Source organism: Rhinolophus ferrumequinum, chromosome 3 (assembly GCF_004115265.2).
Source record: "Rhinolophus ferrumequinum isolate MPI-CBG mRhiFer1 chromosome 3, mRhiFer1_v1.p, whole genome shotgun sequence".
NCBI lineage: Eukaryota > Metazoa > Chordata > Mammalia > Chiroptera > Rhinolophidae > Rhinolophus > Rhinolophus ferrumequinum.
This window is the reverse complement of record NC_046286.1, coordinates 54,893,224-55,037,402: the sequence shown is the minus strand read 5'-3', so window position 1 is coordinate 55,037,402 and position 144,179 is coordinate 54,893,224. Positions and strand designations below refer to the sequence as shown.

The window sequence follows — 144,179 nt, the reverse complement described above, 5'->3', positions numbered from 1 at the left end:
TCTCTCACTTGCCTACATGTGTGTCTGCCTTGATTGCATTTGGTCGTAAGTTTCTTTGGAGCTGTAACCTCCACTTCAGAGAGTTTCATTCAGTGTCCTCTTGGATCTGAATAAACGATGGCTGAATTGAAACCAGGAAACCATGAGACTGAACAAATGGGTAAATGTGAAAGAAGGCTCTGGAAGTAGGTGGTCTCATTCCCCACTCCTTTATCATGAGGCCAAAATAACATGTTTAAAGGACTAGTTATTTTGAAGTGATTAAAAAATGAAAAGTGAGAAATAAAAGCCCTGTTTTTCTAAGGAAAGAATCTTTTCTATTGATCATCCACAAATTATAAGACGACATATATTAGCATGCTATTTCATTAACAAATGACAGTCCATGCGCCACAGTGAAGGAATAAAGAAAAAGTTCACCTAATAAGAGAGGTTAGCTCCTAATTAGGATCAGGCTGCAGAATTTGCCGGGTGTAATTTTCCACTGCAAATTGTTCTCAGGTTGACCTTGGCTGGTATTAAGGACATGGGTTTGAAAACACATCTTTCTTTGCCAGCATCTCCCCACAAAGCACCAGTACCTTCCACAGACCATTACTGAGTCTGGCTCCATCCCCCAGCCTCCTGCTCTCCCACTGCCCTGCTATTTCTTTTTGCTTTAAGGAATCTTCTGGAAGAGGAATTAACATTTACTGAGTACTATGAGGTAGCAGAAAAGGACAGGAATTGAAGTCAGAAAGGCCTGGTGATGAACCACATCTTCAGTACTTACTTTTACTATCAGCTGGATGCTGATTTCAGAGTTGTCATAGGGGTTCAGCGTGAGGGGCGTGTGTTGGTGTAAAGCAAGTGTTCATACATGTTATTTCCTTCTATTTCCAGTTCTCTCAGAACTCTGTGAGCTGGCATTCCTCCTCATTCTTCTAGTTAGACACTCAGAGAAGCTAAGTAAGTCTCTCAGGGTCATGCAACTAACGTGGGGAGGGTAAGATAGGACCATCTCACCCCAAAGTGTCCAACTCCGTGACAGTGCCCACCCAAGCACGCTGACCTTGAAGATCGGCTGCTTCAAGCTCACATGTAGAATGTGGGCCCCCCAAAATGTGGGGGCTCAGCACAATGCCTGTCCATGTCCTCCATGCTTTGAGGCTCACAACACTGAGTCTGGGTGGATGATGGGACAGCTGATGAAGCCCTGAGCTCGAACCCTATCCCCTTCACGGAGGATTGCCCTGCTTGCCCTGATACCCCAGTGGCTTCTAAAGAGATTGTGTAAAAGCTGTGAGGGCTGAATGCTCTTTATTTCCAAGGAATCATTACCAACTGACCTCCCACCCCATCCCACCTTCTTCCCCCAAATGCCCTGTGAGGGCCCCGGTGTGCTTGATCTGTGTATAGCTGAGCTGGTAATTTCATAATGAGGTAAGAATCAGAGCTTTCTACAGTCACTTCATCCATATTGATTGCTTCATCACATGAATAGGAAACCTGGTGGAAAAGTTCTATAAATGCACACCAAGCAATCCAGCTCCCTAAGTCAGCACTTTGGAAAACTTTGGGGCTTTGAAAATTTTCCAGTGGCTCCAGAGATGTCAATGTGACTTTCAGGGACAGGACAACAGTGAACGAATAGGGAGGGGGAATGAGGGAAGAATGATTTGGAGCTCAGGCCAATTATGCTCTCATATTACTACAGTTAATAGATATCTGGGAAAATTTATCAGAAAAAAATCTTGGAAAAACAATCTTGAAAACAGAATTAATAGAATCTGCTAGGACTTCAGGCTTTCCTTAATTCCTCTGAGGCTTTATTTCTATTTGTCATAAATGGTCTCCACCTTCCTGGCTGCCAGAGAACTATCATCAAGAAATGAATTTCAAGAAAAACAGAAGCAGTTAAAATCTCTAAAATTTAGAGATCAAAAAATTGCAATAGGTTGTGGAAGACAGAGCAGAAAGAATAAAAAATTTAAATGGGGAAATAATTTTTCTTAGCCAGTAATTACAGACATGGTAGGTGATACAAGGTCTTGTCATAAACACTAAGAACCTGAAAAGAAGAATTTTGAACATGTCAGTGTGCTTTGAAGAAACGGAGGAAAAAAAATGTCCTCTTATATCTTAAAATGAATTGTATAAATTTCAACAGTCTTCCTTTCGTTAAAACTGACTTTCATGAATTTGGTTATGAAATTTACAAAGAATGATTATAAAGCTATTTGACTTTCAGCAAACCCCCAAAATTGTCCCTGAATGAGTATTATTTCCTTCAAAGAAATTATCTCGGTAGACTGTGCTCATTTCAAAAAGGCAGTTATTGCCTTCAAGTTTTTGAAATTCTCTTTCAGAATTCCCTTCACAACCTGAGGTACGTTTCTCCTCAGTGGTGGCAAACATTTGTTCTCTGGGAGAGAATTTGATTTTTTGAAATAGCCTAAAATTAACACAGTCAGTCTAGGTAAAAACAGCTTTGGTCAAAAAGAAGGCAAGACTATGATTCTGTAGTAAATGATTTTGAAACCAGTTTCCCGAAGAGGAGTTTGAAAAGGTGTTTTACACATCAGCAGCCTGTTGCAATAGGAGTTGATTGTCTTCCCAGGATGGATGTTCACTCAGCTACATGAAAAGTCATTCTCTTCTCTTTTTGAGCCTAAATCGTACTATTCAGTTTTTGCTATCTGCTTTTCACAAAGTTTTAATTAAACATTTACAACTTAATGATACGCCTTCCCTTTTCATCTGGGATCAGTTTTTTTGTTGTTGTTTTTTTGTGGTTCTTTTTCATGGCTGATGTAGAAAATTCTCTTAGAACCCACAGAACTAATTAGCCAGCAGAGGGACCACTATGGATTTGCCTGATAGACTTATTCTTTAGTTTACAGCACTTTCTGGCATTCCTAAGCTGTTAAAATGGTAACTTTCCCATGTTTCTGATGCTAATAGCATGTTAGAGGATGTTAGTGGGCCTCCTCTCCCCTCTAATTTAGACGCTCAATAAGGGACATGTACTTACTTCAAAAAGCATGATCATCAAGGTTATCAAGTACTAATGTCTGCCATTCCATCACAAGGGCTGAGGAACAAAATCTTTCTACATCTACAATGTTTATAAATGCCTTTTTCTCCATTCTTCTGGCACCTTCTCCATATTCTTGGGAAAGATCAAACGTGGTACACAGGGAAAGAAACAAGATCAAATCATTCTAAATGATGCTCTCTCTGAACTCATCTGTGCCATCTGTGCAACTCTTTGTGGTCCAAGCCTGCCCTTTTCCTCCGACTGAAAAGAAAGCACGTGGGCATTCTCCCCGCTCCACGAAGGCTGGGGCTCGGCCGCAGCGGGCTGAGATGGGATCCCAGTGTTTGGGAACACAGTGTAGTCACCCAGGCTACCAGGGGTGCCTGTTCTACAGAGGTCAGCTATCCAAAGCCCATCTGAAATTGGCATCAGACTAAAACAGGGTGTGTGTTCCCTTGGGCCATATCAGAGGAGAGCGTTAGGAGGAGGAGCCTCAGGCATCTTAGAAAACTCCAAGTTAAGAGGCATAGGGACCTGCCTGCAAAAGGCCTTTCAGATGACAGCTCCTAGGGGCAGGTGTTCTGCCTACTGACCGAACCTGATATTTGGGGACAAGGCTCCAGGTTTTCTCTCCCCGGGACAAGCAGGAGGACGAAGGACTGCACGCTGGCCTACTATTAATGTGAGTGTTGCCCTTTATCACTGATGTTTACCTGGGGATTTCTGTTTGATTCATATAGCTTATTAATGTCATACATGTAAGCTGAGCTCTGACATATGTATATGAATATATTATATATAAGCATATTATATTATTTTATTATACAATCAAAGATTTCTACCTCTAGATTAGAAAAAAGGGTGTCATATGTATCCCTTTAAAGCTGTTTTATGGAATTACTAAATACTCGGAATGGCTTACCAAAATGGAAAGTAAGGACAGATTATTCTTCTAAACTAGTGTCAAGTGAATTATTTCCTGAAGAAGATAAAGAATGTAAAGTTAGATTCTGAATTAAATCCTTAAATTTGCAATAAAGTTTCTATGTGATATACTGACAAACTTGCTACCATTTTGAAATACTCAGAATCTGCTTTGGAAAATAGGTTTTGCCTGGAGTCAATATTTTCCTGTAGGATCACATGTTCTGTCTCTTGTGGTTGGTTGCCTAAGAAGTAAAGAAAGAGAAAGTACCAAAGAAAATTAAGGATAAACTAGAAAGATTTTGCCCTATGGTCCTTGCCTCCTCTATTTGCTTGTTGCTTTATTTCTCAAACCTCACTTGAGAAGCTGGCAGTAACTTAAATACGCGTGTGTGTTGTTTGTATAGATAACTCAAATAATTTGTCACAGTACTGTCAGCACAGAGAAAGTTGTATTGAGAGAAGTCTGCTTGCAAAACATCTCTCCTCCCACTCTGCCCACACATCAAAATACGCTGTTTTTGACACATATAAATGTGACTTTAATAAGGGAATAACATGCAGACTCACCAAGCATTCCTGTATCATTCCCTTTCCTTTGTCCTTTGTTTCCTCTCTCTCTCTCTCTCCCCCTTAATGTTTTATTTTTGAGTTTTGTGGGGAAGAGAAAGCATGGGTAGATCTTATTTGGAGATAGTAGTGGTAAAAATCTCTAACGCCTGAGTGACACAGGTCAAATTACTCGGAACGCTGGCAAAGAAACACATAATCACTGCCAAAACCACAGAGTAAAGTCTTCTAAAAATCCCCTCAGATAGGGATGTTTTAGAGTTAAGCCTTTCCATTTATATTTTAACAACCACCTGTTGACTTCTACTGGTGCTTGTCAAGGGCGGATAAATGGCGGGAAACTGGAGCAGAATTAGCCCATTCAAAGGGCTTGATATTCCCCTTTGAAGCGGTTGCCATTGTTTTCAATGGAGCCTACTCAAGGCTCATAAGATCAAAACATGAAAAACAAAAAGGGAAGAGTTTACTTGGGGCAGGGTCCCACTCTCCTCTTGTGATTATCACAGCATTCTCAGGCCATCCTTTTTAATCCAGGAATTGATTAGGGCAGTCTTTACAATGCATTTCCAAGTCCTGAAATGCAGTGGGGAGAGCCAAGGGAAAGAAGGGGGGAGAAAATCCATGCTGGACTTGGAAGGCACGACGGCGGGGCCTGCTGCAGGGTTCCTGCTACGGGCACACATTGTCCAGGGCAAGTTCTGCTTCTGCCATGGAGAAAGAGGGGAAGATGAGGCAATGTGAAGTCAGAGGAAAGAGAACAGGGTGCTTCTGTTAGGAAAGTCTCATTTAAACCACACCTCAAATTTGTGGTGGGAACGTTGAACACCGTAGGGTAGCGTCTTTGGTGAGACGTAAACAGTTCTAAGTACACACAGTGTTACCTAGTTCTCCAGCCTGCTGTAATGGAGCCATTCCACAGGCATTTGGTGAGGGTCTACTAGATTCTAGGCCCTAGGGTGACTCAACAATGAACCCATCATGGATCTTGCCCAAAAGAAAATGTATGTTGTCAATTTCCTTAACAATCTCTAAAAAGGGCAAGGAGATAAAACTCAAAAGTGTATGGCTGTTTTTGCAGAAAAAAAATATTCCAGTGTCCCTCTTTGGAAAGAATTCCTTGGCCAATTCAACAGCATGAGCAGTGGTGTCCTTTATTTACCTACATAACATTTATTGTACGCCTCTGCAGAGCCAGAATTATGCAAGGACAAAGAGGCACAGAGGCAGCTGGGGTGACAAAGCCAGTCTTGTCGTCCTCCCCTCTGCACTGTGACATCTTGATAAGGGTGAGCGCCCAGCTCTACCAGCTTCCGCCTGTAGCTCCCCTTGCTCCTGCCACATGCCGCTCACTTCAAAGCTGTTTCTGCCCCTACCTACCCTGTGCATGGGCTCTGCACAGCTTGAACTCATGGCCCTTCACTCTCAACCACACCTACCCCAGCCAGCTCCCCAACCCAGACACTCAACTGGGCTTCCTCAGAGCCAGGGCAGGGTAAGCAGGCTCGGGGCTGGAGACTGGGGAACCAAAGACGAAGCCAGTTGAGTTGTCCCTGACCTCAAAGTCAACGCGGCCAGTCCTAAACTGGGGTATCTGTGAAGTGCTAAGGGGATATGGAGAGTACATATTGGATTTTGCTGAGAGAGAAACAAAGACATCTATAGTCCTAATTAAATACAGCATCTACTATAACTAGTTCTGAGACAGGGCTAGAGCAGGCAAAACAGGATTAGGGCTTCATTGGCACTATGGTTGCCCATCAGATGCTCAGTTCCTGGGATTTATCTTTCAATTCCCTGGGGCAGTCACCTAGAAACAGCATTTGGCTTTCAAAACAGACAATGGGTACACATGTCATCTCGACAATGTAGCAAGTAGCAGAGGTAAGCACTCGGCACAGCAAAAGTGAGTGTTTCCACCTACCATTCCTTTCCACCCTCAGTTCGCTGCCTCTGCCCCCCCAGTACCTCATCTACACTTCTTCTCCAGATGGATCCCATCCCTGCTATCCACCCTGCAAACCCCTGCCGGATCGTTCTTTCCAAATGGCCATTTGCACCTTGTCCAGGCAGACTCTAATAGAAACAGATGGGACCACACATGGGGTTTAACTGAGAAGAGTTTAATGAAGGGACTGTACAGAAGTGGAACAGGGTTACAGCACCACCAAAGGATGTTGAAACACCTGGAGACCTAACAAGAATAAGAAGCCCTTACCACCCCCAGGTCTGAAAGGGAAAGGAGAGAGAGAGAAGTTCTCTAAACTGGCGAGGGCTACAGATATAGAAGAGGGGCCACCCACCAGAAGTGGGGCCTAGACGACATGACCATCATTGAAGCCATGGCAGGAAGAGAACAAGGCAATAAACAGTCTGATCTTTCTCTCCCCCGTTCTCCCACGGCTGCCCACTATTTGAACCCAACCAGCAGCTGGAGGGAGCCCAGTTTCCCTCCGGGGTACTCTGTAGAGATTCAGTGTCTGGAGTATAGAGCAGTGTGGAAAGGGCAGAGAATGGATCTGGGGGGTGGGGAGGGGTGCAAATAGAAAATAATCAGCACACAGCTACTATGAGGTCATTCAGAAACCTTCAACCCAATGGACATTGATGACTATTAAAGATGCATGTTGCTTAATATTACTTCTGTTCATACCAGACCTGTAGCAGGCTTCTGTTACATACTTTATCTCATTTACCAATTTTATAAATGGTGAAAATGAGGTTCAGTTCGATTATGTGTCCTGGCCAAGGCCTCACAGCTAATAATGACAGTCGGGATTTGAACTCAAGTTCGTCTGACCCCTAAGCCTGTGTGCTCTACCCAGGATTCACTGACAGGACTCAGTGACTGGTATGATCTGGGAAAGGAGGAAGACGGGAGATCTGACTATGTCTTTTAGGGGTTGACCCCGAGCATGTTGAAGCAGTGAACTGAAATGGGAAACCTAGGAAGGTCAGATAAGTGTTATGGACACATGCTGAGTTTGAGGCCCCTAAAGTAAACAGCCGTGAGGTGGCTATGTCAGCATGCAACATGAATGCAGTTCTGGAGGGTCTGGCGGTCTCAACGCAGAAAGAAATGCTGGTCACCATGGGAATAGGGTGATGGCAGGCGCCTTGGGGGTAAGGGGCATCACCTAGGGAGCTTGCTGGACAAAGATGAGACCAGGATGTAGGCAGGTCCTTCTAAGACCCCTGCACTAAGCAGTTCCTCATTACTTGTAGGGGATTTCATATCGCCTAGTGTGGCACACAAGGCCCACCTCCACTAGGGCCCACACATTTCAACATTCCTTCTCACTGATTCCAGAGACAGACCCTCTTCTCTGGTCAAATCTGCCTGCACTTTCCCAAATCCTCTGCCTTTCCCACACTCCATGCCTTGTCTTACCCACACCCCACTCCTCCTTTGCAAATGCTTTGGCCTGGCTGTTGGCTCCCTTTCTTGACCCTTGGTAGTTCCCATATCTCTACCACACAGCACAGCACCCACTGTTATATAGGACCTGCGTCTTTTGTCTCCTTCCCATATGGAGAATTAGATGGTCCATATACGTTGGACATAGATGGCTCAAAACACAGTTGATTCAATCACTTGCTTATTTTGGAGATGGCCAAACATCAGTAAGACCAACTTTCTTGTTTAATTCAAATTAACCCAATAGTTTTGGACTAGTTTGTTATTCCTAAAACAGCACTCCAAAAATAGTAGTGGCAGCATTATTGTAATATATGGGAAGACTTCCAAAGAAACTGTATAAAAATGGGCAACACTTATTTGGATGTATAGTACAGTGGCTAAAGACATAGGCTTGGGAGTCAGATTATCCATATTCAAATTCTGGCTCTCACATTTATTTCCTTTCGATTTGGGGCAAATTACTTAATCTCTCTAAGTCTCAGTTTTCTTACTTGGAATAGTGGTACCTATTTCATAGATTTGTCTAGCAGATCAAAGGAGACAGTACTTAACCCAGCATCTGACAAGTAATAAGGCCTTAATAAATGGTACATATCACTGTTGTAATTACTTTCAGCCCATAGAGTCTAGCTTATAAAGCTAGAAGGAACTACACAGAAAATGTAGTCCAATCAGTTCATTCCTCCATTACCCTGCATTATTCAGCTGTACATATGATGGTTTATACCTGTATAGACTCATGCTTTCACGCAGTGAGGCAGAGTGATCTAGATCTGTTTTTTTTTTGAATTTTCTGAAGAAATATAATATTTATATTACAAAATCCAAGCTACCTTGATCAAATAAGAAAAATACCAATGTAACATTTAAGACAAATTTTCATAAAACAAAAGTTACACCGGTTTGTAATCACTGCTGGTGATCCTAATTAATACCAGTGTTTAGGAGAATAATGAAAGGAAGTACATGCAGAGTACAGTTAGAGTAGAAGTCATGGGGGCGTTTTGTCCGTGACAGTTTTTTGTTTTTGTTTTTGTTTAGACCACTGTCTAGGTCACAGGAAAACCCTTGTAATGAAAATATCCTCCTATAGGTGGCAAACTTATACTGCTGGCATTCTGTCCTTGAGTGCCCTTGCAAACAAATGTCACTGGGGATGGAGATGAAAGTGAAAACTAAAGAAAGAAAACAAGAAACCTACATAGATCCAGAAATAACATTCTACACAAACTTATAATAAAAAAAGAAACACCACATAATTTCACAAAATACTTAGTCTGTTTCATCTGCAAAAGCACCTCATGAAATTGCACCAAATGCATCTACTTGAAATATATTTCCAGAGTCCTTACAACACAGCACCCATGGCTTAGAGAGGAAAAGACACATCCTGCCTTGAGAGCCCTGAGAGCCGGGGGGTCCTTCCATGTGCAAAGTGCTCTGAGCAACAGCACTCATTTGACCAAAGCTGTCGTCCCTGATTTGACAGACAGAAACAAGCTCAGAGACAGGGGAATAGTAGCTGAGACTGGCCCCCTACTCTTTAGATTCCAAGTCCTGTGTCTGCCACTCTAGGCTGCCCCCAACTTAAGGCAAAAAATGACAAAGCGATCCAGGATTTGGGGTTAGGACTAATCCTGTTGAAGTTCATCACTCACAACCGAGCCCCATGCTGTTCTTCCAGAACCTTTCTGATGGGAGCAGATGCAGCTGCCCCAGCTAACCCAGACTCACTCCCAAACCATGGGGGGTAGGGGTGTTTCCAAGAGTGCAGGTCTGAACCTCATTGGACCTTTCAGGATGATAGTAAAGAAGCTCATTTATTAACATGAAAAAAATCCTTCTACCCTACTTAAAAAAAAAAATCTTTGGATGTAATTCAATCTTTGTAAATGTGTTAATTAGAATAGTATTACATGCCTCTGTAAACATATAAAGAGAGTAAACTCAGTACTTGCACCTTTCAAGAATTTCCTATACTAGACCTACTCCTATAGATGGACATAGATGTGGGTATGTAAGTGTGCATACAGAGAGACAGTTCTTCACCCACTGTATAAATCATTCTGCCACTTGCTGTTTTTCATGTAACAATGTACCTTGGAGAGATTTATGTAGATATATATTACTTGGCTTAATATGGATGATGATGTATAGTTTGGATGTACCATAATATTTAAACCATTTCTGTACTGGTAGGTAGTTAGGTTGTTTCTGCTTTTCACAATTATAAACAGTTGTGTAGTGAAATCCCTTTACATATAACTGTGCACATGTGCAAGTATCTCTGAAGGGCAAATTCCTAAAAAGGAAAAATTGTTGGGAAAAAAGCATATATATATATCTAATATGTTTATACTGTTAAATCACCTCCCCCTGCAAAGGCTGAACTGACTTTTTTTTGTTGACTCTTTCTGTCTTTTTTTTTCATTCTAGTTAACATTCTATTCTCATCTTATACTCTGGGTCACATTTATGCCATGTTCTAACTTTAACCTTGAAAGTCCTTCTCCCTCTCTCTCCCACACCCAGTTCATCAGAAAGCCCTTACATTTACCTTCAAATATGTCCTACATCCAACCACTTCTCACCATCTGCACTGCTGTCACCTGCACTGCTTCTCACCATCTGCACTGATCGAAGCCACTGTCATTTCTCTCCGGCATCCCTGCAGTCGCCTCCCACACATCTCCCTGCTTCTGCTCTTGCCTGCGTTCAAACTATTCTGAACGCAGCAGCCAGAGTGACCTTGTCAAAACCAAGTCAGATGTCTGCACTCCTCTGCTCAACACCCTTACAGAGCCTCACTCCTCTCACACTGGCCTCCAAGACCTACGGGACCTGCCCCCCTTGCCTTTTCTTCCCTGTTCTCCCTCTCCCCACTCCATTCTGCTCCAGAGGCTGACATGCTTGCTATTCCAGGAACACTCCAGGCACACCCCTACCTTAAGGTCTTCGCTCCAGCAGTCCCCTACAATCAGACATCCGCTTGACTCACTCCTGCACTTCCTGCAAGTCAGCTCAAGTGGCGCCTTTTCAGCAAAGCCACCCCAACACTCTTATTTAACACTGCAAACATCCCCCACTGGCACCCTGTACCCTTTGCTCCTTTTTCCTTTCCCACAGCACTTACAATCCTCTTACCTACTATGTAATGAACTTTTTACTACATTCATTGTCTGTGTCCATCCATCTGAATGTACGTGGGTGGGGATCCTCACTGTTTTGATCGCTGCCAAGTCCTGAGTACACAGAGCAGTACCTGGTACACGATCGGTGCCTAATAACATGTCTATTAAACTGGGATTGCTGTTTCTCGGCCTGTTGCAATTATGAAATAGCTTCACAGAGGTGTGGTTTTGACACTGAGGCATCCCCTGGTGAATGATGTCCTGTGGATTTTTGAGAAGGTTTCAAAAGGAAAAAATGGAAAAATTGAACATTTTCAAAATGTAAAACATTTGTTATGCAAAAGGCCCTAGAAAGGGGATAAAAAGAGAATTTGGGGAGAAAGTATTTGTGAATCACACATCCATAAAAGGACTTGTATAAATAGAATGCATAAAGAACTCTCAAACACAACAGTAAAATAAAAATCCAATTAGAAAAATGCATAAAGGACATGAACACACATTTCATCAAAGGCTATAGAGATGGAAAGATGTTCAACATCATTAACCATTAGAGAGATGCAAATAGCATACTGATATGAGACCTATCATAATGGCTAAAATAAAACATAATGACACCAAATGCTGGCAAGGATGTGAAGAAATTGGATCACTCATACATTGTTGGTGGGAATGTAAAATGTACACTCAATCTGGAAAATACTATGTTACTTTTAAAACTTAAAAATGGACTTCCCATACAGCCCAGCAATTGTATCCTTGGGCACGTATCCCAAAGACATGAAAACATATTTGTACACAAACATTTGTATACGAATATTCATAGTAGCTGTGTACATAATATCCAAAAACTGGGAATCACTCAAATGCCCTTCAGTCGGTGAATTGTTAAACAAACTATGGTACCGCCATACCATGGAATATTCTTCAGCAATAAAAGGGAATGAACTATTGATGTACTTGAATGAACCTCAACGGAGATAGGCTGAGCAAAAGCACCAGTCTCAAAGGTTACATATTATATGATTCCATTTATATAACATTTATAAAATCACAAAATTATAGAGATAGAAAACAGATTAGTGGTTGTAAGGGTTTGGGGGTGGTGGCAGACGGAAAGGGACTGGTGTGGCTATAAAGGGTAGTATGAGGGAAACTTCATGTTAAGTTCTGTATCTTACTTATGGAGGTGGTAATACTAAGCTACACATGTGACAAAAATGCATATAACTACACACACACACTCACACACACACACACACACACACACACACACACACACACACACACACAAGAGCACATGTATAACTGCAGAAACCTGAGTAAGTTCTATAGATTACACCAATGGTAATTTTTGGCATTGATATGTACTATAGTTACTATACAAGATGTTAACACTGGGACGTGCTGTGTGAGGGGTTCACCAGACTTCCCTGTACATTTCTTTGCAATGTCCTGTAAATCTGTAATTATTTCAAAATGGACAGTTAAGGAAAGTTTCAAGAAGAAATCCAGACCAGTGAGTGAGCTCCTTTTCTTTCTTTCTTTTTTTAAATTAAAGTTTATTAGGGTGACAATTGTTAGTAAAGTTACATAGGTTTCAGGTGTACAATTCTGTAATACATCATTTACGTATATCACATTGTCTGTTCACCACCCAGAGTCAGTTTTCCTTCCATCACCATATATTTGATCCCTTTTGCCCTCATCTCCCACCCCCCTTCCCCTTTACCATTTGGTAACATAGACACAGACAATAGTCTTTTTTTTCAGCCCAGAGGTGCTTCTGCTTCCTTGATTTTGTGGCCATGTTTGCCCCTTGGGTTACTCTCTTTATTTTCAATACACTCAACCCCTGTCTACTTGGTCTTTTTCTAAAGTTCCAATCACTTTTCACGGGAAAGCTTGGAAACACTTTATTTCTGTGTGGTTCTGGGGAAGCTGCTCAGCAATCTATTTTCAGTCTTCTCTTTGAAAAATGGAGAAATGTCATCTGTGCCCCTCCTCACAGGAATGCTGAGGGTTACAAATCCACAGAAGTTCCAATGCATTCATTCCATGCTGGACTCAAAGAGCAAGTGGGAATCAGATGAGCCCTTCACATTCTGCTCACCATGCGAGTGCGTCCAACACTAAAACCCAGAAAACTGGTCAGGCTTCAGTTCATTCTAGAAAGACATAAAGGTCTTCAATAAGCCACAGCATTGCTGACCCTTGGATAACTGGTATAGTTTATTTAGTATAATAGTTATAATAGTTATAGTATAATAGTTGTAGTATAATTGTTATAATACCATGTTTCCCCGAAAATAAGACCTAGCCAGACAATCAGCTCTAATGTGTCTTTTGGAGCAAAAATTAATATAAGACCCAGCCTTATTTTACTATAATATAAGATGGGGTCTTTAATAATAATATAATATAATACAATATAATATAATATAATATAATTAATATAATGTAATGTAATGTAATATAATATAATATAATATAATATAATACCAGGTCTTATATTAATTTTTGCTCCAAAAGACGCATTAGAGCTGATTGTCTGGCTAGGTCTTATTTTCAGGGAAACAAGGTAGTCACAGTATAATAGTTATAGTATAATAGTACTATTAAATATTATGGGTCTACAGTAGGTTTATACACTTCCTCAAATTTCCAATTAGTCAAAGAGTGTGATTTTTCAAAAGTTATTTTTTAAATGCATAAGCTCATTGTTTAGTAAATAGCTTTTAAAATACACATATTCAGCTGTTTTTAAAACATTCTTTCCCTGAATTCAAGTCATAGATTTTTAAACCATTTTGTGCATATCAATGTCAACTTTTTTTTTTTCAAAACTCCCCTCAGTGCTCCCTACCTCCATATCCTCTTTTTCTTTATCACAGTAACTTTTCCTTTTTCACTCTCCTGCTTTCTCTGGAACATGCCTTCACTAAACAAATTTGCTGTGTCACTTCTATTCTTACATTCCCCTGGAATAAAACATCTTTTGCTGGTTACTCATTAACTACCGAAACCCCCACGTGATTATTTCCAGTGCATCATAATAAACATTCCTTGAGTTGTGTCACACAAGCTCAGAATCAACAAGGAGGGCAGTGTTGCCTGGGCAGGTGCTACCCCATTTAATGCCTTTGAGCAAACTAGAGAAAGGCACCCTGTCTGGGTAGGACACAGGACTGAGTCACTGCTGAGTTTCGGTCTTGACCTGCACACGTGGGGCACAACCTCCCTAACTGGACCCAGGAGCTCCAGAACAAGTTCAGAAATACAAACTCAGCTTCTCTCCTCACCCTTGCAGTGGCTCCATCAATGGCTTGCAGTGTTTCTAACAGGAATCATTTAACCCTTTCGTGACACAAATTTGACACAAAAATCCTGGGTCACAGTAAAAACTGTACAATTCTTGGATATGAGGTTTTACAAACCTATCCTGTTACAAGTTTGTGTGTGTGTGTCCATGACAGTGGTGCCAATATTCATTGGGAGATGAGCAGATCACTCAGCTCTAGGACAAGCTCAGACTGTTTTGGTTTCCTTTAATGAGGAAGGGAAACTCTGGCCATTTTTGTCCCTGTGTAGTTTCCTGTTCCAGTGCAGTGCTCTGTGACTTGCAGCCCAACATTCATGCCCTAATGCACGTACTCTCTTGAATTGAATGAGAACATCTGACTAGGTCAGTTTGCATTGGAACATACCTCCCAGATGTTCTACACTATGTGATACCAGCTTTGGACATTTCTCATTCAGTGTTCATCTCTGTCAGCTTGTCTGAAAATTGGAACCAGAAACACTTGACAAATCACTGGCTACATCATGGTTACAGGTGGTAGGTAACATATCGCTGCTGCCGCCACTGCTGCTTATTCATGAAACTGGAGGTTGACTCCATTTCTGAGAGGTAAACTAGGGAAAACCCCACATAAAGCCCCAGCATTGAACAGAATATCACATAGACAATTTCCAACTGAAATGCTGATTATTAGAAGTCATGTGGAGTCAGGAGTTGCCATGGAATCCATTTGTTTCTAAACCAGCTCCTCCTGCTGGAATAGTTTCTCATTATCATGTCTTTTTTTATGGGGGGAGGGGAGGGGAAGTGGGGGGAAAGAGAGAGACAGACAAACAGAGGGAGACAGAGAGAGAGAGCCTGAGAGCCATTTGATATAAAACTCTGTTAATAATTTTAATACAGTCAAGCCCTAAAATGAATAAGAAATTAAAATTTTAGGCAGAGTTAATGTCAGCTTGAACACACATTTATATTGCTGTGGTTTGTAGTAAAGCAACCCCATTGCTATCATGGTTTCTTTTCTGTGACTTCTGATTATTCAGGGAGAACATGTGATGGCTTATCATGTGACATTTATTTTCACAAACAAGTTATTGGATCTCCAGGAGTGAAAAAAAAAATATTACAGCAGATGTGAACCACGATAGGCTACACATTTTCAGTCTACTTGTTTTCCTCTGTTGTCTCCTATGTATCATTTTTATTTAGATTCTTAACCAAACCTTTACAGCTTTTCCTCCTGTGAAACTGCTACCAGGAAGAATCTATCCTCTCGTTTCCTCCAAATTATTTGTTTAAATCATGAGAAGTGATTGGCTCGCATATGTTAATACTTGAGTTGTTTTTGTGGTAAAATCCCCATGTGTTTGTAGGTAAAATACAAAACATGTTAATCAAATATCAACTTGGGACAACTGAATATCAAAACATACAGAATCCATAAATTAACCACTATTTTAACATATGTACAATATAATTTATCATAATTAGTCAGGAGATCTGTTGGATGAAGACACATTAAAATTATATTTGCATATTTATCTTCTGTGTTTTGCATTAAAGAGTATTAAATGTTTCATATGAGGGAGAAAAAGTGTTGGTAGCTGACTCCAGAAGCTGGCCTCTGTATCTCTGATTTTCTCCACGTCCCAGTCTTCTAGTGAGCTCTCCTGCAGGGGCTCAAGAAACCATTATCTCTATTAAAACCCAGGTCCCAGATCTTCCCCCTTCACAAAGAACTTAGCCCACTTCAGAGCCAAGAGGACCTACCCTCAAATGTTTGTGGAGAGACATTCAAAAGGCCCATAGGCATATAAAAAGTTGTTCAACCTCCATAATGAAAGAAAAACAGTCTAAAAGAAAACTGATTTTTTTTTCCATCTATCGGATTGTGGGGGAAGTTACAATGTGCTTTATTGTAAGGCTGTGGGAGAAGCAGTCACCCTCCCACATTGCCAGTGGGAGTGTCAATTAGCACAACTCGTGTGGTATACAATTTGGTAATATCCACGAGGAATACAAATCCACATACCCTTGACCTAGCAACTCCACTTTTGGGAATCTGCCCAGTGGTTACATTTGTACACAGTAAATGATATGTGTACAGTCTTATTCATTGCTGTGTTGTTTGTGATAGCAATGATGGCACACAACCTAAATGCCCTCAGTGGGTAATGAGTTAATTATACTGATATTTTCTTAAAATGGAATGCTATGTGATATGTAGATGATGTATTATAGAAATGTACACTTGAAACCTGTATAATTTTACTAATCGTTGTCACCCCAATAAATTTAATTTAAAAAATTGAAACTTAAAAAAAAGAAAAAAGATGAGGAAGCTGTCCTGGCAAGTGAAAAAAAATCAAGGTGCAGAACAGTGTGTAAAACACCAATCTTGATATTTGCTTGAATATGCATAAAGCAACCCTAGGAAGATAATAAGAAAGCAAATCGTTGTATAGCAGCAGAAACCAACCAGAAGGCCAAAGATGCATTTGCTTGGTTTGTATAGCTTTTTAAAGCTGGATTTCACTTCATAATCTGCTATCGAGGTAAGGAAAAAACGTGAAGCAGGACAGATATTAAGATAAGAAAGGGGGCTGGTAACCTAATTTGTTTGGATTTTTCTACGCAGGTTTAGGGTCATACCTTGGACATAACTAAAGCAAGGTAGAGGGTCTCTGCAGTGGGAGCACTGATGCACTGACCAGTTTCATATCAGAGTAGAGCTGTGACTCATGGATACATATCCTTGTACCAAACTTCTCTCCAGATTTCCTGTAGAGGCTTAGGAGCCACAGCTGGAAAAGGCACACGTAGCATCCTCATCCTCACAGGTGTGCTCAGGAGAAGCACTGACATCCATTTGTCATAACAGACACAGTGCCTAGGGCCCATGGCAGTTTTAGGGGCCCACAAAATGTTGTCATTTTAATTTCTTTCACAATCAGAAGAAAAAAATAAGAATTATAAATACATGGTAATGCATTCAACCTGATTTATGTTCATCTTTATACCAACACAGTAGTAAAATATAATCTTTAATATTTTTTATGGAGGAAGGGGCCCATAAAAACATGACAAAAATGTCCAAGGACTGATGAAGTCATACTGCCCTAATGTGGCCCTGCACAAGAGGAGCACTTGCCACCTGCGTGTAGGCTAAAACCTCACAGGCTTAATGGGCACAGGCAGGGCCTCTTCCCCCAGCACCACCACAACACACACTGGTACATGTTGGGCCATTTATGCTTAAGTAGTCTGGCAAAAGTAGGGAAGGGTTTCAGGGCCAAAAAAGAGAACCGATGCTTATCTGCTATTTTTCCAATGTGTCCTACCCCTGGTCTATCGGCCCAACCTTCTGGTCTTTCCTTTAGCCACACTAGAACCCTGGAACCTTCTGGGATGACCCTGAACACTTCCCTGCCTTTCTGAGGCCAAACTCCCCACTTGGGAGTGGCCTGGCTGAGTTCCCAGAGTTTCCTCTCCCTGATCTTCAGGCCATCATCATCTTTCCTAAAGAGGCAGGAATGACCCATCTTCAGAGATCCCACCCTATCAGCCTTGAAGCTCTCACCCCTATGAGAGCTAGTTTCTCACCTAGAAAGTTAGATGATTTTATGCCATATACCCAAGGTCCTACAATACAAGGACTATCACTTCAAATCTTTTCCCTCCTGACAGTCTTCTCCTTCAAAGACAAGTTGTGGAAAAACAGACTAAAGCAATGGTTATCACAGTGTGATTCCCTGACTGGCCGGCATGGGCATCACCTGGGAATTTGTTAGGAAGGCAAATTATTGAATCCCACCCCCAGATCTGCTGAATGATAACCTCTGGGAGTGGGGGGGAGGGGCAGCAATCTGTGTTTCAACAGGCCTTCAGGCAATTACCATGCAAGCTCAAGCTCCAAAACCACCATGCTATGAACCACAGTGCCCAGATTTTCAATGGCAGATTCCCATGTCCCCTGCCCAGAGGTGATGAGTCCAGCGAGGGTGAGACTCAGGAATATGCCCCAGGCGCCGGAGGCACTTGGTCCAAGGCCCAGGTGATCACAGAGGCACTTCCCTGGGATCCTGAAGTGACGCCAGGAGGGCAGGAACAGGCAGCAGCTATTCGAGGCTCCGGGCCTGGAGACACAGCGACTGGTCCGTCGGGTCAACCCTGGCTGGGTTAAGCTGCAGCGTCTCAAAGCGGGTCCCTGCGCCCTCACTGCGTGATCGGAGGTGGCGGTCGCGCCTCTCGCTCTGAACTCGCTCTCACTCTGCTCTAGAGGCTGCGGGAACTGCCTGGTGCTCAGATTACCTCTCCCCTCCCACACCTTACCTACGGAATGCCAACTCCCGAGTCCAACAGGCATTTCCGATTCCTAATCAGAGTGGGACTCGAGGGTCCATATTTAAAGGCAGCACTCCACCACCCGCTTACCCAAGGTGACCCTGAGTCTCCGCCAGGTCTAAAAGTCGGTTATCTGTTTATGGATTAGAGGGATCCGCCTTACGGGAATGCCTCACCCATTTCTCCTAGAGGGTGGAGGGCTAGGGAGTCCTCTTCAGGCGCTCGCGGCCTTGTCCCTGGGTACATTGGTTCTGGGTACCAAGTTGGAAGCAAAGAAGAGGAAACTCTCCAGAAATCTATTCCAGTCTCTCAAATCCAGAAGGGATGAAGCACACGTCGTCTGGATCCACCCAGTTCAAATGCTTCTCACCATTTTCGAGGCCACAGACCCCATTCCGCCCCCTTCCGGCCACTCGGCCTCTGTTCGCGAGCCCCAGACTGGCGTGCGCTCCTGAACTGCACCCAGATCATGATTTGGCCTTAGGAATCCAACAGTCTTTCAATCTGAGGTCTCAAACCAACGTTGATCTTCAGCTTTTGAACACCTTGGTTGTGCACCTGTGCCCAACTTTGCGTACTTATACACGCACACCATCCAAAGCTCGATTTCTGTAAAGAAGTGTGAAAAGTGCCACGCCCAGGGCGGAACGCACCCACCGGCTCCTGTCCTTAGAATGCGCAGCATCAGAGTTTTCCAGTTCTTTTCAAGTGTGCACAGTTTAAGAAGCACTCCGGTTTCTCAGCGACCAACTTAGACTACGGTTTCAAAGTCTGGGTGGAAAATGTCTAGAATATTGAGAGAAACTATATAATACTCTTACTTGTAATCACCCCTCTTATTTTTCAAGTTGCTGCATTTTCCTTCTTTTTATTTTTAGTCTGTGACCACCAAAGCTAATTTTTTGAACATTTCAATGGTCAATGCAGGCAGACACCTGAGAAGCAATACCTCAGAAGAGAGCTGTTTTGTTTTTGCATAAAACAGCTTATACTCTCCAAAATGTCCTGACCAAACAATATTTACAGTAATTTAAAAGATATTACATATAGCCCGATTTTGGGGGGAGGTTCCTTCTATCCTTTGTTTTCTAGCAGAACCGCCCCACTGAGTCAAAGTTGTAAGGGGCTCTTGTTTCTGCCTGGACATCGCAGCGTCTAAATGTGGTAATAAAATGGGGGCAAGAGAAGGATTCATTTACAAACATGGAAGGAGTAAAACATTAGTATTTCCCTAGACATTAATATTTCCCTAGATAAATTCTCTTTTCCAGTGGTAGAGAGTGAACATCTGGATATAACATACTGAGATATTTAACTGATCATCTTCAGAGTTATATTTTGATTATAAATATATCCTTCATCCTGACCTTGAGTTAAATCCGAGCCTGTGTGCTTTGTACAATTGCGTATGTGTACTGTACAAACGTGTGAAAGTGCATGCGTCCCTAGCAGTATGCAAAAATAAAACAAATAATAGTACGGAAGGGGGGAGACAGAGATCACTATAGTTTTGGTAAGATACTCAAGCATCATGGCACAGAGAGGAATTAGTAGAAGGCAGGAGTGAGGTCTGTGCCCTAACAGGGGTGTGCACCGCAGTGCGCCCCGGTCCCGGCTGCTGCACTGAAAGCCGTGGTTTGCACCGGAATTTCTCTGGGCGTTCACTTGTTCTTTTATCACCCGAGGGCTCGGCTTCTCTAGTCTGGACTTTGCCAGATGTTGGGAGGGGTCAGGCGATCCTCGAGGCCCCCTCTTCTTCGTCCCGGGCACGCACTGGGGAGTTGGTTCTAGGATCCGCCAGGGCGGGCCCGGGGGCTAGAGCCGTGGACGCCTACACGTGGTGGCGTTCCTGCCAGCTGAGGGCCGGCTCCATGCAGGCTGAATCCAGGGTCGCCCCGGATACGAAAGAGACTCTCAGGGGGTACAACGTCGCGGTCACTCTGGCTGTTTGCACTCCTGGGAGGGGAACAGAGGAGAAGGGAGGCGAGGGGAGGGGAGGAGCAAGGTGTTTGTTTACAGATCGGTTCCGGTTTCTTCCCCCATTAAGATCGCGTTCCCGGGCGGCGTAGACAAGTGCACGAGTGCCAGAGGGCTACGTTTTGCGGCACCCGCGCAAGGAAGCGGTGGCCTAGACGCCCGCAGGATTCCTGTTTAGTGTTGTTGGGTCGAGTGTACAGGTCTCTTTCCTCTCTGGGGCTTTCCCCTCTATATTGACCAAGAGGTGGGTAGGATTTGCCTTTTAACTCCAAGAAACTTATTTAAAATTTCTTCTGCTAGAGGTGAACACAAATTCACGGAACACAAGGGAAGCACCTGAGGATCCGGTTCACGCCCCCGGCTCGCAGGGGGCGCGTGCGAGGGCCCGTGGGCGGGGTTGCCCGGAGGGTGCGAGGCCGGGTGCCTGCGCCTGGGCAGGGGAGTAAAGGAGCCGCATTCCCGCTCCAGCCTAGGTTCAAAGATTAGAAAAACAGGTGTCACGTCGCCGTGCTAATTCACTCTCTGGGTAAACGCGGCTCAGACACTTGTGTGCGGAGGACTTAGCAAGGGGGCGGTCACCACATGGCCGTGCATTCACTTTGTTTATTAAACGACATCTACTCGGTTCATCGACAACTGAGCTTCCCTGGGACGCTGGAGCAGCCTGCCAGCCCCCCCCCCGCCCCCCAGGACATCGCCTTCCGTGTGAAAACTTCCATACTCATTTTGCCCATCTTGCTTCTGAAGGCAGAATACTGCGTTTCTTCCAGGTGAAAAACATCCTGAATGGGAAGCCCGGCACCGCCTGATTCCCCGAAAGAGTTCCTGCGGTGAGCGAAGGTTTCAGACCCCAGAAAAGCACTAACACACCTGCACTTTGTTTGAAGTAGAGATAGGATTTAGAGCAACCGCAGACTTAACAGAAATCCTTTCTAGAACACGGTCAGAAAGAAAACAGCTTCTTATCCCCTCAAGTGTCATTGCTTTGTCTGGCAGCTCCATTTTGCCCCTAAAATCCGTCAAGATTGGGGGTAAGGGGAACAAGGGTCACTGAAGGTCCTTTCACCTTCTACAAACACAGCTCCCCTTTCTATACATGTAGTACTTAGTTGGTCTTGTCTGCTCTTTCTGGAATCTTAAGGGAGCCAGCCACTGTACAGCTCTGCCTTCCTACCCATCCAGGTCTGTAAGTGGCTACAGACTCTGGGGAAACGACTCCACCTTCTAAATCAATAGCCCATTAGTTGGATCCCAGTTTTGAAACACCTACAAAATCTCATTTTCAGTTCTTTTTCTGATTCTTTCTTTCTATCCAGAACGTTTACCTCCTCTTGCCAGGTGTTTCCCAGATGTGTAAACACCCCCAGAAATCTCCCGTGGTCGCTCTGTGAGCTTACTGCCATCGGGCAGCAAGGAAGTGGCAGTTGTCTGTATTTTTGAACAAACACTCTTAAAGTGGTTCTGAACCTCAGCAGAATGGCACACACCCTTCTTCAAATATATATGTTTTCTCAGCGGCAATTAGCGCCACAAAGGAGAAGGTGACAGCAACATTATTGGTGTTCTCACTCTTTTATGGCGGATGAAACAACTGCCTCCAAGCGCTGAATCACGGTCACTAGCATCAATAAAACCAAGCTGGGAATCACGTCTATAGGGAGTGATTCGCAAGCACCAAAAATTGACTTGTGGATCAAGCCAACTTTTCCCCATTGCTCTCTGTTGTCTTTCCTCAGATGACAGAGAGACGGCGATTCAAATTAGGTCTCTAAGAATTTGTCAGCAATGGTACTTACAAACGTTTGTTTAAAAGCCTCCTGTTGGGGAATTTTTGAATGATGTAAATTCATTTGTGCACATTGTATCCTTTCTGTAAAGGAATATTCATGTTGGACTTTTGTTTTCTGAAACAAAACCCAACAAAAAGTCTTCGCTGACGTGTAAGATAACGGAATGTGTGAGATATCCATCTAATTCAATTTTGGCCTGAAATGTAACCTCTTTCCCCTAATATCCGCTATCTGCTCTCCTTTTAAGAAAAAACTCCACGGCTGAGCTTTCCGCGGTGAGCCAATCAGCCCCCAAACTCGACCCATTTCAAAAAAGACGCTTCTCTTTGGGATTAATTGAAAGACAGGCATATTTATCTCCTCTGGCGATGAATTAGGTGTCGCTGTGGATTCAGAGAAACGTGAGAGAAAATAAAGCCCCACACTGGCCGCGAGCACTCCGTGGGCCTGGCGCACGTGGTGGGCCCCGCGACTTGCCAGGGAAGGGCGCGGCCCCCGGGTCGGCTCTTGGGCGAATCCCGCTCGCAGTACAAGCATCTCCCTAATTCTCCAGCCGGGAGCCCCATGCCCCCGGGCCTGACCTCTGCGGCCCCGAGTGCCCCTGGTACTACGGGGTTGGCTCTCGCGACTGACAGCTTAGCCATTCGACCCCAGGGATCGCGGAGTGCGTGGGTCCTGCACCTCTCCCTCAAGGCCGCGGATGCAGGGAGCAGCGGCGGCTGCGGGGCAGAGCGAACACCAGTGCAGGGGGCTCGTTAAGAACGCGGCGGCCACGCGGGTAGCAGGCGAGACAGCTAGCCCCGAGTGGGGGAGCCCGGGGAGGAGCGCGGGGCGTGCTCGCGTCACTCAGCCCCGTTGACCAATGAATACCGTGCCCCGGGGCGCGTCGGGCCAATCGGAGGCGAGGAGGTTTGTGAGTGACATTAAGAGAGGGCGGGAGAGAGACAGCCCGGGAGTGAAGTTGAAGCTAAACCCCGTAAGGTATAAAGAAGTTACAGGGGGGCGTTTTCGGCTTCCAATTAGGAATATGCCGGCTTTGTAGCAACTACCGAGGAGGAGGATTCTAAAACCACCTCACCCGTCCCAAAGCCCGCATTCCCCTGCTTCTTCCACGCACCCTTCCCCCAATTAATGACCAGGGGACAGAAAAGGGAGCCAGGGCGCGCTCTGCTCCTCTCTGCCGGTGGGAAGCGGAGAGGCCGGCGGAGTTGCTTAGGTGGACCGTAGACATGAGTACAATTAAAAGGCAGGCGCCTCCACACCCTTTGCAGCCATCGAGGACTGAAGGTAGGTGAAGCGGAAGACACCCTGCGCCCGCCCAGCTGCACCCACAGCATTACGGCTGAGGGAGAGAGGCCGGACCGCCTCCTACCCCCCTGGTGCCTGCCAGGCGCTGTCGTGAATGTGCCACCTGTTAACCTGGTGCTGCCGTGCCCGGCGTGTTGTCGCCCCTGCTGGGCAGGGAGAGCGCTGGGTCGCCTCGGGAGTCCCGAGGGACTTGATGTGTAAGTGCCACTTTTTGAGGAATCCCTGAGACTTGAGACCCAAGTTAGAGAGGTAGCCAAGTTCCAGATCTGCCAAAGTGGGGTACTGAAAGGCGACCGCTGCGCTGTGGAGGAATTCGGATTTGCAGAAACCTGCTTCCCTGGGACTTGCGCCTGGCCCGGGGACGCGGGCACGGGCACCGGCGGTTGGGGGTCTCCTAAGGGTCTTCAGAATTAGGCGTTTTGTTGTTTGGGCAACTTCCCAGGGGGCTGGAGAATGTGGCATTATTTGCAAGGGGCTCAGTCTCTGCTGATGTCTCCGTATTTTAAGAAACAAACACAAACACCGATGAAAGCTGAGGCCCTTTCCGGAATTCGGGACGAGGGCTTGAGTGATTGTGGAACCGCAGATCTCTTACGCTCTGATGCTGTTGTCTTCACAGTGGCCTGAAAGAGACGCCCGGCTTTCATGTTCTTCCCAAAGGGGCTCGGAACCGCCTCTAATACCGCGGGACTGAAGAGCAATCGTCGGGGATTATTATGTTGATTTTCCGAAGACCCGGGTTCGCAGCGCGGAACAGAAGGAAAAGCTGGCTCTTCGGGTGTCCCGCCGGCATTTGATACACAGAAACTCCTAAGATTGGCCAGATTGCCCTGGATCAGCGACTTTTCCTATACTCGCATCCCGTGTTGTTAAAGAAAAATATTCTGTTCGCCGCGTTGGTCTTTTACCACTATCAGTGATACACTGAAGCAAATACTTCAGCCTCTTCATTCAACGTATGCTTTATTCTTTTGCCAAAATGACCTCTAATTGAAAGTTTATTTTTGGTTTTGGATGAATCTGTGGAGCTTATGTTTTAAGAAGAAAGGGGGAACGAGACACAATGAAAGAGAAGTCCAAAAATGCTGCCCGGACTAGGAGGGAGAAGGAAAACAGTGAATTTTATGAACTGGCTAAATTACTGCCTTTGCCCTCGGCTATCACCTCGCAGCTGGACAAAGCATCCATAATCAGACTCACGACCAGCTATCTCAAAATGAGAGTAGTGTTCCCAGAAGGTAAGTGACTTTGCCCAGATGGAATTTCAAAGGCAGACGGGTAGGGGATTTGCCAGCCAGTGAGTGAGCCTATACCACTGGACAGAGAAGTACAATCATACACACATACGCTCCGCAAAGGGAAGTTGAGCGTGGCTGCTTCACCAAGGACCTTCTGAACTTAGAATTCCCATTGCTTCTTCGTGGCACTTTCTACTTCCCCATTAATACTTTCTTTTCAGTCCCTCAGATATGTTTGGTTGGGAAGCAGCCCAGCAGTGCTTTTGTCAACACTTCAGATACTGGGCTCAATTGAAAGGACTACTAATCCAAACAAGACTTTCTTTTTTTATTCCTCTCGTTAGAATTGTATCTAGTAGAAAGCAGGAACACTGCCAAATTCTTGTATTTTCGCTCCGTACAGATAGACCCATGTACATGGAGCTAGCTGAACCAGTTAATAATTTCTATATATGTTTATAATTCTGCAAATGAGGAGCAAGCATATTCATGAACAAATATGTCTTGAATTTACCCAGTCTCTTGACTGAAATAGCAAATTTATTTTGAGTTTTTGAGACATTCAGAGATTCTGAAACTAACTCTGGGGCTTGTAATTTGCATATCAGCACTTGATATTATCTCTGAGATAATAGGCTAGACCCCAAATACATAAAATTGAATTGAGATGATTAGACCACTTAGAAAATATCTTCTAGGTAGCAAGCAGGTGGGCAAACAGATCCTGGGAAAATTGTCTTATAAGGCCTAGAAGTTAGAATAGCCAAGCTGTTTACATGATTTGAAATGTGTATTTAGATTATGAAGATTTGCTGTGTGAGGACAGAACAGACTTCACAAAACACTCTCATGTATATAATTTCCCATTTATACTTACGGGGGAAAGGACACATCTCTCTCCCATTTCCCAGTCCTTTTCTTTACCCACATTCAAATAACAGGGACAGACTGCGTGTGTGTGTGTGTGTGTGTGTGTGTGTGTGTGTGTGTGTGTGTGTGTGTATGAATGATATGTCTTTGCTGGGGGAGAGCAGTTTGGAAATGTAAAGGAAAGAATACCAAACAAACAAAAACCCAAGTGAAAGAACCCTGTTTATTTACACACGAGGACTTCTGATTTGACTCAGAGAGGTTTATGTTATTGTTGATTTAGGATGTTCGGGGTTTGTTGTTTTCTTTTAAGGAAATAGTCATTATTTGGCTTACAGTTTTACTTTGCTTGATCTTAACTAACAGTTATTATCTGAATCAAAATCTTGCAAAGCATGTTCCAAATTAGTCATGGGCACTAAAGGAAAACTTTCCAATTATAGTTCAATTTTACCCCCAAACTATAAGTAGTGTTATAGTCGTTGTGTCTTAAAACAGTTCTTTGAACGATCTCATCTGCTCCTGGAAACCACAGGAGGAAAGGGATCAAAACCTAAAATACCTGACAAGTTCAGGGGTGGGAAGGAGAGGAGAGAGAACTTACATATATTTTAAAACCGTGCTTCCCATTCAAACTGTGCCGAGAACTGCTAGTGGGAAACTAACTGTGATGCTACACTGCCTTCTGTTTAAAAAAGAGAACTCGTCTTTCACACTGTCAGCGACTACTTTATAAAAATAAAGCTATTGCGAACTCCGTTGGTCGCGCTGTTCCTAACAGGATTATTAGCAGTGATTTGTCAGCCCCTGCGGTCTCAGTGGGCTCCCTTTCTGCGTGATTTCTGGCGGATCTCGTCAATTATCGGTGCCGATGTCGCTCGCTGTTTGATCAGAAGAAGCATATGGTGCTGCTGGTGGAGCTGCGAGTAATCGCGGGAGGAGGAGAATAGTGGGTCGACGTTCCTGGGCGAGCACAGAGTGGGACCCGAGCGCCCGGGGAGTCCCCGGTCCCGGGCGCTCCTCTGTGTCGTGCAGATGCGGCCGGGAGAGTATTGGGCTGGGTTTTGTTGTTTTGGTTTTGTTTGTAAGACAGCAAGCTTTCTTATTTAGGTGCTAACTCCACAAATTATAACTCGCGCGATAAATAAATAGAAAGAACATTAGTTCTTAGCTAACTTCTTGTTATTTTTAAAGAGGGCGCTGGTGAAGACTCCCTCTGGAGTCAGGTTGGTGGCCAGGCCGGTCCCCTGTGGCTACTTTAACTGCGACTGTGCTTTCTGCAGCGTCCCTCACCTTCCTCCCCAGCCCAGGGCCCCGGGCTCCTCCCTCCTCTCCCTTCTGCAGAGGAGTGTGAGTTTATGGGGAGGAGGGGATGGACGATGTGTGAACTCTGGGCACATCATTTATTTCCCCAGCTACTGTTGAGCTCATAACTCACCCCGAAGCCTCCGCCCGGTGAATCAGACAGGGTCATCCGAACAGCTGGCTGCTAGAAAGGAGGCTTTAATTTTGAGGATAGATTAACTTCAAACAATGCGAAACTCAAACACAACCCTTAAAATATTAAAGAACAACAACAAACCAAAAAACCCAATAGCTTTTAAAGGAGTGCAGTAATCACAAGCGGAAGAACTAGGCACCACCTGCAGAGGGTGCCAAATTTGGGTTCAGCTGTTTACTGAAGGCAGGGGGTGGACAAGATTGGGTACATGGCAGTGGATGAAAATGAGCACTTTATATGGGGGTAATCTTTTTTAGTGATGAGAAATGAAAAGCATTTGAAGATAAAGTTCATTTTTACATGTGTCTTGCCACCATCCTAGCACATAGTAGGTCTTCAATAGAATTTTAAGGATGGAGTAAAGATAATTATTTCATAATGGTAAGCATTCTATCACATGTAACATACAGATTTTGCAAGGTATTTAATCTAAAATAATTATAAACCCTGTGGCATCTTATAGGCATAACAATGACTTTAAAACTCCAGTTTTTTTTGTATACACATTTCATCTATAATACCCTGTAATGCCAAAAGGCTTAAATCAACAAACAAAAATCCTTCCATACTCATATTAGAAAAACATTTTTAAATACTAAAATATTGCTAATTCCCCCCCCCCCCAGATTGCTGAATACAATCCCTCCACTCCCACCCCCCACACCCACTCCCAGGGTCTTGTAGATTCCTTGTCTGGGAGCAAACTTCAACTTTTATCTATCTGAGTAGACAAAATTGAGCTGTTGAAGGAAAAACGAGAGAAAGAGAGAAAAGAAATATGGATGCCTGGAATAACGAAGAATAAAGTATTAGATAGGAGATTTCATAGTGAAAAAAAAAACAAAACTCAGGGAAGATTACTGTGAAATCATTTAAACTGCGTGTCTCCCAACTGGCAACATAGCCTATTCTAAAACAGCCTTGCAAAGGAAAAATTGAGGCATCTAGAAATGTATGTCTTTCGTATTATCAAAGGCAGAAAGACAGGATTTAAATAAAACATGACTTTATTTAGGACAAATTCAACTAAAAAGAAATATATGTGTTATCCAGATAGAATACAGTTTTGGCAGGGAGGTGAAGTGGCTAACAGAATAACCTTTGCAAGGATCAGACATGTTTTCACATCTATAGCCATTCAAAATCTTGGTAGCATCACACTACCATTTCATTCTCAAGATGTCTTGGGATTCTAAAAATAATCACAGAATTGAAATTAGTAACTGTGCGTGAAGGAGTCTCTACAAAGGCTGGAAGGACAAGGATTAAACAAACCTCCACAAACCCTTTCTATAATATTCACCTCAAGACTGAGATTTTTAATTGCCTTATATTTTTTTGAGGCTGAGAACTGAAAGAGAAAAAGAGGCCCCATTTCCCACGTGGATGGGTGATTTAAAGCTGTTTTTCTTGCTGCTTGGGGAAATGATTGAGCATTAGGTTTCCATGTTTATTTTCTTACAGAAGTTTTTCTCATTTAAAAGCCTTTAAGCACAGTTTACGCTCCACGCTGGTTTTCTCTGTTTAATTCCAGTTTTGATGTTGACTTAAAATGCAGAGTGCAGAACTAAACTCCGTGCAGAGCATTTGCAAGGCAGATTTATGTGCTGGAAATTGTAGATCAGATCAATGAAAAAAATACTTTTTTCCCTTTAAACGGAGGGATCACTAATAAAAACAATAACAAAAAAACCCAACAAAAACAGGGTATCGTAAGCTATGGTGGGATGCTTTTAAGCAGGGTACAAATCACCCACCTGAAGCTAAACTCAGACTAAATTTCCAGAGGACAAAACGTGATTTCTAGGGAGTTATTTTTCAAGTCTGGGGAAATCTTGGCAGCCTCCATCTTTTGCAGACACAAATGTGGATACAGAACTCAAGCTCACGGATTCTTACCGCATTTTTCTATCTGTCGGCGCAGGTATTTCTCAAGGGAGCTTTCGACCCACCTAAAACGTTATGATTTTAGCTGTGCGCCCGCCCACGGTGTCTCTGATCTCGGAATTCAAATTTTTGTTGAGTAGGGGGAGGAGAATCTTTTTAATTATTTAGCGATGGGGCCTGCTAATCAGAAAGTACTAAAACCATGTTTGAGAACTGCGGAGCAAACCCTCTTCGCAGGTAACCAGCCCCATTGGGCAGGCAGCTCCTGCGCGAAGTCGTTCGATCTCGGTGGCTCTGACCTGACTAGGGATAGCAACGTTGTCGAAGCCTGTAGGGCGCCCTGGGCACTGGCCGAAGCACGCCGAGGGGAGAAGCACGTTGTCGAGGCCGACCCGCCAGGTCCGCGCGGTGTGGCCCATTCTCTCCCGGCGGCCGCAGCAGCAGACCCTGCCCGCCGTCGCTGTGGTGGCCGCAGCGGAGGGTGCGCTGGCTCGCGACCACCGCACAGTGTCTCCTCACTCTCCGCACAGGTCTCTGCTCGCCCAGGGTTCGAGGACGTCTCCCCGCGCCTACCCGGTGCGCGCGCCGTCCCTCATGCTGCCCGGGCCACTGTCCCAAGGACCGGCCGTCGTCTAACCCTTAAGACGAGATCCCGCCCAAGCCGGCCGTTTTGCAGCCGTTGGAGTGCAGATGGCCAAGTAAAACCGCCGTGGGATGCGCATGAGACGCGTGGCAGCCCCGTCGGTCTCGCCTGCGCCTGCTTTTGGGACCGTGGCAACGCCCCGCCCGGCCACACTCGAAGGCCCAGCGTCCTGCGGACACCGCTTGACCCTTTTCAGCCGCCACGCAGGGCACTCTTGTCAACTCCGCGTGCATTTTTGTCCCACAGTTTTGTTGGAACCTGGCTGAACCCCACCTATCCCTGGTTCCTGCAGTTTCGCATTCTCTCGCGATGGGTTCGGGCACCGAAAGCCAGCTTGGTGAGCAGGCTCTGTCCCAACCGGACAGCCCTGAGCAAGAGCAAGACGAGGGCGCAGAGAGAGTCTCCACCTCAGATGTACACTAACTTTAGTGGATTCCCCAGGCGCCGGCGGGGGTGCCCGAGGCAGACAGGATAGGGCAGGGCACACAGTGCCCTGCCGAGTGCAGACACACCAAGTGAGGTCCAGGCTGCTGAGCAGGACAGAGCCTGGCCACGCGGGGCCACCGACGCCCTTGGGAGGTCGGCCACACCCGCCAGGTGGCCGAACAGGGCGGTGAGTGAGGCGGGCCCCAGCGCCAGACGTGGGGGTCGGTGCGTCTACGTAGGTGCGCGAAGGATCCTAGTCAGTCACCGCTCCAGGAGCTCGATCACGGCTAAGGGCGCCAAATCTTGGTCGGTCTCTGCCCTAGAGAGCGCAGCCTCAGAGGCTCCCGGAGCCCTAAGGCCACTTGGTTGCTGGGCCCAGGGAAAGGCTTGGACAGTGCGCACTCAGCGAGGAAACCAGGCCCTGCGGAAAACCCAGGTGACTGAGACAAGTCCCTCCGGAACTCGAAGTTAGGAGCGCGGTCTTGGAAGGCATTTCCCGCCTCAGTCACCAAGTTGTGGTCAGGTCATAGGACAGCTCCTTCGGCCCCCACTACGTTGCCTAAAAGGCATATAACGATCCATCCGGGAGATGAAGGTTCCCGGGAAGGGCTATAAGAAGGACACATTTCTATTGAGATATAGTGTTTGTTTATTTAAAAGAAACCGCACCAAAAACCCCAGTAGGGAGCTTTTCTCTTCCTCCTCTTCCTGTCTGAGTGAAGGAGGCGATGATGCTGGGTCTGTAATCTATATTTTGTCAAGAGTATGAAATTCATTCCGAAGGAAAAGCTCGATCAATTTATTTTTGCTGCTTGCAATAACACAGCTGGATGATGCTTTGAGCTCACGCTAGACTGGGGCTCATCATTCATTCGCCAAGAACGGGACTAAATTGTGCCTGTGGGATTAGGTCAATTTTAGTGGATCTACTTCGCCTCATTTGGTTACTAATTGGTTTCTTGTTTTATAAATCGAAATCTCATTTTCAGGAAATTACAAAACCCGTGCAGTCAGTCCATTGAGGTAATCCTTGGGTCAGGGGGTATTTAAATGGAAATGGCTCCACTGCTCACCGAGGGTAAAGCAACAGTGAAACTTCGCCCGGCTTTTCACATGAAATGTGAGCCAGCCCTTTAGATCCATAATAGATACATCCCTTGTAATACTACTTATGTAAATATGATAAACCAGACTTTAAGGGAAGAGGGGGGCGGGGAAAAGCAAAATTTATCTGCTAAGGTTAATGTAGCATATCTTGGAAATCTTCCAAAATAGATTATGTTTTCCTTTGTCTTCGGCCACTTTAGCTGGGGAAAATCCTTTTGTCTAAAACCCGATTTAGTTATCGCCTCCCTCACAGAGCTCCTTTTCTCCTTTGCAAAACCCTGTTCCCTCGGCCTCGCCGAATTACAAGAGAATCTTTAGATCTTGTTCCCACTGTAATCCTGCCGCAAAGGGAGCTGGTTTCCTCCTCATTTTAAACAGACAATCAAAGGATTTGCGAATTTTCTGCGGTAGGTCAAGTGCAGAAACGAAATCTCAGCTTACCCCGCTCGCCAACTGAAACTGGGTGCGGGAGCACGTCACCGCAGGCAGGAGGTGAGGAGGTGCGGGGAGAGGGGTCTCGGACCCAATCCCGGATTTTCGGAGGCGGAACAAATGACCCGGTTTCAGGAGGTGTCCTGAGCAGGCTAAAAGGCAAGCTCAGCCCTACCGGTAGTATTAGGTCACGAAAGCCCCGCAGGTAGACGAGGGCAGCCAGTCCCTTATAAAACATTAACCCAGACAAAAATCGTGTGACAGAGATTTCGACCTGGAACAAAAAGAGAAGGCAATGCTCGGTGAAAGCAAAAGGTTTCTTAAAAGGTCGGGGGAGGGGGTGGTGCAGGAGAGAGCGAGGGAGGCCCCTGTTAACCTGTGCCGGCCGGCTGTTCATTAACCTGCAGGAAAGCCTTATTTTCCCCGGGTAGGCGCATACTAATGAGGCCGCAACCTGAGACAGACAGCCTGAGCGGGCGCCGGGAGTTCGGAACCAGTACTTAACCCCAGCCCAGCTTGGGGGATTTTCAGACGATTCGGGTCGGGAGGCCGATCCCGAGCGTCTTCTAGACGCTTTGGGGGACCTTCATAATTTTAGAATAAAGATATTTGTTGGCCCCAAGCGTAGGCTTTGCACCCTGAGGAAGACCTGATTCCAGACGTAACGCGGCCTCGGTCAGCCCCGCTCCCCGGGGAGCGCTCCGGCCCCTCGATCCCGCCAAGCTTTGGGCTTTCAAGCTTCGCCTGGGCCCAGACGTCCAAGGGCCAGCGGCATCCGTGTCCCCGGCTCTCCCAGCAGGATCCTTTTCCCTTTTCTCGTTTCCTCAGTGCGGCCTCCATAGCCAACCCCGCCCGCCACTTCTTCATGGTGGGTATGTGTGAGCGGGGATGAAAAAATGAGCACATTGTGTCGGAAACCGAGGAGGATAGCTTGGCTGGGACGGGAGGCGCGAAGGGAAGGTGACTAGGCAAAGGGGTGTGTACAGACAGCTGTGGTGGAGGCCCTCCCGAAAGGTCCAGGAGGACATCAGGGCTCGGGGCAGTGGAGCCACTCCGGGGAGGGAGCCTGGGGCGGGCTAAAGAGGCAGAAGGGGTTGACCAGACGCGAGGGAGGGAGAGAAGTCCCGGCGCGGGCGGGGAGCATCAGTGTTTGCAGAGCGGTGGGGAAATCGTTAGATTTATTTAGATGTGCAAACACACAGAAAGACCCGATTTGAGCTTAAGGGGCGCTCACGGTTACTCGTTACCAGGGTTTTGATCGTTTGCTTAGGAAGCAGCTCCTGGCCAACACATTTTAAGAGTCCCACTCCATGTTTTATTCTGAAAGACCAGCCCCCAACCCCACACTACAATGCAAGTGTGTTTGTCATTGTGTACTTCATAGTGATTTGCCCCGTACCCAGTAAATCAGTAAAGCACCCCCTCCAATTCTGGTCATGTTAAATTTTGTTTAATGATGTAAGCATTAAATAGTTTACCTAGTTAAATTAATTACAACAGCCACCATACGTAGTTTAATAAGGGTAGGGCAAATTTCCTCTCCTTTATTTTTCGTTTTATTTCTGCAAACAGGTACTATAACAGGCTCCATATTAATTTTTAAAAAAACTAGCCATGGGTATCCTGAGAATTTTATTTTTTAGGCAACACGGGAAAAATGGTTTGTGGTAAAGCCTGGAAAGATCTTAACGTGGTAGCATCAAAGAGAAGAAAGATGATACCTGGAAAGTAGAGAAATAGAATAATTCTCTACATCCAGAAGATCATGAAAATATTACTAGAACGGTGTTAGCACCTGAAAGTAGCTGACTTCAGAAAAGCCTGTGAGGGTTTTTTTTGGGGGGGGGGATTGGGGGTGGAGAGTTGAGGTTAGGACGTGTCCGCGGAGGCTAGGAGGGAAAAGGCAGAAGGAAGAAGGATTGGGCCGGGATGTTGCTGGAAGCCATGGCAAGCAAACGGATTTTTCCGAAGGGGATTAAAGTCAGAGGCCCAGGGGAGGAAAATGGCTGGAGAGCCCCGCAGCCAATCAGAAAGCCCACCAGGAACCAGCTGGACCTGGCCCGCTGCCACAGGTCACTCTCGGCGGGCCGCGACATTCACTGGATGTGTGGACATCCTCGACCACGTGATAAGGATGATGATGAAACTTTGGGTGAGAAATAGTGTCCCTCACCCCTCTAAACACACTAGTGAATCTGCACAATATTTATCTCTGGGGTGCAGTGTCGAGGGTCCCTTCAGGCAAGGCTGTCCCCAAACTCGGCCACTTGGGGTCCTGCTACAAGAACAGTTAGCCAGGCCCTGCCCTCCCTGAGAAGCTGAGGCCCTTCTGGGAGAGGGAGTCTGACCTCTGTTCAACCCTTTAGAGGCTGAGAGGTCAGGGCCAAAATTTACTCGCTCCCATCCTTCGCCGTCCAGGGGTGAGATGGGGATGGGGAGCCCCAATCGTATCCGGTCGTGTGTGTGAGCTTGAGTGTATAACATAAGCGCGAGACTACTCTCACTGCTAGCCGGGTCGAAGTCCCATCAGTAAAGGATGTCTCTGTGTGTCCACAGGGCTCGGCGAGGCCTGGGGCCATTCGAGTCGGACCAGCCCCTTGGACAACGTTGGCCGTGAATTGGGCTCGCATCTGCTCCAGGTACTGGCGCGGGTCTCCGGCGGCTCATATCCTGGGAGAGTCCGGGTGCCTGACCCCTCGCCTGGCTTCTTGTTTCCCAGAAAAATGGGATCCGGCCCGGACGTAGCCCTCCCGCAGCCATCTATAGTTTCTCCAAAGTTAAAAGGTTTAGCTCAACCTCGCTGGGTACGGAGGGCAGGCAGGGCGCTTGGAGAGAGAGAGGGAGGGAAGGTGACAATCGGCACACTGGGTTTGGAAGGAAGCCCGGCAAGGCCCCAATCAGAACGTCTGAACCCAGGGAGGGGGCGCCATTTGACACCATTCGGAGCGCCCCCACGCTAAGCTGACGAGGCCAGGCTGCAAAACCGTCCGAAATGAAGGATTTACACAGGAAATAAGGGGAATCTGGTAGAAATGCCCGTCAATGCTTTAAGCCCACACATTCCGGATCCAGCTGCGTCTGCAACTCGTTTCATCTCGTCTCTGTAGTTCCCGGGCTCTCTCCTCTCTCTCCACACGCCCTCACCCCAGGCCAGCCCAGGCTGTGTACAGACCCTCCTGCACACATACACCGCCCCAGGTAATGAGTTTATCCAGTGTGCAGGCACCCATTACCGCACTGTTTGCAATGTACACCGTTTTAAATTGCCCGTTGCCCGCTTAAGTCGCCTAGCAAATATTTAAAATAGTGAAACTCCCGGTGGCATTTTTAGGCTTGACACTTGTCTCCCACCCTGCATCCCTTTGTTACTCAAGCCCACCGTGGGTTCCTTACGGAGGCGCCTCAAACCTAAGCAGGCAGCAGGGGGGAACCTGAGCAGGTTGTCCCTGGTGGGCCAGGTCTTAGCAGCATCCCAAGGCAGGAGTGCGGCGGCATTTCCTGTTCCCCGCTACCCAGTCCCTCCCTCAATCGCAGGGGCCAGAGACTTTCCTTTCATAGATTAGAGAAAGGCCTTGTTCGAGTATTCCCTCACAGGCCTGGCCTCCATACCTCTGAATTTAACTGGAAAGGTACTGCCCCTCCTTCTCAGGGACAACTTCATCAGTTGTCTCTCAACAACTGACCCCCACCCCCCAACCCCAGTCTTGCCATATTACCAGTTAATTTCCCTCATCAATACAAACAAGAGAACAAAACCCAAACAAGCCCTTTCCGTTTCTGGCTCTGGCCCAGTCTTTTCCTCTTCTTTATCCCAACTTCTCACAGGAGTTAATTACACTCTTAATTTCCATCACTCACCAGGCAGCATGCATTCCCACACCTCTGCAGTCTGGCATCTCTCCCAGCCCATGTGCTCTGCGAGGCTCCACCACATTTTGATATGCAGCATAAAATGTTCATCTCTTATCCTACCTTATCTCATTCATTCCACAAATGTAGCTGGGCCAACTGTGTGCCTCACCAAAAACGCTGCCTTTATGGAGTTTACATTCTAAGGAGAATAGGCCTTGCAAACTCACACAGGTGCACTGCGTAGTGTAACAGGTGGTGTAGGTGCTGTGGAGAAAAATAAGAAGGGAAGGAGAAGGGCTGTGTTTGAGAGGTGCCATTTAAAATGGGAACGATGGCAGAGGACCTCACTAAGAAGATGACATTTGGGCCTGATGGAGGTGACATTTCTTACTTGACATTCTCCCTCTCCCTTGCTTTCTAAACTAGCACACTTTCCTGGATTCTTCTCCCTCTCTGCCTGTTCCTCTGGTTTCCCCACCACTGTCTGGCTGTAAATGCTGGCGTTTTCCCAATGTTCCAGCTTTATTTCTCCTCTCACAGCTTCAAGACCTCCTGCGTGATATCAGCCAGTATCACCACCTCAACCCCTCTCCCCACCTTTGCATGACTCCAGCTGGTTTCTCCAGACACCCCTTCTGAGCTCCAGACCTTTATTTCCTAGTGCCAGCTGGATACATCCAAATGGAAATCTGCATACACCTGAAGGCTAGCATCTCCAAGACAAGAACTCATTATCATCTTCTTCCAGACTTCCAGTCCTACAAAAAAACTCACCACGCTTCCCTCAGTTTTCAGTCTTGGTTGATGACATTACCCTCTACTCAATTACATTGCATTGAGTCTCAGCTTCTCTTTCTGCCACCATAAACTCGACAGCCAGAACCATCTTTGACTTGGACTCTTCTTCCTCTCTATCCCCCTGGGGACCACTCAAGTTCAGGCTTGACCATCTTTGATCTCCTTATCTCCATTCGTTCCTTCTGTAGATGGCTGTCCACACTCTGCCAGGAAAACAAAAACAAAAACAAAAACAATACACATCTAAGCATGCCATTCCCCTGCTTAGAAACCTGCTGGAACCCTGATGCCTACAGGTGCATCTCTGAGTTCCTCATATTGACATCTCAAACTCTCCCCAAGCCAGCACTGGTGCACCCCCTCAGCTCTACTCTGGTCCACCCAAATCATCACACCTGAATATACCACACCTGTCCTCCCCCAGTCCCCACATTTGCCACACCAACCCTTCCGCCTAGGATGCCCTCCCTTCTTTCTCCAGTTCAAGCTTCCTCTTCAAGGCTCTGCTCAAACATCTCCTCTAAGGCCACTCTAATTCTTCCCCATGCCTTCGGCCACTCAGCCTCTGGGCCCCCACAACACTATATTCAGCTATGTGGTCTTCACATCTGTCTTTAGGCCACTGCTGGACTTCCAGCTCCTCAAGAGCAGGATCCAACTCATTCTTATGTCTCTATTGCCTTGACTGAAGCCTCATTCACAGAGATAAAGGGACAGTGAAAGTCTAAGACTTTTCTTCATGGAGAGCCTGTCAGTTTGATACATCAGTGTAAATATACACACACCACACTATAGCACTACTCTGTGGACTTGCTGCTCAGAAAGCCTCTCATCTTGTAAATCCCCCTCCCAGACTCAGAGCACTGGCCAGCTGCCTTCTGTTTATAACTTTCAGACTGCAGCCCTGTCACATCACCCAGTACCTGTTATTTCCCAAACCCTGCTAGTACTTTTTCCATTATAGGATGCTACCACTATGGAGTCCTCCCAGACTGCCATAGGAAACCTCTGATTCTTTCAGTGATCGTTACCCCAAGAACCTAACCCATCTCTTTTAGCAGGTTGTGATCCCCCTCCCCAGAATGTTTGCATGTGTATGTTACAGGTATGTCTGCTTTGTCCATTTCAGTGGATCCTGAATCTTGGAGGGCAAGTAGCCTTGTCCATCAGTTCTTCTGGATCTATTCCAGTGTGCTGCATTTCCCAGATGCTTACAAATGTGGAATGAACGAAAGAGGCACTCTTGTGGCTAGGCTTCTGTGCCCTATTTCCTGCCAGCCCCTCTTTACTCCACTTCTCTGTACTTCTGGCTGAGCATTTCTAACTTCTGCCCCCACTCCCAACCCAATTTGTCCCCATGGCTCAGAGAGCCCACCATTCAACTCTGTTTCTATCTCCCCAGACCCTGGATGGTTTCATCTTTGTGGTGGCCCCAGATGGGAAGATCATGTACATTTCGGAGACAGCCTCAGTCCACCTGGGACTTTCTCAGGTAGGTGAGTGGTCCACACCTCCAGCCTTCAGTGTTTACAGCCAGAGTTGGAGGCAGGAGGTGAGGGATATGAGGGCTTTCTCAAAGGTTTGATATGTGCATTTCTGGGACTGGAAACATTCCAGCTGGCAGGAGGTCTGGATCTCTCCCTTTCTTCTACCTTTAGCTTCCAACCCAAGCCCAAACCTTGGAGACCTTTATGAGTCCCTATAAGCTGGACAGCATGGGAAGTGGGTTTCATACTTATGTCTTCACCAGAACATTACCAGGGAGCTACTACTATTACTATTAGGTCGATGCGAAAATTAATCTGGGGAACGTAATTTAGTGGTTACCAGAGGGTAAGGGGGTTGGGGGGTGGGAGATGAGGGTAAGGGGGATCAAATACATGGTGATGGAAGGGGAACTGACTCTGGGTGGTGAACACACAGTGTAATTTATGGATGATGTGATACAGAATTGCACACCTGAAATCTATGTAATTTTACTAACAATTGTCACCCCAATAAATTTAAAAAATAAAATTAAAAAAAAAGAATTAGAGATGTAATTACAAAAAAAGTAATTGTGGTTTAAAAGATAAAAATAATTGCAAAAACCGCAATTACTTTTGCACCAGCCCTAATATAATCACTATTAGTTCTTTTCATAGATAAAGAAACCGAGGCTTACAGAGGCTGCAATAGGTAACCTGCGTAGCAGACCTGGAATTAGAATTCAGGGCCAAACTCTATAGAGTTTTGGCTCCTGTCCTCACAGTCCTGTGGACCCCCTGGCTCAATCTTCCCCCTTGCCTCGGAGACGGTAATACCTTCCTCTTTATAGGTAGAACTGACCGGGAACAGCATTTACGAATACATCCACCCCGCGGACCACGACGAGATGACAGCGGTGCTCACGGCCCATCAGCCCTACCACTCTCACTTTGTCCAGGGTAAGGCAGACGCGTGCCTGTGTCACTTGGGCCGATTGCAGTCCGCTTGTGGCTTTCCCCCAATTAGCCCTGACAGAGACCGTGGCGTGACGGCTCACTCTCACGTGCTGCCCTCCGCTCCTCTCTCCTAGAGTACGAGATCGAGCGGTCCTTCTTTCTGAGGATGAAGTGCGTCTTGGCCAAGAGGAACGCCGGCCTCACCTGCGGCGGCTACAAGGTGCCTGACGGAGAGGGAAGATCCACGCCTCGTGGCGGCCGTGGCCACCTAACCCGGTGTAGGCGAAGGGGGCAGGACAAGAGGCGAGGGCGGCACGCGGGAACGTTCCTGCAGCCTGAGCGGCCTAAGGGCGTCCCCCGCACACGTCAACGCGCCGCCCGAGAGGGCGCATCAACACCTGGGGACTACGTTTTAAGACTAAGTCTTACTGGGTCTGGCCTCTGGAGCTCTTAATCTGGGGCTCACAATGGGCCTTAGGGACGTGTCAAGAGTCTGAAATGGTCAGTCGCTTCGGTGAATTCGTGGGGTTTACTCATGGCTCCAGATTCTAACCCTCAGAGAGGTTCAGAACCGGAGAGGTTCGTTGCTTTGGGTCAAATCCGTGGTTCTCCTGTTTAATGAGATTAAACAAGTAGGCTCCAGGGCCCCGCTTCGCGATTCGGATGCATTAGGGTTGGCAGGGCCCAGGTCTCCGTATTTTTCACAAGCCTGCAGGTGAGTTCAGTGAGGCAGTACGGTCATTTCCTTGAGACACCTTAGAGCACCAATAACTGTGGGCACCTGAGAGCGGGGGCGTGGCCCACAAGGCGTTGGCGGTGGAGTTGAGACTCAAGATTTCGATTCCTTCCCCACTCCTTTGGGAGGCTTCCTGAATGAGTGGCTGAGTCTCAACCCCTCACCCTCCGCCGCAGGTCATTCATTGCAGCGGCTACCTGAAGATCCGCCAGTACAGCCTGGACATGTCTCCCTTCGATGGCTGCTACCAGAACGTGGGCCTGGTGGCCGTGGGCCACTCGCTGCCGCCCAGCGCTGTCACGGAGATCAAGCTGCATAGCAACATGTTCATGTTCCGCGCCAGCCTGGACATGAAGCTCATCTTCCTGGACTCCAGGTGGGCGGCCAGGGCGGGGAAAAGGCCCATCCGTAGCAGGAGGGCAGTCCTGCCCAGTGACTGGGACCTCCTCGTGTACTTTCGGCGTCCATTTTGCAGACGAGGCGACTAATCGAACCCTACGAATTGAGGGTGGGCACCCAGGTCTGAGATGGCTGTGTGGGGTGGGGGGAAACCCTACACCCCGCTCTCATTCCGCGGGGATTGCTCTCGGCAGAGTGGCGGAGCTGACGGGGTACGAACCTCAGGACCTGATTGAGAAGACTCTGTACCACCACGTGCACGGCTGCGACACTTTCCACCTGCGCTGCGCCCACCACCTGTGTAAGGAGCCACCCTGCTCGGCAGCCGCACAACCCAGGCGCGTCCCCAGAGTACGGGGTGGGGGTCGGGGGAGAAAAGAGGGCGTGATTTAAGTCCCCAGCCAGCAAACAGGTTGGAGCCCTTGCGGTCGGGTAGTGGTAATAGGTGAGGTCCTGTGAGCTGCTGCTGCAGCACAGGGTCCTACCTTGTTTTTCTAACATCAGAGGGCCCACACAGGTGGAGGGAGCGTTTCGTTGTTTCCGCTCGAAATGCCCCGGGGAGGAGTTTTATTCGCCTATGGATATGCTGACCCCTCCGCCCCACATTCCCTACAAACCTTAGTAAAGGTGGGAAGAAAAACCGGGGCTAACCCACTTGGCTCACGCGCATTGAGCCATATCACTCGCTTGGCTTTTCCCAATGCTTTGCTTTGATCTTAATCTCCCGGGACCCCGAACGTTAGAGTGGGAGTGTGTTGCCCAAACCCTACCCTTTGCAGTTAGAAAATCGAATGGGCGGGGTCCTCCAATTTAAAGTGTCCCTCCTTTTGCTAATCTTGAGGGACCGAGGACTCGAAGCAAATGAACAGGAAAAGCAATTCGTTTGTGAAGCTGCGTGTTGTCTCTCCCCCCAACCTGGGCGCGATTTAATTAGGGCCCATAGGGGATCCGCACTCGCACCTCCAGGGGTTACATCTGGTGCGGATCAGGAGAGAGCTCGTTCACCACCAGCTGCCTTCTGTCTCTCCATTAGTGCTGGTGAAGGGGCAGGTGACCACCAAGTACTACAGGTTCCTGGCGAAGCACGGCGGCTGGGTATGGGTGCAGAGCTATGCGACCATCGTGCACAACAGCCGCTCGTCCAGGCCACACTGTATCGTCAGTGTCAACTATGTTCTCACGTGAGTGCAAGTCCGGGACCCCTTCGCTTACACCAGGCGACACTGGTCTCCACGAGGGTGCAGGTGGTAGGCGCCGGCCGCGGCATAGGCGGGCCTGGGGTCCAATGGGGACGCTGGTTTTGACTCCCAGTGCTGCCTGCTTTGGGAAGCGGCAGCTTGAGCACTTTCATCTTTATGAAGAGGTCTCCTTCGTTATATTCTAGAGAAAGACTTAGGAGTCTTCCCATCCACAGTCCATATTTACTTTTTACTCTCTCTCTTTTAACCTTTTAAGCGAACTCTGCATTAAATAAAACTTAATGCGGCATAAAGGAAAAAAATGAGAGAGAAAGGAAAGGGTCCAACGTACGGAGCCATTTATGGATAACAAACAGGACATCTGTTTCACTTTTTCAAATCTGGGTTTGAAGTTCTTAATTTTAAACAGAGTCTCCAATCAAAGTTAAGAGTTCTGAGAGAGTGATTTTCCCCCTGAACCACAAAGGGGGTTTAAGTGACCAAGAGGGTCTGACTTTTACCTCCAGAAAGCAAAGGGACCCAAGCTAGTGCTGGAAGTTTGGGCCTGCGCCCAGGCCCGTGCGTGTCGTTTGGCTGCATCATTGGGTGAGGAGCCGGCCTCGCTGTGCGACCTGCGGATGCAGCTGGCTAGGCGGCCAAGGCAGCCGCATTTAAGTTATATTCTTTCTAGAAACAATAATCGTGTGGTCCTGCAGGCTGATCACGTGGCCTAGTGTGCAGCTTGTGAAGAAAGCACGTTCTGTACAATGTTTGTGAAAGTCAAAATGTTGAAGCCTTTATGAAGAGCCCTTTTGTGTGCACAGTTGCCTTTTTTCCTTTTTTTTTTTTTTGGTTTTCTTTTCTTTTTTTTTTAAAGTTGAAATTCTTGTGATTTTAGGGCACCTCAGGCGTTATTTACTTTGGAAGAGTTGACACACCAGGTACTTAGTAGAAATGCTATTTTGACATTAGGAAGTTGGCTAAGGGGTGCTTTTTGTAATCAGACTATATATAGGTGATGAGGACTGGATTCATTCCATGTTCTTTTAAATTGCCAAATTAAAAATGTAGTAGTTGGAAATATTATGCTTGGCAATAATATTATTTACTTTGTGACCTGTTTAATAGGAAATTTAATTTCAATAGACTTGGAGAATGAATTTAGATAAGAATTCAGCACTCAAGAATAATAGCTGGTTATTAAGAAGAATCATTTTTTTTATTGTAGTAAACAGTGTTAAAATAAATATTAGGATTCTGTAATAGCCCAAAGACTGTGGATTTTAATACAGAGCAGAAAACAGCAATATTTTGAGTATCATGAAACAAAGCCATCTATTTTATGAATGCAGTTTTTCATATTATTAAAATCAACATAAGCGAAAATGACAAATCATAATTCATAAATAAGCCACTTTGTGAAGCATAAGTATTAAAGAGTGAAAAATTATGTCTGCTTACCATGGAAAGGAAATGGACATTCTTTAAGAAGGTGCTTTGTATGTCTGAGACATCACAAGCATTATACATATACTCTGTTCTCTGGTGGGTGCCTGTGGTTAGTAATCATTTTTTATCAAACAGCAGGGTATATAGTCACACAGACCCATATAAATGATCAGAATGCAGGTTAGACCTCCCAATGGGTAAACTTAATTTATGTTTGGCATCATTTTGAAATATTCTGTTTTGTTTTCCAGTGGATAAGTGTATTTTCTTTCTTCTGTTGACTCTGTCATTCTTCACTTTACACACTTCTTCAGAGCTGCAGGATTAGGCTACCAAGTTTACATCAGATTAAAAAGATGTAATGAGGATAAATGATTTACAGAAGGAAAAATAGCATGGCACACATTTTCCTGAATGTTTTATACCTCTAAATGAAAATAGAAATAAACACAGACGCACACAAAATGAAAAGCTGAAATTGATTACCCTTTTATGAGGCTCAGCTCCAATTCTTTGTATAAAACTTCTGGACATTTTTTATAGCTGCAAATGTGGAAACTGCCTTAGATAAAATGTCATCAAGTGGCTCTGTGTGTGTTGACAGGATTTTCATAATGAACAGGTTGCAGTTTGTTTGATGTGTATATCACACATCTGGCTGGAAGTTACTAATTTACATTGTCTTAGCAAATTAAATAGATGGCTATTGATTCTCTATGGTAGCAGTGAACTACCACATACATTTGTTTTCAGGGTTAGTTCTCTATGAAGCCTGAGAAGAAGTGAATTCTTTCCAAATACACCACCTCAAACAACGTACTTAAAAACCACAAGCCACCCCCCACCCCTGCCCCGGCAAATAATTTGACAGGCCAGATGTTTTCCAAATTTAGACATTTTAATAGCATACATTTTGAAGGGATTTTCATGTCATGAAAGTAGAGAGAATTTTAAATAAGCGTTCATCAAATAAAGGTGTGACATTTTGGTGGAAGTCACATAAGCTTATTTTTCTACTTTCTTGATGGTAAATTTATTGTTGAAGTTAAAATATGCCTAGAAAAATTACTCAATATTATGTAACAAAAGCAATGATGAATAGAAATTTTCAGTAACCTTGTTTTAATCAGCGGCTGCAACAGCAAATAGGAATTTTAGAGGTAGGTGGTGTATGCCCTGATGCTTTACTGGCTTTTGTATGACCACCATACAAAATGTTGATGTTCTGAAATTCTGGAGAGGAGAGTAGGAAGACACTATGATTAAATTTTAAAATTCTCTTAGTTTTTCTCTGGGTCCTTGAGGTTCCCTAAAGCTTCCATAGCTCTTCATTAAAACTAAAAAATCCCCCCCAAACAAGCAAACAAACAAAAACCCAAAACCAAAACCTCAAATCAGTAACCAACTACCCCCCAAAACCCATTAGAAATCCCAAACAGAAAACCTGACAGTTGATGATTTTTTATAAGACACACATGCCCTGTGAGCTTTATGTGCCACATTAAAAAAAAAAAAAATCTCTCTTACAAATGACAAAATCTTTCTTATAGGCTTTGCAATAAGTGTTAAGTATGGCAGGCCCTGCTCCCTGACTATTTTCAAGAGGATATGAGAATGGAGCTAGTGTCTAGTAACAGTGAATGTTGGGGGAAGTCCAGAAAAGTATGGAAGGGAAAAGGAAAGCCTACTTTGTAACACCTAAGTAATTTTCGAGAATTCACATTTCCTTGAGTTTGTTTAATTAGTGGTATTCATTACTACCGTGTTTCCCCGAAAATAAGACCTAGCTGGACCATCAGCTCTAATACGTCTTTTGGAGCAAAAATTAATATAAGACCCGGTCTTATTTTAATATAAGACCCGGTCTTATTTTAATATAATATAAGACCAGGTATAATATCATATAATATAATACCGGGTATAATATAATATAATAGCGGGTCTTATATTAATTTTTGCTTCAAAAGATGCATTACAGCTGATGGTCTGGCTAGGTCTTATTTTCGGGGAAACACGGTAATAACCAGTTCAGAGAGAAAACATTACTTAAGTGAAGAAAATTGACAATGTGGAACATCCAATAAACAACAAAAAAGTAATTTCTAGAAAAATGAAGAGTTTTGATCCTCTCTGTGTTTCTAAACTTCATATGTTTTAAAAATAAAACTTTCTAAAATCTACTTTTAAGGATAAACCAATGAAGTGCAAAAATCCAATCTTAAAATATTTTAAAACATGAGTTTTTCAAACATATAAAATGTTGAAACAATAGTATAATGAATATCCATACATATATCACCTGTAATATAAACCATATTTGCTTTTATGTAAAAAAATTTCTCTACCTATGTGTGTCTATTTGAATATGCATTTTTCTCCACTGAATCATTTAAAAGTAAGCTACAGATATTATGATACTTCATCCTTAAATAATATTTTCCTACACAGTCACTGTACCATTTATGATGGCACATTTAAAATGTTCAAAATTACTGTGTGTCGAAGGTTGAAAAAATATACATGAGAGCTAGTTTATTGACTCCATTAAAAACAATCTGTTACTCATCAAGTACTCACTGATGTGTGACCTCAGTAAGGCTGCTTGATAGACAATATTTTGTGAGGGGACTTCTATAGGATATAGTTGTAAATGTTAGTGTATTTTAAATTTGAATTCTCTAATGAGAATTTCAAGCTAATACAATTCTGATATTTTGCCTGGAAAGTAAAAGAAAGAGAAGATTTTAAGAGTGATTTGGTTAGTTTGGAGTCAGATAGATTTAATATCGTCAACATTTTTTGTTGGTAAAGAAGACGTCTCTGCTTGTTTATCTCCTAACTTTAGGATGGTCCACCATTTTAGTGGACAATCGCACATACTGTTTTAGAGAGATTCACTGAACACATAGAAAGAAGTAATTTTCTGTGTTAAAATTTCTATGTCAGTGTTGTAAAAAGCCGACTAGAGACAATTTACATTAGTGGTCCACATAACACTTGCTATCTGCTAAATAACCCTTTTGGATTTGTAGAAAATCCAAATGCCAAAGGAGACATACTTCCTTCATGTAAAAGAAAAAAACAGGTTCTCTACATTTTAATTATTTCAGGTCTCATAATTTTTGTTCTTTGCACAAAACCACTGTAATTCTCACAATTAAAAGGGTTTTTAAGTATTAACATATTCTGTGAATATAAAACTTTACATATCCTTACTATAAAGCAGCAAACATCAAAATATGCTCATATTAGTTTGCTCTTTCAAGTATAATGATGGTGAATTAATTTTGGCATTTAAAATTTTTTAAATTAAAGGTCCAGTGCTGTTATTGTTACTGCTAGTAGGACATTTTAGAAAATCCTTTTAATAACTTGACCAATAGTATGTATAATTATGGAAATAGATTTTATTTTCCTGATTAGCAAAACCACTCTTTTATATTATAAATAAAGTCAAATGAAACGCCTTTTGACTTAAGCTACAGCAAATATAAAATAATTTACTCTTAGGCCTTAGATCTATGGAGGCGCTTGTTGCATAGATTTTTCAATTATGAAAAAAAAAATGTTTCATTCACCTAAGTCCACATACACTTCTGTAAGGGCGTGACTTGTAATAAAGGGTTAATGAAAAAATATCATGTACTAATGTATACCCATGAATTAGATTTGATTCTTAATTGTTTTTTATCTTTATCATGATAATATTGAACATCAAAACCCCAGTTATCCTTTTCAAATGATCTTTTATGTGACTGAATCATTACAGAAACAAATTGAAGACACATTTGTATTAATAGTAATTTATAACAACCAAAACTATTAATAGTAATTAATAGTAATTTTGTAACTACCAAACACTTTATTAAAAGAAAGAACTGGGAGATTTAGTCTGTTTTATAAGACATAACACAAGTAGTTGTTTAAATAATCTTATCTTTCATACACTTTTCACTTATTGTAATTTTTTATCAAAATGATCTGTATTTAGCTTTGAATTCATTATTTATGCTCAAATTTTGTGTTTTTTTTTCTCTTTTACAAATGCCAAGTGCCTTTTCTTTCAAAGTGCTGTCATATTTGTTATCAAATTAGCTCTGTTGATACCTCTGTGAAGTGGTTGGGGCAGGGATCACATTCCCCATTTTCCAGGTGAGGAAACTGAGGTCAGATACGCTGAGTAAGTGACGAAGTCAGGATTAAAGCCTGGGGAACCAACTCTGTATGGGGAGAGTCTCTGTACAGGGTGAAAGTCAGGGGTGGTTGTAGGGAAAAAAATGTCTGGGAGAGAGAGATGGACTTAAATGACTAAAGTCTGTAATATTCAGCCCACCCAACTCCTGGGCTTTCATCTGATCTCATAATGGAAGATTAAAAAGCTGCCTTGTTTCTCCTTCACAGGTATGTACAGATATTGACAATTTAGAGGTTTAAATTTAGCAGTGCTATCTTCTCAGTGATATTCAATTCAGAATAGATCTATTTTTCCCCTTATGTTTCACCAAGGACACTTTCTTTTTGTAAGGAAAAAATGAGGCCTACAAACATTTTAGTTTTTTACTGAATTGCTTGCCTTTAGATTACATAGATACATTATTGCTGTTACTAATTTTTTTCATTTCTGCAACTAGAGTTAATATTTTATGTTCTTGTTAAACAAAAGTGTTAAAACAAATGTCAGCTGGCAAGCCATGCTATCCTTTTTATTAGATGAGGCACGAATTATCTCCTGTGGCAGTGGGATTATTTCCTACATAGTGTGTGTGTCCGTGTTATTGGGTGGGGATACAGAGTTAGCCCTTTTTTGTTTTTGATGGAGAATGGCAAGAAAGGTTGTCCCCTGGGACTCTGGGGATAGAGAGCTTCCCCGCATACTCTGGGCAGGTATGTCATCCTCTGGCCCCTTGGCAGTGCTGCTGCCCAGCTGCTTTCCTCTCCACAGGCCTCTCTGGCCGCCACCCCTCCCTTGTTGTTGTCCCGACCTGGAGGGCACTGACTCACAGGACCTCCTCTTTAGTTCCTGGGTGGAGGCCACTTGTGTGTGCTAAATGACCAGGCTGACTGCTATTCTCTGGCTTTCTCTGAGCCCAGCTGTGGGGAGGGAAAAGGTTCTGCTCTTTGAGTAACATGGATCATTACCTTATTTGAAGGCAGGGATCTATACATTATTGTGATTGGATGGGCAAATTCAAATGAGGCTTTCCTTAGACTCCTGAAAAGCATGATTTTGTCTTCTTACTTAGTCTGTTCACATGGTGAACACTTATGTTTGGTACAAGGTGTGTGTGTGTGTGTGTGTGTGTGTGTGTGTGTGTGTGTGTGTATGGTGGATTATGTATGTTGATAATTTAGTAAAAGCCTGCTATTAAAATTATATTGATAATTTAGTAAAAGGCTAGATTATGTATATTGCTAATTTAGTGAAAGGCTGCTTTTAGTAAAAGGCTGAAAATAAGACCTACCTGGAAAATAAGCCCTAGCATGGTTTCTCAGAATGACATCCCCTGAACATAAGCCCTAATGCATCTTTTGGAGCAAACCTTAATATAAGACCCGGTCTTATTTTCGGGGAAACACGGATGATACTTTCCCCTTATTCAGTGCTTTCTCTCAGTTCTCTGTTCTCATTGGCTTGTGACGTCATTCCAGATGAGCAGGTGGTGAAAGAAAAGTCATCTGGATTGAAGTGCTGGTGTCTGTGTTTAAGCCGCCATGCAGAAAGGATTGGTTGGAGTTTAGAGGCAACCTGAAATACCTGAGTGCTTATCCATAGAGGAATTTAACATTCCGCCTTGTCTGAAGGAGTAACTTCTCACTACTTCCTTTCCCCTACCTCAGGCATTCCAGGTTCCAGGAAGGTGGCAGAGGAGAGCGCTGGCCCATTGTGACTGCAGGGCTTGAGGGGGATGAGAAGGAAACTTACTTTTGTGGGACATTGACAACGTTTGGGGTCTGGCTGAGTTTAAGCCATCTGTTTACCATCTGTGACTTTTACTCTGGGAAGTTATATTGCAGTAGGATCATGATTTTGTCTTTATAAAAACCAACAGCATCATTCGAAGAAACCTGCCAGGGAAAGGCGTGGGCTTTGGTGTGTCAGACAGATCTGGGTTTGAATATTCTTTGCTGTATAATAACTGTGAGACTTTGAGCACGGTTCTACTCCCTTGATGCTTTGTTTCCCCATCTGTGACTTAGGGACATTTGTGTCCAACTTTTAAGGATTGATGGGGATTAAATGAGATAATGTATATATAGCACAGTGCCTGGCAGAAAGAAATGCTCAAAATTCGTAACTATTGTTCTTAGTACTTGTCAGTTATGTGGTATCAACTGAAATACTTTGGAAGGGGATGAATATTTCTCTCTTTAACTTGAATTTCTAAATCCTCAAATCCACAAATTTAAATGTTTATTTTCATTCCCTTCCCCTGTCCCTCAACACACATACCTTCAAGTATTGTGCTCTTTGGGTGTGGTGGTTTCTACAGTTGCGTTAAGCTCACCGTGTTTTTCACTGCTATTACTGTGTACTTCAAAACGAGCTGAGATTTCTGCTTACACAGTAAGCCAGCATTTAACATGTGCCTTATTTTTGTCACACAAGAGGGAAGTCTTTTACCTGGTGGAATGGTACTTTATAGGGAAAAAGAATGTTCTAAGAAACTAAGCTTTTATCGGATTTCCAAGGTTAATTTAGTTGGAATCAGTGCTCTGTCAACTTTACCAATGTCAGTAATTACAATTTAAAGTGACTGAAACATGCAACACTGGCATTTTTGGTGGTGTTCAATGAAGCCTGTGTATATTCCCCATTACTCTATGTGAACTGGGAATGGTTATATCACCAGTGTCTCACAGAGTATAGCAAATTGCAATGATTTATTACATGAGTACATGAAACAGAAATCTTGGCATCTCTCAAGTAGTTTACAATTTTGTTGGCAAGATAGAAGCGTTCCATTTAAATATTTAAGAACTCAGATTAGCACAGTTTAAAATGATATGGTCCACTGGCACTGTTTGCTGAGGGTACAGAATTCAAAGGAGCTTGACATGAGGGTGAAGCTATCAGAGAAGTAGAATTTTATGGGTTGGAAGCAGAGGTAGAGTCTCTTGAGATAGAATAGGGACTTATACATATTTGTCCCATTGTCCTTTTTCCATAAGTATTCCTTGAAACACAATTAGATTCAACGGTGCTTGTCTCACTGCTCTCGTCTATGCATAAGCTGGATTTTCCTTCCTTCTTTACCCTCAATTTTTTTGTTGGAACTGAGGATGTTCCACCAGGATTGGAAAGCCCTACTTTCCCTAGGGCTGTTAACTTTCCTAAATTAATACCGATATTTCTTCAACATGTTCACCTGACTTTAAGAATACCTATGTTTTTTAGTATCTAGGCACAGAACACAGTTTTTAAAGTTTGAAGGGATGTCAGTATTCTGAACTGCATATAAAACTCTTATTGAAATGAATACATAGTGACACCATATGTATAATGGTTGTATTTTAAAAACTAGTGATACCATATGTATAATGGTTGTATTTTAAAAACTATTTGTAGAAAGCAAATGCGAGGTATACAGAAAGATGATGAATACTGGCGGATGGAAGAGAGGGAGGTGCAGATACCTAAACAGCTGGTTCCAGATTTGCAGGACCAGAAGGTCTCCCCAGCGCTGCGCTTCACATCGTAATCCTACTGTTAGTAGCATACGATGCCGCCTATGCTTCTTAGTGAGATGTTTCAAACCCTGATAAACATAGGGATGTAGTACAAGGTATTTGAAAAATATGTTATGAAATGAGATCTCACTACATTTTATTATGCAACGTAACATATTAGTTAAGAGCTTGAACTCTGGGTCTATTGCCTGAATCCTATTGCTGTCACTCATGGGCTCTGTGATTGTGGACAAATTGCTTAATTTCACTGTCTCTCAATTTTTTTTTTAAATCTGTGAAATGTCGGTGATAATATCCACCTAATAGAGTCATTATAAACATTAAATGAGATAATGTGGGAGGTTCTTGGCACTATGCTGCACACAAAGGAACATCGAGGAAATGTGAATTATTAGGATGGTTGTTTCAGTGAAATGCAATAAAATAATTTTTGTCCTGCCAATACACACAAAATCAATATCTTTGAGTCTCTGGGCCGAAGGAGGGAATGTATGAGTACTAGGAAGGCAGAGGGTTTTCCAGAAATGAGAAATCAGCAATGATTCTGCTATATTGGGAAAGAATTATTAGATCCTTCTTTAGTTGGTTAGGACTAGTAAGTAGATCTTTAAGCATTCATGAATTATTTATTGAGCACCTATCATGTGTTAGGCACTGTGCCAAGTCCTGGGGATATCAAAATGTGTAAGGCAGTATCTTCAAGAAGAAGAAATAAGCACAAGTCTCAGCTGCATCTTAGCCTGACTTCCCTGTAGGCTTGCTCACGACTGAGATTCCTTCCTGGAGGGAAGTACCGCCACTCACAATCAGAAAGAAGAGAGCCCGATGTGGCTAGGTACTGCTTATTGACCCCTTGGGGAATAAGTCTGCAGGTGTGTTCAGACTCCCCTCTTATTAAATGGTGGGGTGGGGGTGGAGTCAGTGGCAGAAGCTGGGCCCCTGGGGAGTGTGTGTGTGTGTGTGAGTGTGAGTGTGTGTGTGTGTTGAAGGAGATTATGACTGGCAGCAAAGTGACTGCCTGCAGGCTAAGGAGTCCAACTTTAACTCACCAGGACAACATTGTCCAGGGCACGTCCCGTGTATCTCATTACCTCAGCCAGAGAGAGCAGTTGTGTTTGAGGGATGCTGAGGTGACTTTTTTTTTTTTTTTTTTTTTGTGAATGGGATTTTTTAATATTTTGGAGGTTGACTTCTAATAGGATTATGAATCTCAGCACATTTTGAAATTGAAGAATCACTCTAGATTCAGAATAGTTTTGCAGACTTATTACATTTTTTAGAATGTTTCTTGTTATATCAGGTTTTGGGTTTTTTTTTTTGTTTGTTTGTTTGTTTGCTTTCTTTCTCTTTTATTCTTCTTTTTTAAATGTTTCTTTTGTAAGGGTTAATTCCCAGGCATTGCTGCTCTGCCTTGGAGAGACTGGAAGATGACTGTCAGCTCCAAGCTGAAGGAGGGATGGGAAGATGCTCTGTTTGTTGCTATACTTAGAAAGGATGGGGAGTAAGAAGGACTCACATTTGAGGACCTTTTACTTTGTACCAGCGGCTTAGAGCAGCCAAGAGACTTAGCCAATGCAACACAGCTAAAGAGTAGGCATACCAACCACAGCCAGGACTCCAGTGCCCATCCAATTTTCTCTTTGGCACGCTGTCTTTAAGCTGGCAACATTGAACTAGGGTAAACCATATGAAATTGCCATTTTTATGTATTAAAATAGTCCAATATTGGCAAGATCATATGAGTGCACTGAATATTTAGCAAGTAGTGTGACATTTTGCAGAGATTTTGCAAAGGTCTGTAGATAGTTTACTCTCTTGTCCAATATGGGGTCTCCATAAAGTGACATAGTTGCTTCACAATTTGGGTGTACTTGGAACCTAGTCAGCTGCCATGTAATATGCTCACCCCCAAGGCCTGACCCTATCTCCCCTTCACCAATTTGGTCATCAACGGTTATGACAGTTTCACAAAACAGCAATTGGTAAGCATCACGCATAGAACATTATTTTATTTAGAACATCTAATATTTTACTAGGATTCAAATGGGAGCTTCTGTCTTTACCAGAAGGATATTTTCCCTTTGATTGATTGCTAAATGGATAGAGCCTGTAAAAGGATCTTTTTTTTTCTTCCCCAGGGATTTCTTGTTCAAACAGAATTTGTTGTATCCACATCAGTAAAGCCTTGCTAATATGGGCTGCTGGCCAGATTGCGAAAATAGCCTCATTATATTGAACTGGATGTCATAATGGTACCCATTAAGGTGGGATTCTCCCTGTGTTTGTACTTTTTAAACCCAAGTCCCTTGCCACTTTTTACATCTCTCAGAGAATAGCAACATTCTTTGGTAATGCAATCTGAGAATGTGTTGTCGCTTGCCTCTTCCTACTGAAAACCATTACAAAAATAGGATCCTTGGTTCTGAGCATTTTCAGCGGTTTGTGGTTAGTTGCTGCTCTTCAGTCATTCATTTTACACTTTGTGCTCATAATGACTGGAATGTGTTCTGGTGGCTGAAGGTAAGGACCCATGAGATTTACTTCTTTTAACAATCCCATTAATTGATATTGGTGTCCAAATATATGACAGGAAAAGAGCAGCTTTTATTCCTTTTCTCAGAATGAATCAAATGCAGCACAAGGCTTTTCATTTTAATTTTTGTAAGTTGTTAAGAGACTAATCGTGTTGGAGGTCACAGCATTTCTATTAGCTGTTGAAATCTTACTGTAGTCCTGGTGAAGTGAAATATTTGTTGTACTGGATTTGGGTAATGGACCCCTGCAGAGTTACAGCTCAGGAATGCTGGAAGGCTGAAGCTGTAAGGAGGACAGAGTGGGTGTCAATTTTATTTCTCCAATTAGAGCAGTTAAAGCACTAGCAAAGTGCAGAGTAGCATTTTATTGTGAGTGCTAATTGAAAACCAGGGGAAAATATTTAGAGACGCTACATGGCATTTTACATTATAAGATCTTTTCTATTTGTGTCTCTTCTCGGTCAGCTCAATAGGACCTTCATTATAAACAAATCTCTTCATTAGAATCAGCTTAATTTCTGTTGCTGTAATTAAGTGGAGGGTAAAAAATATTGCAGAGTGTAGTCCTTTCTAGGGCCAACTGGGGATGCTTTTTGCATTCATTCAGCAAGTATTTCCCCAGTGCCTACTCTATGCCACGCTTTGTGGTAGGGCTATGGTGTGACCAAGACAGACAAGGTCCCTACCCTCATGGAGCATAAATTTTAGTGGGAAGAAACAGATAGTACTTACAAACAAATAAATATGTTGTATAATGTTAGGAAATTAAAGGGGGGAGGAGAAGCAGCCCCATGAGATGGGAATGGTCAAGGAAGGCCTCTATGAAGATGCCTGAATGAAGGGAGGGAGGCAGCCATGTTGAGACCTGCACGGAGAGCGCTCCCAGCAGTGGGCAAAGGCCCTGAGGAGGAAACCAGCTTGGCAGGTTGATGAACAAAGCCTGTCACTGTGGCTGGAGTAGAGAATGTCAGGGGGAGAATAGAAGGTGCTGATGCCAGGATAGGAGACTCAGATCATGTGGGGTCTTGAAGGCTTTGGGAAGCCATTGGAGAGTTGTGAGCAAAGGCATGGCATCAGCTAATTTAAGCTATGAAAGATCATTCTGGCTGGTGTGGAGAATAGGCTTTGGAGAGGGTGGAGGATAGAGGCAGAGAGGTAAGTTGGGAAATGATTATAATTGCCTAGGTGAAGGAAGATAATGGCTGGAAAGAGGGAGGGAGTGAAAAGTCAGATTTAGGATATATTTTGAAGATATACCATTGGGGTTTGCAGATGGATTGGATATGAGTAGGGGGAAAAATTAGGAGCCAAGAACGGCATCTAGGATTTTAGCCTGAGCAATTTAGGTGAATGATGGGAAGGGATTGATTTGTATAGGGTAACAATTAGGGATATGTGTGGGCATGTTTACTCTGAGATGCCTGTCATTCATTAGAATGGAAGTGTCAGGTGGATGGTTGGATCTAGGAGTCTGTGGAGTGAGGAGTCTGTGCTGGAGACTTATGGAATTTAAAGCCAGCCAAGTGGATGAGATCTCTAGAGAGTGGGTTTTAGGAGAGAAGCAGCCTGAAGACCAAGACTCGTGGTTCTCCAGTGTTATGGGGTCTGTAGAACAGGAGGTGCCCAAAAGGAGGCTGAGAGGCAGCAAGCAGTAGGGAATAAGAATGGGAGTAGTTTGGTGAAAGATAAGCAGTGAGGTCAGGTGGTGGTGGTGGTGGGGGCAGTTGGGGAGTGTGAATTTTGTCTTTGGAATGTTCCTTCCCATTAGTGGTTTTCCATCTTCTCTGTGGTATCCTTTCACCTAATTCCTTTAGTTTCTCTCATCCTAGATAACAACTACTCTGGTTCTCTAAGTACGGTCTTCTGATTGACAACATCAGCAGCGCAAGATGAGGAGGGATTGTTGCCAATGCAAACTGTGGGTTCCACCCTAGACCTACAAATGAGAAACTCTAAGGGGTGGAGCCCAGCAAGCTGTGTTTTAATGAACTGTTCAAGTGCTTCTGAGGCAAGCTGAAATTTGAGAACCACTACTCCAAGGAAAAGAGGTTATAAGATGAATCAATGAAAGATAATAGTTGAGGCTTACTCTGTTATCCCTTTCTGAGCCATCTGTTCAAAGCCAAAGAAATAAATGTCTAACAGTAAATTTCAAGCATCAGTCAGTAGACCATTAGTGAGATACTTTCATGGGGGCCAGGAAAGCAATTCCTACACATCATAAAAACAGACAGCTGCCTATTCTATCTTTGGTAATGGGTTTCTATTGGTAACTATATTTTGTATAGGATTATATAAGCTCTCTGACTTCAAATATAGAGACAATAAAATTTAGGCATTTTAGTGGGCAATCGAAAATCTCTAGCAACAATTCAGAACTTATTTTGGTTAAACACAGCATATCTACCAGGCAATTTTAAATAGTGTCTGAATACTGAGGCACATAATAACGGCAGAACATTTGTTGAATTGTGAATTTTTGATCATAAAATACACCTCAAATTTATTTTAGCCATTTAAATAATAGAGTTTAATGTATACTTAGTCAAGCATTACAGTAGTAAAGGCTTAAGGAGATTAGAAATAAATGAATCCAATTAAAGAAAATGTCTTTGAGATTTGATATGTCAGAGGTATGAACTGTTTGCACAGCAACTGTACAGAAACGATTAATGACTATCTAAAAGAGGTTTAATTAAGAATAAATGTTATAGGACATTTAAAAATATTTAAGTTAAACAAATGAGGATTTGTACATTTGAAAACATCACATCATGCCGCCATTTTTGCTGCATCTTTTCTTAGGGAGATCAAAGTCTGAGGTTCTATTTTTCTATGATATGCAGAAATGCCAGTGCGTTTGTGTTGTGCAGAAAAGCATGGACTTCCAACAGTACCTTGCAGTTTGGCCTTGTGACTCCCATCCCCACGAGGCCCTGTGGGGAATTTGGGGACCTGTGGCCTTGAGTATCCTGATTTCCCAGTATTGTAGGAAGGTTATTTCTTTATGATTACAGGTATCCTTTCTGTTCCTAGAGTTGGTGTGGATTTGAAAATAGGAGCTGTGGTTCTTTCACCCTATCTGCCAGAGGATATTTTTAGGGTTTAGGAATCAGCTTTGTAAGGGTCAGAAGAACGAGGTAAGAAAGCTGTTTCTGTGAGAATACAACTTCAACCTCACATAAGGTGGTAGGTGGTGGGTTCTCCCATAACTTACTAATCTTAGGTATTGGAAGAGTTCTTAAGGGAACACACACTTGAAAAACATCAGCTGAACAAATGACAACGAAGGCAAGGGGGAAGGACTACGAGGGTGGGGAGTGGGAAACAATAACGGAAGGAGCTGGAAAAGAGAGGGCCAGAATTGCATGTGCCTTTTATTTTTTACTTGTTGAAAAAATTTGAAAGTAAGAAAAACTTGGTTGATATTAGCATCACTTTTTCTTTCTTTATATTTGGCTTCCCCCCTTCTCCCCCCAAAAAAAGTGAGCTAAAATTATGGGTTCTGATTGTGGGAAAAGAGACCGACAGTTTTTAATTTATGCCTTTGATGAAAGAGGCAGCACATTTTGTATTTAATTGGTCAGTTTTAACCTTTAAACACAAGCATCCACCTTCCCACCCTCTCCTCAAGAACATAAGAAACAGAAAAGCCATAAGAGAAAAAGAATTTGGAACTTAAACCTGGCGGATTCACAAGTATGCCTAAAACTTTAGTAGCTAAATATAGAATGAATTTCCGAGTATTAAAAAATGAAGTTCCTCAGAACAACAAATGTGGCCCCAAAATAGGGTTTACTCCATTTAAACAATGACAAATATGCCATATATAACTCACATGAAACTAAATTGTTTTAAGAAACTACATGGCAAATGTTTCTTTCTTTCAATTATAAGTAATAATTTAAGTTATATTCTCCAAAGAAGGAAATATAAAGTCATATGGTTCACATGAAAGCCTTCAGAGACAGATAATTCTGTAAGGTGCGAAGGCTGGAAAATAGATCAGAAAGTAAGTGAAATGTGCAGGCATTGATTGAGCATATGGCCATTTGGACATTTATAAATTATAAATGGTCTGCCTGAGAAGGTGAATCTATGGGAAAGAAGTTTAATAGTGCTTTATCTTTTGTAATTTAATATTATTCTCAAAGAAGAAACTCTGGAAATGTAAAGCAATTTGGGAACCATTTCAATATGAAGTAAGAATACCTGAAATTTGTCTCGATTAGTGGTGTTTTTTTTTTTTTAAGGAAATATTTTTCTGATTGTAAAAGTAATACATGTTTATGATAGAACAAATTAAGGTAATGCAGAGAGGTATAAAGAAAAGATACAGAACGTCTTTAATCTATTTTCCAGATATCTACTGTTGACATTTTAGTTTTTGCCTCTCACTAGATTTACATGTATATACAATATATGTTACATATACATGCATATACTATACATGTTAATCTAAAAAGAGATAAATTTTTACTTTATCAATAGTATTTTTATGTCATCAGAGTAAAAAAATAATAACTGCATAATATTTTATCTCGTGGTTATACCTTAAGTAATGCTTATATTGATTGTGTGCTTTTATTTATAAATGCTTATTTGATAATTTACAATTAAATACAAGAAATTATGCTGATAAACATCCTTGTGTATAGACTTCTGATACTTATCTCTGATTATTTTCATAAGCTATATTCCTAGAAGTGGAAATACTGGATCTAACGTATGAACATTCTTAAGACTCTTGATAAACACTTCCAGTTTACTCCCTTACCAGTACTATATAAGAATGCTCATTTATTTCACCTTATCTTCATTGGGATTTATTGTCATTAAAAGAAAATCTTTTGCCAATTTGAAAGGCAACAATGATGATAGCTGCCTTAAATCGTATAGGTGAGGCTAAACCTTTAAAAAAGTGTTCCTCAACAATTTGTGCATCCTTTTCTTATTTTGCTGTTGAGGAAATACTGTATTTGTTACTGATTTGTTGAAGTTATTTCTCTGGGGGTTGAAAGCACTATTCCTCCTCATTTCTTCAATAATTATAATAGTTCCAAATAAATGATTGAGGATGAAATTGATTTAGTATTCTAGTTTGCCTAAGTATCACATATGCCATGCCTGAATTATAACTTGATAACAAATAAATGCATTTTATTAATATACATAACACTAGAACAATAACATATAATTTGTTCCTTTGATTTAGGAACTCACAGAATTTCAGAATGATTATTATAAATTATAACCTGAGAATTTAAAAATTCACACAAATTTGCTTATTTTAGCAGGTAGCTCTCTCATTCATGTAGAAAGATTTGCCAGTTTTTTGAATTTTCAGTCATTTGGATTTGAGATGAATGGAAGTGGATTGCAATGAGAACTATTTTGTTCATCACTTGCAAGCACCTATTCTCTGTAAGATATTGTACTAGACAGCACATAGAGATTGTTATAAGAGATGGAATTTAGGAAGTTGTTGTCAAGAAATGCTATTGACCACATTGTGAGACAGAACTAGAGGTGCCAGATGGGTGGGAGAGGCAGTGAATGGTGTAGGAGTTCAGCGGAAGGAGCAGGGAGAAATCACTTTGGCCCATGAGGGTAAGGAAACAAATTCAGATGCAGTGTGATAGCAGGTCTGGATTTAGCTATATTTCAGCTCGTGTCATGGGTTGATACAAGGGCATTACACAGTCCTTGTGACGATGGTTGACTTTGCCACATCTTACTGACACATTACAGTTTTTTTTTACTTTTTTTTTTTTTAAATTTATTTTTAATTTATTGGGGTGACAATTGTTAGTATAATTACATAGATTTCAGGTGTGCAATTCTGTATCACATCATCCATAAGTCACACTGTGTGTTCACCACCCAGAGTCAGCTCCCCTTCCATCACCATACATTTGAGTTTTTGACTTACTTTTCGGTTGGTATTGTTTGCACCCACGTCTTTCCTTCTTGAAATCACAATAGGATACTCGATTTTGTGCCTAAGCTATCTCTTACCCTTATGGTGCCATCTGCTCCATAGCATGTTGGATGAAACCTACAAAATGGAGGAGAAAGATGTTTCTAGGCAGAGGCAATGTTTATGTAACACTGAAGACTTTGTGAGAATGACTAAAATCGCCAAATCAAATGGAGAAAACCACAAGGAGCAAACACAAATCCACTCATTACTATGAGACTGTTACATTTCCAAGGGTGCCTTAGCCTGATTTCCCAGCAGACCGACCTAGTCTGTGAGCCCCTCACAGTATGGAACCCTCCTTATCAGCTCTCACTGCTGGACTCCATGGCAGCCTGAAAATGAAACATAAAGTAGGTCTCTCTGCTGTGGTGCTTTACCCAGTGGTCAGGCGGGAACTCGGCCAGAATATAAAGAAGGTCATGTACTTCGTGTAACAGTGACTCTAGAATCCAATTAAAAAGTTTGGTATAAGGCGCAGTCATTCCTATTTAATCCGATCACGGTTTAATGCAATCCTCTGCTTATTTCAGTCACTGCCTTTGGAGCCAAATCAATTGTATGTCTTTGTTTCCACGTTTTCCTTGGTAATTTGATCACCTTCAGCTGTTTAAAAAAATAGCTCAGTTGGGAAATCTGGCAACATCTTTTAAGAATTGCCACATAAGTCAACAAAGAAGCTCCAGAATGGCCAGCTCCAAAACTGACGTGACAAGAAGCAAAAATTCACTTGTCTAAAATGGAAGCAGAATAGGGTGTGTTGGAGTTGAAGAGGAAAATTCTTGCAAAGAAGCTTGACTGAACATAAACTTATTTAAAACACTGTTGCTTGTTTGTGCACTCATTCCAATTCATGTGAAAGTTGTAAATATGTTAGTGCTGCTGTTGGCATCATGGAGGCCTGTTTCCCAGTCGAAATAGAGAAATATTAACGCATTTCTCTGAAACTGATAGTAACTTTTAGTGGTGAAGATATCTCCTATTTGCTTTGCAAGGGTGTCGCACTGAGTTTCCCATATTGCAAGGTGGCATTTACCTTATGAGTGGGTGTGGCATATTAGTTAAGAGAAGGCTGAGAAGGCCAGTGATGCAAAAATGACTCCTTTCATTTTATTAGAATTTGAGTGATTCCAAATGTGTACATGACTATTATAAAGTTTAGAGTAGACTCTGATGGTTAATCTTGCAAATTGGATGATTTCTGACTGTCCATAATGGAATAAGAGGATTACTTTGGTCTGTGCAAATATGGTGAGGTTGACAAGTGCATGTCCTTGTGATTGCAGATTATCCATTTTACACTGCTTTCAGAGCTGAGGTACCTGAGGATATGTGCAGCTTTGGTACAAATCATTAAAGGGAGAAAAAAACCAAAAAACACCCAAATGTAAATTGGTATCAATAGCTCTTTTGAAAAAATATGCCAAATGGCGCATGGTACAGTTGCTCTTTCGATGTATTGATCATGTTGGGAGAACAACGTGAGTTGCCCTTAATAGTGTTACCTGTGGAGTCCCAAACAGGGTCACTGTGGCACTTTTCAAGAAAGCTGCAGAAGTAGAGCAGGCTGTGTCCTTTTCTTTATTCAAGTCAGCAAAGTCAAGTTCCTTACCATACTTGTTTTACAGTCTAAGTTCTGTGGGCCCAAGTAGTTTATTTTGTCCTGCTCCACAGGGGAGCATTGCACGGCTTTGCGATGCATGCACCTAAGTTTGAGGATGTGTGATCCCGGAACGTGCCTCATTGTGGGGAAGGGAGAGAGGTAGGGCTAGACTCCTCTTTGTGTCTGAGTTTGGAAGAGGGAAATGGAACTCATAATGTGATTCCCATCAGCAGCTAGCCCTTTAATCTACACAAACGAAATGCTCAATTTAATAGAATTCTAAAAATAAAACAAATGCTTTGTTCTTGGTGAATCCGCCATTCAGAGCTCCTCTTGGCAGCACATCAACCGTACTTGAAATGTCTTTAAGTGGGTATTTTTTTTTTTTATTGTGCTTTTCATCCGAACACATCTTTTGAGCTGTTAGAGTTTGGAACAGAGAAACAGGAAGGCTGAACTCATCTTGGAGTGTTGGGTCTGTGTTGCTCTGTGGTTCCCGTTTGCTGACTTAGCCATAAAGAACTTACCTTAATAAGTATTGGCCATACTGCCATAGGATTTAGAGGCTAAAAAGCAACAGAGCAAATGAAAATGAGCTTGGAGTAGAAAGAAATAGAGCATAAGGAGGTGTTTGTAATGAAATGTATTACAATTGCTACCAAAGTAAACCTGTTGTACTGGGGAAGTCAGGTGCCAAAAAGTGCCACAGAGTGTGGGAATTAAGAAATAATACTATTTATTGAGCATTTACTACGTTCTAGGCACTGTGTTATGAGTTCTTCATATAATATTTCGTCTAAACCGCACCAAATCCCTATGAGTTGTAAAGAAGAGATTGGAGTCTGAATGGGTTGTTACATAATAAGTGGCTCAAACCCTGATCGACCTGACTTCATGGTCTTCCACACTAGATTTTGTATTTTTTGATGAGCATGAAAATATTTAGTGTTTTTATTAATGTATCAAGACTTTCATTTTTCATTTTTTTCTTTTTTCAATTAAATTTATTGGGTTGACAATTTTGCGTAAATCTTATGTTTATTGGAGTTTTATGTGAATATTTAGAATTTCAAATCATTTATTGGTTTTATAATTTATTTAAGCCTATTTAATTTGGAGTATTTCTATCACTGGAAGCTATGCAGTAATTTTGGAAAGACTTTTTTAATGAGTTGAGATGTATACTTTGAGATGAAATGAGATGAAAGTGTGCAAGAGAAAATTGAATTCTTATTTACTTTCTGCTTGCAGCTGTGAAGTTCCTGTGCTGAAATGTTGCACTAAGAATGAGTGTACAAAATAATTTGCCATATTTTCAGGGGTGCACGATTTTTGCTGTCAGTCTAAGTCCTGTCAGGCAGGGACTGAGTGGATACTCTGCTGTCCAACGGACAGAATTACATTTGACACAGAGGATGCCCAAGGGTTGGTGGAGACCTCCTGTCAGAGCCCAGCTTGCCTGGCTCACTGTCGCACAGGTGGGATCTCAGGACAGGTTGGTGAGGGGACTTACAGCCATGAGGGTCTTTTCCCACAGAGGAAGGTTGTTGGATTGCAAGTTATTAGAAGTCACTGGGGGAAACAATTCTTTCTTAGTTGCATCCCTTATCTTCTCCGTCTTACACCTATGTGAAATACTGTACATGTGGCGTTGGAATACAACCAACTATTTCTTGACTCTTGTCCTCTGGGAATTTAGAATCCCCCAGGAAAGATAAAACATCGTCACTTGAAAAATAATGTCAGAGGAGAAAAAATTTTGTGGTCCCCTCCCTACTTCCCTCAGGAACGGGACCCTTCTACATGAGGGTAGCAATTTAGTCCTTCTGTTCATTGATGTCTCCGCAGCTCCTGGAACAGGGCCCACACACAGACACTCAGTAAACATGTACTGAAGGAAAGAATGGGGGTAGCAGTAAGGAAAGGCTTCATAGAGCTGAATGGGATTTACCATAGTTCTTTAGAAGAGGAATTTTGTAGGTATGTGTCGGAGGAAGGAGAGAGTCAGGAAAGTATACGGTCAGTTTGGGGAAAACTATTTTGATGAAGGGAGGGCTTGATGAAGAAATATTTTGAGATATTGTCAGAAAAATAGGTGCGAGCCACATTTCCACAGTTTGGAGGGCATTGAATTTCTGACCAAAGAGTGCTCAGAGCCTGTGTTGTGTTGACCTTAGAAGGAGTTAATTAGAGCAGTAAAGCAGACCAGGGACGTGATCAGCTTTCCCAAGGCTGAAAGGCAAATTGCATGCCCACCTTGTAAATTTTTGTTGCTCATGTAGGAGAATTTTTGTTTTTTAGCTTGCACTGAGTAGGTGGACTATTTGGTATGAAGCCATTGAAATTTGCTGACATATATCACTACACTGTAGTTTGTGGCAGTAATATTATCAAACCTGTTTTAGCTGGTTTCTGTTCTTAGTCACTTGAGGGACTCCTTGGCTGAATTATACTTTTGCTTTTGCCTATCTCTCTGGGGAAATAGGGAAAAAGAAAAGAAGATAAATAAGTACTTGCTGATCCACAGAAATCTTCTAGTCACTCATACATATATAATATTTTTAATTGGTTATATTTCATATGCCTATCCTAATCCAAAAAGTATTGAAACTATATATCAAATTTTAAACAGGTGAACCCATTAGACCAGGGGTGTCCAAACTTTTTTCAATGTTTTTCACCCAGGGCCATATGTGGTAAAATACACAAACAGCCGGGCCACTCACTCGAGGTGAAGTACGTATTGCCTCACCTGGTTTATTTAAGTAAACTAAATACATTTTTGGAATTTGCTGCGGGCCAATTAACAATGGATTGCGGGCTGCAGTTGGCCCGCGGGCCGCAGTTTGGACACCCCTGCATTAGACAAAAGGAAAAATAAAAAAAAACAGTGAATGGAGTTGCATAAAATGCCTGCTGTGAGGACACTTGCTAGAGGTGGTTACAAATTGGACCAGGGGCTTTTTGACTTTCAGTGCAAAGAGGGAAACATGATGAGATATGTGATTCACAGTGTTCATGGAATAAAAAGAAATCAATTACTCAGGAGCACCTAGCTAGATCTGGAAATGGAGAGAAAATTTTCCCATGAGTCCTCATAAAGAAGACTCTGAAACATTTTATTTTGGCTGCTAGTGGGAAGGGGTGATATCCTCTTATGAAAACCGAGGAGGCTGACGAGATCCCCTGCTATCTGGAAGCAGACTGAGGTGGTAATTACGGGCAGGGCCCAGGCTGTCGTGGTCAGCCCCCAAGGACCTCATAATGAACTCTCTAAGATATGTTTTTTATCCCCTTCATGTCAGTCTGCAGTTATTCTTGTTTATTTGTTTACTATTTATTTTCCCAAATAGATTGTAATCTGCTCAAGGGCAGGGGCTTTAGGTGTCTTATTATCCTTTCATCTCCACATAGCACAAAATCTGGTATATATTAGGAGCTTAATAAATATTTATTGAAGGAAGAAAGGAATGGAAAGAACTAGTGATAAAATGTACCCTAAAGTGACTGAATTAATTAACCTGTTGAAGGGGATTTTTAGCGACTTATAGGTCAGGTTACATTAGTTTGCTAGCTTTAAGAATATTTGGAGCGTTTACCAGAATGGTTGGTCTTGGAACAGCTAATAGAAGACATTCTTCCCGCCAATAGTCAGATAGCATCAGATGGCCTGTTGTCTGTCGAGTTCACCCCACAAAGGAAATCTTCAGAGTGGGTTTTGTAATTCATCTCTCACCAATGAAGACACAAAAGCTCAGAAAAATTGAATTATGAATTTTTTCCTATATATAAAAATAATGAAAAAAAATTTTTTTAATCAAGACATTTTCAGGAGCATGTCATACCATGTGGCTGTAGTATAGGTGGCAGCTACATTCACACACATTAGTTAAGTGTTGGGCATTTCTAAAATAATCCAGGTGTTCGTGGAAACCAGCTGTATAGCTAACTATTATTTGCTTCATTTTCGAATATGGATTACTGTCATTCCTGGTGAGAGAACACATGAATTCATTGTCTGTGGTGGCTAATTAAGGGCTGTGTCCTCCCATCCTGCAGGGACACGGAGTACAAAGGGTTGCAGCTCTCCCTGGATCAGATCTCAGCCTCCAAACCAACCTTCTCCTACACCAGCAGCTCCACTCCTACCATGCCTGACAACAGGAAGGGGGCCAAGTCCAGACTCTCAAGTTCAAAGTCAAAATCCAGGACTTCCCCGTACCCTCAGGTAGGTGCATTGCCATTTTGCAACTTTCTTTTTTTTTGATGTGGTTTGGTGTCATAGTGGAGGAAATAATTAAAACTGTTTGGAATTAATAACGCTGGTTTCAAAAATTTTTAAACTCCTATAAATCTGGAGAGCTTTCTAAAACTATCTTCTTTCTCTTCTTCTTCCTTTTAAAAACTGTAAAAATTTGAAATGATATTGCGATTTACTGCTTTTATATAAAGGTTGTGAGAGTCTCAGTTGCAATCAGAACCATAACCTTGTTATTTCAGGGAGATTGATCCCCAGTTGTTTCCCACAGTGATTAACCAGAAAGATGTAGCCAGCATAGCAAAATATGGAAAACAAGAGGTTGATGTAGAAAAATGGAATCTTAGGACAGGAACTGAACCAGAAGGAAATTAAGAAGTGGATGCATTTCACCATGAGATTTTAGTGCAGATGGACTATTTATGGGGAAGAATGAAATAGAGAGGGTCTTCCAGATGGCAGAAGTGGTAGGAAAAGCAACTCTTCTCATCCTTGCAAGGTGGTGAACTGATGAGACCCAGAGGAGGTATTCCAGAAACACTGCAAGGTGCAAAAATGAATCCTGATTCTTGGAAGGGAAAAAATTATTTTTCTGCTCTGTCACTGAGATGTAGAAACTAGACTGTGTCCAGGTGTCCACACAACTCTCTCCTGGACTGAAGGAAGTAGGACAGAACTGGGGATTCCCCACTGCGAATATTCTGGGACCACCTCACTTCCATCCTTCTCTTTAAAGGTGCCCTATCAAACTTCCTGCAGGTCGTTAGAGTAACTCAGGAGATGACTCCTGGGCTAGTATAAAACCAAAGTGGATTTGGAGTCATTTCTTCAAGGTGGTGTTTATCATTTATGTTTTAGCTGTACTTTTAAGGTAAAAATGGTAATCTAGGCGGTACAGAAATGATTTCCTTACTTACAGAGTCTGTTGATTTCCACAAGTGTATGCTGTTTGAAGAAATGTCATTCTTTTACCTAATGGTCACTAAGAAGCTGCTATTTGCTAGATTATTTTAGTGACTTGGTATATGAAGATGAGAAGATCACGCCCTGAAGAGACTGATATGAGTCATGTGGTTTAAAATCTCCCACAAAACCCCCAGATTTCTTTTCTCTGACAAAAGAGAGAGAAGTCTATGTTTGATGCCTAGACATTTTTCAGTGGATACTTCTGCTATGAGGACTGAGCATTTTACTTCTAAAGTGCATTTTAGTTAAAGTCACTGTGGAGGAGGAGTTTTTATTGAACATCTCAGAAGCTTTTCTTGTTGCTTTCTTGTACCTTGGGGAAAGTTTTACTGTATCTTTTACTACTTGGAAGGATGGATTATATGTGTGGGTAATTCTATCCTTAAATGTATAGGAGTGTTGAACACATAGATAAAAGAAGATTTAAATTAGGAAATACTAAGTTAAGAAGGAGTTTGCCCATTATACAGAAAGTAAGCCACAAAAACAAAATCGTCCCATTGAACTTCAAAACTAGTGAGTTTTCTACTTCTAAGTAAGTTTTCTTTTATGCTCAGCTTTTAATGTCTAAAATTTTTGTTAGTTTGCTCTAATGGTAGATTACTCATTTTTAAAAAAAACATTCCAACTGCCATTAGGCTGCTTCTTGTATGTGTGTGTGGGGAGGAGTTAATTTGAAAGTTATACATGTTCCATAATTTAAAAAAAAAGCAATACAGAAGAGTGTAAAGTAGAAAATCCCCTTATATTCCCTTATTTCTCCTCTCAAAAATTGTGCTTTATTCTAGAAATCTTCTATGATGTATAAAAATCATGTACATGCACACACATATGTCCACATAGGATTTCTTCTGATTTTCGTGTGTTCATTTTTATGGTTAATGTGTATATAAATATAGTCGTTCGAATTTTGGCCATGTGTTTTATTTGAATTCGCAGTCATGAATTAAGTTTACTTAACATTTATGTGCCTAGTAAAGGTTATTCTTTAATTGTGTATACTTCAGATAATTGTGGTGCTAAGTCAACCATTGACTGAGTTCCTACTACATGGGCGGCTAATACATAGACATCAGAAATAGAACACATAGCCTTTGCTTTCGAGGGGCCACTTATGCAGACAAACAAGGGAGTCGGCATTTGTAGTGACTTGTCATGGGGTGAGCAAAGGTTCCTCTGGGAACATATTGAAAAAGGATGGCATCCAGGACAGACTCATTACTGTTTCTGCTGAGAGAAAACAACAGTACCATCATCGTGAATTCTAAGTCCTCGGGAATTTTACAGAAAAAAGTAATTTAGTTTCTCAAAAGTCTTATTTGATCCATGTTATCCTTGTATTATTAAGGGATGCTTCACTTTTAGTCCCATGCATCATTGCTGTTATGTGTATTTGACTCAGTAGATTCAGGAGATGTTAGCTGATCACCTACATCAGAAAAATGCTGTGCTGGCCATTGTGGTGAATGAGGCCAGGGGATGGGGAGAAGGTGCTAGGATACAAAGAACTGGTATAAGAAGTGTCCTTAAGTTCTGCAGTACAGCTGAAGTAAGTTATATTTTAGAATAAGTAGTGTATAGGGGATGGTGTGTCCAAAGGGCTTTTTGAGTGGTGTCAGCTACAGTGACTCTCGCCTGGATGGCTAGGGAAGGTGTTGTAGGTGATCTGGCTTGGAGGGTAGAATTCAGGTATGTGGGCACAGGGAAAGCAGGAGACACTGCAGGAAGACGAAGATATGAAGAAATGCAGGACCGCATTGTTCCTGTGATTGGGCCTGGATGTGATGTGGGCGAGGGTAGGTCTCTCTGGATGAGGACTAGAGGTGATATGTTTGGAAGCATTGATCTGTGCCTAATATCTGCAAGGCCCAGGGGTGTAGTTTGCTTGTGGAGAACCAGTAAACGTTTTGAATAGAAAATGAGAGCATTAATGTGATTGAAGCAAAACAAACTACTTAGGAGACCCATTTTAATAGTCCTGGTATGAGTCTGTGAAAGTCTAAAGTTTTTTACCGAAGTAAAAGGCATTGCAGAAGAAGAATTAGTAAAATTCTATTTTTGGCTGCTTGTACCTCTTCTCATTATAGGTATATTTTGATCATTATAGTTTTATTTTGAAATTATATTTTAAAGCTTAGTTTTTCTTTAAATACCCAGAGGTGGAATTGCTGGGTCATATGGTACTTTTATTTTTAATTTATTGAGGAACCTCTACAGTTTTCCATAGCGGCTGTACCAATTTACAATCCCACCAACAGTGCACGAGGGTTCCCTTTTCTCCACATTCTCACTAACACTTGTTATTTGTTGTCTTTTTGATAATAGCCGTTCTGACAGATGTGAGGTGATATCTCATTATGACTTTGACTTGCATTTTTCTGATGATTAGTGACATTGAACATCTTTTCATATGTCTATTGGCCATTTGTATGTTGTCTTTGAAGAAATAGCTGTTCAGGTCCTCTGCCCATTTTTCAATTGGATTATTTATTTTTTGATGTTGAGTTGTGTGAGTACTTTACATATATTTGAATATTACCCCCTTATGAGATACATCATTTGCAAATATACTCATATTCTCCCATTCAATAGTTTGTCTTTTTGAAAAGATATATGCACCCCTATGTTCATTGCAGCATTATTTGCAGTGGCAAGATATCGACACACACACACTGGAATATTACTCAGCCAGAAAAAAGAATGAAATCTTTCCATTTGCGACAATATCTATGGATCTAGAGTATATAATGCTATGTGACATAAGTCAGACAGAGAAAGACAAATGCTTTATGAATTCACTTACCTGTGGAATCTAAAAAACAGAACAAATAAAACAAAACAGAAATAGACTCAGAAATAGAACAAACTGATGGTTTCCAGCGGGCAGTGGGAGGAAGGGTGAAAAAGGTGAAGGAGAATAAGAGGTTCAAACCTCCAGTTATTTAAAAAAAATAACTCATGGGGATGTAATGTACAACAGAGGGAAAATAATCAATACTATTGTAGTCACTTTGTATGGTAACAGATGGTTATTAGACTTATTGTGGTGATCACATCATAAGGAATAGAAATGTTGAATACCTAAAGCTAATGTAATGTTGTATGTCAACTATACTTTAATAAAAAAATAAAGCTTAGTTTTTGTAGCTGATGACACACTTGTACTGAATTTCCCTTTTATATTAATAGACACATAATAAAAGCATTTTTAGTTACTGAATCATTAAACTTTTAATTGTATTTTAAGTATTTCTCACTCTTTTCTCAAAAATAAAGAGAAAATCTCTTCTGTTTTGCTATTTCCCTGTTTACATATTTTTAGCATGCAAATTTTCATCAGATTTTTTTAAAAGGCAGTTTTCAGAGCAAAATTGAGCTTTGGGGGTAATGTCTTGTGCCTTTTATTAGTTATGAAAATGGTTATTTAATGATTCTATCAATATTATTTATTCGGTTATTTGCTCTATTACGTATTAGGCATATCTAGAAATTTCTAACAGATGTCCGATGAATGGCAAATAGCAACACTGCTTTCTGGAATTATTTAGGCACCCTTATTTGGACATGCAAGACATGCACAAATTGTAATTCTGCCACCACCCAGTTTGCCTGCGGTAGTGGATGAACTTTCAGGTGCCCTCCAGGTATGAGACGCCCTTAAGAATGTGTTTAGACTTGATTATATTAGAGTCACTTAATGAATGACTCAATCACCTTTGTACCTCTATGTATTACTCGGGACAAGAAGTCAAAATAGAATTGTTTTGAATGGTTTTGGAAAATTGGTTTAAGAAATATTGTAGTTAATTTTCAAAGATTCTGCAGATAACTACTATGCTGCTGTATAGCGGCCGTCTTACCATTATGACCATTGTATTTTATTGTTATTGGGTTTATGTTCATGAAAATGCAACTTATTTTTTTCATAGTTCTGTCGAATTTGAAATACTGAGTTCATAGGATTTATTTCTCAGACCTTATCTCTAGCAATGGCTAGTAGCGATTGCTAGAAGATTTTTCACCTATTTTTATGGAACTAGTCACAGCTACTCTAATACAGCTGAAGTTATCTTGCCATAGTTTAACCATGTCAATCATGAATAAATTGCCTCCTGATTCCAGTTTCCATTTAAACTTCTCATGTGGGCCTGGTTATAGTCGTTACGTTTATTACAGATAGGACGTGCTCTCCTGTTTTATTACATCATTCTGTCCTCCTCTTGCTTTTTCCCTAGTCACTAATAACCAATCCATAAGAACAGTGCATGCATAAGACAGTGTATGCTTCTGAAATCTGAAAGTATTTAATCACTTGCTAGAAATACACTGTAACACTTGCAGGTTTTACTCCACATCTGTTACTTTAAATAATCCCACCGAACCCTCTTAATTTTTATTGCCAGCAATCTGGCTTCCTTTTGGTGAAGGTAGAAACTCTCTGCAAAGGTTCGTTTGGCCTCAAATATATACCCAGTGACTGCTATGCTGACTTTTTCAGTTACAGAGGAAAAGACCAAGAACTTCTCAAGCATGGTTTTCCCTTACACATAGTACTTTTATCACTACCAGGATAGGTATCCCTTTATTTCATGTTTCATATGTAATCCTTGACAATTAACAACAAAAAATTTTAATGCATCTTGCAAAAAGTGAGGTTATCTTTTCAGAAATTCTTACGCTATACAGTATAATTTTTACATGGAATAGAATATACACTATTCTTAGAAATACAGGCTTATTTATACAGAGGGTGCCAAAAAAATATATACACATTTTAAGAAAGCAAAAAACTGTATTAAAATTGTAATACTCAATATATACCAATAGCAAAAGATGAATACAAGTCACATTTGACTTCTGCAATTACAAGAGGTGCTCAAAGTGGTTACCATCAGCGCAACTTTAATATAGATTTTTTCCTTTCCTAAAATGTGTATACATTTTTTTGGCACCCTCTGTATTTTCTGGCCATGTATGAATTTGAGATTAGTCTCCCTTTCCTATAGAAATATCAGGAGATTATTAGAGTAAACCTTTACGGTCTCTTCACAAATCAATCTCTGAGTATTATTTTAGAAAACCCTTTGCTCAATAAGGTGAGAGCTTTGTGTTACAAATTTGTGCTTTGGTTTTTTACTAACTCTTGCATTTAGTTAAAAAGAGTACATGCACTAAAATGCTAAAGGTGGGTCCTTAAGGAACCATGTCCATGGTCTCACTGGGGAGGCAAGACCAACATTTTAGAGAGGAATTGTAAGATTTGGTCAGTCATGGGACCTCAAGGCCACTGTTTCTGTCTTTTCCTTCCCTTGGCACATGGTTGGAGGAGGGGCATACAGTGCTGTTCAGGGGCTGTTGGGTGTTGCCCATCCTTCCTTCATCACTGACTGGTTTTCTCCATAACTTCATGAGATCACGCCCTGGTCATTAATCGAAATGGGGAAGTCACACACTTCCCCATTAATTAGCTTTCTTTATACCCCAGATTTACCTCTCACTAACCCAGCTCTATCCTGCCTCAGCACACGAAGTTCAGGAGCAACCCGAGTGCCTTATTTGAAAGAGGCTGGTGAAGTCTGCTATAAAGGACCCATGACTTGTTGAGGGAATGTGCAGAATAAATGAGCAGCCTGATTAAGGGAGTCTGCAGGGAAAGGTGACATTTTAGGAAATAGGGTGGATAGAATGGGTGACGATATGGAAGGGAATAACGATGGGGAGAGGCAAAAGTGATTGTTTCTGGTACAGTCTCCCTCCCTAAGCCATTTTAGGGGACTTCTTTGTCTTTCACCTTCTTCAGAGCATGATAGTATAAGATATTGGTAAAGGTAAGGTAGGTATTTATGCTAGATAAACGAGGTATGTGGATTAGAAATAGGATTATATGCTTTTTTGTTAAATATTAGTTAACTCAAATGGGCATATATCTTAACTACACTGCTTCATTGATGTTTACTATAACATTACAACATATAGTGACATATGTCACATAAAATGTATTCCCAAGAGTGAAAATCCAATAATGACAAATGTCACAAAAATTTAAGTAGGTAGATGGCTAGATTTAGTCATATTAGATTTGTAAGTAAGGCAGCAAGACATTATTGAATAAAAAAGGCCAATGAAAAGAAAACATGAGAAATTGGCATAAATGAGGAAGGTGGAATGAGACAGCAAAAATGAGAAAATGAAAGGAAGAAAATTTGGGGATTAATTAATGGGGACTTGAGGTCTGTTAGAATAAGGAGACATTGATCTTGATAACCAGATTGCTCTGGGCACCCAAAAGTCCTTACTAGATACTGCATGAGTGCATGAATGAATGAGTCAATGGATGAGCTCAGGAAGGGGATAGGGTAGGTGGAGAGAGAAACAGGGGAGTGATCATATGTCCTGGGGACATAGTCCTTGCCCCAGAGGCCTTACAGATGCAGTGGAGAGATAAAAATGTAAATGGTAATTTAAACATAATCTAGTATGTATGTGGTAAAGGCATGTGGTGGTGCTGGTGGTGATAGCTGGGGTGGTGTGTGTTGGGGGCCACCTGCCCTTCCAGCAGTGGTCTGGAGGTGGGAGTTAGGGACTAACAGTGAGAGGACCAATAGCCTCTAGGCCTAGAGACCTCACAGGACAGGGGGAGTTATCAATTTTCAAATTTATTCCTGTGGTTTCAAATTTATTCGTGGTTTCAAATTTATTCCTGTTTGCAAGGTTTGCAGTGGAGCTATGGGATGACAGTTAATAAAGCCCTGCAGCATTTGGGTGCTCCCTCAAGGACCAGACTCATGCTCGATTTCCCAGCTTTTCTCTCTTCATTCATTTACCCCTTCTCCCATTGCCTGTGTCCTAAGAACTCCCTCACTGGAGGATTGCCACACATCTTAGTTTTCTACCCAGTTTGGGAAATTTTCCTCTCTAGTCTACCCTGCCTCCAAGATTGACCTTAAAAGACCACTGATCATGTCAGTGCTTAGAGACCTTCCACAGCCATAGCTGTCACTCAAGGTCACCTATAACGGGGTCCTAAATTACCTGAACCCTGTGATCCAGGCAGATCCCTCTGCTCACTATTTGCTGAATGCCTTGTCTTTTCCTGCCTCCATATTTGAGCTCATGCATTTTTCAAAATTCTGCCTATCTTCTAAGGCCCAGATTGAAGGCTATATTCTTTCATGATATATAACTGAGTTATATTTCTCCTTTGGATCTCTGTTTAGAATAATCTATCTTCTACCACCTTCTAGATATGTCATATCCCTTCTCTTGGCCTATAATCTTTTTGAACATAGTAACCATGTGTATTTCATATCCATCCTAACCCACACTAGCATCTAGTATGGTGTCTTTCACATTTTTACTCACTAAATGTTAATGGAATGAACGATTAAATAAATACATTAAAAAGTGTGGGAATACTTTGTCAGTTGCCTTTAGAGGTATAAAAATCACAAGGAGAGAAAACACTTTGCTACTAAGGAATTTATAACCTATGTAAAGAGGCAAGAGATATGTATGCAAAACAACCTAAGGATGGTTTCACAAATGCAAAATCCTGCAGTATAGATAAAAGACCTAGGTGCTGAGGAGGAATTAGATGTGGTGGAAGCTACAGGCTCTTTCAAGAATAAAACTTTGAGCACTCTCTGGCTCACACTCTAGGGACAGAGAGCCATCCATATCCAATTCTGAAGTGGGCTTTCTAGTCTTCATGTTCCCACTGTCATCTTCAGTGCAACAATGGAGAGATGCGACAGCTGATATTTGCTCTGTGTGTGTATGTTTCGATTACAAAATATTTGTATTGACTTGAGTGTTTATGCAAGAAATGCCATTTGGCTCTGTCTTCTATCTCAGGAACCCGTCTTAGGGGCACGACGCTAGTTCCAAGGCTTGGTTGATCAGTCAGTGCTTTCTAGATCACTTTCTTATTCTTTTTTTCATAAGTTCTAAGCATTTTTTTTGTAATATACTTTTAGTAGTATTATGTTCTATGAGGGATAGAGTTCTTCTATATGAAAGGGAAAAGTCTCTTAACATTTTGTTTTGTGTTTGTTTGGTTTTTAATTTTCTGGACATAAAAGGCCTGTGAAGTTCATGTTCCTTCATTATGTTTCTTGGCCTTTGGCTCCTCTTCTGCCCCATCTGTCTTTGGTTCCAGGTTCTCCAAAACAGGACATCCCATTTAGACTACTTCATCGTCCTCCAATTCTTTCAGTCTTTGATCATTCCTGTCAGAATAAATGTCCTGAAATACCATTTTTGTCGTGTACCCCACTAATCACTCTCCACCGTGGCCCTCCTTATTGGTTATAGAATGAGGTCCATTCTCTACAGACCTAGGCTGTACCTGCCTAACTTCTCCAGCTACGCTTGCATCAGCTCTCCACTCCAGCTATGTGTACTCTCCTGCTGTGTACTCTCCCTGAGGGCACCTTTCCCGTGAAGCTTAAATCCTACCCATCCACCAAAGCACAGCTGCAGTGTCACCTCTCATCCCCATGGATTACCTATTCTGAGGCATAATTCTTGTTAAACACATCTCTTTTCCATAGCATAGGATGGTGTGGATCTGGGGAAGATTTAGTGTCAAAAAAGAAATTGGGCAGCGGGTGAAGCAGCTGTGCTAAATCAAGTGGAAAGTGTCTGCTTCTGGCTTAAAGTAATGGCTAGAATTTGTGATTCTGCTGCCCAGCTAAACAGAGAAGAGAGGAGTGGCTGAATCACCATCAAAATATATCCAGGGAAATTTATTTTAACAAAATCTATAAAATCAAGTTTTGTTAAAACTAAATAGTGAAATTAAAGAGAGCAATGCCTTGACAGTTGTTGGTGGGATTTGATAGACTCATACAGATTACCTTCTAGTTAAGAAAGTTGGATTTGGATATCTTTAAGCAATCTAGATGTCTTTAACTCTTCTGTTTTTGGCAGATTTTTAGGAAACCCCTTTAGCATATTACTATAGTGCATTGAATTACTGTGTTTGAAGGTCAATGTTCTGATGTATATTGTTTAATACACAGTTATGATAGTTTACTAAATATTTTTCCTCAGTATTTTACTGAGCTTGGCTTAGAAGAAGAAAGGTAGATCCATCCTTCCATTTGCAGATACCAGGTTGAAGTCACTCCTGGTATCTGCAAATGGAAGGATACTCCCGAAATTAATAAAAAAAAGAAAAAATGAAGAAAAAAAAAAAATTTACCTGGTAGAGGAACTTTGAGCTTCAGTTTCTTTTCAGAAAATTACAAATCCATAGATCTCTTTCAGCATGTGGGAGGTGGGTAATATACCTGCCAATCCGTTGGCTCCGAGGACACTGCCAAGAATAGCCTGGGCAGCCCGACCTTTGTCCAGATCCAGAATAAACCAGTAAATGACCAAACAAAGTTGTAGTAAGGCATTGGAGCAGGTGGCACCACCTGTACCCATCTAATTCAAGCCCATCTAATCTGCCACTTATATGTGAAAAATCAGAGAGTGAGTCAGAGCATGGGTGAAAGGGTGGAAGTGGATCTGGCTTATGCTGGAAGCCCCTAATAGAAGAAGATTACCATAAAAACTAGCTACTGGTCCCGCAAACCCATGACTTACCCAATGGGCTAGAGCAGGTTGAGATATTCTTGATCATTTACAGCTGTGTATGTCAGGGTATAAAAAGCTTATTTAAATATTTATTCTATGTTTATTACCTGTTTAAAATCTTCAGTGCAATGAAAAGGCCTTCAAGCCTTTAGGACTTTACCTTTGGATTTACAGAAGGATGTGAATTGTGGATTTCATGGGTTGGGAACAGCTCTCTCCATATGGAACCCTATAGGAGATTCCTTATAGAATTACATTGGAGGAAACGCGGCCTCTGGTCCGGAGTGCTGATTCCCTTCCAGCTGTACATCACCCTGACAGCTAATGAGATGTCGACTATGGTTACTTTTCTGTGAGAAAAACTAGTGAACCAAATCCCAGGAACATTTTTGTAACTGTGGGGGGTGGATTAAGAGAAAGCTTATGACATTTCAAACCACTTTTGAGCACGTTAAAAAACTTCCCATGTTTCTACTTCGTGAAATGTATCAGGGAATTTACAGGTATAAAAGACTTTCCTCCAGAATATTCTTTGAGCTAAAAATAACTAAAGTGTGGATTAAAGTTAAAAACAATATCACAACAAATAATAGATTATACTGTAAGTGGAGCAAATCATGAAAATAATGAGTGAAAATCGTGTGAACACATTCCGAAAAACTGATTTTAAGACGCTGACAATTTATACCATTTTCTAAAATGAAGGAAGAAATGACCAGAATATTTAAAATTTCTAATAATTGAATTTTGAGTCAATATTTGCTTTCTAATTATTTATAGTATAAATGAAAATATTTATTGCTCAGTTCCTCTAGTGAAACCATCTTTGGCTCTGGAATTTGACTCAAGGTTGATATTTTTTCTTTCAAAATACATTCTCTAATTTTTCTTGAGGAAACTTTAAAAGCTTAACTCTTTTGGAGCTATATGTAATTAAATGGAATTTCTATAAAAAATTCATGAGAGTTCTTTTCCAATGCTAAATATTTGTGAGAATTGTGTGGAAATCATGTTATACTTAGCTGTTCTTAATGTATAATCTATCCAGAATTATTCTTGTTGTTGATTAATAAGACAGTACATTAGAAATGAAGTGGCAGCAAAACTGTCTACCTACCACTAGTAGGAGTGCAGGAATGTAGAAAATAATGTCTACTTGATATCCTCTTTGTAGTTTCAGTTAGTTGTGATTTCTAGATGTTACAATTTACTCAGGTTAGAAATGGACTCTATTATTTGACTGCTGTTTAGTTATATTATCACACACACGTGTTTTCAGTCAGCCTCTCAGATTAGCAAAATATCTTGCACAATTGTCACTTAAAAATGCATTTGATTCTGCCATTAGTTTCTCACTTATGCTGATGTTTATCCTTGAGAAAACCCCCAGCAATTTCCAATGTGTGGAAGCTAAAGCCATTCTTCATAGTAAACACAACTCCTGTTGGAGGGAGCAGCCCAGCAGTGGGGGTTATTTTAATGGACATGCTGTATTACTTTAATCTAACCCTTTTACCATCTGTTCTTCCCATAACAGTGAATGAAAAAAAAAGAACATATTTTATGTTTCAGGGTTACATTAGTAAAAAGTAAGATAAAAGTGATTTAAAAGCATGCATATGTTCTTAGTACAATGCAGGCTGCATCTGTGATTTTTTTTTTCTCATGGTTCAGACACAAATCAAGAGGAAAGCTGCTTGATAGAGTGAAAGTTTTTCATGGAAAACAGGACTTTACCATAAGAGGGTCTCTCTCTTTATTTTACAGCTAAAAATGATAAAAACCTCAATGAGCTGCCAGAATAAAAATAGATAACTATAACATCTATTGTTGGAACATCTGGCATTTTTCCTGAGTTGGGTTGTGGCTGCCACATCCAGATGAACACAGAGCACCTGTCTGGAACATGCTGTTGAGGCAGGAATGAATCTCATGACTGTTATCAGAAGAAGAATATCTGTGGGTGTAATTGTGGTGGAAGAGTACTTTAGCGGTGAGAGGACATCACCCAAGGGGATGTGGAAATGGTTTATTGGAGTTTGGAGAAAGCTCCATTTGTAAAAACATGCTTGGGGACTTGGGATCCATTACTGCTTAGAGGATAGGACACTAATGTCTTTGTTATCTAAGTCTAGATGAGCTTGGGGTACTGGAAAGAGCAAGTACTCTGGAATTGCACCTCTCCTTTTAAACTTATTATAATCATGTGATCTTGAGCAATTTTTTTTTAGCTTCATTTGCTGCATCTGTCAAGGGATTAATAATACTTTTAAGATTTTTTTAGCATTTAATAAAATAATGTCTATGGAATCTCAGCGCACTGACTAGCCCATAGCAAGTATTTGATAATGGTCGTTATTATTGTGGTTGTTATGGGTATTAGATAGCATATGCAAATCTGATGGTAACTTGTCTCTTAATCGATCATAGTTCATTTTCTCTTCCTAAGCAATTAGTACAGTGTTAAAAGAGAGAGTAATGGCTCCCTCTGTGAACTCCTAAACTATATTGTTTTTTTCTCTCTTTGGGCCCTTGCCATTTTCTAACTTGTATTCAAGTGATGTTCTGTGCATTATTTATACTCCTAATGTGAACACCTAGAAGGTGGGGCTGTGTTTCTCATATCACCTGACACGCTGCCTTGCTAATAGTAGGCACTCAAATATTAGAATGAATCGTAGAAGGAATTATTTTAAATAGTTCCCATTGGATACATATAAAGCCCTAAATGATGGCTCAGACTTTTAAACGGATGAGATATTAGTCTCTTCTTGAAGGAATGATTGTTTCATGAGCTGAATCCCAAAGGGGCCCTGAGGGATGTGGATATCATCTGACATACATTTCTGACAGTCGTCCAAGCTCTGTGCCTGTCAGCTTTAGCCCACCTTTGGAGGGTGGCATTTGGTTTCATGTTTATGAGAACCTGGCCATCCTTCATCTGACTCATTTTTTAAGTGGCCAAAATGAGTGCTTGTTTTGAAAATTAAATTTTAAATAAGAAATAGGGGTAAATTAAGGCACAAAGTATTCAGCATGACCACCAATATTCCAAGAAAGAAAAACAGAGATTTCAACAAAATTAACCAAAAATTAATTTTCAGTGAACCTTCTTGATTGATATACCTAATTAAAATAGGGAATTAAATAATTCAATTTCATAACTTTAAATACAGGAGAAAGTGTTGTTACCTTTCCAAAGGAAGAAGAGCAGATAGTCTACAGCTCCTAAAACAATTTTGTTTAACTTGCAAGTAGTCTAGATACCAACAATTGCTAGGAGACCATCCTCAGGGCTCATATGTATTCTAATCAGTCATGACTCTTGCTGTCTCTCCACCCTTAAAACAGATCTTTGGGCTTTTAATCAAAGTTTAAGCGATAAAATTCATTGGTACCAAAGTACATTTCAGCTTTGAAAGTCAGAATATTTTAAAGAAAAGGCCCTAGTGTTTAGGTAGTTGGCCAGTGGCCTGATTTCTTTTTGCAGCTGGGATGTTGATTTCTTTATCCTTTAACTTATATGTTTTATCTCTTACATGCCTATAGGATGGGATTGAAAAATATGGTCTCTAGGTAATACAGTCTAGGGGAAAAATAATTTTTACAAGATGGTGATATGATAACCATTTCTGTTTATGCACGTGAAAGTCATTAATCAAGGACCTGTTCATGATACATACATATCTATAACATGTTTGCATTTTCAAGAGTGGTGTGATGCATAGTATTTATTTGATCTTCACTGCAGTCCTATGGTGTAGGTAGTCTGTTTCTGTTCTGCAGATGGGAAAATTAAGGCCCAAGGAAAGTGATCACTTGTACAGGTCATCTTGGATGATAGTGGACCAGGGTCCTTCCATATTTCAGTCCAATGGACACTGCTTTTACTAGAATTCCTTGTTAATAACTTTAAATTACATTTTATACACAAATTATTAATACTCAGTAATAAAAACAAAACTATTTAAATTATTCAGTTATAGCTTTATTACAGCACGTTTCCATATCTTCAGGAAAAAAACGTGGGTTTTTTTTTTTTATGGCTTTGTCTCTAACTCTATAAAAATAAGACATAAGCTTACTATGTGGGATTTTTTATTTTTTATTTTAGAACATTCATTTTATTATGCAAGAATAATAAAGTATTTCTGTATACTAAACCCAGGCTCACCAGTGCTTGATGTTTTGTTTGCGCTATTTGCTTTGTCATTTTCTCTCTCTCTTTTCTCCTCCATCTTCCCTCATTATTTTTTCTGAACCATTTTCGAGTCGGTTGCATCTGTGATGCCGCTTTACCTGAACCTTAATACTTCAGTGTGTATTGCTTGGTCTAATTCTAATCCCTTAGAGGTGGAAAACGGCAGTTTCTGTGAGGTATTGTCAAAAGCCCTTCCATAGTGTTTGCATCAGTTTGCATCCCCACCAGCAATATGGGGAAGTACTGTTTCCGGACACTCTGCCAGATAATGTATTGTCAAGTTTTTGGATTTTCACTAATCTGATCACTGAGAAATGGTATCTCAGTGTTGTTTTAATTTGTATTTATCTTATCAAAATGTTAAACATTTTTTCATATGTTTAAGGGCTATTTTAATATTTTCTTGTGAATAGTTTATGTCTTTTGACCATTTTTTATTGTGGTTTCTTTGGTTAGTTTTCTAGCTTTTGAATTAAGAATTGACTTTATTTTTATTCTTTTTATTGGTTTACATATCTAAACTGTGTATGTCATAAATCTATATATGTAGTACTTTCATTATCTTTTCCGTAATTTATGTAGTTTTCATTATCTTTTCATTATCTTTTCTGAAATTCTGTAGTTTATGTTTGTGTTTTGTCTATTTCCTCCAAAAGTTATTTAATTGTTTTTTTTTTCCAGGTGTAAGGGCTTTTTAAACAATTTATTTTTAATTTCTATTTTTTATTCATTGTAGTCACAGTGTTGTTTATAATATTTCTATTTCATGAGATTTACTGAGGTTTTCTTTGTAGCCTAATAAATTTTAATCAATTTTGATGATTAGTCCGCATATGCTGAGAAGATTTATTCTTTATTATCAATGTGTAAAATTTGATATATAGCCATAACATTTAACTAATTGGTTTTAATTTTTTAAAGTTTTCTGTAGTTTGTCTTTTTTATTATTACTTTTTACAATCTACTTTACTTGTCTTTTACTGAGAGTGGTGGTTTAGTCTCCTATTATTGGGATGCTTCTCTATTCCTCCTTGCAGCTCCCATAGTTTCTCCTTTATATAGGTGGTATTGCTATGTTATTGGATGAGTATGCAAGAAGAAAAAAATGTTTTAAAGCAAGAGAGTGAAATGATTATATAAGAGTTTCACAAAGATCGCTAAGGTGCCTAGGTTCTGGGAACACCCAACCCCAGGCCAAATTGGGGGTTCCTGGGGCTCATTTGTTTTTCCTCTGTCAGAAATACAGAAAGTAGAATGGTGGCTTCCAGGGGCTTGCGGGAGAGGAAAGTGGGGGAGTTATTGTTTAATGGGTATACAGTTTCAGTTTTGCGAGATAAAGAGTTCTGGCTGGCGATGGGTGATGATAATGGTTGCACAGAAAGGTGAAGGTACTTACTGCCACTGAATTGTACACTTTGAAATCAGAAAGAGAGAACGTTTTATGTGTATATTACCACAGTTAAAAATAATTAAGAAAAAGAAACAGAACAATTAAAAAGGGCCAAGAAGTGGAAAAAAATTGATGCTGTAGACATTCATGTATAGGTTTTTGTATGAATATAATTTTCATTTATCTGGAACATGTCCAGGATTGCATATGGTAGTTGCACTTTTAGTTTTTTTAGAAATTGCCAAACTGTTTTCTAAGAGGCTGTACCATTTCACATTCCCACCTGCAATGTATGAGTGATCCGGTTTTCCTGCATCTTTTTATCAGCATTTGGTATTGTCACTTTTTATATTAGCCAGTCTAATAGGTATGTAATAATATTTCACTGTAGTTTTAATTTGCATCTCCCTAATTGCTAACGATGTTGACCATCTTTTCATGTGACTGTTGTCTATATGTCTACTTGGTAAAATGTCTCTTCACGTCATTTGCTTTTTTTTTTTTTTTTTTTAAATATTGGGAGTTCTTTATATATTCTAGATACTAATCCTTGTGGATATGTGGTTTGCAAATTTTTCCTTCCTGTCTGCAACTTATCTTTTTATTCCCTTAATAGGGTCAGTTGCAGAGCAAAGACTTAATTTTGATCAAGTCTAATTTACCAAAGTTGTTGCTTTTGTTGTTGTTGTTTTAATGCATTGTATTTTTGGCATCAAGAACTCTTTATCTAGCCCCAGTTCTTGAAGATTTTTTTTTCTAATATCTTTACAATTTTACTGTTTATATTAATTCTGTGGTCCATTTGAGTTAATTTTTATATAAGGTATGAGACTTAAGTTGAGGTTCATTTTATTTTTGCCTATGGATGTACAATTACTCCAACATCATTTGTTAAGTCTGTCTTTCCTTTATTGAATTGCTTTTGCATCTTTGTCAAAAATCATTTGGGCATATTTATGTGGATTTACTTTTGGGTCCTCTGTTTTGTTCTGTTGATCTGTGCATCTATTTCTCCATCAGTACCACACAGTTCTGATTACTGTGCTATATGGTAATTCTTAAAGTTGGGTACACAGATTCTCTCACTTTATTATTCTTTTTCAAATTGTTTTAACAATTCTAGTTCCTTTGTTTTCTATATAAATGTTATATATATATTGAAAAATTTCTGTCTTCTTTTAACAACTTTCTCTGATCCTTTTATTTTCTCTATCCCTTTTTTGTTTCTTTATAGTTTTTTCAGGCTTTCTTTAATTTCCCTTTTTAAATTTTCATTTAAATCTGTTCTCCTTTTCACAACTTGTAACTCATTCTTCATTAATTCAATCAATGTCTTTGAGTATGGTCAGTTTTTATTGCGTTTTTTTTCCTTCCTATTTTGTGGTTATGTTATTTTATTTTTTTGGTCCATTTCTTAGTTTTAAATTTCTGTTCCAGGTATTGTGCACTCATGTGTGTATGTCGTGCGTGTATGTGTGTGTATGTGTGTGTGTGTGTGTCTCCAAATGCTTGTTGAGGGTACTTATTACAGTTTGGAGTATTTGTTGTCTTACGATTTTCCTATGTTGCATGGTTGGTTATTTGATGAGAATAAAAATATCCAGCTGAGGTGTTTGTATTTCCATTGTCATGTTTTTTTCCTATAGGAGTTTTATAAGAAGTTTAATTTTTATCCCTGTTCCTTGGCATTTCATGGGCTGTATTACTACTTCTAGAGCACCCTTCCTGTCAGATCTGTGAAAGTGTAAATGGGTGATGACGGTGGTAGACAGAGGAAGGAGCATAGACAGGATTTGCCCGTCTTATATTTCTTTCCTGTTTCCTGGATCCTTAATTCCCCCCTTACTTCTTTCCTTTTACTGCTGTCCTCAGTTTACTTTCTTCTCTTATGGAAATGACACTTATTGGAGTTTGCTTCATTTTGAGCCCCTTTACTGTGTCGAGTGCTGCGAAGCACTGGCTACTGATTTGGGCTCATATTTTGGCACTTATTTGTGGTTTACTTTCTGCGGATGATTTTGTGTGTTTTGCCAATATCCTAAACTTCTCTCTCTCTCTTTCTCTCTCTCTCTTTCTCTCTTTCTCTCTCCTTCTCTCTCTCTCTCCATGGAGTCTCTTAAACATTCCCTGACCCTTATCTCTGCACCCACAGGCTCATAACAGCTGCTGTTGGACTTTCTTTTACTTCTAAATAATTTTAAGTTTGAAGTTTGGCATATTCTCCCACCATGTTTCCCCCAAAATAATACCTGGTCTTATATTAATTTTTGCTCCAAAAGACGCATTAGGGCTTATGTTCACAGGATATCATCCTGAAAAAATTATGCTAGTGCTTATTTTCCAGTTAGGTTTCATTTTTGGGGAAACACGGTAGTAATAATGATAGCATGGGTCATGTTCGATTTAATTTGTGTTCCTTGATGACCATGTAGGTTCTAGGGAAGGATGTGTAGAGAGATATAGATTTCAAATGGCTGCAATTGTCCTTCATACTCAGAAGTCCTTAGAATATAAGGTCTGACAATTAAGTTCACGAACTCATCCTAGAAAAAGTGCTACATGCCTCATTGTTGAATATCCCTACAGGCACCTTTGAAGTACACCCCTTGGGGAGCTATGCACTGATGCCAGCACCTAGTCCACCTTTTAAAGCAATTTTGGAACTCTTTTTCTGGAATGGCCATCAGAGCTGTCGTCGTATTACCCTTGATGTCCTGAATGTTATTAAAATGTCTTCCTTTCAATCTTTTCTTTATCTTCTGGTAAAGAAAGAAGTCACTGGGGGCCAGATCAGGTGAATAGGGAGGGTGTTCCGATATAGTTATTTGTTCACTGGCTAAAAAGCCCTCACAGACAGTGCCATGTGAGCTGGTGCATTGTCACGATGCAAAAGCCATGAATTGTTGGTGAAAAGTTCAGGTCTCCTAATTTTTTCATGCAGCCTTTTCAGCGCTTCCAAATAGCTATTTGGAAGTTAACTTGGTTAACTGTTTGTCCAGTGGGTACAAATTAATAATGCATAATCCCTCTGAAAGCAAAAAAGGTTAGCAATATCGTTGCAACAAAATCACAAACTTAATTGTCAGACCTCGTATAATAATTTATTGTCTAAAAGTTATCATGCAATCCCTATAAAACTTGTGCTGTAATGGGATTCTTGGGGAAAAATTGACATTATAATAAAATTATAACTTATATAGCTTTCTTCTTATAACCATGACAATAAGAATTCTTGGACATGGACTGTAGTTCTACATAATTTATCTTCTTTAAATAAGTGATATATACGGACAGGCATACAAATCATGTATTTCAACACTAGAAAGGATAGCAAATAATGATTGTATCATATAGAATTTTAGAGCTAAAAGAAAAGTTATGGAAAGTTGAATGTAACCAATATGTCATCGTATATATGAAGCTAAGAAAGAGAAGGTAATTTGTCCAAGTTTACCCTGAGAGTTAAAGACAGGGATTGACCTGGAACCAAGTTCTCTCGGCTCCCTATTCCTAGTGTCTCTTCCATTAAATGGTCCCAATTCTGGATCAGTCTTTGGTAGGTTAAATATCATCATGACCCTTTTCCTGTTGGGACAAAAGAAATTAAATCCCTTGTCTAAGATGGCACATGTAGTAAACATCAAAAGTAGGTGTGAGGAAGACCAGGAGCGTTGTTAAGCAACATTCATTTGCCATGCTGCACATGATGCTTGTATTGGCCGGCTGCCTTCCTCCCTTTCTGCTTCCTTTCTTTCCTTTAATACTTAACACCTGAAATATTTCAGATCAAATTACAGAGTTGTCTGCTTCTCAACAGAGTTTACATCTAGTGCAGTTCCTTTCAGAGGGATGAATGTGGCTCAGAGTTTTGATGGTGCACACAGTTGCAAGTTTACAGGTCTTGAAAAACAGGTTTACAGAGAGGCTTCCCCTCTGTGCCTCTAAAGCAATGTGAGATCTTGGTCTAACTCAACCACCCAATTTCTGCCTGCTTGAAGGGCAGTGTACTTGCTGTGGTAGTTTCCTGGCTATTGACAAGAGCCTTATCCATCAAATTCTTCTTTGGATGCTCTTGAAATGTGTACCTCATGTATGCCAGGGTTACCTCGTGTTGAATTTTCTTTGTGAGCGAATAACAGAATGTTCTTTTCTACTGCGTCAATAGCACTTTCCCATATACACTCAGGAAAAGCCTTTTCCCCTCTCAACAGGGCTCAGAAGTCTTGACTGGAGTACTTCAGAAATAGGCCTGGTTTATACTTTTGTCAAAAAAGCAGAGTCTGGGCAATTCCTAGGTTGGAATAGCACAGATGATCTGATTTTTTCCTAGCAAGCGCACGGATGGTGTTTCCATGAGGCTAATGAATAGCACTGTGATCCTCATTCAGTAAAAAGTGGGGGTGCCAACCCTTGCTTGATGAAAGTGAAGGTGGCATTTTGTGAAAAGAGAGGCTGGTGTTCATGGCAAGAAAAAGCCGATGGCAGGTGGAGGTGTGTTGTAGGAAAATGGAGCTCAGGGTGCCTTGATGTGCCCATCTTACAGTCCTGCAGGGAGAGAAGTTGGATCTACCGTTATTTTTTTCTTGATGGAATATGCTGGTAGTCCACATGTACGTTTGGAAAATAATTAATAATTAGAAATGTTAAAGGAAAAATCTTGAACCTGGAGTTTGCTCAGAAGTCTGTCTTGAGTATGCTGTATTTATTAGCATACTTTGGAGTTCCCTAGAGGAATTTCTATACCTCGTCTCTGTGGCTCCAAGAACCCCTAGCAGAGCTGACTGTTTGCACTGAGTTGGGAAGAGTCAGGATTCTTCCTTTTGCTCAGGGTGGTCCTAGCACATGACAAGTCAAGAATAGTAGAGCCTAGGACTTTCTCCTCCCCCACCCCTCCTTGTGCACACACATGGCCATCCCTCTTTCTTCTGGGGTACGAAACAACGTAAAACGGACTTACATTTTGGTTCTTGAGACTGTAAAACAGTTCCTGCCACTTTTCTGGAAATCTCTCTCACATTGGACAATTTTTTCTCTTCTCTCTTCCTTAACAGTGTTTCTCTTAAGTGTAAAATCATGGTTTGGAGTACAGGCTTTAAGTCCAGAGAGACTGTGGGGTGGTGGCTGTACCATTTTGTTAAAACTCTCAGTGATGTAGTTTCCTCATCTATAAAATGGAGATATGTTACTGTCCAGGTGGTTATTAGGATTCCATGACATAATATATTGTATATATATTGTACTGTATTGTATTATATTGTGTATACACACAGACACACAGACACACAGACACACACACACACACACACACACACACACAATGATTGGCACATTGCCAGGCACATAGTAAATTGTCAATAAATGGCATTTATTATTATCATACCTCTGTGATAATAAAGGATACCTCTGTGTAGTACCTAGACTTGTCTTTGGCATTAGGTAACTCAAGACTGGTAGAAATTATATTACTGATGGTAGTGGCTCATGAGGACCTTCAAACTGAGCATACATCTTAGGAGGTCGGCTGAGCCTTTCATGTTTCTTTCCACACCAGAACAAATACTCTGGCAACAAGTAAGCAGCACGATTCCAACAAGGCACAGCATGGCCTGCAGCTGTGTTGTCCCGATGATCCTACACATATTTGAAGTTTACTTTAGAAAGCAAGAAACACACCCCAGTGAATAGGCCCAGCCTATATGGGCAGGACTTTTTAAAAGTTATATTGCAGTTGAGTTAGTTAAGCATTTATTAACTATCCTACGTGTAGTCGACACGGCCCCGCAAAGAGTTCACTGGCCCCTGTGGAGAGTAAAAGTAGAGCAAATGGGTGCCTTAATCTGTATTTTTGTTTTGCTTTTTAATTCAGAAAACACACGAAAAGCGACTAGAAATAAAATATGAAGCTTTCTTGGACTCTCCCTTTGGCAACACCCTTTGAGTTGTGATGGAGAATTGGGGTTTGAATCTTGGCTCTGCCACCTGCTAACCCTGTGGCCTGGGGAAATCATTTTCCCTCTTTGGGGCTTCCCTGTCCATACAATGGGTTACTAATATCTCTATTAAAGGGTTAATATAAGGACTATGTGGGGGATAATTCACATTAAGTACTTTCAACACTGCCCAGCATTTAGTTCCACCCATGTTTGTTATCATTATTTTTATCTCCTCCTTTCAGCAGCCAAATGGATTTTTCTTTTGAGGCATCATGACTGCTTACATGATTCTAAGTCAGGGGTGCCCAGCAGCGTGGCGCTAGAGTGAGTCTTATTTTGGTGCCTTAAGCCGCGTATGACCTAGGGGTGCTTGCAGAATACAAACGCTATTTGTTTTTAAAAACAACGTACTTTTCACCCTCTCGGTTTCAGTATTCGGGGTTTCACACGGAAAGATCGGAATCTGATCACGACAGCCAGTGGGGCGGAAGCCCCCTGACCGACACAGCCTCTCCGCAGCTCCTGGACCCCGCGGCGGACAGGCCAGGATCTCAGCACGACGCTTCCTGCGCCTACAGACAGTTCTCGGACCGCAGCTCGCTGTGCTACGGCTTTGCGCTCGACCACTCCCGGCTGGTGGAGGAGAGGCATTTCCACACCCAGGCTTGCGAGGGAGGCCGGTGTGAGGCCGGCAGGTACTTCCTGGGAACGCCGCAGGCCGGGAGGGAGCCGTGGTGGGGCTCTCGCGCTGCTTTGCCCCTGACCAAGGCCTCCCCAGAAAGCCGAGAAGCCTATGAAAACAGCCTGCCTCACATCGCTGCCGTCCATAGGATCCACGGTAAGGGCAGTTGAAATGACTCCTGAGCTTGCAGCCTTAGGGCCCTGGACACCTTTATAATACTCTAGGTTGGACCCTGCAGTGACTGACCCAGGGGTTTTCTCCTTTGAACTTACAAATCAGAAACTCATCAATGGGAGTTTACAAACCAATTCCACTCTCTTTAAGTATATTCATTTTGCTGTTTGCCAAATACATTTATTTTGGACGGGCCCATAAAAACGATTCTCATTTTAAACATGAAAAAAAGTGTAGAGATTAAGTTAAAGTGAATTGTTGAGTAAGTCTATTGAATTTGTAGTATGCATGCATTTAAATTTCGTGTGTATTTTCTTTTGCATATTCATGTTTCAAATGTGGGCTGAAGTAGTTTGGGGGCTCATCTAGCTGTGTTTCTCTATGAGGGCACTATTGACATGTTGGGGGGCCGTCTTTGTATTATGGCCTGTCACTCACATCACCGGAAATTTAACCTCTCTGGTCCACTGGGCATTAAATGCCAGTAACTGCCGCCTTCCCCCATCGTTATGACAACCCACAGTGTCCCCTGTGAGTAAGGGATGGAGTGATATGTAGAAGCAATGGAGATTTTCACCTTGGGATTATTCCATGGCTTTACGAACACGCAGAAGTGGGCAATGGAATGAAAGCCTTTCGTGTTAGTAATACTCTTTGTTCATTTGAAAGGAAACTGGTCAAGGAGAGCTCATTCTATCCCTTTCAAGCTTGAGTTCAGGCAGGTCCTTGAAACCCTCCCTATTTCATTAAAAGTCAGTGACATTAAGATGGATCTGAAGGCCCTGATGTTACTTTTCATGCTGTGTGTGTCTTCAGGGTGACACATGTGCTACCCAATGTGGCACTCACCCCTAGAGCCTTCTGTCAGATACCACCCAGGCACTGACTGCCTTCTGTGATTTTAATTTGTTTCTGGTTTTGCTTTTTATTTTTCTCATTTTACTTTGAGTTTCTCTAGTTTGGTAGACTGATACTGGAAACCCAGGGCAAAGGGCAATTACTTGTGGAAGAATGGAGTGAAGTGAAAATCCTGGCTTAACCTGCATGATCTGGAAGAAAATATTAGAAATAAAATAAGAAGAAAAGGGAAAAGGAAAGCAATGAATAGTGTGATCCAGAGCTTCTCTGCTGCATTAAGCTCTTTACAGCTTTCATGTATCCCTTCCTGTTTCTCTTCTCCCTTTTTATATTGACTGCAGACTGCTCTGAGAATAATTTAACTTAATTTATGGAATATACTTTGGATGCACTGTTCCTCCATATTAATTCTCTCTCCTTGGTTCAGAATGGGTTGTTATTAACTTTTTAATTATTTATTCTTTATTTCAGAAATAATCTAAGATACCAGTTATTATATGGTTTTGTGTGTAAGACTGAGATTTTTACCACTAGATTTAAGAAGACAATATTTATTTTTTTGATTGGGACAAGGTATATACATATCCAGGCATACATATACACATATACATACATATTCTTAACCCTCAAACAGTTTAAAACCGAACATTAGAGCTTTGTTATAATTCTACTTCAGAAACATTTAGCAATATTAGCATTTTAAGTGATTGATTTGGAATTGAGAAAATAGTCCAGCCTATGTCATTGTCTTCCTCAAACCCAACTGAAAACATTTTCTAAGCATCAATTAAACATGACATTTTTCTAGGAAATAACATAAACCAAATGTTATGCGTTTTTCTTTTATTATTTACAACTGGACAATGATGTGCATAAATGAAGTATAAAGACACGTCACCATTTTGCTAATTGGCATTCATACCCATGAACAGGGTTTACCTTCTAAAAAACTTGTTACAAAGTTCATCTGCACTTAAAGGCCTCAGAACTACGAATTCCAATACAATACTTTGACTTATGTGAGCCTGTGTCTGTTTCAAATATTGGTGCATTTATTAAAAATGGAAGATATAGGTTTCTTTTAAAAAGAAATACCCGTACATTTTTGGGGATGAATTTTGAGACCACTTACTTTGTGCTTTTTCTAATTTCTAGGGCGAGGTCATTGGGATGAAGACAGTGTGGTCAGTTCTCCAGATCCTGGGTCTGCCAGCGAATCAGGTGACCGATATCGCACTGAGCAGTATCAAAGTAGCCCACATGAACCTAGCAAAATTGAAACTCTGATAAGAGCCACCCAGCAAATGATTAAAGAAGAAGAGAACAGATTGCAGCTAAGGAAAGCCCCTCCAGACCAACTGGCTTCCATTAATGGAGCTGGGAAAAAACACTCCCTCTGTTTTGCAAACTACCAACAGCCACCCCCGACAGGCGAAGTCTGCCATGGCTCCACTCTTGCCAACACTTCACCATGTGACCATATTCAGCAGAGAGAGGGAAAGATGCTGAGCCCCCATGAAAATGACTATGACAACAGTCCCACTGCACTGTCTCGGATAAGTAGTCCCAATTCGGATCGCATTTCCAAATCCAGTTTGGTCCTAGCTAAAGACTATCTCCATTCGGATATGTCTCCTCATCAGACAGCAGGAGACCATCCTGCTGTCTCTCCAAACTGCTTTGGCTCTCACCGGCAGTATTTTGATAAGCATGCTTACACGTTAACTGGATATGCCCTGGAGCACTTATATGACAGTGAAACCATTAGAAACTATTCCTTGGGCTGTAATGGCTCACACTTTGATGTAACTTCCCATCTAAGGATGCAGCCAGACCCAGCACAAGGACACAAGGGAACATCTGTTATAATAACCAATGGAAGCTGATGTTTTTCCAAAATATTTTGTTCTTGAAGGTCTGAGACATATTTATAGTTTAATGCCCCGTGACCAGCATTTACTATGCTACAGATTGTTAGAGAGGATAATTTAAGTTACTGGGTATTTGACATGTGTTCCTTTGAAATCAAAGAAAACAGCACTAGCATTCAAGGTTATATACAGATAATGGAGTTAAAGTGAATACGCAAATTTCCCCTCTAACCAGAATAGATAAATTTTGAATTCAGAAATACTCACATAGATTAAGTGAGCATCTATAGCACATGAAAGACTGATGGATCCCAATGTGACGTTGTGATGATCCAGTGAGTCTCATACTCACAGACTGCTATCTACGCTTTACGTGCAGAAATACAGACGATGGACCATAAATACACCCCACGTGGATAACTTTCCTTAAACCTGGCACATTAAGATTCCTAAAGAAATTTCCATTCCCAAAATAACTAAGAAAGAGATACGTCTTATAAACTGGTTTCTTCTTTGTGGTTTTAACCAGCCAGCTCATTTGGTTCAGATATAAATTAGGGAAATGGTTCTGGATATTATAAAAATGAGTTTTCACCTGGTATCCATTATAAGCAATCAGGAAGTGGTGATTTTTTTTTTTTTAAACCTTGCTTTTGAGTTAGACAAGGAACAGGATCACATTGACATATCAGTAAGGGTTTTTCTAAAGTGAAAGTACTGATATGTTGGGACACACATCAAAAACCTGGTGTGCCCAATTGGAAATAGTTTAGTGAAGATGGAAAGGATAGAGGCAGAGAGAAATGAAATAACATCTCAAAACAAACAAAGCTCAGAATATGTAATGAACATATTTTTGGGTCCATGAAACCAACCAAATAAAAAATTCAAACCAATTCACAAAGAAAAAAGGCTAATAAGTGCAAAAACAAACTAAGTAAAACCAGTGAAGTGCTACATGACAGCAGTGTAAGTATTTGAAAACGTTTCAAAGCACAGATGTGCAAATGTGACAACATGTGGAAAGCCTCAGGAGAGAGTCTAAGATAAAAGCTTAGGCTTGATAGACAAGAGATTCAAAGGGCAAGAGTAGTACCTCGATTGAAGGAACAGGCGAAGTGTTCATTTTCCTTATTGTTTGTAAGCAACAAAAACAACAACTTGGTCATGTGAAACAGAAAGACTAGCAAACTCGATGCCAGGATGTCTGGGTTCTGGTTTTGACCCTGCCTGTAACTTATTTTTGGAACATTGATGTATCAGTCACCATGCCTAGGCCCTAGTTTCTTCAGCTGTATGGCAGTTTTAACATTCCGTGGTTCTGTGGTTCATTGGTTTGGCAGAGCTGAACTTGTTAACCAGTTAACTCTCTGCTGTGAGTTTTCAAGACTGATCATTCTGGCTTTCTGTACTCATAGAGGTCTAGATGCTTTGTAACTTAAGCAGGTGCATGGGCTTTTTTAGGCATGTATAGTTACAGACAACTTTCTAGTTCAGCCAAAATATAGATGGTAGAAACTAATGAGGGAGAAGAAAAGTAAGTAAGATTTATTTAATGCACTATTGTCTAATAATCAAAGCAAAGTGACGTAAGTGATGAAAGAAGTTTCATAGGTAATATTTCCGAAGAGTCCCATGGATGAAACTCTTGCCATATTCAAAGAGGGAATGTATTGGAAGAAATTGATGTGTAATTTTGAAGACAGATCATGACATTGAACACTCAGGGATTAGTGCTATATTTTTACCATATAACACAATTATTTGGCAATCTAGAGGTAGGTGACAATCTGAATGATGATAATCTGAGAAATGAATTCTGGGTTGTTTGTACATGAAAAAGAGGCTACATAAAATTAAATATTTCTTGGGTATGACAGAGCAACATTTGTGCTGTAAATGGAAAAAGTGCAAGTAAGTGAGAAAGTTAGTGGTTATATATAGTTTCACAAAAGTTCAAACAATAAAAACTAAATTTTGAACTATACAAGCAAAAGTATTCAGTAATTTTGAGAAAAATATTTATGAGAAACTCCTGGAATACTTAAAATGGATTTGTGATCATTTTGCAACATGAAGTAAGGTTTTAGGAATGCTAAAGATTTTGCAGAATTCTGTAGATGGATAAATGGTTCAAAGACACAGATATCTGAAGAATATGGTGTGTTTTGGAAAGAAAACTTATACAGATGGGTTTTACTGATCAATATATATTCTACTGAAAAGGTCAGAGTCATGCTATAAAGGAAATAGAATCTTAAGAATCAAGGAAAATGAACTTATATGAAAGAAAAGACTGTCACTAAAGAAATTTCAGTGGAATTTTATATGGAAGATAGTTTATCAAGGAAAAAAATTATAAACTCTACCAATAAGGGGTAATCAGAAGGAATAATGCTCTTTAAAATGGTATGACCAATATGTTTAAGTGAGGACAGAATTAACTAAATTATATATGAATTAAAATTTTGATAGATTGACCCAGTGTTAAATACAAACCATTTATTTACTTTATATGTCAATAATTTTATAGTAGCATATTTATTACCTTACATATAATACCTTCCTTACAGGCCCACAGTACTATATAACTTACATTGTTTGTAACGTGGCATGATTATTACAAAATGACCCAAGATAAGTTGAGACCATTATGGCAAGGTACCTTTTTAATATACTGTACACATAGACATGTTAAAATATATTTATCATCTACATTATTTTCTGTGAAGGAACAGATTGCCTCATAATGAAGATGTCATCTTTGTCTTTTTAAAATATGGGATGTAAAAGATGTATGTTCCCAATAACTTAATCAGTTAAAATTAAACTTAAATTGGCTTTAATTTTAATCCTTGATTTCTATAACTTTGTTAAATGCTGAGAATTGTGATACTTGATTGAAATAGAGAGAAGAGTGTGATTTTTATATCATTTGGGAATTCATACAAATGTGCTATATATCCAACTACTCTCAATTCATTAGATGATACAAAGCTTATGCTTTCTAGTAATAGTAAAAATATCTTTATTGCCCGTTTTACCTGCCTGCCCTACCTAATTAAAGACTTTGGATGACCAAAGAAATAAATGAATATCCCTTAGTTTTCTTGGAAAAATTTTGTTAAAACTATTATTGAGAATATACAGATTTGAAGTATTATTTTTGGATGCATAATATTAATGTCACAGTCACTACAGGTCAGACATGTAAGTGTGCTTCAGCTCCATCTTTTGACATACTGTGTTGAATATAATGGTCTAGCTTTTCTAACCTATGATGCCTGACATAGGATGACATACATTGTGCTGATGTGACGTTCAAAATGAGACAGGATGCAATCAAAGTTCTGCCTTCAGTGTTTATACAGAAAACCCACTTATTCTTTCATGGTCTTATTTAATGGGATTAGAATATTTCCATTGGGTACTATTCTTAATTATCTCTGCACCCTGCTGCCAGGTGATGCCTCTGGGCTGAGAATCCCACTTAAAATAAGCTTTAATGGAATCTTCTGGAAAAGAATAATATGCTCCATTTCTTTTTCTTTTTTCTTTTTTTTTTTTTTGATGGAGGATGAGAATTGATTCAATAAAAGATCATTTGGAAAATAGGCATAGATATTTTAAAATATGAAGAAATTTTATTAACAATTGTCACTCCAATAAAATTTAATTAAAAAATAAAAGAAAGGATCCCTCACAAGACCTAGACCAATTTAACTTGATAGAAGACACTACAGCTAAAGAGACACTCTGAATACATGTATGACATTTTATAGCTCTCTGCCTCCCTCTCTCTCTCAAGAGCAGGATGTTACTAAGATGTTCAGTGCAATTCTATTGGTACTACCGTGTTTCCCCCAAAATAAGACCTCACCGCAAAATAAACCCTAGCATGATTTTTTCAGGATGACATCCCCTGAACAGAAGCCCTAATGTGTCTTTTGGAGCAAAAATTAATGTAAGACCCAGTCTTATTTTCAGGGAAACACGGTGGTAGAATTTGCAAGTGACAGAATGAATACTGATGACTGGAAAACAGGATTTAGCCATCTGAGGATTACTTGCCTTTTCCAATGAAATAGTTCACACTTTAATATACTCTCTTTAAAGAGTTTGAATGCTCCAGTTCACTCAAATCACAGGACATAGACATACATCCTATTTTCTAAATAACTTAATAAATCCTATGGTTCTCCAAATAAGTGATTCAACTTTCATGTAAATGTCAGTTTTTGCAAGCAGGAATTTGACTCGAAGACAGCAAAATCTATTGGTTAGTTCTTACTGGGAAATGCATTGTGCATAAAACATTATCATTCTAAACTTTAAATGAATGACAGAACAGCTATGGACATATGGAAAAGATCTTACATAGAAAATGTTCTTAGGGGAAATTTCTGTGCGGTGCTCATTTCTTGTGCACAAGAGTTGTACAAGTAGTGCTTAACTTAAAAAGTGAGATTGTGTTCATATTCGAATAGGGGTTTGTTCAGAGTTCCTTCAGTCTATATGCAGAAAGGCTGTGGTTACACAAACACACACAGACACACACACACACAAATGTCAAGCAAGTAACGATTCTATTCTGCTGTGCTCCTTAAAAACTGATGGTTCACACAAAAAATCCTAATTAATAATTTTAAACCAAACATTTATAGTTTTATTGTAATTTTGCTGCATGGGGCTTTGCTTTCATAAACCTATATAGTGAAAAGTTTGTCCTAATTTGCTGATCAGGAACACATTTAATCCCAGTTGAATTTACACCCTGCAACCCTGGTGTGTTTACATTTCAAAAGAAATGAAATTGGCGTGAAAAAGTTTTTAGAAGTACTGTAACTTTTTTTCCAAAGGGACATATTTCAAAAAATGAAACATATGAGTAGGCACTTCAAAAAAGATAAAATATTTTATGTTTGTTTTTTGACTGACATGCTATAAAAAGGATTATATTTGCGAAAGAAGATACTGATTGCCAATATTTCAAATATCATCTTGCAATGTATAGTTTTTAGTGACATCGTAGTATAAATTTGTAATTTGAACTTTTACTTTGGAATGTAAAGTAGAAAATATTAGCTATGTCAATGATATCTTGCAAAGTGTTCTCATTTATAATTATTTATATTGTAAATAGCTTTCTGAAGTAAATTCGAAGTTAATGTGCATAAAATGTATTTATTATGTGAGGAATTTTTTTGGTTTAAAATACATTTACCAATATGCTGTTTGAGTCTGAATTATTCATTGAAAGAGAAATCTCTATAGGACAAAACAGACTGTCAACCAGAAGATTAGAACTGTAAAGAAAAAAGGACCATGTTAGCTCTAGATTCTATTGGAGTGGATAATGGAGACACACACACACACACACACACACACACACACACACACACACACACACACACACTTTTTAAGAGACCTAGCAATAGAAGCTTACACATAATCATGGTAATTATTAAGTAATTAGACAGTAGAGAATATTTTCTCTATTCTTCATTAGAACATCTGAGACAGGACTTTTTTGATTTCCACTTTGCTAAAATAAACCAAGTATTTGAAAGTATGGATTCCATTTTTTAATGCCCAAGAGAAAAGAAAACTGTTAATACTGAGGTTATTTAGTTTGCTGCATTATTTGCTGAGATTATTTGTTTTGAATGCAAAAACATTAAAAAACACATCTTGCATAATATTTATTTTGGATTCCAAAGTAGTTTTTAAATTTAGAATTAGGAATTAAGGCCAAACAAAAATAGATTGCCAGGTAATTCTCTCTTAAGCATTTTCATAGCACCCAACATGTTTTTTATTTTTATTTTTTCTCCAGGGATTTCTGATTTACCTTGATATACTCCAGAAATTGTCAACCATTAGCCAATTCAAAACACCTGCGCAATATATTTTTAACTCAATGAAGATGTTGTTTATATTTCATAAAGTTTTTTGACAAAGCTGCTGCATGAAATATTGCCATTAATATAGCATTTATCAGATATTTTACGATTCTTTAAATATTTGTTTTGGTTCTTTCATTTCTGAAAATAAAATTGTTCTCACCTGCTTTATCCTTTAAAATAACCGCACTTCCACTTTAACCCACAACATTTATGTGATACCTATTATTAGGTTGATGCAAACGTAATTGCGGTTTAAAAGGTTAAAAATAAATGCAAAAACCGCAATTACGTTTGCACCAACCTAATATATGTCCCCAAAGGGCTAGACACTAAGGGCCCACACAGGGTCTTTGGTTTTCCTTATGTGCTTTGGCAATGTAAAGTCTTTAAATCATCATAAAAATGACAAGCATTTTTTGAATCATCATGTGCCAGGTACTGAACCAAGCTCAGATTATCACTGAAGTCTGAGTAGAGAACATCACAGAGGGAAATACCGATATGTCCATTTCATTAATAAGGACAGTGAGACTCAGAGTGGTTACGTAACTTAGTAACTCACATAGCTAGTAAGTGGTGGAGCTGAAAAATGAACCCAGACAGCTTTACCCCAAAACTTTACCTTACTTCCTTCTGCTTTCTTTCTGTAATAATAATAATAAAAAAGAAGTGAAAGGAAACATTGTCTAAATGGTGGTTGCTCAATACAGTTAATGGTGGCTCCAGTAGCCCCACGTACGCTCTTAGGGCTGGGTTGTAGTTCTTCATTATTATACTCACACATGATGACCAGCCTGAGCGAGGCAGAGGCCAAACCTGCTGCTGTCTTACACAATAGTCTGCCTTTCTGATGAGAGAGTGTTCTGACATTTCTTTTAGATGACCATGATACCAAGAAAAGCCTGGGGCACGATAAGCTACAGTCAAATTATTATCCTACCAGGATCCCCATGACACTTGAAAAGAAATTTCAGCCTGTCTCAATTAACAAAATACAAGTGGCTTAATTTGTAATTTAAAAAAAAAATATACATTTTTTTCACCCAATGTTTTCAAGATAACCAAAACAAAAGTATTACAGTGGTACCTCAGTTTTCAAATGTCTCCATTGATGAACATTTTGGTTTATGAATGCCGTAAACCCGGAAGTAAATGCTCCGGTTTTCGAACACGACTCAGAAGTTGACCATGTCACACGTCTTCCACTGAGTGCAAGATCCTGAGGCCTAGCTGTCGGCTGTTTTCGAACGTTTCAGAACTCATGGATTACGTTCGAAAACCAAGGTACCACTGTACTTTTTAACGATAGTCCATGAACACCATTTTGTTTCATGAAAAGCTTTCCTTCCTCTTTGGAAAACAAACAAACAACCAAAGCCTGCTTTACCAAGAACTGCTAGGTGTCGATATTGCCTGTATTATTGAGGGGCCTGGTTCCCAGGGTGCTCTGTGGGTAGAGGTTACAGGACTGTTGCAACTATCACATTATCATTTGAAGGAAAACTGCCCCAAAGTTATCTGACAGGGTGGCTGCCCTCAGAACACAGATAACTCCTTTAAGATGTCTTAAAGTGATGGCGTGAACCTGCTGGAATCAGTCTGTCTCTGGCTGCCTTGATGGCAGTGGTAACTCCTAGTGCCAGCAACGCAGGCTGTCTGTCCAGCTATCCCCAGCCCCTGGGCTCTTCCTCCCAGTGTCAGGAGGGTCAGATCTCTGTAGCACTTCTTGGTCTTTTCGTAATTATGCTTTATACCTTAATATGTGCTGTATTTACTGATGGAATTAGATCCAAGGTGGGAGAAATGTAAAACAGCCCCTGCTTTGAGAGTTTGTAAATAATCTCTGCTTTGTTCAGCTTCCCCCAGGTCAGGCTCCTGTGTGGGGAATAATTCCATATGGGAATCTTACTCGAGAGTCATCTAAGTAAACCTTAAAGGGAATCTTGGCAGTATCTCTTGAGCCATAAGGAAATCATTCTCAGTTTCTGGGGAGGATTTTCTGATAGCTTTGTTATATACCCGAACCAGATAGCTTTGTTTTACACATGAGGTTGGACAATTAAGTTCGCGAACTCATCCTAGAAAAAGTGCTACATACCTCCTTGCTGAATATCACTACGGTCACCTTCGAAGTACTCCCCTTAGGAAGCTATGCACTGATGCCAGCGCCTAGTCCACCCTTCAAAGCAATTTTGGAACTCTTTTTCTGGAATGGCCATCAGAGCGCTCATTGTGTTACCCTGATGTCCTGAATGTCACCAAAATTTCTTCCTTTCAATATTTCCTTTATCTTCGGGTAAAGAAAGAAGTCACTGGGGACAAGATCAAGTGAGTAGGGAAGGTGTTCTAATACAGTTATTTGTTTACTGGCTAAAAACTCCCTCACAGACAGTGCCGTGTGAGCTGGTGCATTGTTGTCATGCAAGAGCCATGAAGAGGCGAAAAGTTCAGGTCATCTAACTTTTGCACGCAGACTTTTCAGCACTTTCAAATAGTAAACTTGGTTAACTGTTTGTCCATTTGGTGCAAATTCATAATGAATAATCCCTCTGATATAAAAAAGTTTAGCAACACTGTTGCAACAAGTTCGGCGAACTTGTCAGACGTTTGTGTGTGTGTGTGTGTGTGTGTGTGTGTGTGTGTATAGCTTTGTTTTATATATATAAAAGCAAAGCTATCAGAATATGTATGTGTATACACACAGACACACACACACACACAGACATATACACACTTATAACTGAACCTGAACAGTCTTTTTATGGGTAAGGTCTCCAGAGTTGACTTGGAATGGGTAATTGGGATCTAATGTGAGAAGAATCATCCAGACAATAATTGAGGTTCATTATTCAGTGCATTTCTACTTTTCTAATTTCAGCCCTTGTGTTAATCACATGCCCCATTAGTCAGGCTAGACGGAGTCTGTCTATCGTGCCACCCTAGACCTATTTTTTTAATTTGAAAGGTCAGAGTCACATTTCTGATAAACATTTGCAACTCTGTTAATTAAAGGTCATCAATAACTTAGCAAATTTATTTTAGGGTGGGAAGGCTAGCAGGTTTTTGCACTATTTCAGTACATCTTGCAATCACCTGTGTGCCTTGCTTAAATACCTACATCTGCTATATAGTTGACCCTAATGTTTTTTTCTGCACAAAATTAACATATGTAGAAGGTACCTTTCAATGTAAGGCTTAGAATGTTTTATTCTTGAAATTCATTTTTCTTTCATGGACACTGCTGTTGCTCCAGTTAATGTCCCCAAAAGGAAATACCATGGCTAAAGAATTGTACCAGGCTTTAATATCCCCTTGGTTGGTTTATGTCTACGTGTCCCTCTTCCTTCTTTGGGGATTTTATCACATTGTATTGCTCCAAATTTTTATTTTTTCTCAAGCTCACCCCATCCTGCAGACATGGTGTCATTTTACTTCAGTGACCATCTCTAAATGAAGACTTTAAAAAATATGTATATATAACCATTGTTCCACCCTCGCACCTACAAAAATTAGCACATTAACAACTTCTTGCCGTCTAATATATGGCACTTTTTAAAAGGAAGAGATTGAGATCAGGCATAAAATTTTGTCCTATGTCTTAAAGTCCGGATGCTTCTCTAGATATACCCAGTCTTAAGCCTTTTCATAGCTCTCTTCATCGCCTTCCTCTCTTCTGTGACTCCTCTCAGCTCCTCTTTGGATTTTTAATATACTAGTGTTCCTTTGACACATACTTAGGTATAAACACACACACACACAAACACACACACACACACACACCGGCACACACACTCCCTGCTCGCCTACTCTTGACCCAATCCTCATGGCTACATTTTAAATCCCGAGAGCAACCTGAATCCTAGTTTGAGTTGAGGACTGAGTGCCCTTTAGTCCTGGCTTTCCTGAAATACCTCAGTATCTCCTCTTCACATCTCAAAATATATCTGTATTCCTGCCTGCTTCTCTCATGAACCAGTGACTTCCTCTGTCAAGTGAGGATGCTAAGGCTTCATATCTCACAAAAAGCTGTTGTGAGTGTGCAATGAAGCACTGTCTGCAGAGCCTTCAGCATATAGCAAATGCTCAATAGATGCTGGCGTTTAGTGTTAATGGGCCTCTGAGAATATGGTTATGCACTTTTCTACTTCCCCTGCATTCATCATCCAGTCACCGTTCAACTAGCACGTACGGAGTGCTTCCATGTACCAACATTCAGCTAATCACCGGCAACACAGACGGAGATGCTAGCTCCTCACTCAAGAGGTTCACAGTTGGGGGGAGATGGTGAGAGAGAACCAGAGGTCCTTCCACTCCTCTTCCACTTCCTCTGTGCTGCCCGTCTTCTGAAGCCTGCCTCTGGTGGCTTTCCTTGACTGACCCTCTTCCTCTGCCTGGGACTCACATTTTTCCTGAACTCCCCGTATTGAGGTTCTTAGCCAACTTGGCAGCTGCTTCCTGACATTGTCTGGTGTGTTTGTCTGGGCTCTTTCATTGGCAGCAAAGGCCCCCGATAGTGCAGGGACTGTTCCCTCTCCTCCTCTTATCTCCAGCTCCAGTCCCCAGAGCAGTCCCCGACACATGACAGAAACATGGTAACTATGTGTCGGATGAGTGAAGAACTGCTCCCTCACAAATGATCATGTATTTCCGGCTATTGCATCTCGGTTTATAGTCAATATTATAAAACTTCCTGGGGCTTACGTTACCCAAAATAATATCTTGGATTCTATAAACATTACTATAGCTGCTTCATGTCTGCTTTTTTTGGTTAGGGGGTTGCAACTTGCTTTCTATCTTCTGATTTTGAGAACTGACCAGTCTTATCCATGTTGATGACTTTCCCTACTACTTGTACACTGAAGGAGATTATATATGTGACACCTTGGGGACAGTTCTTGGCTTATGGTGAGTATGAACACCTTTGTTTCCCATCTTTCCTCCCTATTCAAAGCTATCTTTCCCTCTACCTTGCCCCTACGTCTCTTTCTGCATTTCTGATGCATATTCCATCTTTCCAAGTGTTATTATATGACACAGATCCATTAAAAAAAATGCTTTCCCCAAATATTATCCTGTCATTGTGTGAGATACTACCACAAATTCAACTTCTTACTTTCTTTCCCAAATCCCTCTCTTCCCCTCAAATTTCCCTCCTCCTGTTTTGTACTATAGATCTTACCCTGTGTTGACAGGGTCTTCTTCCTGAAGAATTTGTGCAATTCATGTACTTAAAAAGTCCTTTTGTGTCCCTGTTTCGGGTGAGTGAAATTTAAACCCCTTAGTTTGTCACATCAGGCACTTCACTACTGAGCTCCAAACTACCTCCTTGGTTTTTCTCCATCTGTCCCCCCAGACACCCCAGGTTTCTGCTGCACTGGATTTTTCAGTCTTCCTGGAATGTGCCATGCCTCTCACTATCCTAGGCCTTGGCATGGCTGTTTTCTGTTTCAAATGCTCCACAGCCATTCTTTATTGGGGAAATTCCTCTTGACTCTTCCAGGCACAGAGTTCTCATGTGATGCCTGAGGACTGATTCCACTTGGGAAAGTTTTACGCTTCCGGTCTAGGATCTCACAGTACTTGGTTCATATTTCTATTATAATATTTATGGAGTGTACTGTGAGTTGTAGGACTTTTTTAAATTATAAAAACAATAGGCTAGATAAAAAGTTGACACATTATAGAAATGTGTACAACAGTAAAGAGAATACATATAATTTTGCAATTTCTCTTTTTTCTCTCAACAATGTATGATGGACGTCATTTCATGTTTGTTTCTCTATGTCTCTTTTATTCTCTTTAATGGATATATGATGTTTTATAGTATACATATGGTTCACTTATCTATTCCCTTTTTGATAGACATCTGCTTCTTTCCAATTTCTATTATTATACGTTGTATGTATAATAAAAATCTTGGCAAGTAGATCTTTTTATATCTGTGACTAAATTTCAGTAGGACAGATTTCTCCTTGCTGGGTCAAAGAGTATCTTCAATTTTTGGTAAATACTACCAAATTGCCTTCCCAAAGACATTGTAAAAGTGGACTCTCCCCCAACAGTTTATGAGATTATGTTCTTGTCCTTTAATAAAGTTTCACATAGGTCTTGTGTATTTCTTTCTTTTTTTTTTAACATTCAATAGTATTTTATATTAATTTGAGGTGTATAGCATAGAGGTTAGATATTTGTATAATTTAAGAAAAGACCCCCCTGGCTAGCCTTGTACGCACCTGGCACTATACATACTTATTACCGTATTATTGACTATATTTCCTATGCTATAATTTATATCCCCAGGACTGTTTTGTAACTACCAATTTATACTTAATTCCTTCATCTTTTTCACTCTACCTCCCACCCCCCTCCCATCTATCACCCCAACAAATCTAGTATCTATCTGACACCATACATAGTTATTACAATGTTATTGACTATATTCTTTATGCTATACCCTACAGCCCCATGACTACTGTGTAACAACAAATTTGTACATCTTAATCCCTTCCCCTTTTTCACCTATTCCTGACTCTCCTTCTGTCTGGCAACCATTAAAATGTCCTCTGTAGGGGTGGCCGGTTAGCTCAGTTGGTTAGAGCATGGTGCTGATAACACCAAAGTTGCCAGTTCAATCCCTGCATGAGCCACTGTGAACTGCACCGTCCTTAAAAAAACAAAAACAAAAAACAGTTGTCCACTGCTGGAGACTCTGACCCTCAGCAGCCTCTCTGCTAGCGTCTTTTTTCTTAAATAAACTTTCTAACTTCTAAAAAAAAAAAAAAGCTCTCTGTACATATGAGTTTGTTTTTGTCTTGTTTGTTTGTTAATTTTGTTCTTTAGATTCCACATATAAGTGAAATCACATTGCATCTGTCTTTCTCTGTCTGACATGCTTCATCTAAGCACAATAGCCTTCAGGTCCATCTATGCCACCACAGTGCCGAGAACCCATTCCCTCCCATGGCCGAGTAATATTCCATTGCATACACTATGTACCACCTATTCTTTATTCATTCATCCATTGATGGGCACTCACTCTGCCTCCACATCTTGGCCATTGTAAGCAATGCTGTAATAATATGGATGCACACGTCCCCTCAAAGTAGCGTTTTGGGTTTTTCAGATAAATACCCAGAAGTGGGATTTCTGGGTCCTTCTTCATCACTTGTTATAGGCTTTGTTTTAAAGTCTGTTTTGTCTGGTATAAGTATTGCTACCACAGCTTTTTGTTTGTTTGTTTCCATTTTCATGAGATATCTTTTTCCAATTCCTTTACTTTCAGTCTGTGTGTGTTTCTTGATCTAAAGTGAGGCTCTTATAGGCAGCATATGTAAGCGTCTTGTTTTCTTATCCAATCTATTTTTTGACTGAAGCATATAATCCATTTACATTCAAACTAATTGTCGATAGATATGTAGTTATTGCCATTTTATTATTCATATTTTTGATCTTTTATTTTTCTTTTTGTCACTTGAATATTCCTTGTAATACTGGTTTGGTGGTGATGAACTTCTTTAGCTTTTTCTTATCTGGGAAGCTCTTCATCTGTCCTTCAATTTTAATGATAACTTTGCTGGGTAGAATAATCTTGATTGTAGTTCCTTGCTTTTCATCACTGAATATTTTCTGCGAGTCTTTCCGGCCTGCAAAGTTTCTGTAGAGAGCTCAACTGATAGTCTTATGGGGACTCCCTTGTAGGTAACGAACTGCTTTTCTCCTGCTGCTTTTAAGGTTCTCTCATTAACCTTTGGCATTTTAATTATGATGTGTCTTGGTGTGGGCCTCTTTGGGTTCATCTTGTTTGGGACTTTGTGTTTCCTGGGCCTGTATATCTATTTCTTTCACCAGATTAGAGAAGTTTTCAGTCATAATTTCTTCAACTAGGTTTTCAGTTCCTTGTGCTCTCTCTCTTCTTCATCTGGTACCTCTATAATGAAAATATTGATACACTTGACGTTGTCCTAGAGGCCCCTTAATCTCTCCTCAATTTTTTGGATTCTTTTTTCTTTTTGCTGTTCTGATTGGGTGTTTTCTGCTACCTTATCTTCTAAATCATTGATTCGATCCTCTGCCTCATCTAATCTACTGTTGATTCCCTCTAATGTATTCTTATTTCAGTTATTGCATTTTTTATTTCTGACTGGTTCTTTTTTATGTTTTCTATTTCCATTCTTTGTGTTTCCTATCTCTTTGTTGAAATTAACCCTGAGATCATCGAGCATCCTTATATCCAATGTTTTGAACTCTGCATCTGGTAGATTGCTTATCTCCATTTTGTTTAGTTCTTTTTCTGGAGCTTTGTTCTGTTCTTTAATTTGGGACATATCTCTTTGTCTCCTCATTTTGACTGCCTTTCTGTGTTTGTTTCTATGTATTAGGTAGGGCTGCTATACCTCCTGGTCTTAGTAGAGTGGACTTATGTAATAGGTGTCCTGTGGGGCCCGGTGGTGCAGTCTCCCTGGTAACCACAGCTGGGTGCCCCAAGTGTGTCCTTTGTGTGGATTGTATATACTCCCCTCTTGTATTTGAGACTTGATTGCTGTTTGCATGTCAGTAGGAGGGATTGTTCCTCCGGCTGATTTGTTGTGAGGACTGGCTGTGTGTGAATACAGTGGAGGAGCTGTGGTTCAAGGGCTGACCCTACAGAGCTGGGTTTACTTTAGGGGGGCTCTGGTGCTGCCCAGTCTTTCCTTTGGGTGTGTTGTCCTTGGAGGCAGCTAGTGATGCTTTCACTTTGTCCAAAATTGGCCACTTGGCTTGACAGCCCTGGGGTCTCCTCGGAGAGGACCCGCTGAAGGCCAAGTTCAGCTGTAGTCTGTGCCCTGCCCAGGGTCACCAGGCATGAGTCACAAAGCAATCCAGAGATGGCCACTGCCCACACTATGCTTAGAGGTACCTTGAGAGGCGAACCAAGGCCTGCTGCCCCTAGTGCTAGGGTTAGGGCTGCTCAGCCAGAGGTACAGGACACTCTGAAGCCAGGTGCTGCTTATTTGGGTTTTGTGAACCTTTGAGAGATTTTAGGAAAGTCTGTAGCATGAGTCAAGGCAGGTCGTTTACACAGAAAAGCCACTGGAAGTGGCTTGGGTGTGCCGCAAAGTGAGGTGGGACAGAGTTTCAGGGAATCACTAGGGTAGGGCAGATGAAAGGTGATAACCAGTTTGTTGGAGATTCAGATATGGCAACCACCTGCGTCTGCATGCAGGGAAGGGGAGGGCTCAATAAAGAAGCAAAATGGCTTCTGCCAGCTCCTACATCCAGGAGAAAGCTACTCGTCCTGAAGCTAGACAACTCAGTTCCTCCCCATATGTCCCTGGCGCCTTTCAAGCTGTTGCCCCAGTGCTGGAGTTCAGAGTGAGAGAGTCCATCAGCAAGTAAGTCTGTGCATGTGCAGGTTCTTTAAGTGGAACTCCTGACAGTGCAGCCACCCTCTGGCTCACTGAGCCACAATCTCTGCTGGTTTTCACTATCAGAAGTTATGGGGACTTTTCTCCTTAGTACTGAAACCCTGGGCTGTGGAGCCTGATGTGGGGCTGGGACCTCTCATTCCTCCAGGGGGGACCTCTGCAGCCAAAATATCCTACCCGAGTTTTAATGGTCACGCACGGGTGTGGGACTAGCTCGTTCTGCATCTCTGCCCTTCCTACCAGTCTTGAGGGGGCTTCTTTGGGTCTTTAGTTGTATGGCTTTGGTTCAGCTAATCTTCAGGTGACTTTTGAGAATGGTTGTTTTGTGGTTTAGTTGTAACTGATATGTTCCTGAGAGGAGGTGAACACCACGTTTACTTACTCTGCCATCTTGACCGGAAAAAATCGCTTGCGTATTTCTTGACTTTACTCCTTGATACTCAATAATTTTGTGAACTATTAACATGTGGGTCTTTTTCTATATTTTTTTTCCTAATTTGGCATTGATAATGTATAAAAAAGTCCTTAATTTTTGTATATTTATCTTATACCAATTATCTTTTAACTCTTGTTATTTCTAATAGTTAATTCCTTTGAATTTTTTTTTTTGGTAGACTATAATTTTATTTTCCAATATTTGCAATTATTTTTTTAATTTCTATGTTATTAACTTTTTAAACATAAATAAAAGATATTCAATTTTATCAAATGTCTTTTAGGCATCGAAGATGATAGTACATTTCTTTTATAATTTCCTAATTTGAAACATTCTTTCCTAATATAAAAACACCCTTGCATTACTGGCCAAAATCTGCTTAGTCAAATGTTCTTTTAATATACTTTGTATTCTGTGTGCTAATGTTGAACTTCAGAACTTCAGACCTTTTCCTCTATATTTTCACTTGTAATTCTTTTGTTGTGTTTGCCCATATTTGAATACGGGCTCTTTGAGGGCAGGACCCATATACTGTTCAGCTGTAAACGTCCCACTCCTCACATAACACGTGTTACATAGTAGATGCTAAAACTATATTTGTACTCTGAAGACCTGGATTCAGATCCCAGTTCTGCCTCTTACTAACGAGGTGGGCAGGTCACTTAATATTAGTCTGTTTCCTCATGTGTATAATGTGATATTATTTCCTCACAGGGCCTATGTAAAGGTTAAATGAAAGAACATATATAAAGTATTTATTATAGTGTTTAGAGCATAGAAAGTAATTAAGGTTAGATTCCTTCTTATTTCTTTTGAAATAATAATAAAAAATGACTTGAATTTAACTCTCATGGGAGATTATCAGGGAAATCCAACAATTTTTTTAACAGAAAAAATTATGGGTGACTCTGAATCTCCACATTTTCACTGAAAAGTGAAATAATGGATGTCAGCCTGCTTTTGATTACTGTCATTACATAAATATTTGTTAGGCATCTTATAATTACAACTTGAAAAAAACAACATCATATAGATGTCAGGGGCATATATACCACATATTTTTTGAACAACCCCCTCTTTTTCAGTTTATTCCTAATATGTCCCAAAACAGTAGATTTGATGCTGATTTGTTAAGTTGCCAGTTCAGTTCAGCAGAAGCTTGAGAATTTTATAATGAGAGTGGTCTAATTTGGACTTTTTTATTTTTAGAAGAAGAGGGGAAAAACAAGTAATTGGATTGTTTAAACTTGAAACCTCCCTCCATCAAACTTAAATATGAATGTTTTCTCGTATACAGGAGAATATATTCCATTGCTTATGCATGAAGTTGAATCAATGCCTCAGTAAAACCCTCTGGTATCATCTCTCTGAATGGTTTCAAATAGGAATACAAAGCCCAGATGAAACTAAGATGAGATAGTAAAAATTGTGACAGGGCTATTTTTGAAATGATGCTCTTAGGAAAAGCTGCTGATTGAAATCAATACCTCAAGACCCGGAATTTGAAAAGACCATTTCTGAGACCTGAGAGGGTCACTGAATAGAAGTGTCAGTTGATGGTATTCAGACCATGCAATTGCTTTCACCAAGGTTCCTCTGTGTTTACTTAAGTGACTTGTGGTAGCTGGTGGCTGAGCATACATTGAGAAAGTCTCCCTCGATGCAGGCTCAGGGGAGGAGGAGACTAGAGAGGACATTGCCTGTGGTTTAAATGAGTAAGTCCTAGTGTGCTATATTGGAGGAAATAAATTGAGCTGGATTTTCTTTTTCATTTATTCCCTGGAGAAAAGAATCTGTGAAAGATGTGAAGAATATAAGCCTTTTAAATATTAAAAAAATTGGTGTACCCCAAATCTTGCAATATTCACTTCAGATCAAGTCCTATTTAATAAATTATAATTGATCAGAAAAAAATTATTTGCACAGATGTCTGCTAATGTCTCCCATTTTCTCCAAGGGACATGGAGTCATTGTCTTTTTGTTAAGTGTAAGATTTTGTTTGTGTTGATATCCTGGAGTGTGGGGTAGCACAGAGGCTATGCATGTAGTTTCAAATTGCTTTATATAGAAGTTGTCAGATTACTTAATTATACTAAAATTTGAGATGACTTTGTGGGAGAGAAGTGAAGTTTTTAATGAAGCTATTAGCCTTTCAGTTTTTTATAGCATTTTATTTTGAATTTTAAATAATATGGAAACTTGATTTGTGTTTTTGTATGTCGAAGTGAGAAAAATCACATTTCAGTGTCCCTAGCATATATGTCTCATAATCATTCATTTTTAAACTATATTTAGGATTGTTCGTTTGAATGAAATTGAATACTTTTATTTGAAGTACTCTAAATCCAGCTCTCCACTTTCCCATCCCCCATGGGACTGCCCCAGATTCACGAGCATGTCACAGGTATAGGTGACTATGACAGATACAGGAGTAGCAATCCCCACCCCCACCCGCAGATGCTATCACTTGCTGCAGGCCTGGACATGCTCTTCATAAGCATAAACTTGGCCAAACTGGATATATATTAAGCTTTGGAAACTGAATCAAGGATTTAAAATGTTAGGAGAACAGTGTGGATTGCCACAGTGCCCCATCAGTTGCTTTGGTTTGTAAGGACCATGTTTAAAAGGAGGAACCCTGTTGGTGCTGCCACTGTTCTGAGTAGCTCTCCCAGTGGAGAAGCTGTGAACACAGTGACAAGATGTGCACTAAGGCAGAGCTGGGTTGTCAGGAGCATTAGGAAGAAAACAACCAGCAGAGTCTTGTGTTTCACCCAACTGTGAACTGACACATCTGACCTTGAATCTGAGCCTGATTCTTGGACATTTACATTATGTGATTACATGCTATAGCTATGGAGACTCTGCCTACAAGAATCACCGATGTAAGTTTGCCTTCTAGGTCTTTTATATGCATGCATGCAAAAAAAAAAAAAAAAAAAAAAAAAAGAGTTCATGAGATAAGCTAGACGCCTAACTAGAGAAATTTTCTGCCTTTTCCGCTGCTGGCCTTTTGGAATCTGAGAGCTCATAAAACCAAGCAGTTTGAATGTGACCTCAGAGCCAGAGTCTTGCTAATCCACACCAGCAATGCGACCTGAGCAAAGTACTTGATCTGTCCAAGTCTCAGCGTCCTCAGTCATAAAATGGGGAAAAGAAAGGATCCTACTTTAAAGGATTGATGTAAGTCTTTAAAAAGTAATGTCAAGTAAAAGTATTAAAAAAGCACAGAAGCATAGTATCAAGGACTTAATTAGCTTAATTAGCTTGAGCTTATTAGTACTCAATAAATATTATTTGTTATGATTAGTACTGCAATTGTTACCGTGTTTCCCCGAAAATAAGACCTCACCGGAAAATAAGCCCTAGCATGATTTTTCAGCAGGACATCCCCTGAACATAAGCCCTAATGCGTCTTTTGGAGCAAAAATTAGTGTAAGACCCGGGGTTATTTTCGGGGAAACACTGTATGATCATTATTATTTTGGTATTGTTCTTTGAGCTACATACTATAATTTCTGTTTCTAGGATTAAACTTAAGTCAGAATCAATATTTATGTAATTTTTAGTTCAGGGGGTTTAACAGGACATTGCATCTCATCAAAAGCATTCTTTGTAAAAAGAAAAAAAATGTTGGAATGCCTGTGATAGTTTTATTTTTATTGCTGTTCTTTAGTGGAATTCCAATATTATTCAGCATGTTTTATGTTTACAGAATTATTTAGGGTATAATCAAGAATACCATAATACTGTCTTCATAAATGGGCACTGTTTTAAAAACTAGGCCTAATTAGCAGGAAGATATTCATAGTGTAGGTCTGACATTATTATGACTGCAATATAAATTCCACGAGATGGAGAAGACCCAGGGAAAAAAGGCTATAGATTTATTATAGTATGATGCATTTGCAATATGGATTGTACTTATCTTTTTATTTGCCACAGACAATGTAAATTAGGAACATCTGAATGAAGATTCAAATAATTTAGCATCTGTAGCCCACTATAAAATATGCTTGCTCTGATGCCTAGAGTAGAAACAGAAATTTACTGTTTTCTAAGTTTACTGATATGATTTGGCTTGGGGTCCCAGAGGTAGCCTGGGACCTCTGGGTATCCTGCTAATGATAGACAGAGAACCATACTCAAGGAAAAGTGAGAAAATGGCAGTGGGTTGCTTATCATTGTTTCCTCCTCTTCTCTCTTTAGTACTCTAAACAACGTCCTGTCCTTTGGTCAAGCAGTCATCAATGAATACAACTCTTTAAGGGGGTGATGTTTGGAAGGAATGATGTCTTCAACCCATTTTCCATATTCATATTATTTGTTCTTCTATTGCTGAGATGAAAAGCTTTAATAAAACATGTAACAGCATTGAACATTTACATTTGGATAAATATGTGTGATTTGGTGGGGTGTTCTTCATGGTGCTAAGCATTTTTTGGTGGATAACTTCCTCAGCATGATTAAAGAACACCACTGTGCTCAGAGCATGAAGTTAATCACCATGGGGACATCCAATGGGAAGAGGGCCTATAACAAGTCCAGAACCTCATCATAGATTTTCATGTTTGCTCTTCTCCCTAAACCTTCTTTTTTCTATCCTTATTTGACAGATGAGGAACCTGAGGCTCATAGATTTTTAAATGACTTACTCTAGGTCACTTGGGTCCCAAGTCAGACTTAATTTCGTAATAAAGATGAAATACTATGATTTGGTTAAGGGTAAAGCAGTGGACATACATCAGAGTGGTATGTCTCTGCCCCATGAATCCACTGGGTAAACCTAGGTTGTCAAGCAGCTGTGAGCCCACGAGCAAATGTTACCTGTGAAACTGCCATGATGAGAATATCAAAACTGTGGGTATGGGGTAGGTGGCCAAAAAGTTTTGAGGGAGAAAATGAGGTGAGAGAAACCAGGAAGATCTTATGTTTCATTGTGGACCTTAATCTACATAGCTGAAGCAAGAAACCACTTAGATTTCAGGCATGATGGTGAGAAGACCAATGGAAGATGGCATTTGCTCATTCACTCTGAGTGGCTGCGTGCTTTTTTGAGGTGATTTTCCAAGTTTTCTCATTACACAACAATTTGGAAAGTTTGAGCAAAAGCTGCAGACTCTCTAAGGCCTGAGAGATCGCCTCACTCTTGTTTAATCTGCCGTCTGACTGAGGCATTTTTCCCACTGGGGCCAAGAGGGGCTTCTCCTGGCTGTACCCATTTAGTGACAAACAACAGCTGGGTAGTTTTGATCCAATTATAGCTACTAATTTGCAAGTGGCTCTAAGCAGACCTGAGATATCCTATGACTTTCTCTTAACTGTGTGTCGTGAGTTCAGAAAGGGAAACATGATGTCCCCTCTGGCCTCCTAGGCTAGTGTGAGAGCCTCAGCTTAATGCGGAACTGATTTCTTTCTTTGAGCAATAATAGCAAAGCGAGCACTTCAAAAAGACCAAGTCATCTCCTCTCCATAAAACGTTAATACCCTTCAATGTACAAAAGGAAGAAAAAAAAAGAAACACGCTTTCACCCTTTGCATGGCAAAAACCAACTGAAAAGTGAAAAGCACCAAGAACATCTGAATATCTTCTTTTGCAATCCATTCATTATCCATTTATCCCATACTGCGAGAGTCAGAAAAAGTTTGTACATCCTTTCTGTGGCTTACCTGTACACTTGAGCTTTGTGTATACGTGGGAAGGGTAAGAAGGGACAGAATCCTTGGTGGAGCAGCACACCCACCCTCCCCAGAAGGCTGACTGTGTGGGGCTCCTGCTCCTGGGTGTTTGCTGTGCAGCTTCACGTCAAGGCAAAATCCCCCCACTGGAATTAGGACCAGGGATCTGCGAGAGGAGATGGCTGTTTTCAAAATATACATGAATATGAACTTCTAAAGAGCCTGCTGTACTGTCATCCTATCCTGCCCAATCCCCATTTGGGAGACTACACCACTGGGTTCTTGGTTTCTCCTTGCTTTCATCAACTTTCCGTACTGTTCAGAGTCAGTCTGATGGTCGGAGCTCACAGTCACTTTCAGAAAGTGTTTTGATGATGAGACGCAGGGCAGGAGCTAACTACCTAGTAAACAGTTTCCTTAGTTTCATCACCCTTTTTCCTATGTTCAGGAATAGGGACTAACTATTGGCTTGGAAGACCATGTGGTTATTTTTCTACACAGAAATAACATGAGAAATATTTAACACACTGCATTGGGTATCAGTTTCAGAGAGTTGTTAAGGACTGGAGCAGTTAAGAAATTGAACCCTGGATCAAAGTTCCATATTCAAATTCCAGCTTTGCCCCAAACTAGCAACATGATCTTAGGCAAGTTACTTAACTTCTCTGGGTCTCCATTTTTCTATCTGTAAAATGGGGATAATAATAGAACCTACCTCAAAGGATCTAGAACACCATCTGATACATAGTAAATACTCAGAATGTGTTAGTTGGTATTTTTTAATCATAGGTATTGGGAAGTTTAATTCAATTTTATTTTGTGATTCCATTTTGCCGTTATACAGGTAGCTTATTCTTCTTGTTGTAAAGTGACTGAAACAAATTCTCCTTAGACTCTAAAAATGTAAAATTTTCTACAAAACCCAATGTGTGCTCTTTATTGGAGGGATATTTTTCCCCATTGAGGATTTTAGCGTCTATAGGATAAACGTAATTCCTGACACATTTCTGAGTCAACTCTTAATAGCGTATTACCATGGAAGAAATAATGTGCTAGTGTATTGCAGTGGCTTGAGAGATTCAAGTCATCTTTAGATTTGAATAGCATAATGTTTTCTTCCTATTTAACAGGTCTATGTTTTGTGAAGGTTAGTTGGTACAAAGCTTATTACTCTTTAAAAATGATACTCTCAATTTAATTGGTTCTCAGAAGTTTCTGTAAAATATGTGGAATTCTAGATCATTTTTAAATGACAGCTATGAGGTAGATAGAGAAATTGTGAGGAAGATCATGTTCTTGATAGATAACACAGCAGTGTTATCAGGTTATATAAAATATCTTCTCACAATCACTCTTTTCCAGTATCAGGACTCTCAGAATAATAACTAAGAGAAGCTGAGATGAGGTCTAGGAGAAATAAGTAGCGGGATAATTAGAAAATATAGAACTTAATGTTGCTTTGGGGCTTTGGTTTTATATTCTTATTGCAAAGGATATTTTGTTTGTCTCTGAGTCAAGTAAAGGTAAAATGTTAAATATATACACAGGTTTTGAAAAGTCTGTGAAAAGGGTATTTTACAGTCTCACAAAGGGTATTTTGTGTATAATGTGCCTAAGATCTGTAAATTCATATACAATAGTGAATGAAATAGTTAAGAATTATTGAGCACTTACTATGAGCCAAGTCATTTATATATATTCTTTCATTTAGTGCTCAGAAAATGTTACATAATATATACAGAGGGTGCCAAAAAAACATACACATTTTAAGAAAGGAAAACTGTATTAAAATTGTAATAATATATACCAATAACAAAAGATGAATACAACTCATGTTTGCCTTCTGCAATTACAAGAGGTGCTCAAAGTGGTTACCATCAGTGTCCAGACACTTCTGATTACGGCGAACTACTACTTGAACAACTTTGACCAAAGTGTCCACTTGTATACTTTTTTATTTTTGGCACCGCTGGTAGATACCATTGCTTGGACAGACTGTAAAGACATTGCTTTATTTTTTCATCTTTACACTCAAGTAATACCCCTATGAATGCTCTTTGTGTCAAGGATGATTTTTATTGCTGCTGAACCATGTTCTCTCCTCCAAGCACCCTGCTAGACTACATCTTCTAGACTCTTTGCATTTAGGTGGGGGCCATATGATCAAATGGTGAATAAAACATGGTGGAAGTGATTCAGGCTACTTCTGGGCCTGGCCCTTAAATTTCCTGTACTCTTCTGAGTTCTCTTTCAGCAGGCTGGATACAGAGTATCCAGTGATGGAGTCCAAGGCCATAGAATATGGAGAAGCTGCTTGAAAGGAGCAGTCTGGGTCCCACACTGGTGAACAGAACCACCCCCACCCCTTGTCCTGTGACCTGAATGAAGAACACTTTTGTTGTGTTAAGCTCACTGAAATTTTGGAGTTGACATTTCTTACCCTGACTAAAACAGTTAGTATAAATGCCTCTCTACTAATATAGAAATGACTCAAAATAGTAAGAGTAGCTAACATCTATTGAATATTAATTAAATGGAAGACTGAAGCTTAGAGAAGGTAAGTTACTAGGCCTAGGTCACAAACTAATGAATGATAGAACCAGGATTGAAAGCTGGGAAGAATGACCTCAAAACTCATGCATGTAACCATTTTGTTTTAATATTTGTCTATGACAGATAGCATTTATTATAATTATTTTTGCATTTATAGAAGTAAATCATGGGATAAAGTGAGCTTCAACTAAGTTTTTGCCCTAATCATCATTAAAAAAAAAATCTTTTGATAAGTAGCTACAAGTAACTATAATTTTCATAGCTGAAAATCTCAGTTCTTAGGTCCTTGGGTACTTATTTCAGCACTTATAACAGTGTAAATAGATATGCATTATCTTTATAGTTTTCTTTCCCAGCTGGGCCAGGATACTTCAACTGAGACAACACAACAAGTCTATACCCACTTTTCTGTTTTTGATTTGGGAGGATTACTTTTTATTCCCATTAGTTCCACATCTTCCACATTATTCTCTGCATACCAGCTGTCAAGGGAGTATGGCCTCTGAGTCACAATATCTAACATCCTAGTAGTGTTGGTGGAGGTAGTCTGTGTGCGTTTGGGTGGGTAGGGGCTAGGAGAGATGCCCAATAAGGGGCAGATGGGTCTCTGTAGCCTCCTACATTTTTGTTCCAGGGGAATCCATTCTTTGTATTATTGTTTGTTACGCCTCCTAAAGATCATTATTTATCTCCGAAGCAAAGTGTACACACTCAAACGTCTCTGACCTTCAGGAATTTAAAGTATGACTGTATGTGGTCCTTGTAGAAAAACCACCTTTAAAGTGTTAAAACAAAAAGAAGTTTTGGTTTTTTTTTAAAAGCTAAATTAGAAAAAAAAGATCTGAAAACTCTGGAACCTATACATATAGAAATAGTTTTTTGGGGGCCATATGTTACTCTTTGTAATACAAATGTGTCGAAAGAGCAAATATCTGCAAAAATCAACTACAAAGAATACCATGCGAGTTAATGCATATCAAGCCATTCAGTCACGAAAAAAATTTGGAGTAACCAGCAGTGGGTCCGTCCAGACTTATTCTGTGCAGTGGTGATAAAATCCCAGATGCTGTGCCAGCCGCGCGTGTGGAGGCCCCAGGTCGGAGGCACCCCTGGGATGTGTGTGCACGGGGAGAGGTAAAGACCAGCTCAGCTCACCATTTGAAAACTTTGAACAGCCTGTTTGGAATGCTAATGGGTTATGCTTTCTGCTTGTAGAGAAGGATGATTTTTCTGCAAAGCATTAAATCATTCCTGTCCCCACCCCCCAGGTCTTTCCAGTAGTAGTTCTATCAAATTCTATCAAACGACTCTTTCTGGACTGATTTTTGCATTAAAATTCGGAGAATATATGCTACAATCCACAGGGACATAAGAAAGGCATAATAAAGAAAGCAGGCCTAGTTAAAAAGGGGTAAAATGGGAAAGTACTCAAAAGGTTCCGGAGAAGAGGAAGGGAGAGAGAGGGGTGAGAGAGGCAGGGAAATGTGGAGCTAGTTAGTTAATGTGAATGTTATTCGTGCAAGGCTGAAACATGGAGTTCCTGAACATGTCATGGACCTTTGCCTAATAATATGGCAATGTCAATATTAGCTGTGGTTTTGACTCCAGTTATAATATATTAATTTATATATAGAACACATATTGCAAACAGTGAAAGCTGGTTTTTAATCTGACAGATCGTCAAAGGGAATTGTGTTAACTAGCAGTTTCACACATCTTCAGCTGAATGACAAATGATGTTAAATACTGTTGTGCCTGAAGCAGAATGATATCCTAAAACGCCTTTCACACCATTAAGGGAAAAATAAGTTTATCGAATTGAATGCAATGAGTGTAATGATTTGTTGTCCAGACCTTTGACAACCGATGATCCATATGTAGCATATATGATAACCAGAGTATTTTATTAACCAGAACATTTCATTTCTAATAAGGCTATAAATAGTTTATGTTCGGTGAACTCTGACTTTCTCTAACTCACATTCCTCCTCATCTTGAAGTGGAGTTTTTCCAGGGTCCTTAGCTGTGGTCTGTGGGGTTGATGTTGAGAGTCGTTTGCTGAGGACCAGAGAGGAGAAGTACATTTTACGGCTTCCCACTGTGCATTCATCTCTCTCACATTCCAGTCAGGCTCTTCCCTTAGGAAGCCTGTGATAATCAGATTCAGCTTTCTGCGCTCACCTGATACTTCTGTTCAGTCCTACAGAACTCGCTTTGAATTTGTTTCCAGCTCTAGTTTCTCCTAATCTTTCAACTTTTGTTTTCCCATCCTAGCAGTTGAAACTTTTGTTGCCTTTGCAGTTTCGTAAACAGAACTGTATAGTTAAGAGTAGACTCACCTCTTTGGAAATCATTGTACGAACTGACAGCAATGTGCTGTTGGAGAGAGAGGTGAGGCCGTCCGTGAGAGAGTACAAATGGCCGTGTGTCCAGACGTTGCAGCGATGGCTATGAAAAACACGAGAGCTTCACTGGTATCACTTCGGGACTGCTTGAACTTCTCTCTAAAGCTGGGTGAAAACTGATACTCAAGTATCCACTAACTGCAGAATACTAAAAGGCTGGTACAGTACGAGACCAGACTGGTATACAAAACAATTCTCTACCATATGCCCCTGGTTTAGGAAATCTCTGGATCGTGCAGTGTCTATCAGACCTGGCACCAAGCTGCTATCACACAACTGAAACATTTTATTTTTCATGACAATTTTATATCACTTCCAGACTTTAAAACTTTTTCCATTTTATTGAAAAATTTTGGTTTACTTGTTGGCAGATCAAACGCGGTTCTTAAGTGCACATATTTTAAAATTAACTGTCCTTTAACTTCAGTGAATAAACCTGGTTAGAAAGCTTTTTACCCCAACACAAACTCTTTTAATTCTTCCTCAATTCTTCTGAACAAGAAAAAAATTTAATTCCCAAGACCTGTGGATTGAGTGTCTCTCTACATATGGTGTACAGGATGTGTGCCTGACGGCTTTCGGAGTCGTCAATTTTTAGTGTTGTGTTACTAGTGAATTTTGTATTTTCTCAGCCTTTGTTGGTGCACTGATTTAAACTGCATTTTCAAATTTGAATATGCTTATTTTAGCTCATAAGAAATGTGGCTGATATCTAGACCACGTTGAGGAGGTGCTCAGTCATATATGACTGCAGCTTTGTGCAGCATCAGCCTCCTCTCTCCTGGGCTCTGGATTGGACAGACTGCTCACTCTGAGGGTTCCATTCTGTTTTGTTGAAAACCTGGCTCTGCCATTTGCTTGATGTGTGACCTATGAACATTTACTTAACCTTTCTAAACCTCAGTTTCATAGTTTGTAAAGTGGGGATAAGACTAGTACCTAATTGAAGCATTATCAAGATTACTAATTGATTCATTTCACTTAAAAAAAACCTAAAACAATGGCTCAGAAAATGTTAGTAATTGTTAAGTGGGACCACATGTAAAAGATATTCTTAAAACATTTTCCTTATTAAAAAATTAGTTCAAGTACATGCACGAGAAGGGGAAAAGTCTCATTGAATGTCCTTCTCTGAAGCAAAAATGTAATAGTCTACAAACCTCTGCAATTCTGCTCTAATAAGTTGCTCCTCATGCCTTTCCATTATTAGTGTTAGTATGGCATTTGCTGATCTTCCTGCATCTGTGGGGCTATAAAGCCTATTGTTTTCTTAAGACACAAATTGCTAAACCACAGTCATAATGCCAGCAGTGGACACTTTTGAAGAGTCTCCTTAACCCCTGTGCTACCTATGGCTTTGAGGGAACTACCTCTCAGGTCCACAGGGTGAGCCTTTGGTGGTCATGTTTATATGCTGTTACTTGTCTCTTTAGCCAAGGCTGTCAGGACACCTGACCTAAAATGATCCAATCACATTCTTTCTCCTAATAATTTGCCTATGGAACTGAGACCTCTAGTTACTGCATGTAGCTGGTACTGTAAAATGTACCATACGGCTACCATATTGGGCCATTGGTGCAGAGAAGTAGAGAAAGCCTGTCTGCAGATAGAGAAAAAAATAGAGCAGATGAAAGAAGCCAAGATGTGATTTACAAAGATTTGAAGAGAGCTGACCTATAGGATTCCTGGTGGCTTGGCAGTTCTAGCTGCATTCTTGCCCTTCAGCTTTATGATTCCCTGTCTATATAATTAATACTCTGTTCTTACTTAAGGTAGCTGAGTAGCAATGAAATAACTTAAAGACACTCAGTTCTAATCAGTGATGATGTCAAATCAAGTTCACAAGTCCATTTCCATGCACCCACAGGCCCCCACCACTTACCTATGACCTCTGTCATTCTATTGCTATTTATTTTTGTGCAATGGAATTGGATATTCATGTGTTTTTCAAATGGTTAATTTTTTTTTTTTTAACTCTTGGAACACAGACCATTTCATTTGGTTTACTTATGCAAATTTGGATTAGTCTAATTTTATAATTGTGCTGAAAGTTTAAGAAATAACGATTAATTAAATTTATTTATTTCTAACCCAGTGTTTGAGAGGTGTCTTAAGTTCTGTAAAGAATATCTGTAATAGTGCTGACTCATATTTTAAAAAACAGATGGTAATGTTTCTGGTATCAATGGAAGTCGAATCTCAGAGCAGAGGAAAACTCACTTTGGTCCAACCCAGAGCCCAGCCCCTTGAGGGTGACCCACAACAGTTTCCCAAAGTCTGTTCCTTAGAACTCTTGTTTTCAGGGATGTGAATAAAGGTCATGAATAAAGGGTTTCATGTTCAAATATTCTATAAAATACTGAATTTATTTTAGTCAGCTCTTTTCTTTATTGAGGGTTTTCAAAGACTTTATACAATGATACACATTGTGATTCTCTAATGTATAGCTGTAATAATTCCTAAACTAATTGACCATGGAATCTTTTTCTTTTAGAGACCACCATTTGGGACAAGTGTTCCATGGAACATATTCTGGGTGTATCGTTTTAAGGGAAATACTTGGGAAAGTTGGTGTTGCCTAGTGATACTTGGCTTGCCCTGCTTTCCTATTGCTCACCTATGGCCTTCATTTATAAACGATGCCCAAATCCCTTTGAATTATAGGTATTTATTTTTTTTTATCAGTACCAGCTTTTAGGTCACATTGGCAAAAATGAAACAATACTAGTAATGGCACATTTGGGGGCATATGGCTTACTCTTACTAGAGCACAAAATCCTTGAAGTGTCTCATTCATCTTCGGATCTCTGTGACAGGGCCTGTTGATGCTCATTGTATTAGTTAAATTGAATTATTAATTTGCTGGAGAGTTAGAATGAAAAATTTTTTTTATTCTTTAAATAATTAGAAAATTGTGTCTTTCTTTTTCCAACAGCAGATTTCTTTCAAACATTTCTTTTTATGCTGCAAAGCTATAACTGAACTGGCTATACTGAGTGGCACCATTTTAATTCTTGGGGATAAATTGCCAGCAAGTGCTTTACGCTTTTACAAGTTTCCTTTAAATTTAATGAAATGTCTGTTATACATTTGCTAAAGGAAAAAACGATAAATCTTTATTAGTTAAAGAAATCAAGATTTTATTTCGGCACTAATAAGAGGACCTTAAGTAACAGACCATCAATATGATAATTTAATAAAATTGTAAGAGAATGTGATAAAGAACAGTTCACTGTAAGATTTTGTTGTTCTTATATCAGTAATGGAATTGACTCTGGCAGTATGAAAACAAGCTGGGCAAAGTTAAGATGCTTTAGATTACATGAGTATTCATATTTATAATGCATATAACATACACATTTCATTTTAATTTATGGGCTTAAGGGAGCAGTGATTAAGTAGGAGATAGAAGAGCTTTTTAAACACCTTCTGGGGAGTGATTTCTATTCTTTGCTGTCACATCTCCAATTATTCTTTCTCTTCAAATACTTATTCTCTTTCTTTGAGTTTTCCTGGTACAGGTGGCTGCCATTTGTAGAGCTATCAATTTTGCTGCCCCCTTTTAAGGCAGCTATTATTTATGCCAGTTCCTGCTTAACCTTCTTTTGATTCGTTTAGACAAGAACAGCTACAAAACATTTTAAACAGCTTGAGAAAAAGGTTAACTTTAAGGATCACATGTTATCATGCATAGCCTGCAAATAAAATGTTTAATCTGCTCCAGCACAACTCCCAGGGATGGTGGCTTTAACATGCTTTTAATTTGAGCCACTCTTTAAGATGCCAGAAATGTGAGGATCAACGCCATCATAGCAGTGTGAAGCCAGCAAGGCTCTTCCATGTAGTGGCCGAAACATAAGCTCTGTCAGAGAAAAGTGTTTTTCATCTTTGAAAGATAGTGTGAAACTCATGGCATTCGGGGTAGTGGCTTTCCTTCTGTTAATTGCTGTTACATATTTTACTCTTCCAAATAATTTGGCTTAAAGTTGGTTATGTCAGAATTAATGGCAGGTTTTGTAGTCTGTTAAACCATAAATTACCACTCCCTGTCTTGGTACTGAAAGAGATTACTTAGCCATTCACAATTTCCATGGGATGTTCTCCAGATGTGTGCCATCTGAAGTCTCCTGACGCCTCTCTCCAGTGGACTAAGCTGGCTTCTTGTTGAGGAAACAAAGAACTAGAAAATATATACATCAATGTTAAAGCATGCAGGTCCTCAGACAATGTTAAGATGCCTTCACACTTTCACTGAGTCCATTTGCGTTTCCTAACAATTCCCCTACTGTGGTGAGCAAGTGCCAGTGCTGTACTTACCCTTCTTTATGTATAATTTTATGCTAATCCTCAAATTGTTCAAAGAGCCTTTAACAGTCAGCTGCCTTTCGCTGTCTTTTGAGGTATCAAATGATGTTACAACTTGGAAATCCCGTAGATGTGGGAGATTGTGTCTCTGAAAAATTCTGGCCCATTTGGGTTTCTACTATGTTATGTGTTAAGGACACGGTTCTCTCCAGTCCATCCTGAAATACTGCAAGGGATTCTCAATTTCAAAGTAGCCCAAAGGAGATAAGCATTAAAACAATAGCTACCTCTAATCCAATTTCCCAGAATCTCAAACTCTATGCAAAAGCAAATGTTGAACCTATAGCTGAACCCAGTCTTTTGAATACCAAACCAGGACCCATAATGTATTATCTATTTTGGGGGAGAAGCTGATTGTTTGCAAAATATCTTTGGGTTGCCATTAGTTGGGGTTTAATCCTTTAGAAATATTCAGCTCTCAGGCCTATTCAAGCGCCTGAGCCCCAGCTCCTCACAGACCCTCGGCTTGGCCTGTGCGATTGCTTGTGTACTTAGGCTCCACTTATTTTGTTCAGGTTCACGATCAGGCGAGACAGCGCTGTCAATTCAAAAAGACATTCTTTTTTCAAACTATTGATCTCCGTTGCTCTTGCAAATCCTTTAGTATTGGCTCTCAGGATTACTATAATACTATAATCATTTTGTTAAAGATTCAGATTTGTGGTGGGCTAAAAGATGGGAACATCAAAAGGACTGAAATGCCCTTGAAGCAATCAATTTTTGTTCATCAAATACAAATGCTGAGAGGCTGCTTTTGGCTAATAATTTATAACTGAATTAATGACACATGGCTTCCTTTAGTCTTTTTTCCTTGAAACTGTTTTCTCCCTCCTCTTAAATGATCTGATTTTATATTCTGGGAAGTGCATTTGAATCGCATAGTGTTCTAAACAAGAAGAATGCTTTGGGAAGGAAAAGCTTGTCTCACTTGCTTTCAAACTGCTTAGGCAGTAGAAATCTTTTCTCTTTCGTTGAGAAGGTAAATCCTAACATGGTATCTGTTCTCCTTTCTCTGGTAATGAAAAATGCATTTGGGGTTTATGTGTGCGTAATATCCTGGCCAAATCTTCCACCAGGAAAATAATTTCTGTTAAAACCACAACTGGCCTGCTGTGTCTCAATTACTTTTACACAGAACAGTTCCAACAAACAAAAGTTTATTAATCATAAGGTTGTGTTATAGGGCAGGATTTTCTGTGGTGTTAATAAACATAATTCTCAGATCTCTGCTGTCATAGTGATTAAAATTACCAAATATTTTTAAAGCCCTGAAAGCTCTAACAGAGGAGGAGAGGATTCTTTCCCAGAGATGTCAAAAAACTTGCTGTGATCTCTCAGTCGTTTTGAGGCAAAGTTCTAACTGTCACCTGACTCCCAAACTTCGGTTTCTTCTCTTAACTTATGGTGCCATATTCTGACAAATTGAGAGCTCTAGTAAATGTATTCTTATTTTCATGTCATTATGTATTTACATTCCACTAAATAGAATGCATTCCTGGAGGCAACAGAAATGGTCGATGTACATCCAATAAGAATGGACATTTTGGTGAAAATGGGTTTCCATAGTTATACTTTGATGGTTATTTTGGGGATTCTAATATAAAAGTAGACCTATTTTTGCTTAAATAATAGTTCTCAAGGTCTCCTGTTCTTTTCCATATTTCAAATGAAAGTTATCCTGAAGAAATAACAATAAGATTTTCACCAAAGTGTAAATGACGTTTTCCTCAGGGATATAGGCCTTCCTTTTGATGAGAGGCACAGAAATAAAGCTGCAATGGACAGTTTTGCTTATCAGCAACTAAGGGAGGTCCTTTTAGCCAACATTGCCCCTGAAATCTTACCAGCCGCATACCTTTTACTGCCAGTTTCATGTCCTTTTAAAGACTGGTCTCAATGGTCCTGTTTCAAAATCCACTTCTCATTGTCTGAGTCAAAACCCACTTCCAGATATGTTTCATTTGAACCCTGATACCCACACTAGTTTCTTATTTTTTTTTTTTAATTTCCCACTGCTTTTCACACCATTGGGAGGAAGTCACATGTTTAGATTCTCTGCTTGCTTGGTTTCCTCAGCGTTGTCTGCCTTAATCTCTGTAACTCAGATCCCAGGAAGGCCATGGTAGAATGTTTGTTATCCCTTATGTCATGTGATATTTATCTAGCTGCACCAGTAATACTGTTGATATTTAGAAATAAATACCAGACCACTTGTTTTAAATAGCCCTGGCACTTCTATGCAGGTGTTGAGGGTAAGGAAGAGCTTCCTATCTTGGAATAACTGAGTTATCATCTTTTAAATAGAGACTGTTTGCTGCTAATTGCACTTAGGCGCTTACTACATGCAGGTGTGAATGTGGGTCAGGGAGAGGGAGAAATACTTTTCCTGTTGTTGTGGTGTCAGACAGTATACTAAGTGGCAACATTTATGTATTAATAACCTGTTAGAAACGGACCCCGAGAAGGAGTGATGTTATTCATCCATTAAAAAAGAGCCATTGTTTCCTGATTCATTATTCACACACTCTAAATACATAGGCAACAAGCTAGAACAGAAAAAAAAATACACATTGGACATAAACTTTTTAGCTGAGAGAATGAATCTATTCCCTATTCATTTATTTATTTATATATTTTCCATGAAACATGATTTCACAAAAGAGTTGACTCTCTGTTCCTAACACATTTTCAGAGAGTGGGTCGTCGTGCAAGAGAAACACTCAACATGTCAGTCACTGGAGTTCACACCAGGTCTATCTGAACCAAGTGTCTGGCCCCAGATCCTCGCCTGCTACAGGCACCCTCTAGACTTTAGTAGCATTTTGGTATAATTATAAATAATAGATAAAATGTGACATATTTAAAATAAAAATCTAAAGTGGCCTAAACGGGTCTGAACAATCGTAAAAATGCACAGACTTCGTGTGCTTGGTTCATTTGTGGCAAAGACCGTGTTACTATTTGTTACACACGTATTTGATTGAATTAGGGTGGGGAAGACAGGAGGAAAGCACTTGCTCTTTCTTTTCCTAGTTTTAAAGTTTTTCTCTCCTTCAGTAGTCGAAAACAGAATTCTGTTCAGGAAGATAAAATCATTTTTCTCCCAATATTGAAGCATTTGATATTTATTATTCTTGCGGCCTTTTTCTTAATTATAAAAGATTGGACTTTTTTGATTAATCCAGAGAAAGTTTAATAAATACCATTTCACTCTATAAAGTCAGTGCGTTGGCTCTTTCAATTTTCAAGGAGCCAATAACATGTTCTGGGATCTCAGGCGGTGGGGTTTGCTCTAGGGCCCATGGGAAAGTAAGGAAGACAGGAAGTTGCCTCAGGATTGATGAGCTGGACCTCAGTGAGAACTGGGACATTTGCTAGGATAATTTGGCAACTATCAGTTGAACTTTCCTGTGACTCGGACTTTCCCCTCTACTTTTCTATCTTCTCTCTCTTTCTGCTTCACCGATAACTCCTCTTGCAATTGATCTCATGGGATCTTAAGAGGTGAGGTGCCATCCACTTGTGGTGTATAGCTGTGGGCATTGTCCCTTCTCCCAGAGTATTTAATGGGCTCCAGGGCTCCGGATTTAACAAGGGCTGGACAGTGTGGTTGGTTCACTGGGAACAAAGCAAACATGACAGTCTCTATCTTGGAAGAGTGGATGGGAAAGTGTGTGCTAAAGTATAAATCTCTTTAGTTATATTATGTAGTATATACCTGCTTGTTATAGATTATATAATATTCATCTTATATAATTGAATCTTATATTAATAAATATTATATGTTCTTGAATGTAATCAATTGTGCCTGTCACATATAAGCTTTCAATGTGTTGCTATTAAGTTGGTGCAAAAGTAATTGCGGTTTTTGCATTTTTAACCTTGTAAACTGCAGTTACTTTTGCATCAACATAATATAATTTGCAGAGGCGTCTATGACACTCTGCTTATCTTGCTTATGACTCTGTAAGAGCCAGGAATGACTCACAGTTAATTGGGGCAATAATACACACTTTTCCAGCTCTATAGAACTGCAGTAATGCTCAAATCATTATTCTATGTAAAAATGGTTTGAAAAGCGTGAACTAGTACTGCACATATATGAAAAATTATTATTACATATGTCTTCAAAGCCACATTTAGGGAAAATTGTTAACAAAATTAGACTTTGGAAAATTTGTGTCCATGTTCTTGGAAACTTGTGCTTAAGTTTTGGAAAACTCGTATTCTGTAGGCAGCTGGAGGGTATGAGTAGCTCCGTCACCTTAATGTATTTAAATATATCAGCATGTTGTTCATTCAATAGTTCTGAGTAAATATATTGGTTCCTTTAAATTGAAATCCTTCACCCAAGTAGCAGCAAAAAGGACGAATCCTGTTTCCACTGAAAAGAGTGAGAACTCTATAAGGATAAAAAGTGTGGAAAAGATGGAGAGGAGTGAAAATGAGAACAGAGTATTTCAGGGTGGGAGCACAGATAGCGGTTGAGAGGAATCAGAAAGGCTTGTGTGGAGTACCTGGGCAGTAGCAGAAATGGGGAGAGAAGATTTTTAAGATGTTTTATTGTATAATATAGTCTCTTCCCCCTCTTCCACCTGCCCCATGTAGTTTCTGAAATCCCAAACAAAAATTATATTTAAAAAAATTAGCACACCAGAAGATGGGCTTCAGGGCCTCCCATGTTATTTGGATTGTATCTTCAAAACTATTATTCTCTGAATAAAAACATTTATTGAGCAGCTACTGTATTCCAGGAACTATATTTGATCCTTTCACATTATCAGGCAGAACTCAAATAGCAACACAGCAGAAATGGGTATTAACTCCATTTTACAACGAGGCTTGGAAAGATAAACTGCCAACACCAGTTGTTCTCAAACTTTAGCCCATCGAATCATTTGCAGAACTTGTGAAAACTCATATGGCTGGACTCCCAACAAAGTTTCTGAGTGAAGAGGTCTGGGATGGAGTTTGGGAATTTGCATTTCTAACGCGTTCCCAGGGCTTGCTGGACCACCACACTTCAAGAGTTAATAGCTTAAGGTCATTTCTCTTTTAAGCACAACAGCCAGATTTGAACTAGGTTTGTTTGACCACAGACCCATTTCCTTCCCATGTACAGGCTGCAGTGGTGGTTCTCAACCTCAGCTGCCCGTTAGAGTCATCAGTACTACCTTAGGGTGCCCAGGCCGCACTGCAGTGGTTCCTAAACCTTCCCAGCTGTTTACAATGGGCAGCTAAGGTTGACACTGTTGTAAAGGAATGGGGCTTAAATGTTACTGGCGTCCCAGACACTTGTGTGTGTGTGTGTGTGTGTGTGTGTGTGTGTGTGTACATGCGTGCATGTGTGAAAAGGGAACTAGCTGAAAGTATCCACTCTAGCCCAAAGCTGAAAGCACTTGTTTCCTTATTTTTTCTTATTTGGACTTTCTCCAGTGATCCAGACATGAAACAAGCCAGGGTCTTAGAATCTGACGGCCTGGGGTTAAATTCTTCTTAGGTGCTTTGTTGCTGTGTAACCCAAGGCAAGTTCTTTTATTAGTGCTGTTACGTTGTTTATGTGGGATGAATGTGATATGGTCCATAAAATCCAAGCACAGTGGGACCTCTTCCCTCACTGTGTTCCTTTGGAGAAAGAGACTGTTTTGGTAGCTTTATAGCTACAACCAGCGTTTCCCAAAGAGTCTGGTGGCAGGAGAGATGTTTGCTTGTGCCCCAAATGGCATTAAATAAAACTGAATCATATTAGGAGAAAACATTTTCTTTTTCATTTCTTTTCAATTCCTCTGATTATGCTAAAGAGAAATTTTCAATCTGGTGCTATAATGCCTTTACAGTATCTCTGATTTTGCTGATAATCTTTTTTTAATAAAATGAAATTTAGGCCTTTTGCCCAGAGCCTTGACAGAGCATGGTATCTAGCTAGAATTTAAAGACGTTAATCACTTTTAATTGTGTTATTTTTATGAATAGTTTCTGTTTATGGTATTGATTTTTCATTTTTGTAATGCTACTAGAGTTTTCGTTAAGTAAATATTTTATTTGAAAAAGCATAAAGTTTTCTTTAAAATAAATGTATTTAACTTTTACAAAGTGAGTTTCATGCTATTATGAAAGATAATAACATGTGTGATATGTGGTATTCTAAGTTTTGGAGAAAGCACCTTGAACCATGGAGTGTAATGTATTTGATGAAGGGTTTCTATGTACTGTATGTTTCCAGAAGGCGGAGACCTCAGCAGCATTGGCAGTAAATGTGTCTGGTTATACTACCGTGTTTCCCTGAAGATAAGACCTAACCGGAAAATAAGCCCTAGCATAATTTTTCAGGATGACATCCCCTGAACAGAAGTCCTAATGTGCCTTTTGGAGCAAAAATTAATATAAGACCCGGTCTTATTTTTGGGGAAACACGGTAGGTGTCTATATATATATATACATATATATCTCCACCTCTTGTTTTCTATCCCAGCACTCATACTGCCCTCTGGCTTCTCAATCTCCACTTGGTGGTGGTGATGAGGGTACCTGTGTCACCTGTTTTGAACCTGGCCAGAATTATACATTTCCCATTCCAGACTTGCAGTCCATTGAGGGAATGCAGGGGCCCTGGATTAATGCAGGGTGGAGCCAAGCCACATCTATTCCCAGGGGACTCATTTTGCAATCCAGTTTGTGGTTTAGTTTTAAATGTGGACTTTAAATAGAAGAATTAAGGGAACAGGCCTCCTGGAAAGAGAAGAGCCTTTTCAGAATCCCTGTGCCAGGCCCAGAGACAGACTCTGGTGTTGGTGGAGTTAAGATATGATAGGCTGAATATGAATAAGGGTCCCCCCAAAATATCTTTGTTGCCATCCCTGGGACCTGTGAATATGCTACCTTACATGGCAAAATTACATCTATTTGCTCTGATGTGATTAAATTAATGGTCTTGAGATGAGAAGATTATCCTGGATTAGTTGTGAGGACTCAATATAATCACAAGGGTCCTTATAAAGAGGGAAGCAGAAGGATGAAAGACCAAGAAGGCAATGTGAAGACTGAACCAGAGGTTGAGGTGATGCACTTTGAAGATGGAAGAAGGGCCTCAAGCCAAGGAAGACAGGGAGCCTGTGGACATGGCAAGGGAGTGGATGCTCCCCTGAAGCCTCTAGAAGGAGCCCATCCCTGTCAACCCGTGTTAGACTTCTGATCTCCAGAACTATCAGTTAGTAAATTTGTGTTGTTTTGAGGCACCACGTCGCTGGGGATTTATTAGGGCAGCAATAGGAAACTAATACATGGCCCATGGGAGGGATCCGTGACACACAAGGGTCTCAGGTCTCAGGCTCCAGGAGCTGCTGCTGTTGAAAGGTTAGGCAGAATAGCCAGAGTGTGTGGGCCCATCATCAGACCTGCCTGGTGCTGCTCTTCCACGTTGTATGATTCACCATGCTGTGCCTGGTGGGTCTGAGACCCAGCCAGGCCCAAGTAAAGAGAAACTCCTATAAGCTCAGAGGAGGGAGGTTAACTTTGGGTGTCTTCAGAAGCTGCCTCTGAAGCAGACAGCTTTAAACATATGTGGTCAGGTTCAATCTCTATAAGAATCATTTTTTTAGTGTAATGAATTTATATACTATATGAATATAATATAATAACATAAGTAAGTAAATATAAAATAATAAATATCAATTACTGTGATAGGTAGAATTATAAGATGGTCCCCCAGATTCCTGCCCCGGTGCACATGCCCTGTACAATTGAACGTGGGCAGGACCTGTGGCTATGATGGGATATCATTCTGGTGATTGATAATGTTACTTTGGTTACATTGATTATGTTATTTTGGCAAGGGTAAAGGGATTTTGCAGATGTAATTAAGGACCCAAATCAATTGACTGAGTTAAGCCAAAGGGAGATTATCTGGGTGGGTCCAACTTATTCAAAAGACAAACTGGATCCTTCCTGAAGATATTCTGCTGGCCCTGAAGAAGTACGTCACTGTGTTGTGTCAGCGCCTGTGACGGGGACATATGGCAAGGAACTGGAGCAGTCTAGTAGCCAATAGTGGGCCCAAATGACAGCCAGCAAGAAAGAGGGGACCTCAATCCTATATTCTCAAGGAAGTGAATGCTGCCAGCAGCCACATGGGTTTAGAAGAGGGTCCCTAGCTCCAGAAAGGAACACAGATACTCAGTGTGTCCTATAAATATTTAATTGATAGATAGTTTGAAAACATGTGAGTGATATGAGGGTTAGTGGTGGTCAACATCAAGTTTGATTAATCAAAAAGACTTCCTTACTGTCATGAGAATTATGGTGAACCGTGGCAAGTGGTTCACCAACACCTAGATGGCAACCTTGCAACTGTGAGATATTAACTATGTGTTGTTTTAAACTAGTAAATTTGTGGTATTTGTAATGCAGCAAAAGAAAACTAATACAATTCCCATTAAATTATAAGTGACAGAGGGGAAAATGAGGGGTAAACAAGCATGGATATCAGACTCCAGAAAAAAGGCTGGCTTACATTCTTACAGGTGAATGTATACAAACTGTACCTTAAACTGGGCACATTGATTTGTCCCTTTCCCGCTGTATGAGTAGCATGGAGTTTATGGTATGCTTTTAGGCTTATGAAGCTTTTAGGACACATAGAAGGAGTTCCTGGGTCATTTATTAGGTTGGTGCAAAAGTAATTGCAAATTTTTGCAATTTTACCTTTTAAACAGCAATTACATTTGCACCAACCTAATACTTGAAACTTGTTCTAATAATAACACGGTAACATTAACAGAAATAAGTAAATGGCCTCCTATGATATTACTACCTTTCCAAATACTGCTACAATTAGCACTCCATATCTGCAGATTCCGCATTCGTGCTGATGTGTGCTACGTATTAATAGTTAGGCCTACAATGGTTGCTTCTGTACTGACCATGTACAGACTTTTTTTCTTGTTATCATTCCCTAAATAATACAGTATGACAACTATTTACATAGTATTTATATTGTATTAGGTATTATAAGTAATCTAGAGATGATATAAAATACACAAGAGGATGTGTGTCGGTTATAATACTGTCATTTGACACAAGAGACTTGAGCATCCGTGGATTTTGGTATCCATGTGGTTCCTGGAACCAATCCCCCATGGACACTGAGGGACAGCTGTATTTGTTTTCTCATATTTCCCTTTGATTCTTGTTCACATATGAACAAAATATTTCAGATATGTATCACATAGACACAATTTTGTATTCTTTAACATTATATGATAACCATGTTTTTCATGTTGCTGCATGGTTTTCATAGTTATTTTTAATCACTGAATAATCACTTTATTGAGTTGATGTGTTAAAATTTCTATAATCATTTTTCTGTTATTGGGCATTTAGATGTTTTTTTTTAAAAATTTACTTCTACTACTGTAAATAACATTTATTTTTGCTACCAAAGTTAACATATTCATATATATGGATTTTCCTAATGATCACGTAATCTTCTTAGTATTTGTTTCCAGAAATGGGATCATTGGCTTGAAGGTATAAACATTTCTTTAGACCTAATTTTTCCCCCCCAGTTTTGTCAATGAACATCTCTCCAGTTTTGTGAGTTGCTGTTTGTTTATTCATCTCTGGGCCCTCTTTCCAGCTTTGGAAATTCTCTTTTTAAATCTTGGCCATTTAATTTTTGAAGAATCAGCTTTATTGAGGTATAATTGCATCTAACAAAATGCACCCATGTACAATTCAACAGATCTTGGCAATTGTATACATCCATGTAACCACCACCACAATCAAGCTATAAAACATTTCCATTGCTCCTTAAAATTTTCTTGTACCCCTTAGCTGTCAATCTACCCCCCATGCAACCACTGATCTGCTTTCAGTGAATTGGTTTTGCTAGTTTTACTAGAATTTCACATAAATGGAATCATACAGTCTGTACTTTTTTTGTGTCTGCCTTATTTTGCTCAGCATAATATTTCTGAGATTTACCCATGTGGTTGTGTGTATCAGTAGTTTGGTTCTTTTCATTATTGAACAGGATTCCATTGTATGGATATACCACAATTTGTTTATTAATTGACTTGCCTGTTTTTGAACACGTCGGTTGCCTATAGTTTTGGGATGTTATAATAATGTAGATCTAAACATTTGCATACAGCCTTTGTGTGGGCATGTTTTTTATCTCTCTTGGGTAAATATCTAGAAGTAGGATTGTTGAGTCAAGTGAAAAGCATATATCTAACTTTGTAGAAAATTGCCAAACTACTTTCCAAAGTGGTTTTACCAATTTGCATTCCCCTTAGCCATGGATGAGAGTTCCAATTATTCTATATCTTTGCCAACACTCAGTATGGTCAGTCTTTTTAATTTTAACTATTCTAGTGGGTGTGAACTGGTATTTCTTTGTAGCTGGTCATTTAATTATTATATGATATTTACATAAAGTTTTGGGGTAAAAACAAGGCCATATAATGTAATTTCTATTATTGTATCATAAATAAGGATAAATTAAATGAATGAATAATCGGAATTTAATTTCTATTATTGTAATGAAAATAAGGGGAAATTAAAGAAGCTGAAAAGAAGTCACATTTTGCAGAGGAAGTGAAAATACATTAAAAAGACTATCACATAAGATGATTTCACAAACTTTGGATATTTTGATTCTTTTGAAATGAACAGACCCTCCCAGACATGATCAGATGGGGCCACAGAGGCAGTGTCAGCCTTATGAACTTTTTGAGAAGGTTGGAGACAGGCAGAATATCTGCAGTTAGCCGGGAGAAGCAGGCAGACGTTCCTGAGAAAGCGCACTGAGGCTGACTGGTTGCTTTTCTCATCGTGCTGATAGAGGTTGTGTTAATAAATATAAAATGCTGCTTCCCAGGTTGATTCACTCTTTCACCTCCTAAACCCTGCAACAAAGGGGATTGCATTGAATATTTACCATTGTTGGGCAATGATCTCCCTTTCAATTTCTGCTCAGGCTTTGGTGTGCTGGGATAACATTTGGATTAGGTCTGTGAGAGTAGAAAGGACAATGCCAGTCTATGCACTAACCTGAGCCTGGGTTATGGGGAAAAATAAAAAACAGATGATACTCCTGAATCAGCAATAATTAGGCCTAAAGTCCTCTGTCTCCAATATGCTTCATAGATAGTCAGGGATTTATGCCTCAGTCTAAAACCTTTGTGAAGTTAATCCCCTACACCATGGAAATTAAACTTATTGTTTTATGCTAAACTTGGTAAAAATAACAGCATTCCATTTAGAAATTCTCACAAAACCAGTAATACTCCCGTTCTCTGAAACACCACTGATGCTGATGTGCGTACTGACATTTTTGTCCTAATTCAGTATCGAATTCTGATATCTCAAAGAATATAGTGATTGAGCAATTTATCATCTGTGATGGGGGACGAAGGTCAACTAGAAACAGCCGGTGTGGATGAAATTGCTGTTCCTAATAATTTGGAACCACATCATCACTACCCACTAATATATTTTTTTGTTGACATTTGTTTATATCTTTACTAAAAAGGAATCTGAGGGACAAACTTTTTGTTTTGGTCTATGTGAGGGTTATAACCAAAGCATACAGATTTAATCCTGATCCATCCTCTGTTCCTATTGAGACCACATTTTCAAAATTCAATCAAATGAATAACGCATTGCACTGTTATTCTCAGTTTTTTTGAGATATGTCCTTTTCTAAGCCATTTAAATCAATACTTAACCACTCTGTTTATCTTTTTTGCCCAAAGTATGTTTTTTTTTTTTAAATTTCAATGATGGGTGGGTAACACTATAAACTAATTAATTTTTTTTTAAATATGCAAAGTGTGAAGTAATTGTAAGGTCACTGTTGCCCCCAAATGTATAACTTGAAACTTATGCCTCCAAGCAATGAGTACTTCAGAGAAGACTCCAGAGAGAATTAGACCCAGAATTCTCTTATGGAGCTTTGATACATTTCAAACACTACATATGAAAAGGAACAGCATATTGAAAATGGAGATCATATGTATGGTGTAGCTTTTCTTCAGAAATTCCTTAAAATAGAAAAAAAAATTGGCAATAAAGTGCTATTCCTTCAAGCTGAGAAATGGCGCCATGATGCATCAATAGGGACCTGGGTGAAATCCAATATCGTCCATCCTTAGCAACGAATACTATTCAACTGTTGAAAAGAAAGAGATAGACTTACACATATTGACTTGGCAAGATCTCTAAGACATATTTTTAAGTGAAAAATACATGGAACAGTAATATTGTATAATCACATTTATACAAAAAAGACAAAGTATAATAATTGTGATGTATGCAAATACATGACATGTATACCAAACTATTGACAGAGCTTACCCCTGGAAGGGGAGTAGGCAAGTATGTGTGAGCATTTGCTTATGTGTATGAATGTGTCTGTTTGCAGGTGGCGTGAGAGGCAAAAATTAACATGTTTTGTTCTGTACGATTCTTTTTGTTTGAATATTTTACAAGACTCTATTTAGGTATATGATAATTACCCCCAAACAAGAAAAAAATATGGTTTAATCAGATGTATCTTCAACTAAACGTTATATACTGGTACATAACCCAATCTTTAACATTTCTACAGAGAGCAAAATCGAAGTTTGTTCTGGAATCAGTTTTATAATACCAAAACAGTTCATTGAAGGAGGAAATAAATGCACAATCCAGTTTCATTTAAGTGCTAAACTCTATAGGCTGTTTTACTCTTTATTCTTCATGCCTAGCACAGGTCCCCATATAAAGCAAGGGTTCCATAAATATTAGTTGAATGAATGTTTTGCGTTTTGTTGGAAGCATATGCTTTTTGTGACTTAGAATGGAACAAATGATATTAGAGACACAGTATGAATTTTACTACCTGGATTAATTCAGTTCCCTCAGCAAAGATAATCACATCAAGATCACTAGCCGCAAGTGCTTTGTGAAACAGAGGACTGCGAGAAACCAACATGGCATCTAGCTCCATGCCAAATGGAAATTCTCTGGCATGACGGTAGGGTCCAACCTTCATTCGCTGCCACATCTGGCTTCTTAGTCATTCCTTCAGCATCATCCACCGGCCGTACTTAACATGAAACGCAAAGCAGGATCTCCCAAAACATGCTCCTGGATCTAAGCCAGGCTGCCTACCCTGTGGCAAAGCTGTCTGCAACACAAGATCTATGGGGAGGATGTGTGTGGAGAATGGATGGCAATGCCGGCTATGCACCAAGCTGAAACGGGATCGCCACAAGCAGGGTGGGCAGAAGAAACACCGCGATTTAATATCAAATGATAGGCTGTGGAGGTGGATTTCTGGGAAATCAGATGCAATGGAAAAATTCCTTTCAAGCCAAGAGTCCTGCTGTGGGGAACGGAAAGAGAATAATTAATGAAAGAAAAAAAATTCTGAAGTTTTAGCTTTGGTTGAAGGCATATTAGTCAACGGATGGAGTATAAAATCGTCTGCCTACCAATGACTGTCTTCAGTACAGTCATCACCAAAAACAATATTAGTTTTAGGCAAAAAGTGATTTTGCACAGTTAATATAGAATATGTCTATTAATGTTACATCTATGTGGGGTGGTTTCACATAGTCATGGTGTTTACCTACGTTTGAGATTTGCAACCATGTCACATTTTAAAACATTGGAAAATGATTCCATGTTCATAATTTCCAATGTAAAATGAAAACAGAGACCATCTGGAAATTATCAAAATGCTATGTAAAGGCAATGATGCCATTTACTGTATAGAATCAATTTAGCACACCAATAAACACACACACACACACACACACACACACACACGTATAAACCTTGGAAAAGCAGGCGATTTTTTTTCATAGAACTTTTCATTTAAATTCTGTTGCCATTTTTGTGCAGTAAATTTTGTTGTCACACAGCTATGGCTAAAGTGCTTTTTATTTGATGTAATCCTACTGTATCATTAAAATATCAGTATTTTTTTATGTTTTGAAAATATTTGTGGACACCATTAAGCAACACGAAGCATAGTGCAGTAACAAATGTCCATTTTATGGCCACTGTCAGACTATATATTGTATAATGCCCCCATATTATCAGCAAGCTAGATCTAAATTATCACAACCGTAAGTCCATGAAACACAAGACACATATATAATCTGGCCTAGTCCACGTATTGAAATGTTAGAATTAAAAGGTTGGGCTATCAATTCAGGCAGAAAATGTCATTTTCCAGAGGAATTTTTCACTCAGGACAAAAAAGGAGAAAAGGCAAAGGAATAAAGCTAAGGGCTGAGTTTTGAGAACAACTCTAAACCTGAGGGAAGATTTTTATGTCTTAAAGAAGAAATAGAAGTGAGAGGCGAAGTGAAGGTGTACGTGGGAAAAGGTGTTCATTTTTTTGTCATTGTGCTTTATTATTATTATTATTATTTTAATTAACAGACATTCAGATTATCAGTAAACAATGTTTATGGTATTAAAAATTTTCTCTCAACTCACAATTCTACTAGAGAGAAGCCAAGGAGATTGATGTTTTAAAACTATGATGACAAATTACCCACGACATATGGTTCATGGTAAATACTGAGCAAATAGTCTCTAAGTTGCTCAGGAATGTAACCAGCTAAGGTGCAGCAGGGAATTTGTATGAGATTGGGTCAAAATGGGAAACATTTTGTCATGTAATTAGGCAGAATTAGTGTGGGACTTGTTGTAAATACCCTGTGATTCAACTTGCCCCTATGACAGAAGTCCCCTAACTTACTGTTAAATACTTCCTTTCTTCCGCTAAATTTCTTTATCACTTCTGTAAATCATAAAAGACAAATCACCTCCCACCACCCCTACATCCCTTGGTCTTCTATTTTATAAAGCTTTGAAGGTGGTGAAAGAATTGATTTCATTGACTACAAATGACAATATTAATCATACGAGGTTGTCAGGACTCACAATGGTGAATGTGTCTAGAGGAGTTGAGTTGGTAGAATAATTGGTCTATTGTAGCTCCTTTCTTCATTGTGTCTTCCATGGCAGCAGTTGGAGGAGTGAGAGGGAGCTGCTGGATCCGGCTGTCAAAGAGAAAAGGCAAGGGAGAGAAAAAGTTAGCATTTTAAAAACAAATGTTCTACTTTCAAATGCACTGTATTCAAACAGCAACGGCATTTTGACAGAAGGCAAGCCATTACTAACCATGAAAGACATTTCAAAATCTCTTTCTGAACGACACAGACCAAAAGCACATAATCTGCTTCCTAAAAATACTCTGCAATGCAGTGTTTTTATTTTTAATTTTCTGTATAGTATCTCTTTCAGAGGATCTCTTCCACCTGAAGAGTTATATCCTCCTCTGACACAAGTTGTCTCATCGGTTAGATGACAAATTTGAATTGTAACTTCCTTCCCAAGCATTTCTTAATATGAGTACCAATTGAGAGGTTTGATTTTCACTCCATCGTGAGTCATGTTACTGATATTGACAAGATTTGTGAAGAATTATGAGGTGCCTTGATCAATAATTCTGAATTTAAAAAAATAGAGATTTACATGGAAAATAATTTTTTCTCATGAGATGAATTTTTTTGAAGAATTAAAATGGGTATTTTATGACTTATATCTCTAATTAAAAATGAAGTGTTTGATAGATAAAAATTCTATTTAAGGTCAGAATATGATGAAAGGAACAAATAGCTTCTTATTTATGTAAATGAGTGGAATTGGGATTTTTTTTAAAGGACTTAAAAATAAAACACAGAACTGAATTCTTTTAAATAAAAATATTCACAAATTATGTTCAGATACAGCAGGCAGATGTTAAAGTTTCAATTTGATAACATTTCAAAACAAATGATCAAATTGAGACATTTTTCTAACAGCAGGTACTTTTTAAAAAGTCTAAATGAAACTTTTTGGAAAGAGAGTTTTCCTTACTTTTATGTACTTATGATATAAAATAGATGTGAATGTTAGAACACAAATTTTAAAAATATTTGCATCTCTCACCTAATTTATATGTCTTTTTATGTTTAATCTAAACAGTGGTAGATGAAGTTAGGTTTTTTAGATTGCTTTATGTAGTAGTTTATAAAAGAAATTCTAAATCTTATAATTAGCTTAGATTTTCATTCTGATTGGTTTCTCTTCTAAGCTTTCTATTTTAAAAAATACCAGTATTTGAAGTTTTTTGGTTCATTTTCCTTTGGGCCTACGTAGAACTATGTGAATAATTCTCCCTATCATTTTTGGTGGAGATTTGGATGCGTTGCACATTATGAGTCATTAGAATAGTTACAGAGACCCAAGACAAGATGAAACAAATGACATACAATTGATGGATTTTTTCAAAATTATGCTTCTTACAAAATGCAGTGGAGTAATCATAAAGATAACGTTTATATTTTTCTACACCAATATTCTAATGATTAGAATGGAGTCGTTTTGCATTTGTGTTTTGATATGGGAGAACATTCTAAAAATTTTTGTACAGCGGTAGGTGAGTGTAAGTGTGGGTATAGATATAAACATGCAGTTTTGAGTGGATGTATTAAAAAGTTTTAAACAATTTTAGACAGATACTGAGGTAGGTGATGGTAAGGGGAGGAGGAAGAGTTTTACTTTTCATTTTATGCCCTTCTGAACAGTTGGAATTTTTAAATTCTGTGTTCTTCTTCTATTTTTTAAAGTTAATGATTAAAATAAATGTTAGATGGAATCATTTGCTTTATCTTTATATTTTCTGGTGTTAAAATATTTTGGCTAATTTTTTTGAATAAAAGATTTAAACATATTTTTTAAAAGTTTAAAATTAAGCATCCTTGTTATGTGGCTTTTAGAAACAAGCTAAAGAGCAGTTAGTTATACACTGTCAAAATATCATTTAAATTAATTTTGTTACTTGCTTTTGTTCTACTTCTTGTTTTAAAGTTTTATACCTATATATTTTGATTATCACAGGTTTGCTTGACTTAGAGTTAGTTGATTTTCTTTTGACTTTCTATAGAAAAAAAAAAATCCGTACTGAGTTCTTTCTATGGCACTGCCTACTTGCACTCATGGGTTTGGGAACTCACTGCCAGGCGGATGTGGAATGTCATGTATAAGTCTATATAGGGATCGCCTGTACTCAGTATTCTTTAAAGAGATAGGATTTTTCTCTATTAACCTCATTTCATTTGGAATTTTATGTTTGCTTGGCATACAATTCTGGTCTGAATTTGCATGCAATACGATAGGTCTGCAGTGGACAATAAATTGTCTTTTGGTTCTAAACATCCATTTGGGTGTAATTAAATAATGGCTACTATTATTTCTTGCCTTCTCCATTTCATAATTATACTTTTAGCATCTGGAAGAAATATAGTTTAATTTTACCATAGACTGAAATAGGATTTCTTAAATTAAAAACAACGCCAACTCTCAAAGATAATACTCATCAACTCCTATAACTAGAATTATATACATGTGAGGTAATAATTCATTTACTTCCAAGATATATTCTGCTGCTGGCAAAAGAGGACAGAATTATGTAGTTCTAGCTTGTGTCTAGAAGATGCCAAAACAATAAGTTTAGGAACAAAATAATTTCAAACAACTGTCAGAAAATTTTTAGTCCAAACAACTAGCTAATATTTCAGTTTTTAAGGAGTTGTTCTGGTATCACATTGAAGTAATAATAAAACAAGTAAGTAATTAGACAGGTTTCTATATTAAATCTAATAAATAAATAAAATAAAATAAAATAAGAAAATTGTTATTAAGTTTATTTCTGTTCAAATCAAAATGCAGAAAATAATTCATGGAAGAATTTCACATAATATAGATAATGAGAGTGTGACAAAATTGTTACTTGGATTTTAAAGCAGAAGATTTGTTTTTAAATTTGTAGATATCATGTGGACTGCCAAGATTTAATACATATCATGTATTCAACTTTTTGTATTATAATAAAAAGCCCTGTGGTAAATAATAAACAGATCAAATTTAAGTTTAGGTTCATTTTGCGATGTATTTTGTTGAAAATTACATAAAGTCTTTCTACTTCCTTCAGAACCATGTATCACTGTGTTCTTTATACATCTAACAGATAATATTATGACAGAGATTCAAAAATCTTATCCCCGCAAGTGAAAATTGAAGGTCATTTACCATTAAGAAGGCAATATCACCAAGATTTTTCTTTTCTTTTCTTTTTTTTTAATATTTTGCAGTCTTAATCCTAAATGAAGTCTAGTTCTTCAGATGCTAGAAGTGGTACTGGTAATAAGATTATTGATCCTTGAAATATTGTATTCTATACAGAAACAGGAAGCTTAGTATCAATGCAGGGTGAAAATAGTTGTGATTCAGGGTTTACAAAGTTACTTTGTTTTCAGATCATTTTAGTCAATCACCTTGTGGATTAATTTGAAAATATAATAAGGGGTTTTATTTCCAGAAAAGAGTCAAAGTCTTGAAGCAGTATTTTCAGCGTTGTCTTAATTTTAAATCAATATTTTCTAAGACTTTGATATTATACTACTGAGAAAGCAACTTACTGACTTACATGTTTGAAAACATGACAGTCAAAACTATGGAGTCAATTTACCTTCATCTTTTCTTTTTTTTAGACATAAGTTACTATTTTTGTGACATCTATAGATAGCACAATTACTATGACAGTGATTCAACACTTTTACATAAAAATTTTTCGAAGTTACATTTTAAAAGAAAGTGTTGATTATTTGATTGGAGATTTGTCAAGAAGTAATGCATCAAGAAAATGAATTATTTGCCTTGTCTTATAGCCACAAATTTCTGTCATAAAATTTGTTATAATATTTCCATTTTGTAAACAGACATTTGTCTAATTACTACCATTGCTCTTACTATTATTACTAACAGTAATAATATCAGACACTTAAATTTTTCCAGGCATTACGCTTAATGCATTGCTTATATTATCCCATTTCATCCTTATAAGAACAGTATAAACAAAAACACTTGTCCCACTTTACAGATGAAGGAACTGAGGCACAGAAAGGTTAAATAACTTGATCATTGTTTCAGAACTAGCTAGAGATGGAGCTGTAATTTGGGACCCAGGTAGTCTCTGATGCCAGAGCCCATGCCTTAACTTCCATAGACATGGGATTCAAATCTGTTTGAGAGTCTGAATTTCCATTTTATGTTTGGTTTATATAGTTACAATTTTACAAGCAAAATAATGTAAAATTCTGAAAAACGATTTTAGTTCAATATTTTTTCTATCTATAGGTAGGCTTTAAATTTACAGAAAAATAAACATGTGGTTTCTTTATATTCAAGAAAGAAGCTGCAGGAAACTAAGTCGGGCATGATTGAACAAACGGAGGTGAATCATTTTTTAGTTTATTTATTACTGGCTTTGTATGATCTATTTATATCTAGAAGTAAAGGACACACTTCCTGCTTTCAATTCCTTTCAATTTGGTTGGGGAATCAGTTGAGTAAGCAGATAATTAGATGCAGTATGAGCAGGACTAGATCAGAGGCAATTCTAAGTTCACAGAAAAGGATCACCCACCTTCCTTAGTTTGAGGGAGAGTGGGAAGGCTTCTGTGAGCGGCATACATTTGAAAGATATGTAAAAGTTTTCCAGGCAGAGAAAGGGTAGAGTGGAGGGTCTTACAGGCAGAGGAACACCATGTTCAAAGATACAGAGACAAATAACTGGGTGTGATTTGGAAACTTCATGGCTAGAGCATGCGATACGGAGCGTAGGAAATGAAGCTGAAGCTGGAGAAATAGTCAGAGCCTGTAAAGTAAATTGCTTTGAATACCCTCTTCTAAGGACCTAGGATTTTATCTTGAAGGCCATGGAGAATCATTTAAAGATTTTAAGCAGGGGAGAAAACATAATTAGATTTGTGTTTTAGATTTCTTCAGTCACATAATGAAAGTTTTAATGCAGTAGGGTAAGACAGGAGTTAGAAGATGGGTGTACATGACTGTAATAATCCTGGTGAAATAGAATTAGAATTTGAATTGAAGCAATGGAAATGGAAATGAAAAAGAGAGGATAGATTTAAAAGCTACTTAGGAGATGACTAAATGATTGGTTAGGTATCTCCCAAAGGTAACAACTATTCTGATTTCTGTTATTATACTATTGGGTAGTTTTGGTTATTTTTGAATTTTATATAAAATCATACAAGTTTTATTTCTTAGTCTGGCTTCTTTTACTCAATATTTATGTCATTGCATGTAGTAGTAAGTTGTTCTTTGTTCATTGCTATAACTGTATTCCCTTGTCTGAATATATCACAATTTATTTAGTCTATTGATTGACCTTTGGGTTGTGGTTAATTTAATTAATGGTGTAAATATTCTTGTACCTATTTTTTGAGATATGTATGTAAATACATATATGTATGTGTATGTGTGTATATATATATATATATACATTTCTATTAGAAATGCTGGGTCATGGTTATAAGTGTGCTCAGCATTAGTAAATATATCAGTTTTCCAAAGTGGTTGTATCAGTTTACAGTCCAATCAATATTGATTAAGAGATCCAGGTGATCCAATACTCCTAGCAAAAGCTGGAATGTTTAGATTCTTTAATTTTAGGCAATCTGATGCTTGAGTTGTAGATCTCATAGTTCTATTTTGTGTTTTGCTGATAACCAATGATGCAGACCACCTTTTCATATGCTTGCTGGCCATTTGGATATCATCTTTTGTCAAATAAGTGTTCAATCTCTTGCCTATTATTAAAAAAAGTGTTGTTTGTCTTTTGCTTATTGATTTCTGGGCTTGCCTAAATACAAGTCCCTTGTTGGAAAATACTTTGCTGGATCTATTTGGGGTATATCTTCTGATTTGTGGTTGGCCTTTCATTCTTAACGTCTTTTGAAAAACAAAAGTTCTAAATTTTAATAAAGTCTTTTTAATTAAGTCTTTCATTTGTGGTTAATACATTTGTGTGTTATGTTTAAAAAATACTTGCTTATCTCAAGTAAGAAAACGTTTTTAAATCTTTTTTTCTATAAACTTGATCTATGATAATCTGGATTTTTTTTTCCTTCTATATTGTAAGGTAGAGGTCTTTTCAGTTTTTTCTTTCATATGTATATCCAGTAGATCCAGCAGCATTTATTGAAAATACTATCTTTTCCTCATCACATTGCAGTGTCACCTCTATCATAAATGAAATAACCATTTAAGTATTGATCTGTTTCTTGACCATTTTGTTCCACTAGTCTATTTGTGTGTCTTTGCTCCAATGATCACACTATTTTTTTGTTGTAAATTTATGGTGTCTACTTGTGTATGTCCTCCAAAATTTCTTCTTAATCATTATCTCTGGATTTGCATTTCTTTATAAATTTCGTAATCATTTGTAAGTTTTCCCAAACCTATTACTGATGCATTTTTTTGCCTATTCATAATGGAAATGAATGCTCATTTTCATTTTGGGATTAGTAGAAAAGAGTTGCACATTTTCCCTTCCAATTTCATGGATCTTCTGAATTCTGTCCCTGATTAAGAATCCCTGATATAGGCACAGCTTTAATTGCTTCCTTCAAGTTTCTTTTAATATACTGCTTTATCATTATATTTAGGTTAAAGTATTTTCTAATTTCATTGTGATTTTTCCTTTGACTACTGTTATTTAAAAGAATATTGTTTAAATTCTAAATATGTTTTATTGATTTCTAGCTTAATTATAATCTAGTCTGATAGCATACTCTGTGTATTTCAATACTTTAAAATTTACTGGACTTGTTTATTGCCTAGTATATGGCCTATATTTCTGCTAAATATTACTGGTAAATATTCCTTGTGCACTTTACAGCTCAATAAGGTGCATTTGGTTGATTATGTTGCTTAAATCTTCTACAGCTTTAGTGATTTTCTGTTTCTTCTAAAATCACTGAGAAGCATATAAAATATCTTATAATGACATGGTTCTTTTTAAAATTTTTCTTTTTGATGTTAGTTTTTGCTTCACATGTTTTAATGATCTGTTGTTAGGCACATATAAATGTGAATTGTTATATCTTCTTGTTAGATTGACCCTTTTGTCATTATGAAATATCCTTCTTTATCTCTAATAATATGTGTCTTAAAACTTATTTTGTCTGAGATAGCTGTAGAAGCTTTACTTTGGATACTTACAAGGTTTATCCTTTTTAATCCATATACTTTGAAACTTTTTGTGTCACTGTATTTCAAGTATGACTCTTGTAAGAATAATATTTATATATTATACTGTTTGTGTATATACACAATAATTGCCTGTTAATTGAGGTATTTACTTGAATTACATTTAATGTAATTAGCATATTTTTGGTTTAAATCTTCCATTTTTATATTCATTTTCTCTTTATTTCCTCTCTTCCTTTTTCCTTTTCTCTTTTGTGAATTTATTTAGATTATTAATTAATTTTATTATTATACCTCATTTTCTCTCTGTTTTAATTTACTAATACGTTGCCTAATGGTTACTCTAACATACATTTCTTTCTTCTTAGAGCCTACTTTAAGTTAAGTTCTAATTAGGCTTTAATTTTCTCTGCAATGCAAGGACTTTAAATACTTTAGTTTCATTTACCACATTCCTCTCTATTGTGATATTATTATAAATTTTACCTCTAGGTTTGTTATAAACGGCACAATACATTAATATTACTGCTTTAACCCATCAACATTCATTTAGAATTTACCCACATTTACCCCTTTCCAGTGCTTCTCTTTCCTGCTTGCATTATTATTCTTCCATCTGACATCATTCTTATTCTTCTTGAAGAACTTACGTTGGTATTTCTTTTAGTTTAGACTTGCAGACTATGAATTATCTTGGATTTTGTCTGTCTAAAAATAGCTTTATTTTGTCTTTCTTTTAGAAGATAATTTTCATTGGTCATAGAAGCCTGGCCATTTTCATTTCAGCATTGGCTTCCATTGATTGTGTGAAAAACTCAGCTTTCAGTCTTATTGGTGGCTTCTCTGAAAATGTGTCTTTTTCTTTGG

General features: G+C 39.8%; 1 protein-coding gene across 1 annotated transcript; it reads left to right on the top strand.

Moving 5' to 3' along the window:
* Positions 1 to 23,444: 23,444 nt before the first annotated feature.
* On the top strand, positions 23,445 to 91,967 carry SIM1 (SIM bHLH transcription factor 1). Its single transcript, XM_033103021.1, has 12 exons — positions 23,445 to 23,761; positions 24,402 to 25,020; positions 34,443 to 34,525; positions 37,939 to 38,028; positions 38,854 to 38,962; positions 39,094 to 39,179; positions 39,872 to 40,071; positions 40,289 to 40,395; positions 41,128 to 41,275; positions 64,587 to 64,755; positions 87,293 to 87,698; positions 89,730 to 91,967. Exons 2-12 carry the CDS (start codon positions 24,846 to 24,848, stop codon positions 90,458 to 90,460), a joined length of 2,304 nt encoding a protein of 767 aa, XP_032958912.1. The 5' UTR covers positions 23,445 to 23,761; positions 24,402 to 24,845; the 3' UTR covers positions 90,461 to 91,967.
* Positions 91,968 to 144,179: the final 52,212 nt, after the last annotated feature.

Excerpts from the sequence above, each read along its gene's own strand:
- SIM1 (XM_033103021.1), top strand. The coding sequence starts at position 24,846 with ATGAAAGAGAAGTCCAAAAATGCTGCCCGGACTAGGAGGGAGAAGGAA. Across the intron at positions 39,180-39,871 it reads TCACCTGCGGCGGCTACAAG|GTCATTCATTGCAGCGGCTA; the intron begins GTGCCTGACGGA and ends CCTCCGCCGCAG. Across the intron at positions 40,072-40,288 it reads CTCATCTTCCTGGACTCCAG|AGTGGCGGAGCTGACGGGGT; the intron begins GTGGGCGGCCAG and ends TGCTCTCGGCAG.